At 34.0% G+C, this 144,179-nt stretch overlaps 4 protein-coding genes and 1 long non-coding RNA gene across 5 annotated transcripts in view; 1 reads left to right on the forward strand and 4 right to left on the reverse strand.

The window, feature by feature from the left end:
- Nucleotides 1-21,066: 21,066 nt before the first annotated feature.
- Nucleotides 21,067-99,416, reverse strand: LOC133191144 (general transcription factor 3C polypeptide 2-like). The gene is made up of 19 exons (XM_061326853.1): nucleotides 99,207-99,416; nucleotides 98,442-99,040; nucleotides 97,679-97,786; nucleotides 96,739-96,888; nucleotides 91,656-91,858; nucleotides 88,240-88,463; nucleotides 86,392-86,542; nucleotides 82,981-83,105; nucleotides 71,068-71,266; nucleotides 69,705-69,819; nucleotides 62,293-62,363; nucleotides 58,872-58,978; nucleotides 58,637-58,711; nucleotides 56,602-56,902; nucleotides 52,345-52,444; nucleotides 36,004-36,126; nucleotides 27,220-27,393; nucleotides 21,500-21,574; nucleotides 21,067-21,347 (listed from the first exon to the last, which is right to left on the reverse strand). The coding sequence occupies exons 1-19, from the start codon at nucleotides 99,400-99,402 to the stop codon at nucleotides 21,198-21,200; spliced, it is 3,246 nt and encodes a 1,081-aa protein (XP_061182837.1). The 5' UTR covers nucleotides 99,403-99,416; the 3' UTR covers nucleotides 21,067-21,197.
- A 6,124-nt stretch (nucleotides 99,417-105,540) lies between these two features.
- LOC133191418 (zinc finger protein 728-like) lies at nucleotides 105,541-107,826 on the forward strand. The gene has a single exon (XM_061327173.1). It carries the CDS (start codon nucleotides 105,549-105,551, stop codon nucleotides 107,568-107,570), a length of 2,022 nt encoding a protein of 673 aa, XP_061183157.1. The 5' UTR covers nucleotides 105,541-105,548; the 3' UTR covers nucleotides 107,571-107,826.
- Nucleotides 107,827-119,818: 11,992 nt separating this feature from the next.
- Nucleotides 119,819-122,156, reverse strand: LOC133191146 (uncharacterized). The gene is made up of 3 exons (XR_009721663.1): nucleotides 122,042-122,156; nucleotides 121,239-121,422; nucleotides 119,819-120,199 (listed from the first exon to the last, which is right to left on the reverse strand). It is a non-coding gene; the product is annotated as an uncharacterized LOC133191146 (long non-coding RNA).
- A 5,652-nt stretch (nucleotides 122,157-127,808) lies between these two features.
- On the reverse strand, nucleotides 127,809-133,755 carry LOC133191650 (patched domain-containing protein 3-like). The gene is made up of 3 exons (XM_061327394.1): nucleotides 133,281-133,755; nucleotides 132,152-132,370; nucleotides 127,809-129,394 (listed from the first exon to the last, which is right to left on the reverse strand). Exons 1-3 carry the CDS (start codon nucleotides 133,753-133,755, stop codon nucleotides 127,809-127,811), a joined length of 2,280 nt encoding a protein of 759 aa, XP_061183378.1.
- Nucleotides 133,756-139,920: 6,165 nt separating this feature from the next.
- Nucleotides 139,921-144,179, reverse strand: part of LOC133191652 (multiple epidermal growth factor-like domains protein 6) — a 4,433-nt gene continuing 174 nt past the window's right edge. Inside the window, exons 2-5 of the mRNA XM_061327395.1 lie at nucleotides 141,936-143,576; nucleotides 140,926-141,342; nucleotides 140,462-140,603; nucleotides 139,921-140,104 (exon numbers count right to left, since the gene is read on the reverse strand). Of these exons, the coding sequence (XP_061183379.1) occupies nucleotides 140,077-140,104; nucleotides 140,462-140,603; nucleotides 140,926-141,342; nucleotides 141,936-143,576 (2,228 nt within the window). The 3' untranslated portion in view covers nucleotides 139,921-140,076. The remainder of the gene's footprint in view (nucleotides 140,105-140,461; nucleotides 140,604-140,925; nucleotides 141,343-141,935; nucleotides 143,577-144,179) is intronic.

Below are 144,179 nucleotides of genomic sequence, written 5' to 3' on the forward strand. Positions count from 1 at the left end.
TAATGCATTTTCACTATATAATCAATAGAGCCCAGCCCTAACACAGGAACCACTGACGCTGGGGCCATGAAATTCACAATTTCTGAAAAGGCAGCCATGTTCACCATAACTATGTTCTAACATACTTTATTTAATACCCAGGAGCAGAGAAGATTTTCAATGAATTAATGTATTTTCACTATATTATCAATAGAGCCCCGCCCTAACACAGGATCCCCTGACCCTCGGGCCATGAAATTCACAATTTTGGAAGAAGCACTCTTGCTCATCATAACTATGTACTTAGTTACTTTATTTAATACCCAGGAGCAGAGAAGAAGATTTTCATAGAATTAATGCATTTTCACTATATACTCAATAGAGCCCCGCCTTAACACAGGAACCACTGACCCTGGGGCCATGAAATCCACAATTTTGGAAGAGACACTCCTGCTCATCATAACTATGTACTTGATTAGTTTATTTAATACCCAGGAGCAGAGAAGAAGATTTTCAAAGAAATAATGCACTTTCACTATATGATCTAAATAGCCCCGCCCTAACACCAGAACCCCTGGCCCTGGGGCCATGAATTTCACAATTTTGGAAGAGGGCTCAATGCTTGTTACAATCATACCAACAGTTTGACTGCTTGATGTCCAGGAGTAAAGAAGAAGATTTTTAAAGATTGCATTAATTTTGGTGGTTTTAGCCCCACCCCTTATGCCCCAGGGGGGCAGGGATCATGAAATTCACAATTTTTGTTCCCCTTTACCCATAGATGCTATATGCCAAATTTGGTTGAAATTGGTTGAGCGGTCTTAGAGAAGAAGCTAAAAATGTCCAAATGTTAACGCAAATAGCACGACGCACGCCGACGGACAAAAACGGATAGAGATCAATAACGAATGCTACTGGCATATACTTTTTTTTAAAACTTAAATCTGGTCTGTCAAATGGCATACTTGCCATACTCTATGGAATTCGCACCACAAGCTGAACTGGTGAAAAGTGCTCGCATGGCAAAATGAAAATTGTTGCACGAAAAGATCTCAATTTCAAGCTTCATTTTGAGACTTTTTGAATAAAACAATAAATTTAAGAGTTATCCTTCCTGGCTGAGGATCGGATATCCTTTATACCTATCTTCAATTATACCTATCATCAAATCAATTGTACCTATCTCCAAATGAATTAAAGATAGGTATAATTGATATAAACCTATCTTCAATTCATTTGGTTATAGGTACAATTGATTTGAAGATAGGTACAATAATTTGAATATATGTTAATTTTGCGTTCCATACTTTCTTTGCTAACGGCTGGAATAATGATGCCTCCATTTTATCACTAATTGTACAAGCAATTGCTGGCAATTTCATGGGCTTTCTTTAAAAAAAGACCTGTACACAGTTGCAATGTTTACATTTTAAATTGCTTATTCAAAATTAAAACTGTAATGTTTCTGTTTTTTACACATAAATATTTTATTGTTATAAATAAAAGAGGAATAGATTTTTTGTTTGTATGAAAGGCCCTTACCATGGAACCTGATTAGTGCCCTAATCTTGGAGCATAATTAGTGTCCTAATTACGGCGCCTAACAGATGCCATAAATGTATTAGGTGTCTTACCACCTAACGATGGTGCGGCGGCCGTAATACTTAGAGCCTAATGCCCTAACGGGTGCCCTAACTATGGAACCTAATGCCCTAACTATGGAGCCTAATGCCCTAACAGTTGCCTAACTATATGGAGCTAATGCCCTCACAGGGTGCCCTAATGACGTTAGGTGCCAGACAGGGTATATAAGGAGAGAGAGAGACAGTGAGTAGACACGCATAGCTTGTACTTGATATGTAAACTGCGAATGGACATTATTATACTCGTTGAAGCAAAACTTTGCTGTTGTTGTTTTTTTATTAGATCTATAAAGATCTATAGTTCCTAACTTAAACACAGGATCCACAATATTTTGTGACACAGGGACGTTATGAATAGTAACTTCTTAAGGACTGGTTCCTAGAGTTATCGTCCGGATAAACCCCGAAAAACGTCACAAAACCAGTTAAATGAATTGAATTTACATAAATATTTTTAGAATTCAGTGACAAAGACATTCTTCTTTGCATCACGCCTAACATCTGTTTTTGTAAACAGGGCTGTTATTAGTGTTTACGATTCACTGGGTGTGTTCAATTTGTTGAACTCTGCACATATCACTGAGCAAGGACTCAAATGCTGGTGAGTTGTTTTTGCTGTCTAACATTTCTATTCTGAATTTTCTGGATTATAATTTTCATATTTTTCATTAATACAAAACAAAATTTCAACTTTTCTGAATTATTAAGGATAAAGTTTGAAAGTGCAAGGATGTGTCAATCAAACGCGTCCAAAAAAGTTTTAATAATTTCCAGATAAAAGAAGATTCTGAACATGCTTTTTTATTATATTTCCGTGTGATATGCTAAAGCAACATAAAAGTCATGATATCATACAGAAGTTTGAGAAAATATTAACTTCAAATCTGTGTCCAGACCCCGTTGAAGAATACGATGTTTTGGTTGTAGACAGCGGCCTTTTTTTTCTTTCTTTTTTTTTTTTTTTTTTACAAGAATGTGATTTCCAAATAGAGATGCCATCATTCTTATCCAAAACAAGAAAACAACATTCCACAGCCGAAGTCAATTCGTCCAGATTATTCACTAAAATCCGTTGGATCGTCGAGGCAGCAAACAGGAGGATAAAAAAAATTGGCAACTAATATCTAAATAATGTTGTTTGTAATAGTCAAATTCCATACATAGATTTCATTCGAATTAATATTGTATGCAGCGTTATAAATAACTACAGACCACCAACTAAAACCAATGATAATGATGATCTAAATCTTGGTTTCAAAATTTACTAAAATCCAGAGAAAACGCAAATGCTTTGAAACAATTGTACACTAAAGATCACGGTAACAAGTTTACGGTAAATTCCAAATCTTGGAAAAGCAATGATGCTAATGATGCTGTACTTAATTTTCATGTCCTTAGTGCAGGTGAGGTCATACAATTAATATTTGGCTTCTATCAAACTCGACAGGCAAATTCATATGTTAGGGAACACACAGAAAACATTGATGTACAACATTGATGTATCCGAAATTGAGACCTGATAAATTCACACAAGAATCCAATTTAGACATCGCAACAATACTCTTAACAATCTCTGGATAAAGTACACTACGAACAGTGTTTGTGGGTGGTACTGCGAGTGTTATTCTGGTGCTCGCACTGTCGGGTGCGCCCACGTAGAATGTAGTGTTATTAGGTGTTTTGGATACTCCCGCCGTAAGTGTAACATTTCAAACATTCGTGATTGATGCAGGTGCATGCCAGACTGACTCTGGTCACTCTGCTGTACGGTTTGGTTTAGCTACCAGTCCAAAATTTTTATTGCATAGCCCGATGGAACAATCAGAGTGTATCAGCTGTGTTATGAACGTATTCCAGAAAACTGCTTCCGGGAGGTTAATAGATTTGGTGGTGGTAGTGTAATGATGTGGACGACAGTACTGTATACAAACAAGACTCCGTTCATTCAAAGAACTTTGACCGCACAATGATGTCCTACCTGCACATATCTTTTCAGATGCAGCACCCTGGAGCCATATTTCATTCTGAAAACATTGCCACATACAGCTCATCTGACAACAAATCAGCATATAGTTTTGCCTTGCCCATCTAAATCGCAAGATTTAAACCCATTGAACATGCATTGGACAAAATGGATAGGCATATCCGTCAAAGAAAACCTCATTTACAGAGTCTGCACATCTAACCCAAGCTCTACACCTACAAATTCAAAAGTAGGTCATATTGACCTACTTTTCAGTTGACGTACTCCAAGGAACCAAGATGCAACAACTAACAAATTTTGATGATTCTAAGCCAATTAATACCTAAGTTATTTAATCATAACCAAAAAATTTCAAAAGTAGGTCACAGTGACCTTCTTCTCGGTTGAAATACTTTGAGGACCCAAGATGCATCAACTGACAAAATTTGATTATTATAAGTCAATTAGTACCTGAAAAAATATATAATTAGCGCTTAGTGACCTACTTTTCAGTCGACGTACTCCAAATACCTAAGATGCATCAATCAACAAAGTTTGATGACTCTAAGCAAATAAGTACCTGAAAATATTTAAATATAGCCATTAAATTCCAAAAGTAGGCAAGAGTGCCCTACATTTAAGTCGACATACGCTGAGGACCCAAGATGCATCAACTGAAATATAGCCATAAAATTAAAAAAAATAGGTCACAGTGACCTTTTTTTCAGTCGACTTACTCTGCGGACCCAAGATGTATTAACTGACAAAGTTTGGTGATTCTAAGCCAATTAACACCTAAAAATTTTTAAATTAAGCAATTAAATTTCAAAAAAAGGTCACGGTGACCTACTTTTCAGGCAACTTACTACGAGGACCCAAGACACATCAGCTGACAAATTTTGATGATTCTAAGCCAATTAGTGCCTAAAATATTTAAATAAAGCCATAAAAATTCGTAAGTAGGTCATGGTGACCTACTTTTCAGTCGACTTACTCCGAGGACCCAAGATGCATCAACTGGCAAAGTTTGATGATTCTAAGCCAATTAGTACCAGAAATATTTAATTATAGCCATATAAATTGAAAAGTAGGTCACGGTGACCTACTTTAGTCGACTTACTCCGAGGACCCAAGATGCATCAACTGACAATGTTTTATGATTCTAAGCCAGATAGTACACGAAAATCTTAAAATATAGCCATAAAATTTGAAAAGAAGGTCACGGTGACCTACTTTTCCGTTGTCATACGCTGAGGACCTAAGATGCATCAAATGACAAAGTTTGATGATTCTAAGCCAATTAGTTCCTGAAATATTAAATTAAAGCCATATAAATTGAAAAGTAGGTCAGGCTGACCTACTTTTCAGTCCACTTACTCCGAAGACCCAAGATACATCAACTGACAAATTTTTCTGATTCTAAATCAAATAGTACCCAAAATATTTAAATATAGGCATAAATTTCAAAAGTAGGTCAGGGTGAATTGCAAAATTATTTTGTCAAAAAAACATTCTGATTGTACACACAAGTACTTTGAAGTTGATATTAAAAAGATGCTAGAGTTTCTGATTGACAATATCTATGAGGTTTTTGGAGACCAGATCTTCCAACAATCTGTTGGAATTACCATGGGTACCAATTGCGCCTCGTTGTTAGTAGACCTATTTTTGTATTCATATGAAGCAGAATTTATCAAAAATTTTATACATGAAAAAAAGAAATCTCTTGCTGTGGCCTTCAGGTCGATTGATTGTATTTGTTTTAAGTCCCACTCGAGAATCTTTCACTCATATAGAGACGTCAGCATATACCAGTGAAGGGCTTCAAATTTTGACCTTTACTCGACACTCAGGGCCATTGAGCAGTGAGGGATCTTTATCGGGCCTCGGTTGTTAGAGTCTCATCCGAAGGACCCGCAACTTTCACTTCAAAGTGCCGAGCGCATGGCGAAGGAACAGTTGCTACCCATTTTTTATCGACTTAGCTCGGTCGCGGCCGAGATTCGAACTCACGACCTCCCGATCAAGGAGCGAGCGCTCTACCGACTGAGCTACCGTGAACGGTACCCTTTAGCTCGACATTTAGATATATCGACGACGTATTATCAATTAACAATTGTTATTTCCATTCATATGTCGACACGATTTTTATATACCCCAGTGAGCTTGAAATAAAAGATACCACAGAGTCTGACACATCTGTTTCATATTTGGATATTTTACTAGAAAAAGACGTTAATGGTCATCTTACAACAAAGCTTTATGATAAACGTAATGACTAACTTATCAATATTTAAGTAAGGAGTAGAGAAAAAGGCTTGGTAGAACATTTACTAGAACCCGCTGTGTATCTTTGTAAGGATTTTTTTATGAAATTTCGGAATCCAATATAAATATGGTAATTCAAATTCATTTTGGTTGTTGGGAATATCAAAAATATTTAAAGCTGACATATGATTCTGAAGAATTTCCTCCTTAGAAAGGGGAGCTATGTGTATACGTTGGGGCCAATTGTAGAATTAAATCCCAGTTCTTCTAAAATACAATTAAAATGATGAAATGCGTGGGTGAGAAATTTTTCCCAGGGGGTCCACCGAAGTCAAAAAATTCCAACTCAAAAATTTCTTGACCAAAAAAAAAAAAGAAAAATAAAAAAGAAAAAAAAAATCCATTCCCAAACGTGAAAAAAACTTATTTCATGGTGTTGGATTCCACATTACTGGGGGGGGGGGGGGGTCCAAAGTCATTTTTATTTGCTTCAGTATATACTTTTCATAACTCTGCAATTTTCATGTGGACCCCCTCCCCCCTCTAGATCCGGGCATGGTCTTACAAACAAAGACAATGAGAATGTTGTTACCTGCTTTGTCAGCTTGAACCAGTACATACTGATCGTGTAGTCTATCTAATTCTTTTTTCACTCCTGAATTATTGAACACAGAAGGATAGATGGTTTTCATATTGCCCCTCAATCGCTTAATGCGAGATTTTAACATACATCTGATACATTTAAACCATTCTGACAAAGTGTCAAGATCTTCATTTTCATGTGTAGATCTGGCCCATCGCCGTATATCTTCCACAGAATTAATAATATTTATTTAATATTTACATGTACATGTATGACTTTGACCTTGTACTATGGAGAGGACTTATATCTTTTGAGGATAGCTGTTTCAATAAGGCGGCCAAATTTTTTACCATATATAGAAAATCGCATTGCATTGACGGATATCTTATCCTCCAATTTCAGAGGGTAACACAGGTAATTTTCAAATGCCCCGTGCCTACCTTTAGTGGAAAAGTGCAAGTACCAAAGTACATGCAAATAAAAGTTCAAACATAAAACTATCGATTGTATGTGGCGATTTGAGATTCTATGTCTAGATATTTTGCAATTTATTTTCGAAGTTGGCACTTTTTGCGCTCCATTTGTTCTGAATACTTCTCGTTATTTTGTAATATTTTTTTCGTTTTTTTTTTCCTATTTAGACACATAAAAAGGGACTTTTATATTACTTTCGTATTTTCTTTTAATTCAAACACAGGCAATCAGAGATTACAGAGCTCACTTTAACGAATGTTGTCTTTAAGTAAGGCAAAGTCCAAAACTAATAAGTTAGTAGTGTGCATCCCTAGATGTAACATTCATGCAATTTTTGGTCCGATAGGGCTTGCACTAGTTGCAGTTACTTGGGAATGGACTTACCGAAAAACTTTAATCTAGTCTCTCATCCAGAAAATTTAAGTCATATCCAGCATCTGAAGCAAGTTTGAGTGTTCGTCCCTTGATGCATCATCCATGCAAGTTTGGTTCAGATAGCCCTATAGTTTACTTAAACCTGGTCATTCATCTGTAAAATGTAGGTCAGATATAGCATCCGAAGCAAGCCTGGTAGTGTGCATCTTGAGATGTATCATCCATGCAAGTTTGGTCAACAAATGGGTTAAAATGACTTGGAAATGAGACCTGCTCCAACAGCTTTAACCTGGCCGCTTATCCGGAAAATGTAGATCAGATCCAGCATCCGAAGCAAGTCCAGTAGTGTGCATCCTTAGATGCATCATCCTTGCAAGTTTGGTCAAGAAAGGGCTTATAGTTACATGTACTTTGAAATGAGACCTGCTCCAAAAACTTTAACCTGGTCCCTCATCCGGGAAATGTAGATCAGATCCAGCATCCAAAGCAAGTCCAGTAGTGTGCATCCTCAGATGTATCATCCATGCAAGTTGGGTCAATATACGGCTTAATGTTACTTGGAAATGAGACCTGCTCCAAAAACTTTAACCTGGTCACTCATCCGGAAATTGTAGGTCAGATCCAGCATCTGAAGCAAGTCCAGTAGTGTGCATCCTTAGGTGTATCATCCATGCAAGTTGGGTCAACATAGGACTTACTTTTACTTGGAAATGAGATCTGCTCCAAAAACTTTAACCTGGTAACTCATCCGGAAAATGTAGGTCAGATCCAGCATCCGAGAAGCAAGTCCATAAGTGTGCATCCTTGCATTTATCATCCATGCAAGTTTAGTCAATATAGGGCTTTTAGTTACTTGGAAATGAGACCTGCTCCAAAAACTTTAACCTGCTCCAAAAACATTAACCTGGTCATTCTTCAGCTGACATTGCAGCATCTGAAACCTTCACCGGTACAATGAAACATACTAGAAGCATCCTCCATGCATCTCTGATTAATAAGAAATCTGCTCCAAAAAATTTAGCCTGGGACGCCGACACCGACGTTATTATACAAGCTCCCCCAACTTCGTGGAGGTAAGCTAAAAAAGGAGAACAACAGGAAAACACGGAAGGAAACGTATATAGGTAGTGCCAGCTGGCCAATCATTTTGTGATTATTCGTAATAAAATATTGTCTAAATAAAAGCTGATTTGGATGTAAATATGTCTTTCCAGACTAAGATCGGTGGATTATTGTCTTGAATACTGTTTTTAAAAACACAATGTCGTTACAACCACTGTCCTGTAATTGTTTAACGATATTTAATAAATCACCCTTGAGCACTGTGAATTGATGTGTCTATTTTTATGCAGTTATCTATTAAATTATTTCATTAGACAAACATTGTAAATTACGTGAATGTTCAGACATACTGTAGATTTGAATATGGTGACAATTCAAAACAAACTTGTGTGACATCTGCTCTGAAAATTGTTAATGTCTAATTTTTCAGGCATGTTTCATGGTTTTCTCACAGGCACTTGGGGTATGGACCCCCCCCCCCCCTTTTTCCGTTTTTTTTTCTTTTTAAATCTGAGGTCGAGTCACCTTTTGATAACATACAGTGCATATTAGAATACAAAAATAGGCAAAAGGTGACTCGACCTCGCATTTAATGTTCCGAATGACATTACACGTAATGATGATACCCGAAAATACCGGGCACTTCCGTCCCAGCTGGTGCACATCAACAAAATTTACCCTAGATGCGGGTGATTTAATCGAAATATTTACAAATCGGGGGCACATAAAAATTAAATGGAAATATGAAAAGAAAGAAAAATGAATAACGAATTTATTGATGTATGCATATTCCATGTTTTCTTATTCTTTCGATAAATAATCAGGCGAAGTTTAAGCGAAATGAGGCAGACGATGAGAAAAGAGTTGCAAGCCTTCTCTCTTTTTATGTATCAGTTGAAAACGATATATTTAAAAACAGCTTATAGAGACAAAAGAGTTACATTATTGATAACATACAGTGCATATTAGAATACAAAAATAGGAAAAAGGTGACTCGACCCCAGATTTAAAAAGAAAAAAAAATGGAAAAGGGGGGGGGGGGAGGTCCCTACCCCAAGTGCCTGTGGGTTTTCTTAACATTTTCTTGTCTGTTGAAATGAAATAAAATATTAGTACATGTAGTTTCCTGATCAAGATAAATAATATGTTTCTAACTTTTATTAACTTTTTTTAAGTCTTCTTATTTATATGAATAGAACTTCTTGAAAAAAATTCAAAAATATGTATTTTGATACGAATCGGTCGAAACTTATTGCGGTTAACCGATTAGCAGTTCTGTATTCGATTGTTATCCCTAGTATTAACAAATAGAATTAATCGAGTTTTCTTTGATACTATTTGGTTGATTTTTTAAAATTAACTTCTTAAAGGTGAGTATTCTTCTAAGTACTTTGCTCATTTATCATACTCGTTTCAATTTTATCGAAATGTAGCGCCGAAAAAAGACAAAGCTGGAGGTGACAAACATGCCAAAAGGTAGGATAATGAAGTATTTCTTATCTTTAACTATGGTAAATTGTTACTGTTAAAAGAAAAATTCTTTTATATTTAAGGTTTTAAACTTTGTAAATTTCCAGTAAGACGGATGTTTCTAGAAGATGGATTTCAGATAGATACTCTGAAAAATGTTAGTTTTTTCACATGGAAAGCAGTCGAAAAGATTAGAAATACTGTGGTATCATCTTGCGCTACGCAGTCATGTAAATGTACAGAAAATAAAAGTAAAAAAAAAAAACTGTGTCTAGGCAAGGTACCAGGTAAAAACGGGTCACCCAGAGTCAAGAGAGCATCTTCAGGAAAGAGAATCAGTTCGATAGTTGAAGAAAAGGACTGTAAACTGAAATATGATATCCCTGATTAAGTTAAACAGCAATTCTATATAAAAGTTAAATGAAGGAAATAAATAAAGAGCTACATTCCTGCAAAAAAGCTACTTCTTTCATAAGAACGGATACACAGATGGCTGCAATGGGCAAGAAACCACAAGAACGATTAGGAATTGTTAGATCCAGCCAAGAATATATATCCAAGTCCTGCCAAATAGTTTTAAGAAGAAGATACGGTTTAAGCTTTATTGTGTCCTAAAAAAAAACCAAGAGGCCCATGGGCCACATCGCTCACCTGAGCACATTGACTAGGAAAAAAAAAAAACAAAACTCAGTTCAGTATTGAAAAGTTTACATGGGGGAGGGGCTTGAATTTTAAGCGACCTAATGATGCTTTCATATCAATATAACAAATGGCTTTGCTGTTCCTGAGCAGAAGATTTTTTCCCATATATTCATCTGTAAAAATTTGATCCCCGTTGTGGCCCCACCGTACCCTCATTTGAACAAATTTGATTCTACAGTACCCGAGGATGCCTGATATCAATTTGACTAATCATGGCTTTTCTGTTCTTAAGAAAAAGATTTTTTTCTATAATAATGTGTAACCCGCCGTCTTTCCGTCCTGTATATTCCTATGTAAAACTTTGATCCACCATTGTGGCCCCACCCTATCCCCGGGGGTCATGATTTGAACAAACTTGAATCTACACTACCTGAGGATGCTTCCATATAAATATGTCCAATCATGGCTTTGCTGTTCTTAAGAAGATTTTTATTTTTCCTATATATTTCTATGTAAAACTTTGATCCTCCATTGTGGCTCCATCCTATCCCCGGGGGTCATGACTTGAACAAACTTGAATTACACTACCTGAGGATGCTTCCATATAAATATGACCAATCATGGCTTTGCTGTTCTTGAGAAGATTTTTGGAGATTTTTTTCTTATGCATTCCTATGTAAATCTTTGATCCACCATTGTGGCCCCACCCTACCCCCGCGGGTCATGATTTTTTTTTTCTCTTTTATTAAAACATGGTACATAAATAATTCAATGTACAGAAAATCATAATACATACATTGCATAGAAATTTATAAATCAAAATCACAAATAATTGCCTACTTCCAGATACAGATTATCATTAATTACATGTGCTTTCCTTAGAATCACGTTTTGTAAACAAAGACAATTTTTTATCTTATTTCGAAAAACTTCTATATACAGTGTCTTCATTTAAATTATTGTTCAATATGCAATTCAATAATTTATAATTGAATTCAGCAACATTTTTTTCATACATATACTTAATTTTAGCTAGATATACATTTTTCCAGACATATTTGTAACTAAGATCAAGAGTCTTTTGCCACATATTTTCAAAAACTGATCGTTGAAACTTTATGTTTACCAAAATTGAATAATAAAAATCACATTTTAGGTTTGCTACAGTTCTTACAGTATTATCTCTGAATAAAAGTGACACTTCGTTTTTAATATTAACAATTTTGCATATGTTCAATCAAAATTGTTTTTGTATTCTCTGAGTGTCTTCTTTATCATGATATATTCACAGAGTATATTGTTTTTCTTTTCCAGTATATTATAAAAGTGTTCAATACTAAGGAAGTTTCCATCATTATCAAAAAGATCTTTGATATACAGAATATCATTTTTTATCCAGTTTTCACAACAAAGAGGTTTAGAATCATACTGAAACAGATTATTGTTCCAAATGAATTCCGATAAAAATTGGTCTCTCTTTAAATCACAAATTTGTTTAACTTTTTTTTTTACATTTATTGAAAGCAGAAAGGACTTCACCATAAAAAAGTGGTATTCTTAGCATCTTAAAAAAGCAGTATTTTCAAAGTTACATACACTTGTTTTAACAATATCATTAACTGATAGGTTTTTAAGATTAAGAATATTATTCAACATTTTATATATTATACTTCTTTTATCTAGTATTCGTTTTATCCAAGAAGCCTTCGCTGCAGTGAATTTACTCTCTAGATCAACAATACCTATTCCACCTTGGTTAACTTTACCAATTAGCGTATTTCTCTTTATCTTATCTTTTTTCTTCCATAAGAAATTAAATACAAGTTTTGATACATTTTTAAAGAATTCATTTTTTGGATTTGACAAAATAAAAGCATTATATACCAATTTAGATAATGCTAGTGTATTTATTATGGTGCATTTTCCGAATATCGTTAAGTTTCGCCTTCTCCAAACACTCAGTATTCTTTCAAGTTTCTCTAATTTATTTGTCCAAGTCATATCATAACAGATATCCTTATCATGACCGAGATATACACCTAATGATTTTACATGACTTAGCAATTCTAACACCATAAATATATTTTTCATTTAAATACATTTCAATAAATTTTCCTGTCAATAAACATTCTGTTTTGTCCATATTCAATTTTGGCCTGCGACTTTGCTAAATTCACGTATTGTTTCTAAAGCTTTTTTCAGTGAATAAGTGTCTTTCATTATATTAGTGCAATCATCGGCATGTTGTACGATTTTTAAATTTCCATTATCACCTGGCGATAAACCGATGATTTCTTCAATATTTTTAAGCTGAACTGCTAGTATTTCTAGCACAAAAATAAATAAAAGTGCTGACACAGGACAGCCTTGTCTAATCCCTCTTTGCATTTCACATGATTTTGACATCCAGCCATTATTTTTAACTTTTAAAGTTGGTTTAGAATATAATGTTTTTATCATTTTGATAAAATTTTCACCAAAATTTAATTTTTCTAGAGTTTTGTACATGAAGTTATATTCAACAGAATCGAAAGCTTTTTCAAAATCGAGAAAGAGCAAAATACCATCAATATCATTATTGTTACAATATTCAAATATGTCTAATATTATTCTCGCGTTCTCCCCAATGTATCTACCTTTAATATAAGCACTTTGTTCACTACTAATTATTCTACTAGCAACTTTTTGCAAACGATTGAGCAAAAATTTTGTAATCAACGTTTGTAAGATTAATTGGTCTATAGTTCTTAAGATTTTTTTTCTCTCCTTTTTTATATATCAGGGATATCACAACATTTCTTTGCGAAAAAGGGAAAATACCATCATCAATACTTTTAAGTAAAGAGGAAAAGAATATTTCCTTTATATCATGCCAAAAAACCTTACAGAATTCTGCTGTTAAGCAATCTTGACCAGGGGATTTGTTATTTTTCATTTTAAGAACAGTTTCTTCACATTCTAATTTTGTAGGCAACACGTCACATAACTCTTTCTCGGCCTTTGTAACCTTTTCGCAGATAATATTTTTAAAATAGTTTTCTATTTCATTATCAGAAATCTTCTTACTAGTGTATAATGAACTATAAAAAGTAAACAAACATTTCATAATATTATCATTGTCACTGATAACAGACTCATTATCATCCTTGATTTTAGTTATTGCATTATTTATTTGCTGCTTTTTTTCAAGACCTAAAAAATAAGAGTTACTTTTCTCACCCTTTTCTATCCACAAAGCTCTAGATCGTACATAAGCTCCATTACACTTCTGAGCATAATAATTATCTCTTTCTTCTTCAAGTTGTCGTTTGTACCTCATATTTATTTCAGTATAATGTTTTTAATCTGGTAGTTTTAATTGAGTTTCTATAAATTTGATACGCTTTTTTGATTATTAGCTTTATTTTTTGAAAAAGTCTTTAATGGATATTTTCATTCGTTCCCTTCTTACTTTTGGATCGTTTAACTGTTTTAATTCTTCTTTTTCGTCATTTATATGTTTTCTTAATTTTTCACAAAATTTTTCTTCAGTTAATAATGAGTTATTTAACTTCCAGTAACCACTACCTCGTAAATTTTCATAAGTACTGAGATCAAAACCTATAAGCCCAAATGATCGCTCATACGTATCCCTTCAACACTAGGTGCTCTACGCACAGTAATATTACAAAGCGGGAAAAACATATTATCATTAATAAAAACATAATCTATTCTGCTTTTGGGAATGTCCTCTCCATCACACCACGTTAAACCATTTATACTTGTTTTTCCGCTGGAAATCCAGCAGTCATTAAGATCAAAATATTTCAAAAATTTTCTTAAATTCTTAACACTTTTATCACTTTGATTACAGTCTAGTTGACAATTAAAGTCACCACAAACAACGAGCCCTTCTATATTCATAGTATATTGACTTTCCCAAGATAATAATCTTTTAAAAAATGTAATTCTAGAGTGTTCAGCGTGAGGTGCATAAACATTCACAATTGTAATATTTTTTTCATTATATTTCAAGTTAACCAATAGTGAAACGCCCCTACTATATACGGAGTCAGAAAAGCAATGAAGTTTGTTTCCAAACCATCGGGAATTGTATATAAATTCATGTTCTTTAACAAAATGTGTTTCTTGTAAAAGGACTATATCAAAATTGGAATCTTTCAACCACTCAAAAAGCGTTACTCTCTTTTTATAAGTATTTAGGCCTCTCACATTTAAGGAGAGGAATGATAAAGAGTTTTTATTCATCTGGTCGAGGAGATTGTTAATTCACATCATTTTGTAGCAGATTCTTTTTCATTTTTAGTCCCCTACCGGTGAAACCGGAGGGGACTTTAGGTTTCCTCTGAGTCTGTCCGTCTGTCTGTCTCTCTGTCAGTCTGTCCCACTTGGTTTTCCGCACTTTTTTCCTAAACTCTTGCAGATATTGAGCTGATTTTTGGTATGTGAGTGTATCTTGATGAGTTACAGATGAAGTTTGCATTTCGTTCCGCTTCATTAATTTTTGACGGAATTACGACCTCTTCAATTTTTAAGGGTTTTCCGCAATTTTCTTCTAAACGCTTGCAGATATTGAGCTGATTTTTGGTATGTGACTTAACCTTAATGAGTTATAGATCAAGTTTCGTCCCGCTTCACTGATTTTTGACGAAATTATGGCATTTTCAATTTTAAAGGGGAACCAGATTACACTTGCCGGTAGGGGACTAGTATTGCTAATGCAATACTCTCAGAATGCTTGTTCTTTTTATTTTTTTTTCAAATCTCGGATAAATGTATCAAGTTTCTTTTGACTGTTCTCGCTTTGAGAGCCTTTCCTAGGCACGGAGGCGCTCCTGAGTTTTCTAGTATATTTGGCAGCAATTTTTCGGACGATGACTCCAAGTTTGTTTTCACCTGGCCATTTTGATGGTTCTGTTTGAGTTGTGCCGATGGTATCCAAGCCTGTACCCCAGTACACGTCAACAGTGGACTCGGCAAAAATCGTATTAGCATTAGAGGCTTCAAGTTTTTCTCGCATTAAAGTTACTTGTTCAGCTTTTGCAGATACGATTTCCTCCATTATTTCCAGTTTTTGCTCGCTCCAACCCTCCGGGTCCTTTATGGAATTTCGTATCTTTTTAGCATCGAGTGCTGTGGGAGCGTTTCTTACCTTCTCAGCTGCAACTAAATTACCTGCACGTAGCGCTTTTGTCAACTGATAAGCATGCTCGGCTGGCTGGTGGTGCTCGCCAAAGACTTTAATGTCGCAAGGGAAAAAGTTTGAAATGGGATTTTCTTTTCTTTGGAATGCAACAACATTTTCAGTCTCTTTGTAATGTTGGCAGTCCGGAGATCCTGGTTCATGACCAGGTTCGCGACATACTCTGCAGGCCTTTTCACTGTTGCATTGCTGAGCTCTGTGCCCAAATTCCCAACAATTATAGCACTGAAGCTTTTGGGAGTTGGTAACTTGACCATAATGGAAGAGACGGCATTTTAGACCAGCACATGTAACGTTTCTGGGGAGAGATTTGTTACTCAGTGGTGCGATGTCTAGAAATCTATTGCCGTTGAGTACACTGGTCATTCGATGGGTAACGGGATTTCTGATGTTCTCGTATTTGAGATCGCTTTTGATAGTAACGTCAAAGTTATTCAGCATTTGCTATTTTAAACTGTTGAATAGCTTTAAACTACATCAATACTAACTAGTGCATGCATTTTTGTCGTTGGTTAAATCCCACACAGCAATATATCAACAATTCATTGATCGCAATGCACTTGTCAATGTGACGTCATATCGTAAAATTTGACGCAGTTTGTATGCAGTGAGAGGCGGATCAAGTTATATTTATACAATGAAAAATGTATTTTGTAATGAAATAAAATATAAATTGTAGATATATAAGAGGCCATTAACTTGGATGCGATGTCTATTTTATGATTTTATTCATATATTTCCCGTACATTCCCTAGACAAGCGATACTGTCGTATATTTGTATGCAGATTCATTGAAGGGTATTAGAAGGGTCGTAATAAATCGATATATTGCAAGGGCATGCCCTCAATGAATTATGACAAGCTTTTACACATAAACTCAAGAAGTATGAAGATATTTGAAAAGTGCTGCGAACCTGTTGAAATCTTGCAAATGAATTAATTATATCTATATTTAATGTACTTGACCAGCAAAATATTCAACATACGGTCTAACAAATGTAATTTTAGCAATTAGATAGTGGAATTTATATAGGTTCGCAGCACTTTTCACAAACTACAAAGAGTTTTGAAAATACATTATATGTTAAACTTAGATTTTTAACTTGGTTATGCCCTTGCAATATTAGAATTTATAGATGACCTCAATACTTCAGGTATATTTGCTAAAATCACGTGACTGCCACATCACGTGACAAGTCTAAATAAGAAATCTAATCGTCCTCTACATGTAGTTTTCACACACATTGCATTTGTCCGATAATAGTAAAATCCTAAAAAGAAACGCCCATCCTTGTAAAGAATGTATTTTCTATCTAAAAAATTTCCATTTGGCACCTTAACTGTGCTGCGTATTGCATTAGCAATACTAGTCCCCTACCGGCAAGTGTAATTTGGTTCCCGTTAAGAATTGAAAATGCCATAAGGGTAGACCATTGATAGTGACCTTGAGTACTTGGTCTTTGAGATTTTTTGCGCCTGTTGAATACGGGTTAGAGTCATAAACTTGAACGGAAATATTTCTAACCTCAAACCCCTCAACTAGAAGTTTCGAACGGCTCTCCATACACGTGAGATAAACTCGCCATAGATCTCTTTCCAATTGAATGCAATATATCTTGTCCCCAATTTTTTCACGAATAGCTTCATATAGTTCATAATCTATAATCCTTTCACTCTGTTCTGATTGTAGTTCCTTGTTCTTAATATAAAGAGGTTTAAACATTGGTTTTTCCTGTTCACTCATAGTGTAAATATAGCTACAGAGTACTACTCACCGATAGGCGTAATCCGACGGATATCCAAAAATAAACACAAAGAGTATTTCAACACACATCGCAAGTCTCATATATAGATACGTAAATAAGGTGTGATTAAAAAGGTTCAAAAACACCAAATCCAAATTACAGTAGATAGATATAATCCACTATAATATTGTCAGAAGAACGGAGCAAGTTGTAAACACGTCCATTCACCTTGCCCGTCACGTGACCGTTTTCCGGGGGTCATGATTTGAACAAACTTGAACCTAGACTATCTGAGGATACTTCATAAGTTTCATCTTTCCTGGCCCAGTGGATTTTTAAATGATGCCATTATTTTTTCACTAATTCCTAATTATCCCCCCTTGAAAGAGGGCGTGGCCCTTCATTTGAACAAACTTGAATCCATTCACCAAAGGATACTTTGTGGCAAGTTTGATTGAAATTGGCTCAGTGGTTCTTGAGAAAAAGTTGAAAATGTGAAAAGTTTACAGTCAGATGGACGCCGGACAAAATGTGATCAGAAAAGCTCACTTGAGCCTCGGCTCGGGTGAGCTAATAATGTTTTCAAAAAGTTTTGAAACTGGCTTAAATATTAGTTGAGTATATGACTGTTATAAATCAGGAAAGAATACGGCATGAAGGAGTACCATTCTGGAAATATGACGTGATTAATTTGATGCATTTCTCTATTTCAAACAGAAAAAGCCTTAAAATGACCCATTTCAAGGGTTATTTTCCTTAAGAAAATAGTGTCCACAGCCATCGCTCACTTTTATTTTCGGATATGTTATGTAAAATTCTTTGAAAAATCACATATCTCAAAATCTTTGTGGGCGATGCCTGTGGACAATATTATCTGAAAGAAAATTCCATTGCAAATTGGTGTCCTGCATCTTTTTAAGAAAATACGGGAAAATACACAAGTTTATGACGTCACAATTAGCATTTAGAAGGTCGATCATGTGAGAAAAATAATTTGTATGATCTTTCTGCATGGAATTTCAACGATTCAGAAAGCACGAGTTTTAATGTTTTACATCACTTTCATTTTTAAGAAAACACAGGGCAAAATAAAATGATAAAAAAACACCTTTAAAATATTTTTGTTGTCTTTTTACACAATATCACATTGTGCATTGTTACCTTGAATTTGTGCTGAAAACAATGTGAGCTTAAAAGTACGTGGAGCTGTATAATCAATAGAGCCCTGCCCTAACACCAGAACCTCTATCCAAAGGCCATGAAATTCAAAACTATGGAAGAGGCACCCTTTATAAACAAATTAGTCAGTAAGTTTGATTACTCAGTAATCAGGAACAGTGATTTGTGTTCATCAAATGTCTTGAAAATATTTCCTGGGGGTAAATGGCAGGTTCCTTATGTTGAAAATGAGAAAGACTCTTTTCTAGCCCCCTAGTTCTTGAGAGTTTTAAATGAGGCCATCTGATTTTCACTTTTTCTAAATGATCTCCCCTTGAAAGAGGGTGAAACCTTTCATTTGAACAAATCTTAAACCAAAGATGCTTTGTGGGAAATTTGGTTAAAATTGGTCCAATTGATCTTGAGAAGATATTCAAAATATGAAAAGTTTACCCAAAACAGATGAACACTGGACACTCATTGAGCAGAAAGATTCACTAGAACCTTTGGCTCAGGTACCCTAAAAAGTCTGGAAAATAATGAGATTGAATACTGTATAGGGGGAAAATAACTCGCGGTGTTAATATTCGCTATATTCACGGTGTTGATAAATCTGTGAATTCAAGAAACAGTGAATAAGTTTTCAATAACCTCCATGCTATATTTGGTAATTTGAGAATAGATACGATAGGTACATGTATATATATGTAGATGCAGTATACATGGTCATTCAGTAATTACGAGAAATAATTGTCATTCAATTATTTTAATTATCATGCTTTACGTAAGGGTTAATGTACGAGTAGCGCTCCATTCCTTAAAAGTAATGGAGCCGAGGCCCCGAAGGGGCCGAGGCCCATTGCTTTTAAGGAATGGAGCGCTACGAGTATATTAACCCGCGTAAAATCCACCCTCTTATTGTTCGTTAATATATAATAAAGAATATTTATAAGATACACTGTAAATATACATAACATATTAGTAGTATTTAATTTATATATAGATAGAAAGTAAGGCGAAAAAATGTACTTAAGTTAGTTAAATACACTGACATTGAACAGCTTCGATAGCACAGTGAGATGAGTACCCGACTTCGAAGGTGAAGGTACCGGGTTCGATTCTCAAGATTAGAACTTTTATTTTCTTTATTTGAAAATAAACTTAATAAAACTTTCTAAGTTCTTTCCTCGGTAGAGGCACGGGAAGGAGAATAAGAACATAACAAATTCCGTTTTCAATGTAATTTGCAACTCTCCATTCCTGAAAAATAATGGAGCGCTCAAACAAAGGAGTGACGTCACAGGTGGATTTTACTTTAATTCAAATCAGCAGATAATAACCTGTAATCATTGTAAAAAAAAAAAGCTGTTTTACAAGACAACGCTAAATGTCTCACCAATCAAAACACATGGGTCATGGGTTTTGATTACCCGTGCGTATCTAACGTTACTTTGTGAATTTATTACCTGCATTATAAACTACGCTAGGTATATAAACGTGCAGTACATGGTCATTTCAGTAATTACGAGTCGTACTTGTTATTCAGTTGTTTTAATTATCACGCTTTACTTTAATTTAGATCAGCAGATAAAAAAAACTGTTTTAATAACCAATGTTACATGTTTCTTCTATCAAAAGACGAGGGTCAAGGGTTTTGATTATCCTTGCTTAACTATGTTACCACGTGTATTTGTTACCTGCATTATCATGCGTATTAGTTTGTATCGATATTTTGGTTTTTATAAATCATTCAAATAACTATCGAACTTGCTGAAGATGTGGAATTATATTATTTCGTCGACTTACATTAACACATTTTTTACCGTCCAGTAGTTTTTTCGCCGCGATGTATTATACCTTCGGAAAGATATTAGGGTGTACATGCACTCATGTAATAGCATATAGGAAAGATAGTAGAACTTTTATTAACTGCACTTGTTTTAAATAGTCATCAATTATTAAATCTAACTATTTTATATAAACATACCCTGCGGTTGGTGAAGTGAATACACGACGCTCATGGCCGTAGGAACTGGGGGGGGGGGGCGTGCCCCCTCCCCCAATAATTTTGCCAATATATAGAATACTATAGAAAACTTAGCTACTATATGCTTGTGCCCCCTCAATAAAAACGGCTGATGACCTTTTTTTTTTTTTGCTTGTCAAGGAATTTTGGTAGTTGATAGTGCCCCCCCCCCCCCCAAACTGAAATTGCTTCCTACGGGCCTGACGCTGATTAATGTCATTCTAGCTTGGTATGGATTAAACATATAAAGACAAGGGAGGTAACTTATCATATACCAATTCCGCGAATTCAACAAACCGCGATCGTGTCAGAGGAGAGAAAAACGTGAAAATTACAACCCGTGAAATTAACCCTCTATACAGTAACAGTCAGAAACGAAACATCAGACACCCTAGCCATTTCATGGTAGGGGCATTAAAAAAGTGGAACCTAGAAAATGATTGCTTTATTTGTAATGCCTTAAGAGATCTGTGACTGAAAATTAATGTTTTTCATTTTTTTTTATTTGACACTGTTGAGAATAAAATCACAGCATGCAATATTTCAATAAGGTTATATAGGCCTGATTTATGACACAGCAAAGCTTGAAATAGATCGTATCTATTTTTATGTAATATTCAGGGAACTGCGTACATCCTTTAGATCTTGCACAGCTGTGGGAATTAAGTGCTGAGCAACATTATGGATCCGGACAATTCCAGCTTGTCCTCCAGAAGCCACCCACACACAACTCTGGATGTTTGGATTCATTTCAATCTGAAACAGAAGGAACTGCAAGACTTTGGTTTAAAAAGGATATGTTTCAATATGAACTTTAACAGGGTACTTAAACAATTATCATTCATGTAAACTGTCATGCAGGAAGGCCTTTTTAAACAATTCTTGTTAGTAAAGTTCCATAGGCTTACCCTGTACACGGCACGGAAAGCTAAGCCTCTGACGTCATCTGCAGTTACCGTGATCTTTGGAACTTTCTTTTTGGGCTGCAAGTAACACATACAATTTGTAAATCTAAAAGAAAAGATTCCTATTTATCAAAATCTTTAAAATACCTCGCATACCTGTCACTTATATTAACATTTTATTATCACATACGATAAACCCGTACTAGTCATTTTAAAATTTTCTGTTGATTAAAATTTTCCATACAATAATTATTTTAGGAATGACTCTAATTCTTGGCCAAATTATTCGAGTATAACCTGGTTTGGGTCAGTTTACGCTTTATAATCCGCGAAGCGGATTATAAAACAGAATTAGAGTCATTCCTTATAATTTAATTTTAAAATTATTAAATAACTATGGGTGTAAAATTTCGTTACTTTTTATTAGTTCAAATTTGCCGCTCAATAATACAACCGTAGTAACGGAAGTAACGGAAGTCGAGGGGAGGTAAAAACTGATACATTGGCCTAGCAGCCATGTTGGTTGTTTACATGTGGTAAGATCGAATTATTGTTTGAAATTAAAGGAACATTTATTAAATCTGGAATTTTCCATGAATCCCGAGGACTGGAAATGAGAGGATTGTATGGATACAGATGATTCAGCTGGTTGTCAGGGGGGTGTTTCCCCATACCAAACCAGGTTATACAGAAATAATTTGTGTTCCTTTTTGGATATTAACCAATCAGAGGCTAGAATACAAGCAAAATTAAATTATTATTTTTTAAACTTCAAGTACTTTTGGATAAACCAGAATTCGAACCATTCGGGTGGAATATGTAACATAATAGATGGGTTGAGCAAAAAATGACACAACTTTCCTTTATATTAAGATTTTCTTTCCTTCTTATAACTGTACGACAAGGAAATAGTCCACTGAGGTCAAGATCTAGGAGGAACTATACTCCTGGCAGAACAACAGTAAAGGAAAATATCACATTTATTGTTTTAATGCTATTAAAATTTACTTTAGAATAATGAATTTCGTTCCCATCCTTAAATCAATAAATGTTTTTCAAGGATTTTAGAGTCTTAGGTTTAAGAATATACTTAATTAAAGGTACTGTAAGCGAGCTCAACCCCCCCCCCCCCGTTGTTTCTTTAAATTTTTGAAATGAGACTTTGAATTTGCCAAAATGACAATGGCTTAAAAAATACTCTTGTCTTATATCCTTGCAATGCCAAGGGCCCTGAGTCAACACGTTGCCGTTGGACCCCTGGCAAATTTCATTCAATAGTTCATGGGCTGAATGTAGCGATGCCTTTCGGAAAAGTTACAAATCCTGATTGTTTTTCTTATCTCTCAACCAATCACATTAAGCCATTCTATGATAAACAACTTGTAACACGTGCATTTAAGGTGTCAACTGAATCCTTTCTGTTTACATTACTTAACTATTTATGAAAGCTTTAATCTGAATGGTGCATCTAAATGAAAGAAGCAAGCCCCCCAAAAAACGAATGAAATTTGCCAGGGGTCCAAGGGCAACAAGTTGACTCAGGACCCCTGGTATTGCGAGGATGCTTGTCTTAAAGTAATTTTAGAGAGAAATATTAACAAGTTAATTTAGATAATTTGTGTCCCCCGCTTAAGGAAACAAGATGTGTTTGTGAAACACTGATGCCCTCGTATGACAGCTTATGGCGAAGGTTAAAATAAGTAGGTCTTCTGAACTAAAGATGCTTGATATATATAAAAAAAAGAGAAAATTCTAAGTTCAAAACCAATTTCATTTTTGTGTCAATTTTGAAAGGAAAGGAATGGAATTGTTATGTGTATACCCTGACTTTGGGAATTACCCTACTTTTACTTTCATTTTTCAGGTGTTTTTGTGAACATGTGCATTTTGCCGGAAAACGAATCTGACATGCCACCTCGAGATTTTAACCAGTGAGAGAGAATTTGACCAGCTTCATTTGAGGGGTGTCCGATCATTCAACGAAAATTAGGGGGGAGCTGTGTGAGAAAACGTTAACATTGTCGCCTATGGGAAATGTATCAGTGGGCTGTACCCAGTTTTATAGTTTTTAAGCTGGACAAGAAATGGTATATGGATGTTATGCTGAGTGGATACTAAGGGAAATGTTGAAAAAATGAAAGCCCACATTTTTTTTGGCCTGTGACGTCGATTATACAGCGCCATGACTTCATGATATGTCCTGTTAAATCACCCACAATCGATATCAATTAAATTATTTGTAAATTATTTACAACATTTTGATATGAAATGTTGATGTAAGTGAAGATTCTTTTATATAATGTATGTCTTTTTGCTTGATTATGTCGTCAAATACTTTTTCTGTGCAACAAGTCTGCGTAGTTTTTGAACGGCCCTCATATTTATTTCAATTTGGAAGTATTACCTGAAACACCATATACATATTTTTTTTCTTATGCATAAAGAAAAGCATACAGTTTTTCATAATAGATACATGTAGATATAACATGATTGACAACAACATTTTTCCCCTTGAATATACAGAGAAAGATTGTGACCTTGACCTGACCTTGCTAATAAAACAAGACAATCAAATTTTATCTTAGGAGGAATTAGGGATATGAGTTCTGAATCTGTGAAAATCTCATTAATTCTTTAGTTAATAAATACAATAGATATGAGAAGACTTCTTCCTTAACAAGTTCTCAAACACAAATGTGTTATACTGTAATAAGTGTCACATACAAAAGTAGCATTAAGTACCCTGACAAAACAACATCTACAGCATGGTAACGTGAGAGAGTTTGTTTACAGCATTATAAATCAACATCTACAACGTGGTAACCTAAGGAAGTTTGTTTACAGCATGATAAATCAACATCTACAGCATGGTTACCTGAGGGGAAGTTGTTTAGGGCATGACAAAATAACATCTACAGAGTGGTAACCTGCAGGAGTTTGTTAAGGGCATGAAAAAAAGATAATCTAAAGAGTGGTAACCTGAGGGAGTTTGTTTAGGGCATTATTAAAACATCTACAGAGTTGTAACCGTAGGGCGTTTGTTTACAGCATGAAAAAACAATACCTACAGAATTGTAACCTAAGGGAGTTTGTCTACAGCATGATAAAACAATATCTACAGAGTGGTAACCTGAGGGAGTTTGTTTAGAGCATGATAAAACAACATCTAAAGAGTGGTAACCTGAGAAAGTTTGTATAGGGATGATAAAACATCTAAAGAGTGGTAACCTGAGGGAGTTGGTTTACAGCATGATAAAACATCTACGGCGAGATAACCTGAGGGAGTTTGTTCACAGCATGATAAAACATCTACAGCAAAGTAACCTGATGGAGTTTGTCTACAGCATGATAAAACAACATCTAAAGAGTGGTAACCTGAGAAAGTTTGTATAGGGATGATAAAACATCTAAAGAGTGATAACCTGAGGGAGTTTGTTTACAGCATGATAAAACATCTACGGCGAGATAACCTGAGGGAGTTTGTCTACAGCATGATAAAACAACATCTAAAGAGTGGTAACCTGAGGAAGTTTGTTTAAGGCATGATTAAAACAGCTGAAGAGTGGTTACCTGGGGCCCGTTTCATCATAATTAAGTCGTAAATTTAAGACTTAAGTTAGGTGTACTTCCGAGGCTTACGCCAGAATTTAGTCGGGCGTAATTAGAGTTTCACGAAGTAGCGTAAGACTAGTCGTAAACGATACGCTTAGTCTCAGGACTAAGTCCTTTACAACGCATTGCACATGCACAAAAAACATACATACGTATTGTGTACAATGTCTGTAGAACAACACACATATACATTCACTTAAATGAAAACTTACATGAATTTTTAGGGACCTTCTAGAAAACATGCAACTTAAATCTAATTATTATAAAATATTAACTACCTACAACATACCATCTGATTAAACTCCAAAATTAAAGGGCTGAGAAAAGAAATAAATGTTCTTGCAAATGTATTAATTTTGGAATATATACATATAAATTTTGGAATATATACATTACCCCCCCCCCCCCCCTTGATTTTGATAAAGGAAGAGAGAAAGAGAGAGAGTAGGGGGAGAGATAATCTGTTACAATTTTATGTACTTGTGTACATATGTAACTGGGCATATGATTGACTACTGAATAATTAAGAATCGATTAAATATTACAAAATATGCATTATTATGGAAAAATAAAGATTTTTTCCCCATTTTTTCTATGACAGTACCTTGTACGCCATTCTGTTTGTTCCTTAAAAAGTGTAGTATTTATTTTTTAAAATGCAGATTCTTTTTATTTTTCCCGATGAAGAAAGGTAAGTATCATTGATTTTCATTTTGAATTTTTCAGACATTTATGATACATTGTTTAAACACTAATATATTGTCATACATGGGCGTAATAATTGTAAAATTACAGTCATTTCCGAGTCAAGTTTCTCTTACAGCTGATTCTCAGAATCTTTCTAGTGACTAAATTTGTTGCCCCTAGTCACTAAGGTAAAATCATCTTTAATTAGTATTCAATATCAGGATATATTGACTTTCAAGTATGTATACGAAATCAACCAGAATCTTTCTAGTCTTTTGAACGTTAACAACTTTTTTCTGGACGCAGGCTGGTCCGTGATTTTTTTTCAAGGGAGGGGGGAGGGTAGGTCATCAGTAAACAAAACTTCCATCTGAGAAACTTGTTGACAAGCTAAATATCGTAATTTTCTTTCCCAAAACTGTAAATCTTATTTCGGGGGTGGGGTGGGGTGTTCTCTTCGTCCTTCCCTTCAATTCTTGAACTTGATAAATATGGTTCTTCCTACTAACCTACTAACTTAAATTTTTAACAGGGGTCCAAGGTCATTTTCATTGTTTTACTTTCTTTACTCTAGATTTGTATACCTGAATAACTACACGTAAAATATTGGCCTAACTTTAGTCCAGTGTAAAGATACGCTATTTAATGAAACGCAAATATTTGTGCTAGTCCCGACTTTACGCCGGCGTAGCGCTACGACTTGGCGTACGACCTTTGATGAAACGGGCCCCTGAGGTAGTTTCTAAAGGGCATTATAAAACATTTACAGAGTCGTTTGTTTATGGCATGATAAAAACATTTACAGAGTGGTGACCTAAAGGAGTTTGTGAAGGGCATGATAAAAACATCTACAGAATGGTAACCTGAGGGAGTTTGTTTACAGCATGATAAAACATCTACAGCGAGGTAACCTGAGGGAGTTTGTCTACAGCATGATAAAACAACATCTAAAGAGTGGTAACCTGAGAGAGTTTGTATAGGGATGATAAAACATCTAAAGAGTGATAACCTGAGGGAGTTTGTTTACAGCTTGATAAAACATCTACAGCGAGGTAACCTGAGTGGTAACCAGAGGGAGTTTGTTTAGGGCATGATAAAAACATCTACAGAGTGGTAACCTTAGGGAGTTTGTGAAAGGCATGATGAATCATCATCTACAGAGTGATTACCTGAAGGAGTTTGTTTAGGTCATGACAAAAACATCTACAGAGTAACCTGAGGAGGTTTGTTAAGGGCATGATAAAAACATCTAAGGCTACAATATTACTCAGCTCTTCAGGTAACACAAAATGTTGAACATATTTGAGTTTGCATCTAGATGATTTTTAATTCAGACCAGTTGACCATAGCACAAAATTAATTTTAAAAGTAAATTGTTTAGAGTAAATCAGTGCTTATGCCCTATTAAGAGAGAAGAACTGAACCTGAAATGGATCACATTCTTTGTATTCCAAGTATATCTTATTCTTTCCACTTTCATATGATTTGAAAACTGTTGGATCTGCATTTCTCTTGTTTCCTTTTTTAAGAAGTTCCTTTTGACCTGAGATGTGTTCTTCATCAAAATCCTTTTCCTGAACCTCAGTCTCAAATAAAGTCTGAAAATGCATATAATAGAGGATTAGTGGTCAAATAAAATCTGAATAAAACATATCATAGAGGATAAGTGGTTAATAAGATCTGAATAAAACACAGAGGATCAGTGGTCATACTGTATAGTGGGTTATTTTAGTAGGGTGCTAATTTTGGCTATTTTTAGCACGTGTCCGCTAAAATAAATTACACCAAAATTATTGGTATACCTTAAGCTTTGAGCAACCAAAAAGTCAAATTTTACACTGGCCAAGAAAACTATACGGTATATGATCTGAATAAAACATATTGTAGAGGAGTAGTGGTCAAATAAGATCTGAATAAAACATAGAGTAATTATCAATAAGATCAGAATAAAATATAGAGGATCAGTGGTCAATAAGATCTGAATAAAACATATCATAGAGGATAAGTGGTAAAAAATCTGAACAATGGACAATTAGTGGTTAGTAAGATCTTAATAAATCTATATAATACTTAAACATGTTTCAATATAATTTTTTTAAATTTGTTGTAATTTTTAAGGAGACTATTTATATATAAACAATCTAGATAACAATTGAGAAACATTGTACAACAAAGAAGAAGGATTTTAAATGCAGTTGTTTAATTGAAATTCAACTTTAAACCTTGGACTTCAAATAAATAAATTTCATTTGAATTTTAAAGATCTAGATACTTTAAAACATAGGTAATCAAAGATTATGAAGTTCACCTCGACGAATGTTATTTATAAGTAAGGCAAATTTCACATCATATTTTTTTTCTAGTTAGTGTACATCCCAAGATTGATATCCATGCAAGTTTGGTTTAAGTAGGACTTATAGTTACTTGGAAATAGACCTGCTCAAAAAACTTTAAACCTGTTTACTAATCAAGAAAATTTTGGTCAGTTCCAACATCTAAAGCAAGTCTGGAAGTTTTCATCCTTCGATGCACCATCTATGCAAGTTTAATCATAACAGGCCATAATATTATATAGATACTCCAAAAAAATTACCCTGGTCACTCATCTGGAAAATGTAGGTCAGATTCAGAATCCAAGGTAAGTCTGGAAGTATCCATCCCTAGATACATCATCCATGCTAATTTGGTTAAAATATGGCTAAAATTTACTCATGTGGAAAATCTAGGTCAGATCCAGCATCCGAAGCAAGTGTGGTAGTGTCCAACCCTAGATGCATCATCCATGCAAGTTTGGTCTAGGTAGGGCTTATAGTTACTTGGGAATGGACTTGCTCCAAAAACTTTAACCTGGTCACTCATGTGGAAAATCTAGGTCAGATCCAGCATCCGAAGCAATTGTGGTAGTGTCCATCCCTAGATGCATCATCCATGCAAGTTTGGTCTAGGTAGGGCTTATAGTTACTTGGGAATGGACTTGCTCCTAAAACTTTAACCGGGACGCCAACGCCAGGGGTATAGCATAAACCTCATTTCGACTTCATAAAGGTGAGCTAAAAATAAAGTTTGTTCATGCCATATATTATATTTTTCATTAATATTAAATATCTTTCTTCCTCAAATTTAATTACTCATTTAATGCATTTTTTTAATACATAAAAATGTAGTATTCATTTTTTTTTTAATTTTTCTAATGTATATTAAGAATACAGTAAAACTTGTCTAATCCTAACACCACTTATTCAGAGAAATTGTCTGTATTAAACCATTTTCCGGATTAGGCATTTTAAAACAAGAGGTACTCTGAGCATTTAGCTCACAAAATGATTCGGTAGCTCCCGCTCCCATATGAATATGCTGGCAAACTCCATGTTTTGCAATTGGAAACCCCAATATCTGTCTAATTGGAACATAAAATAGGAGGTGCACAATTGTACTTCGAAAACATAGGTAATAAGAGATTACAAAGCTTACCTCAAGAAATGTTGTCTATCAGTAAGGCAAAGTCCCACATTCAACTACTAATCTAGAACTGTGCATCCCAAGATGCAACATTTATGCAATTTTGATCTGATAGGGCTTGCAGTTACTTGGGAATGGACTTATCTAAAAACAAGTCACGAATCCAGCATCTGAAGTAAATTGAGTGTATTCACAACTTTGTTGAGGTAAGCTAAAAAAGATTCTGTGAAAGTCTGATTACAATATGTTCGAGAAGTGGTGTAAATCAGATGTGGATACTTAAAAATTCCAAGGAACTTTTGGAAAATTTGAAATCACAAGATTTTACCAAAATCAACAGCTTTAAAACTTACGACTTTTCAACTTTATACACAACCATTCCCCACGATAAATTAAAGTCCAGGCTTTTTGATATCATTGACAGCTGCTTTTTCAATAAAAATGGAACTCGTAAATATACTTACCTTGTCATTGGTCATTTGCAAAATTATTTTGTAAAAAAACATTCTGATTGTACACACAAGTACTCTGAAGTTGACATTAAAAAGATGCTTGAGTTTCTGATTGACAATATCTATGTGGTTTTTGGAGACCAGGTCTTCCAACAATCTATTGGAATTCCCATGGGTACCAATTGCGTCCCGTTATTAGCAGACCTTTTTTTGTATTCATATGAAGCAGAATTTGTCCAAAATCTTGTACGTTAATTGAAGAAAACACTTGCTGTGGCCTTCAACTCGACATTTAGATATATCGACGACGTATTGTCAATTAACAATGGCTATTTCCATTCTTATGTCGATACGATATATCCTGGTGAACTTGAGATAAAAGATACCACAGAGTCTGCCACATCTGTTTCATATTTGGATATTTTACTTGAAAAAGACGTTAATGGTAATCTAACAACCAAGCTTTATGATAAACGTGATGACTTTAACTTTTCAATCGTCAACTTCCCTTACTTATGCAGCAATATACCTTCATCACCTGCATACGGGGTATATATCTCTCAGTTGATTCGATACACAAGAGCATGCTCTATGTATGTACAATTTCTAAAACGATGTTTGGAGGTCCGTGTTTGCTCTGCTCTGTTTAATGGACTTTTGAGCTTGAATACTGTTTGTTATCTCCATATATTTCATTCATTGGTATAGAAGAGCTGCAGATAAGAGATGGGTACCCCCGATATTATGGAAAGAATGGCCGTGTCCAGGTTTTGCTATGTGAAACCCTAAGTATTTGTCCAATCAAAATAAAAGAATAAAAGGTGCACAATGGCACTATGTGATAAAGATTCTGTGAAATTTTCATTACATTTTATTCAATGGTATGGAAGGAGATGCAGATAAGAAATCATTACTCCCAAGTTATAAAATGAATGGGAGTGTCCAAAAATATTTATTATACTTCTGTTAAAATGTTTCCTATATAAAGTTAAGAAGGTAAAATAACTATCTTTTATAGTCTGAAAATTTCCACGCATAGCAAAGCTATACCCCGGGGTATAGTTTTTGCTATCCACCCCTCGGAAAATTTTCATGCAATTTTTGCCGCCAATTTTGATTTCCTATAATCAGTCTATAGACTGATGATGTCATCTGATTTCAGTAGCATTGTGACGTCATCAAGATTTCAGCTCATTCCGCAGTGTTATCTTATTCCAAATACTTGCTCAAAACTATTATAATTATTCTTTTCATGTTTTGCCTATGAAACTGTAGTATTAGGTAATACAAACCCTCAGAAATTATGATATACATCAGTATAATAAAACGCTTATCCACTGGTTGTGAGTGGGATAGCTCTTTCATCAAACCCTTGACAGGAACGATTCCCCTCGGGCAAGCCCTCGGGGAATAGTTCCTGTCGCGGGTTTGATAAAAGAGCTATCCCACTCACAACCAGTTGATAAGTGTATAATGTCCTATCTAAACGAAAAAAGAAGGTGCACAATGGCACTATGTAATAAAGATTCTGTAAAATTTTCATACATTTTTTCAGTGGGATAGGAGGAGCTGCAGATAAGAGTTGGGTACCCCCCTCCATTTTATACAAGAAATGACAGTGTCCATATTTTGCTATTGGAAATCCAAAATATCTGTTGCATAGAAAAATAAACAAGAAGTCTGTAAACCAATGCTCATTAGTAATACCCTCACTCTGTTGTGAATATATGCTCTCAAGTTCAGTGAAAGAAATATAGTAATCACTATGATTTTTTTTTCATTTAAGATTCATTTTTTTTAATATCATTAAAGTTTATCCAGAAAGTCAATATTCACAGTAACAAAACATAACTACCAAAGCAACACATGGATAAACAGGAAGTTGACATGGAATTCGTACAAAAATGAATTCCACCAAATTGCATGCCTAATCAAAGAGTGTGCTAAAATTTTAAGCATCTCCCTTGAGTAGTTGCTGAGAGAAAACTGTGATGGAAATTTGGTACGGACGATGCATAGATAAACAGGAGGTTGACATCGGATTCGTACAAAAATGAACCCCACCATACGGCATACCAAACAAAAAGTGTGCTAAAACTTCAAGCATCTGTGATGAGTAGTTGCTGAAAAACTGTGACAATTGAAAAATTTGTTATGAATAGACAAAGACACACAAGGGTAAAACAATATACCCCCTCTCCTTAGGAGTGGAGGTATAGAAAATTGGAAGTGGCCAATGATGCTATGTAACAAAACTTTTGTGAAAGTCCAATAAAATGATATTCAGTGGTATAGGAAGAGTTGCAGATAAGAGAAGGGTACACCAGGTGTTATGAACTTACAGAAATATTTACAGAAGGATGGACACCCCAATTATATTAACTACAGGCACCCCACTTTTCAAGCGTGGGGTATAAAATGAATTTATTGAAAGGGGAATTCAAATTGATATCGTATTAGGCAAGATTTTGGAATACCTAACATCTGGATTAGACAAGTTTCACTGTACCTTGATCATTTTTGTGAAAAACCAAAAACAGGATGCCTCTCACATGTTAACCAGAAAACCCTGATAAAAGCAAAACCAGTAAATGGTATACTGGATAAATGCAATAAATAGAAAATATGATTTGATAAATGTTAAACTGATAGGATATGTGATATGATATTATATGACACGATAGAATTGTCACGAATAACTTCTGAGTAACGCACACTGACAGGCAAAACTGAACCACAAAATGTTAATTATATGAATCATGTGACCTTAAAACTATGTCACATAGTATTACCTTAATGTTACAAAGATTCTTTCCATATCTATTTTCATGTAAGACTTTGATCACATATTGTGTCCCCACTCCACCCCAAGGGGTCATGATTTGAACAAAGATATAAATATAAATATGACTTATTATATGTTTGCTGTTCTTGAGGAGATTTTTAAAAGATTTTCCCTATATATACATGTACCTCTGTAAAAACTTGTTTGCCATTTGTGGTCTTATATCCTATCCCAGGGCTCATAAATTGAACAAACTGGAATCTCTGCTACCTGAATACGCTTCTATATAATTATGACTAATCATGGCTTTGCTGTTCTTGAGATTTTCAAAGATTTTTTCTTATACAATCATATGTAAAACTTTGATCCCCCATTGTGGCCCCATCCTACCCCTTTGGAGTCATGGTTTGAACAAACTTGAATCTACACTACCTGCTTCTATATAAACTTATCATGGCTTTGCTGTTCTTGAGAAGATTTACCCTATGTACTTTAAACCAACTTTTATTCGCGTGCGAGAAATTTCCCCGAGTTTTGCGAATATTAATCGCCATGATCCATTTATTTTGCTTTGTATTTGTAGAGAATGTTTCCTCAGTTGCGAAAATTAATCATCGTGGATTGATTTCAAACTGACAAATCTCAAAAAAAAAAATGATGCGAATAATAGTTGGTTTACAGTATTCCTATGTAAAACACTTTGATCCCCCATTGTGGCCCCATCCTATCCCTGTGGAATATGAATTTAACAAACTTGAAACTACACTACTGAGGATGCTACTATACAAATATGATTAATTATCACTTTGCTGTTCTTGAGAAGATAAAGATTGTTTCTATGTATTCCTACTTAAAACTTTGATTCCCCACCATGGCCCAACCTACTCCCGGGGTAATGATTTGAACACAACGTGAGGATGTTTCCACATCCATATAACTAATCATGGCTTTGCTGTTCTTGGAAGAAGATATTAAATTTTTTTTCTAAAAATTTGATTGCCCATTGTGGCTTCAACTCTACCGCTTGGGGTCACAATTAAAACTAGTTGTTTTTAGAGGAAACAGACTATAGCAATTTCCTGTTTACTACCAATTTTATTCTACCCTATAACCTTTGAATGGGTCAACCTACAACATGTGTCTTGAATTTAAAGTCATACATGGCATATTTTTTATAAGTCCAGACTGACTAAAATTAAAAAGATCTTTGATTTTATTTGTTTCATTACTTTATAAATAAAAAGATAGGACTTTCCTGTAAATTACACAATTTAAATCATTCAAGTTTCAAGATATTAAAAATTTAAAAGAATAACCAATTTATTTACCAACTACGCATTTAATTAACAGCACAGTTTAAATTCAATTTAACTATGGAAACATGGGGTTATTCAAGTTCAAAATTGGTGAAAATTTAAATTTGAACGTAAAAAACATATATCAAGTTTATCTACACTCAATCTCGTAATTTTATTTTTTAGCTCAGATACATCATATATAGCTTTAAATCACAATAACATTAGTAGGGGTGTTCCAATGGAAGAATCCCTTCATTTGAAGAAACTTGAATCCCCTTCACCCAAGAATACTCTGTGCCAAATTTGGTTGAAATACGACCAGTGGTTCTAGATAAGAAGATGAAAATGTGAAAAGCCTATGACAGACACCGACAGACATTGGACAAATTTTGATCAGAAAAGCTCACTTGAGCTTTTTGAGCATAAAACTATTAATATTTAATTTCTGACATCTGTGTTTAATCATAAAGTCTTAATGGCCAAGGAAATGCCTCAAGCACTTTTGTCACAAGAGATAGAATTAAGCAAGGGCAATTAGCTAAGTATGTACTTTTAAGGATGTAAAAAAAAAGCAATTTATCATACTTTTATGACTTATTTGTGTGTAAACCTATAGATCTTCACAGGTGTTTTTATAATTTTATGGTATATGGTGTTTATGTTCGTTCATCTGTACATACATATTAACTCTGTATGTCTGTGCCTTGTTAGTTTTTTCTCGTCTGGCTCAAAACGAGGTTAAAAAGTTTTGAGTTGGGCCATTTTTAGCCAGTCAATCATGAGAGGGCAACCAAACAATTTTTCAAAGATGGACTTATAGTTACAAAATTCATTTAATATTATATAAATACTGCATGTAGTTGAGGGTTACATTTTCACCCCAAGAAAACAATTGAACATTTTTTTCCTTAGAATGCTCCCCCTCTCAAAATCGATGTTACATGCCTGACATTTATTTTTTCTGCATCACACCAGAAGTAGAATGACTAAGAAATTCCAAATTAACACAACTGGTTATGTTTATTTTAACATGTTTACCTCACTGTTTTGCTAAGACTTCAGCAAATTTAAACAAGATAGATGGCAGGGTTTGCTTAATGAGTTTGTGCCATATCATAAAATAAAACAATTATAATTGCTATTTTTTTCAGTCAATATGATGAATTAGCCATGCACCCTTGAAGCACAATTCTCCCTGCCCTTCAGACTCAGTGAATATTACACTCCTCATGTGGCTAATTCATTTTAATATGCCTTTTAAAATTGTTTGCAATATAAATCTGTACTAAAAAAAGTGTAACATTTCCAATGTTTTACTGAGAGGTCCAAATAAAAAATCAAATTTTTACCGCAGAGTGAGATATTAGACCTGTCGATCAGATACTGAACTGCTTACGTCACACTGTGGGTGGGATCAGCTAAATCTAATTTGAATTCATTTGTGTTCAACATTGTCAGTAAGGGAATTTACATCATGGAAGCCCACACAAGATTCGTGTATGTCAAAAAGAAAAAATAAAATAAAAGGTATAACAAAACACTTATTGACTGTGTTCTAGGTCAAATGCATTTTGTTGACTCCTTGAACCAAACTGTTTGGCTTTGGCCTTACACAAAGAGTTTGGTAACTACATGTAGGATCCGACAAAACATGTTGCCTTTGAACAAAGTCAATAAATGTATAGTATTGATCCCCCAAAAAGTATTACCAGTTACTGAAGATTGTTGATAATTGCTATATTTATCACATTGGAGGGCGTGATTTCATCATTCAGAGGGTAATGTTTTTTTTTTTAATCAAATGTTTCTCGACAAATCCTATCAAACTACTGACAGTACTGGTATAATATACATGTAGTACAATATAATATGTTTATTTTTATTTTCAAACAACCAAATTGCAGAGTGTCATGTCTCACCAAGATGAAGTCATGCTTGGTAATTTTTATTGGTAAATTTATTAAATTGTGTGCATAATTTGAATTGAATGAGCAAGATACTACTGTAGACAGTAAATGTATTCAATTTATATATATATATATATATATATATATATATATATATATATATATATATATATATATATATATATATATATATATATATATATATTTTTTTTTTTTTTTTTTAACAGAGAGCTTTGAACTAGTATGTATTAACCATAATGATAAAAGGTGAGAAAACTGCAAGGTCCAAAATTATTTAGAAATTTACCACTGGTCTGCGATGAAAACGCTGGACTTCTTTCCTTCTTAGATGAGGCATAACAGATCCAACTACATTCCCTGAGTTGTTGGTTGCTAGAATAACCATGAGCCAGTTGGAACATGTCAACCCCTGAAATTTAAAATATCTTATAATCATTTATATTTTAACCACCATAAATGTGTCCATTGCTCATATGCATGAGAGACACATTATTTATGCTGCCATATAAATAAACAAGAGGCCCATTGACCACAATGCTCAATTAATGGCCTTTCTGTTCTTCAGCAGCAGCCTCGTTTTCCTATATATCAAAATGTAAAACTTAAATCACATATTGTGGCCCAAACCTACCTAAGGGGTCATAATTTGAAGGAAAAAAAACCCAAAGAAATTAAAAAAAAAAAAAAAAAAAAAAAAAAAAAAAAAAAAAACACTTGAACTTACATTATCTGAAGATGATTCCATATAAATATGACCAATCATGGTTTTGGTGTTTTTCAGAAGATTTTTAAAGATTCTTTCTTTAAATATCTATGTAAAAATTTGACTGCCCATTGTGGCCCAACTCAACCCCCAGGCTATTGATTTGAACAAACTTGAATCTACCGTATATACTCGCCTATAAGTTGGTTTTTTTGGGAGTTAAATTTTGGTCCCCAACTCTATGTCCGACTTATAGGCGAGTCATAAAAAGATTGGTTTTGGACGGCAAAATGTAGCGTTTGATAAACATTTCCGACGATTATCGTTGACTAAAGTATGGATATTTTATATCATTCATGTATTCTAAAACTATGCATAAAGTACAAGTATTAACTTATTTTAATGAGTTTCTTTTTTTTTTTTCAAATGTGCATTACTTATTTTTTCAATGATTTAAAATTGAATATCGGCTTATTTTTGACACATATTAATTAAAAAACCAAGTTAAAACATCAGAGCATTGATTTGAAATTGTCAGCCGATTCTGGCAAAAAGTTATACCAACTTATAAGCAGGGCAATGGCAAATACCTCCAGAATAGCCTCAAAAATTACAACCGACTTATAGGCGGACTGACTTATAGGCGAGTATACACAGTACACTACCTGAGGAGGCTTACATTAACTATGACTAACGATGGCTTTGCTATTCTTGAGAAGATTTTAAAAATTTTTTTCTAAAGATTTGATTGCCTATTGTGGCTCCAACTACCCCTGGGGGTCATGATTTAAACAAATTTGAATCTACACTAATTATAACTAAGGATGCTGCCAAAAAATATATATATAACCAATCATGGCTTTCCTGTTCTTGAGAAGATTTTTAAAGATTTTCCAATGTATTCCTATATGAAACTTTGATCACACATTGTAAAGCCACCCTGTTCCAGAGGGTTATCATTTGAACAAACAAAAATCACTACGATATCTACACTACCTGAGGATGCTTCATATAAATATGAATATGACTAATTATGGCTTTGTTGATCCTCGGAAAAAAAAAACTTTTATATGTTGATTGCTCACTGTGACTGCAACTCTACCCCTGGGGGTCATGATTTACACATATTTGAATCTACACTACGTAAGGATGCTGCCATATAAAAATGATCCATCATGGCTTTGCTGTTCTTTACAAGATTTTTAAAGATTTTTCCTATGTAAGCTTCGATTGCCAATTATGGCACAACCCTACCCCAGAAGGACATTATTTGAACAAACTACAATCTACACTTCTTGAGGATGCTTCCATATAAATATGAATACTAGTATGACTAATCATGGCTTTGCTGATCCTGGGAAAAAGGGTTTAAAGATTTTTCCTGTATATTCCCAATTAAGATTTTGATTGCCAGTTTAATGGCCCCATCCTATCCCAAGGGGTCATGATTTGAATCTACACTATGTCAGGAAGCTTTCACATAAGTTTCATCTTTTCTAACCCAGTGGTTCTTAAAAATAAGATTTTTAAATGGCCCCATAGAATTTTCACTATATCTTTAATGCCTCCACTTGGAAGAGGGTGGGCCCTTCCTTTGAACAAATGTGAATGCTTTTTACCCAAAAATACTTTGTGCCACGTTTGGCTGAAATTGGCCCTGTGGTTTTGGAGAAGATTGATTGATTGCCGTGACACAGGGCCTCCATTTTTAAGGTCTCATCCGAAGGACCTGCAACTTTCACTTCAAAGTGCTGAGCGCTTGGCGAAGGAACAGTTGCTACCTATTTTTTATCGACTTAGGTCAGTCGTGGCCGAGGCTCGAACCCACGACCTCCCGATCATGGAGCGAGCGCTTTTTGGAAAAGAAGATGAAACTGTAAAACATAGGTAATCAGAGATTACAGAGCTCACCTCAACGAATGTTGTCTTTAAGTAAGGCAAAGTCCCACACTTAAGTAATAATCTAGGAGTGTGCATCCCTAGATGCAACATTTATGCAATTTTGGTCTGATAGGGCTTGCAGTTACTTGGGAATAGACTTATCTGAAAACTTAAAACTAGTCACTCATCCAGAAAATGTAAGTCAAATCCAGCATCCGAAGCAAGTTTTGAGATTGTTCATCCCTTGATGCATCATCCATGCAAGTTTGGTTCAGATAGGCCTTATAGTTACTTGGAAATGACATCTGCTCCAAAAACTTTAACCTGGTCACTCATCCGGAAAATGAAGGTCAGATCCATCATCCGAAGCAAGTCCAGTAGTGTACATCCTTAGATGTATCATCCATGCAAGTTTGGTCAATATAGGGTTTATAGATACTTGGAAATGACATCTGCTCCAAAAACTTTAACCTGGTCACTCATCCATAAAATATAGGTCAGATCCAGCATCCGAAGCAAGTCCAGTAGTGTACATCCTTAGATGTATCATCCATGCAAGTTTGGTCAATATAGGGCTTATAGTTACAATGTACTTGGAAATGAGACCTGCTCCAAAAACTTTAACCTGCTCCAAAAACATTAACCTGGTCATTCTTAATAGCTTAAATTGCAGCATCTGAAACCTTGACTGGTACAATAAAACACACTAGAAGCATCCTCCATGCATCTCTGACTAATATAGGCCATAGAAGTACTTGAAAAGAAAACTGCTCCAAAAACCTTAACCTGGGACGCCAACACCGACGCTGAGGGTATTACATAGGCTCCCCCAACTTCGTTGAGGTGAGCTAAAAATATATGACAATGACAGACAATGGACAACTTTTGATCAGAAAAGCTCACTTGAGCCTTCCACACTGATGATTGTAAAACAAAATCAATTAAATTATTATCATGATATTAAATAAGAAAGAGACCAGAATTTTGATTTTAATCTACATCAAATTTACAGTTTAGGTAATGCAGCCTTCTTTAGCATGAAAAAACTAAAAAAAAGATTGATAAAAAAAATATAATCCTAAAGGTATAATTTGAGACCTCTACTATAGCCCCTTACTGGTCCTACTTATCAAAAGTTAAAACAAATTGATCTAATCTAGGGTAGGTTGCCCATCAGTAAAATACAGTAAAATGTGGTGTACCGCAAGGCAGTATTTTAGGCCCTCTACTATTTTTAGACGGTGGCTATTTATAGCCACAGGCTATTGCTGCTGGTCTGGGCGATGAATAAACAACAGTGTAAAATCACGGGGACCCTAGCGGCGATTTTTGCAGTGACAAAATAATGAAAGTGGGGTCGTTTCGATGTTCGAAAATAAAATGTACATGGTTCTCAAGTTATTTCAATGACATTTTGTTGATGGGCGCAAAGTTTAATTCCTGATATTTGCCGTTATAATATTTCTCACCTCATGAATATTCATTAAATTACGCCGACTTAATGTTAATTCGTACAAAAACTGATTCGTATATAAGGAGTCAATTCGTATGCAAACAACAGAAGTCAATTCGTACATAAAGTTTGCTTAACATGAAACAAAAGCAAAAAGTCAGCTCGTACACACGGCCTTTTTTTACGTTGTGTAAATGTAAAATTTCAATAAAATTTATTAAAAGTAAAAAAAATCTGGGGGAAAATATTTATGGATAATGGTTTCACATTACACCTTACCATCTTAGGAAATAAAATAATTATTGTTAAACCAACACACTCTCGGCGGTTTCTTCGCTGTTGGATGTGTGACAAACGCTTATCATGAGATGTTCCTAATTTGGTATTCCCTAATTACGAGATACTCCATGCTTGGAAAGCGTCGATCCCCAAATTTCTCCATTTCCGAAAATTCAGTTAACATGATTCGAGGACTGCGTATCCTTGTTGCAGAACTGCATGAAATTTATTAACGCACAAAATTAAACTAAAATTATCTCCTTTATTCAAACATATTTTAAAAAAGAATTGAACTAAGGAATCAGTCTACATAAAAAATTTGGCATGTTTTATTTCATAAATTTGACGATCAACATTTCGATTGACCAACGCGCGAAGTTAAACTATGTCTTAGGAAAACATTTACAGGTAATATACAGGTAACATCCTGTGTATATAGGTAGGTATACACAAGCCAGCTTGGTTCCCTCGGGGCTTCACAGCCGTTTCAATTAAGCTCCACCCCACACCAAACTTGCCTGAGGAAAACCGACCGGTTGAAAACCTCGGCCTTTAAATGTTTCATTTGAGACGTTTTGTGGAATTTTTATACAATAATACCTATACAGTTTATTGAAATTTTACGTGTCTTTTGATTATTTGAATTTCTAGTATCTGTTGATGATACTATATTAAAAAAAGATGTATTTTCGGAATGGAAATAAAAATCACGTCCTCTTAAAGTTTATGTAAAAGACAGTTGTTGAAGGCAGATGCGATGCCATTTTGCAAAGTTTATTACGGTTCTATCTAAAAACAAAAGTCATTGCCTAATTATCTCGGACACAAAAACTACTGAAAGGATGCTAATTTATCAAAGCTATAATTATAAGACTGTGACGAACAAAAGTTACCCATATATTTCATTTGTATTTGAAAACTCTATCGTGCCTCGAATAAAATTTACCCTTTAAAAAGTGTAAGAAAAAAGCTACACAAATACATGTATACATGAAATATTAGGATTTTCTTGCGAATTCAGTTGACTTAATATAGGGCAGTCTTCTAGATGTGTTTTCAAAACTTCGTATTACGCAATGACAAGCGGGGTCAGTGCATATTAAGATATTAAGAGAAATAGAGGGTGAAAGATATTTTGTTATTCTGTTCTTCTTTTTTTTTTCTTTTCGAACAGTATATATATATATCAAACAAAAAGGTAAAACTACTGTAGAATTCTCGAAGTCTTTCAAACCTTATAGAAATAAGTAAATTACTGGAAATTGGCAAAAATGGGGATCCAAAGATAAAGTCTATTTCATTATCTTTCAGCATATGATTTATGTCGCACAATCTACAGTACAACGCCAAAAGTGATTCATCATTTCCCTTTTTACCTTGATATATTTTAAGAAAAGTTAGTTTTTTTTAAAAAAAAATATTGTGAGTTCAATTTTATTCCAGATTAGCAAAATTTGATAATTAACCACTGAGTATAAGATTTTAAATTATAAAATCACAATTTCTAACTTCAAAACACCACGATTTCATGACACTTTTTGTTGTAAAATTTAACTTTTTCATTTGATACTTGATATCGCTGAAATGCATGCTGATAAGATTATTTTCAAATTATGCGAAGAAAGTACAATGAATTCGGAATTTACTGATACTTGCTCATATTTGCAACTCACAATAGGTTTTTGATTTGAACATATTTTATTGTAATAATACATACAAAAGGATTGGATACAAGTTCTTTCAACTTAATAAATCCTCTCCTTATTATACAAACAATGAATACAATATATGATTGTCATAATAAGTAAATTGAGATAATTTACAAAAATTTATGTTGTACATGTAATATATATGAAAATTATAAAGACACATACTCTGAGTAATCTACCAGAGCTCTAATGTTACATATACACTGATTACAATGTTTATTGAACAAAAAGCTTTCATATTTCATAAAACATTTAAAATTTTCATTCTGCATATACATATTGAAATCAAAGACACTGTTTTGAATTAGAATCTATTTGATTCTCGAATAAATTTCTGTACACTACAGAAAATTTTAATATTTACATCGGTAGACAAAGATTCATTTCCGCACAATAAAAAATGAGTATCTATTATATTTTGCTGGTTAAGTTGAAGAATAGTGTTTATTAAGTCATTTCTTGGACGTTCATATTTCTTGCATACAAAGAAAAAATGATAAATGTCTTCAGTTTGGCCGCAAGTACATTTGGGGGAAGAAATTATATTTCTCCGATACAAGTCGCTATTTAAGATACAGTTGTGTCTTAATTTAGTGTGAATTATATTCCAAAAACGTTTTCCATATGAAAAATAAGAGGGAGGTTTAGAGGATGGTGTACAAATACTTTTCTTAAATTGATTGATAGACTTTAATTCCCTCACTCCCAGATTGAGAGAATTCCAGTTGTTAATTACGTCTGGGACAAAGGATTTTTTTTAAAGATTTCAAGTCTACATTTCGGAATTGTGTAGTTTTCTGTATTACGAGTATTGTATGATGAAATGTTCCCTCGAGTATTTGGAAAAATCTCTTTTAAGTAATCAGGGACAGTGTTATTATGTATTTTAAACATTGTAGTTAATTTAGCTTTCTTCCTTCTCTCTACAAGAGATTCCCATCCCGTTTCTGAATAGAGCGATTCACTAGAAACAAAAATGGGGAGACCTGTAATGATTCGTGCGGCAGTAAGCTGAACTTTTTCTAATTTTTCAATATCATATTGTGTACATCCATCCCAGACAACGGATGCATATTCAAGGTGTGGCCTAACAAAAGCTATGTACATTTTAGAAAGTGTGTTACGTCCAAGAGTGAATTTGAGTTTTTTCAAAAGACCAAGTTTTTTATATGCAGTATTTACTATGCTATTAATATATTCAGACCAACTTAAGTCTTGTGAAAAAAGTAGACCAAGATGTTTATGCATGGATACACACTGTATTTGACATTGTTGAAAATATAGTTTTGGAAGCTCAAATTTTTTTTTAAGTGTAAAGAATATAGCTTTAGTTTTTGAAGGATTAAATTTTAGTAACCATTTTTTAGACCATTCATCTAAAACTTCTAGATCGTGATTAATATTTTATTCTATGTTAGCAACATTTGACGAAGAACTTTGTATAGAATTGTCATCTGCAAATAATCTACAAAGTGATAACGTTTTCTGAAACATCATTTATGTATATTAGAAATAACAAGGGACCAAGGACTGAGCCTTGGGGTACCCCGGCATTAATAGCCTTGCTAGAAGACAAAGTATCTTTGTACATAACTTTTTGTGTACGATTGTTCAGGTAACTTTGAAACCATTCAAAAAGATTGCCCGAAATTCCATACGTTTGTAGTTTAAAAAGAAGACCCTTGTGCCATACTCTATCGAAAGCCTTTGATAAATCACAAAATCTCATACAACATGATTTTCCCTCGTCACAAAAGGTTTATTAATTGTTCCTCAAATATCTCAAACAATTTCTGCTAAAAAAAAAAAATGCACATCTAACTTGGAAGAGCGCCTAAATGGAACCACACATGCATGTATAGAAAGCTATCTTAAAATAAATATGTTCGGTCACCACATGAATATATTAGAACCTTTGAGGGAATGGCATTTCAGCGCATTTTTTTTTTTTCTTCAAACATTATTTTATAACAAAACTAAATAAATGTAGAAAATTTCATGCAATAAATTGTTTAAGGCCAAACAAAAAAATATGTGTGGTTCCGGTTACACTTCCAAAAAAATTAGGGTAGGTAGGTAGGGATTTTTTTTTTTTTTCTTTTTCTTTTTTTTTTTTTAACAAAATGATTTTCTTAATTTTTTATAAATAATACCTATCACTGCTTTGCAAATGGCATTTAGATGTGGTGTGTAATATACTAGTCAATATTGGTTTGCTTTGGATTTAACACTATTAAACACTTGCAATATGTTTTGCAAGGAGGCCATCATTGCTGAAACTAAAACTTAAACTGGAGCCATTGATGGAAATCGGGGGAAATTCCGGAAAAAATATGAAAATTGCCAAAAAAAAGTTTAGGGTCGGGGTATAAAATAGGGAAGGTCGGGTAACCGGAACCACGCATATTTTTTATTTGGCCTAACAACTTCAATTAATACATGTCCTCATCATACTGATGCAAATATAAAATAACTCATCAAATACATGTAATTGTGAAAAATTGCAACAAACTTTCATAATTTCCATATCATTTTACAGATTCTTATATCATCTTATTTAATTTAATTCATTCATGCCAGTGGCCAGTAATTAGAGCGTTTGCTCTAGAGTCAAGGGGTAAGGAGTCGATCCTTAGGTCGCGGGTTCGAATCCCAGCGGGACGCGGAGACCGGTCCTTCGGATGAGACCATTAAACTGAGGTCCAGTGCTTGCCAGAAAAAAAGATCCCTCACTGCAAAATGGCCCTCAGCGCTGAGTATAGATATAAAATTTGCAGCTCACCAATGGCAGTGGTGGCGTCTCATTATGAGTGAAAAATTCCCGAGAGGGACGTTTTAACTAAAACAAACAACAATCAAACAAAATCATTCATGCCACCGTCTATCAGTCCTCACAGTACTTTGATTAATCTATGTCAATGATATGGCTTCCAGTATTGATCCTCACTGCAAACTTATTTTATATGCTGATGATAGTGCAATCTTATTTTCTCATAAAAATGTAGATTTTATTTCAGAAAAACTTAATACTGTTTTAAAACAATGTTCAAATTGGCTAGTAGATAATAAGTTATCTCTACACCTTGGGAAGACTGAATGTATTTTATTTGGATCAAGAAAGAAGCTTTCAAGTGTCCAAGATTTTCACATTGAGTGTAATGGACATACAATACATTCTATGGAAAAAGTTAAATATTTAGGAGTTTTTGTTGATTTTTTTCGAGTGGTGAATTTATTGTTGAGTCCATTGTACAAAAAGTCAACAACAGGTTGCGTTTTTTATACAGACAAGCTCGTTTTTTGGATATAAGAAGTAAAATGTTATTATGTTCTGCTCTTATACAATGTCATTTAGATTATGCTTGCGGTGCATGGTATGCAGGTTTGTCAAAGAGTTTGAAAAAGAAATTACAAGTATGTCAAAACAAAATGGTAAGATTTATTCTGAATTTAACTCCTTTACATTCCATAAACTACAAAGTGCTTAGTACATTAAATTATTTAAATATAGAAGACCGTGTACGACAACTCAGATTAAACCATGTGTATAACATATATCATGGTTGTGCGCCATCCTATCTAAGCGAAAATTTTACTTTAAGGTCAGCCGTGTCTTCACGAAACACTAGAGCATCCACTAATGAAGATTTTTTTATTCCTCATGTGAAAGCATGTCAAGCAGATACTTTTTACTATAATGGCATTAAGGACTGGAATTTTTTATCAGCTTCTATTAAATGTACTAAAGGAAAGAGTACTTTTAAGAAACAAGTTAAGAGTTTTATCTTACAAAACGGCATTTTAGAACATGAAAGTGATATGTTTCAGCATTAACTTATAAAACATATTTTATTATTTTATTGATCCTATATGTTGTCATACTTGAATTAAATTTTACGTGTAAGCAACGCAGTGCTAAAATTATAGTGCCAAAATTGTTATAGTGCTTTAATGATGAAACATTGTATTTTTATCTTATTTAGGGTAGGACCCCATTGGAAATAAGCTCTCCAGCTTTAATGGGTTATCCTGGTATCAACTAGTCACTATCTAAAATATGGTTTCCTGAATATTTATTTATAAATCTATTTAAAATTTATGGATTCTCAAATATTGTCTTTCAAATGATTATGTATATTTATGTGTATTTGTTTTAAGTATGATGACATATGATACCAAATAAATGATGATGATGATCAGTTTGGTCATTGTTTCTTTTTTAAGTGGTTAGCGTATACGCTAATCACTATATGTCATATAACCAAAGGTCTTATGCAATTTTTGTCAACACCAGAAGCTTCATCAAAGCGCTACCTAAGATCAGAGGCCTGTTCAACAGAGCGAAGGTTCGCGAGCGCTCGCCAAAATTCCTTATGCCTCCAACAGAAATGTTCGCGAGCGCTTGCTCTGCTGAACACACCTCTGTGTACCATCACTACCTGTACAGTCGGAGCTCCTCGGGTGGCTCTTACCTCGCACACATGGAGCGTAGCGAAGTCAGCTGAGGATTACAGATTGCTACCTCTATCTGACAGGCTAATACCTGAGATAATCGCTCGGCTTGAATTTTAGGAATTACCTGCAGATTATAAACTTGTCAGTAAATCCTGCAATTGTTATTTATAGTAAATGTTTATTTTTGGGAGTTGGACGATTTTGTATAAATTATATAGCACCCCCTCATGAACAATTTGTAGACCATCATAATTATTTGACCTAATTATGTCATGATGGACACTGGATGGATGGGTTCATTTCTGACTAAAGGGGTTGAAGATTATTACCGACTGTAAAACATCTGCGAGACTCTCGAGTTTGATTTTCTCTTACGAGTTAACCCTAAAGTATTTAAACACAACTTTTAATAAGTGAAGTAATATAAGCTTTTATTGAAAGCATTAAATACATTTTAAGTTTCTGTAAATTGTACAACTGTTTTAAAAGAAACAATGGAACTACTTTCATAATGAAAAGTTAATCCTTAATTCTCTAATTAAAAGATTATATAAGTTTAGCTCGCATGGGTACATTCTGTACTCTTTCTTATTAAAAACAATCACATACTTTTATTTTTGGAAAAAAATATATTTTATGGAAAACTGAAAAAAGTAAAATTAATTTTAAAAAATTAGAAAACACATTAAAAACTTCAATCAGCATCGTGATCCTCTTCTAAAATTCATCAACCTTTATAAAATATGCAAATTAAGATTTAGACAAAAAGTTTTAAAAAGATAATGAAAGAGTTATAAAAAAATCCTAACAATTAACAAAGATTTTAAATAAAAATTATTATTTGAAAACTTGTTAAATGTCTTTTGAAAAATATGTAAGTTGTAAACATATTTTTAAATTTGTTCTAACTGTTAATTATGATTTTTATTCTGAGTCTTTGAGAATAAAAAATGAAAATACAGGTGTAGGTATATTGATAAAAATTCACATACATGTTATTAATAAAAAAAATATTGTAAATTGCTTTGCTGACATATTAATTTGAATATTGAAGTAAGTGACGCAATTCTTGCGAAGGACAAATTTTTTCAATTACTTGTAATTGAATATAATTATTATATAATTACATTGAAAAAAATACCCTGCAATTTCAACTTCTTTTCAATTACATTTCAATTACTTTACATAATACATATTATGTGTATTTAATATTAAAATATTTCCAACACAGTCACATTTTACAGTTATTTTGAATTTATTCAAAGAAGCCCTTCTGTTTTTCAAAATCTCAAACTTCTTTATAGCTCAATAAATGAATTTGATATATTGGCTTGTTTACCAAAATAATAGTTTGTTTTATAATTATAATGCACATAAAGAATTAATATAATACTAGTTTATAATGTTTATCAAAAATTTTATTCTACCCCTCATTGGTATAGACATGAAAACACTTAAATTTTTTGTTGCTTGATTATGAAAAAGAAAAGAAAATGATTTAATGTGTCATTAAGACCTGCCTTGTTACCCCTTCAACTCCCAAATGTAATTGCTATCAAAACAATCCTCCAAAGTTTTATATATTTTATATCATGCTTTTTTTAAATTCAAAGATATGACCATTAGAGGCAATTTATTAAATACTATTAAGAATGCTCTACTATTTATATACTTCAGAAAAGAAATCAATATTGAATCACTATTTTAATATTTAAACAGATCTTAATATGAAATATTTATTACATAAAACAAGTATTATTTGTCAACATTTGCAATTTGTGTTAAGCTTGCCTACCTGTAGCTGAAATAATTTGAGAGTATTTTATGGTTGATTCATAAACTCTTGAAAACTCGCTTTTAATCAAATTTCATAAAGGCAGTCAATTGATAAATGTACATGTACATTGTAGGAGGACTAGGTCTTATGTTTATGAAGCATACAAACATGACAGGCACCTGACATTATTTATTTTAAATATTCCCCGTACCTTAAATTTACATGTATTTGTTCTTCAAGATTTTTTAAAGTGAAACAAAAGTAATTGAAGTGTATTTAATTACATTCTTCAAAGTAATCGAGAGTAATTAATTACATCTGTAAAAATCATTGTAATTGCAAGTAATTGACAAAATTTTCAATGTATTTAAAAGTATTTACTTACATTTCAAAGTAATTGACCCCAACCGATATATATATATATATATATATATATATATATATATATATATATATATATATATATATATATACATATATATATATATATATATATATATATATGTATATATACATGTATGTATATATATATAAGAAATAAATAACAAGTTTAAAAACTTCTCTGGGAAATGAAGTGGGTCGGTCACGTGATCAAATCCTGTGAAGGCCGAAGGCCTTCTCAGAAGATTTGATCACGTACCGACACACTTCATTTCCCAGTGAAGTTTTTAAACTTGTTACTTATTACTTATCTATACATTTGAGACAGACAATCGAATATAAATATTGCACTAACTGTTTGTCGTAGATTTTGACAAATTACGCAAGGTGTAAATTGGCTTGAAAAGCGGTTACACTTCAAATTCATCTGGCAAAGGATTCTGTTTTGAAGGGAATATTCTGTGAAAGGCTACTTGTGATCAATTATAGTGAGCATATTTGTGTCTGGGAATTTTTGTATTCGTGAGAACCCATATTCGATGTTAATAAAAACAAGAAACACGTCCGATGTTTGATAATAAAAAGTTGGAGGAATTTCGGTAGGAAAGAGATGGATGGAGACACTTCTCCGGACCAGTTAACTTGGAATCAAGTTTAAAATTTGATCAGAAACATAAAATCTACGATTTCAATAAGGCATATTTATTATGATGTTGACACGGAGACACAGGCGACAGCTTACATTGTTAAGACAACGATCTTGGTGATGGAGGTGTGCCTACTGAACTTCCGAAGTGCAGTGTTTGTCAGATGTTTGTGGCGTAATTGCATTACATTGATATTTTGAAATATCCAACAGATTTTCAAATTTATTGTGAGTAAAGTTTAATGAAAAAAAAAGAAATATATATAGCATTCAGAGGTCTACAAGAAAAATAAGGGTAAACGTTGAGACTATGCAGCTCAGACATGAAATTTATAACACGTAGTTTTCTATTCTCTATGTAAAATTGATCAAGAACTGTATTAATTACTCGATTACATTATAAATAAAATGATTATTATTTTACTTGGGTATTTTGTACATTTTTATGCATGAAAAGCATGCTATATTGCTCAGTAGAGTCAGTCTTTTTATGAAGATATTAGTGCGCTGTGTGATTAGGTCACAAAATGACCTATGACCTTCGAAAAACTTCATACAGGTATGAAGATATTTGCTCTCTGTATGTTTATATAATAGAGAGATACCACAAATGTATATATATATATATATATATATAGATATACATATATATATATATATATATATTATGCAAGACCCTAGCTTGTTTTATTTTAAATTATTGTCAGATATACCATTTACTCATTTGAACATTTAGATTGTTTGCATGGTCAATTATGTAAATTTCTTAAAACTTGAGTATCTTGTTTACTTGTCCGTCTTCCAGTGAGGGTAGTACCTCAAAAATACAAAATCCCTATAATGAATTTAATCAACATTTAAATGTAAAAGATTAAGATAACGAACAGTGATCGATTTCAAAATATCAACAATATAAACAAACAATATATATATATTAAGATGGCAAAGAACACGGACCCCTGAAAATTCCAGAGGTGGGATCAGGTGCCCAGGAGAAGTAAGAATCTGCAGTTGACCGGTAACACCCGCCGTGAACCCTGTGTAAAGTTTAAATCTATAGTGTAGTTGTTTTGATTCGACTAGTTTACCTTTTCTTCAAATTATAGCTACAGAACTGAAGCTCTCCAAAAAAATACTGACAAAATCTATCTGTCTATCCCAAACCATCTATCCTTCTGTCTTCAACAATGCAGAAGTGAAACAAGAATTACTAGTAGATAGATTACACAATCAGTATGTACTGGTCCCCACTGACAAAGCAGGTTACAACATTGTCTTTGATCATTCTTTGAATTGTATTTTAGAAGAACCAGGATTTAATTCTGCAAGTGGTAATCCAACTTATACCCATAGCTCCCTTTCTAAGGAGGAAATTCTTCAAAACCATATGTCAGTTTGAAATATTTTTAATATTCCCAACAATCATTGACAAATGAATTTGAATTATCGTACCTATACTGGATTCCAATTAAAACTTCATAAGAATCCTTGCAAAGATAAATAGCGGATTCCAGTAAATGTTCTACCAAGCCTCTTTCTTTACTCCTAACTAAAATATTTACAGCAGTCAAGGAGAAACTTCAGGAGTACTGTACAACAGTATATTCAAGAAGTGGTGTAAATCAGATGTGGATACTTTAAAAAATCCAAGGAACTTTAAAATTTTTTTTAAAATAACAAAATTTTAACAAAATCAATAACATCAAAATGTACAACTTTTCTACACTTTATACAACCATTCCCCATGATAAATTAAAGTCCAGGGGCCTGTTTTACAAAAGAACTTACGACTAAGACCAAAAACTTCAGTTGATTGTAAAATTTTGCAGAATTAATGATTCTGTTTAAAATTTCTAGCGCAAAAATATCTTTCTACATTCCTTTTAAAAAGAATAAAACCATTTTCAATTTACAGTAAATTAGAAAGTTATAAGCAGAATAAAATTTTGGTCTTAGTCGTAAGTTCTTTTGTAAAACAGGCCCCAGGCTTTTTGACATCATAGCTGCTTTTTCAATAAAAATGGAACTCGTAACTATACTTATCTTGTCACTGGTCATTTGCAAAATTATTTTGTTAAAAAACATTCTGACTGTACACTCAAGTACTCTGAAGTTGATATTAAAAAAGATGCTTGAGTTCCTGATTGATAATATCTATGTAGTTTTTGGAGACCAGGTCTTCCAACAATCTGTTGGAATTCCCTTGGATACCTATTGCGCCCCCTTATTAGCAGACCTGTTTTGTATTCATATGAAGCAGAATTTATTCAAAAACTTCTAAATGAGAAGAACATACCTGCTGTGGCCTTCAACTCGACATTTAGATATATCGACAAAGTATTCTCAATTAACAAAAATTACTTCCTTCATTTGTCGACTCAGCTTGAAATAAAAGATATCACAGAGTCTGACACATCTGTTTCATATCTGGATATTTTACTAGAAAAACAATTTAATGGTAACCTAACAACAAAGCTTTATGATAAATGTGATGACTTCAATTTTGCAATCGTCAACTCCCATTACTTATGTAGCAATATACCTTTTCACCTGAGTTTTTGTCTCCCAGTTGATTCAACATGCAAGAGCATGCTCGTATGAACAATTTCTAAAACGAGGCAAGCAACAAGTAGATAAAATAAGGATATCAACAGTCTCATTTGAAGTCATCATTTTGCAAGTTTAATGCTTCATACAACAACCTTGTCAGCAAATACAAGTTATCATTAAGTCATATGCTGACTGACGTTTTTCATACTAATTGCTTTACCATTATTTACACACTGAATTGTCTATGGATTTTTCCCAATCATAACAAGGAGCATGCGATGGGTGTGACAGATCAGCAGAGGATGCTCACTCCTCCATGGCACCTAATCCCACTTCTGATCTTTTTGGAGATCCATGTTTGCTCTGCTCTCGATTTGTATTGCTTAAATAGACTTTGAGCTTAAATACTGTTCGTTATCTCCATATTTCTGTATGATTTCACAGATTCTTACAGGTGAAAGTCCTGCCAGGGGCAAAAGAATCTGAGTTGGTGTCTTCTGGGCCTAGGGTGGAGATAAATTACATCTTTGAAAATCACCTTTTCTACTCAAGCAGATTTAGCAGACATTAAACTGATAATAGCACACAGCTTCCACCAAAATTGCAAAATTCATGGGCCCTCAGTCCACCCAAAAATAAATTTACCAAAGAAAAATCTTACTAAGTTTCAATCATTTCCTTATGGGGTATAAATAAAGTAGAAATGAATTAATACTTCAATTATCAATAACACAATGTTACTACTCTTGATATGAAACTAAATTAATGTACATGCATGTGTTGCAATACTAACCCAAATACAGTCTGATAGAACGACAACAGGATCCGATTGTGTACCGTTATCCTTTACAATGTGGTCATAGGACTCTGATCTTACGTATGTCTCTAGATTTCTAGAAAAAAACAAAAACAAAAGATTATGGGTCAAAATGCTCATTTCAGTAACCTTTCTCTTCCTGGCAAACTTTATAGTTTTTACCCGGTAATACCAGTGTACAGATAAATTAATTAAACCCCTTTTTGTTGTCATTAAGTTAAAGTCTATGATTCCAACAGTTTTAAATTAAGAATATAGGGGTGAAGTCAAGTTTAAAAATCTAATCATACACTTGTTGAAAGAGTTTATGTACAGTTGAACTTCGGTATCTCGAACACTGATATCTCAAAGTGATTTGGAAGTCCCACCCCTTATTAGTCCTGTACCGGCGAAACCGGAGGGGACTATTATAGGTTTCCTCTGAGTCTGTCCGTCCATCTGTCTAATTGTCTGTCTGTCTGTCCCTCTGTCTGTCTGTCCCACTTGGTTTTCTGCACTTTTTTTCTAAACACTTGCAGATATTGAGCTGATTTTTGGTATGTGAGTGTATCTTGATGAGTTGCAGATCAAGTTTGCATTTCATTCCACTTCAATGACTTTTGATGGAATTACAACCTTTTCAATTTTTCAGGGTTTTCCGCATTTTTTTTTCTAAACACTTGCAGAAATTGAGCTGATTTTTGGTATGTGACTTTACCTTGATGAGTTATAGATCAAGTTTGCATTTCGTTCAGCTTCACTGATTTTTTGATGGAATTATTGCATTTTCAATTTTTAACAGGAGCCAGATTACACTTGCCGGTAGGGGACTAGTATTGCTAATGCAATACTCTCAAAATGCTTGTTCTTTCAGTATGTCACCCTGGATATCTCTAATCCTCGGATACTGAAGTTTTCCTCGGTCCCATTGAGTTTGAGATAACGAGGTCTGACTGTATTTTGTGTAAAATGTTGACCCCCTGTTGTTTAAAAGTACATAACTGTGCAGAATACTGAACTCTATAGCAGAAGTGTACATCACCCATTCTCAGCAATAAGGTGGAAAATTAATGTCTTACCCTTGTTACTCGATATCTAGTAAGAATGATTTTCAGTATGAGCAACGCATGTGAGTTAAGGCTAGGTATAGGCGTTTCTATGCAAATTAGCTAATAAAAATGCACAAGAGGTATATTTGTTATTCAGAGAAAGTGTAGTTTTATTTTTTCATGTATACTTAGTACCCACGATATGTTATAGCCAGTACACATTATGACGTCATATTATGACGTCACTGATCTTACCTCCTGGAGGTAATAAAACACATCAACAAAACAGCTTCGGTGCAAGGGATTACCCTATTTATTTTTACATAAAAATTATATAATGCTAAGAAGAATATTCTATAGATTAATAAAACTGCTGCACAAATCCTAGGCATTTTCTCATTTGATCGGAAAATGAGGAATTTATACCGGACTGTAAATTTTTACACTTATTCAACTTAAAGCTTAAAGCTTTACAAATAGAAATTATACAACTGAGCTGTTGATATTTGTGCAGCAATACCAGCAAACTTTGGAATATTTTGCTTCTAAATATACCTTGTTTCAGTTAAATAAAATAGAGCATGCCCTTGCGCCGAAGCATTTTTGTTGATATCCATTATAATCTTGTGTAGTAAAGAGCAATGACGTCATTATATGACGTCATAATGTGTACTGGCTATCTCATGTCGTTGGTACCAAGTATGTATTAGACAATAAGTTTAAACTTTTTCTGTATAATAGATATAGTCCTAATGCATTTTAATTAGATTACTTGCATATAAAAGCCTATACCTAGCCTTAACTCACCTGCGAAGTAAATATATATTAGCAAACTTGGAAAATTCTACTTGCCAATGGGTACTTCTCTGGGTATCATGAAAACAATACATGGGTGAATTAAAAAAAAATGACCAGACACATATTTATCAACCTGCACTAAACATACAGGCAATGGGAAAATTTTCTACGTCTCAGCATATGTCTTTAGATAGCATCTAAATACCTGCCAAATATCTCATTGATATCTCAATTCACAAAAAAGTTATGCCCAAAAATGATGCTAAAAATGTCAGGAGTGCAATACCTTTGTGTGACATTTTCAAAATTCAATATTTTTTGAAGATCTGTGATATAAATAATAATGGGTTATGCTGGAAATAAAGACTTTCCTGATAATATTGAAAGTATTGAGCTTTAAATGTAGACTGTAGCAACTTTTATTTCACTAAGTTATGGTCATGGCTGATGCTGGAAAAAATGTTATACCATATCAGGAGTCCAACACAAAAAATGTAGTGTTGCCAAAAAACATTGATTTAAAATTTTTTTACGACAACCGGGTCAAGAAAGAATTTCAAAGTGTAAAACAATAACTGATATACAATTTAAAACTAAAAAATGTTATATTAATCACAAGCACCATTAATGAGAGTCAAGTATCTGTGCATGCCAAATTATGTCAGGAGTGAAACATTTGATGTTTTGCTCCCCAGCATGGAAAAACTTTTATCAGTATATGATTCTCTGATTTCTATTTTTGAAAATAAAGACACAAATAACAATTTTAACAAATAGATCTATCAATTACAGGGACTGTCCATGTTTCAGACCTATATTTCTATGGTCAGGAGTGCAACACATTTTTTTAAAGATCCAAGTTAAATGATGAAAAGACCTATGTAATGCCATCATATATATAACTGAGCTGGAATATTATATTATTGCAAATATATTTTCATTTTCAAACAAATCGAACTGGAGACAACTTGTACACACTTGTGAAAAAGATCAGAAATCTCTGATATCATTTACAGTAAAACTCGGTCATAGCCAAGTCCAGGGGACCTGTGAATTTACTTGGCTCTATCCATAATTCGTTATATCCATATAACGAATTTGTACAAGTATATATAGCGAATTCGCAATATACACGTTTTCCTTCAATTATTACTACTGAATATGTTAGGGAAATAATTATTACAAAACATACCTTGGATAACTGGGGTTTTATTATGAATTGAATTTTATATACAAATACTTAACGAAAATAAAATCAGTTCAATATATATCAAATTTTGAGATCTTTGAAAATTCGCTATAAAAGACGTAAATTTCATTATTTTTAATCTCTACGGGACTCAAAATCAGTTCACTATATCCGTAAATTTGTTATATCTGAGTTCATTATTTCCATAAATTTTTACAAACTTAAGAATTGCTAAGAATTTTGTCGGGGACCCCCAAAAACTTCGTTCTATCTGATAATTTGCTATATCTGTAAACAAGTTTTACTGTAGATATTTTCGAACAAAGCATAAGCATTATAAAACATCATTGATTGTATTTTCATCAATACATATGTAACACATCTTTCTAAAAGTATATAAATGTATAGGCCCTGTATTTTTTTTTGACTACATGTGCAGATATGCTGCAGCACTTAGTTGGCATAAGAGAATCAACTAATTACAATGATCTGCATTCAGTAAGAAATATGGATGGTCATTTAGTACGGGTGTAGCGATACAGTTTAAAGCATATCATGGTATAGCACGATACAATGGGACTGTATCACAATACATATATATTTCGCCTTTCATAACTTTCTATAATTCATGTGTCTTTGGTCCGAGAAATTCTCCATTACATGTGAAAGGATAAATTTTTTTAAAGAGGATTATTTCTACAGTTCACAAATAACATTTTGTAACATTTAATAAGCTCTGAACACAATCAAATCAGCATAAAGAAATAGAGAAAATCGCTTTTATTCAGTTAAATTAAACAGAAAAAGCATAAATTGTTTAAAAGTTATATATAGTGATAAACAGGTAGATAGTTTTTGCACCATGATAAAGTACAATTTTATTTGTGTATTGCACAGTATATCCTTGTATACACTCCTATCAATTAGCAAATGTATTGCATCAGAACTATAAAGAGCACGATTGTGTCCAATGAAATTCAAATACAGATTTTAAAATTAATCAGGATGTACTGAAGGGGGTTGAAATATCCGGAGATATTTCCTCCCGCTGGAAGAATACAGTCAGACACATACATTGTATGCATTTAATCAACTAATATGTAGTCAAGTTATTCATGAAATCTGATTTTTTCCCCTGTAAGTTGCCACTGAAACTTTGGTATACTCTTTAAAATTCATAATTTCATATCTCCCAATAAATAATAGATTTTCACTTACGAGTAACAATCATCCATTCCTTGAAGAACACAGAAATTAAATGGCAGCCAATAAACAGATAATGCCATCTGAGCCAGAGTCTTGTATATTGGGAAATGCCTGTTGTTGAGGTCCCAAATAACAAAAGTCCTATCCCGACTGGCTGTAGCAAATTTATCTGTCACATGGGGTGACCATTTAAGGGACATGACACAATCATTGTGGGCGACTGTACTGTAGAAAGGTAAAAGTTTAATGGTCGGAGTCGTCACCACCCTCAGAAGACTAGACTGTGACTTGAGATCCCATACTCTGATTGAGCCTGCAAAGAATCACAAACTTTTCTTCTTAGATACAATTTATTTTTTTACTTACATTTTCCATTGTATATATACATATACAAAGTTGGCTACAAACTGTATACAATGGTTTTTTTTAATGCACACATACTCATCGAGTCAATCAGTAAACAACAGTGAAATAATCACACAATGGTGAAATAATCACACAATAAAATAATCATACAAAAATAAAACAAGAGGCCATGGGCCACAATCCTCACCTGAGTAACTTTGGCCCTGCTGTTCATCACCAGATTTTTCCCCTTGTAATACCTATTGTGGTCCTACCCTACCCTCAGGGGTCATGATTTGAACAATTTAGAATCTACATTACCCCAGGATGTGTCCATATAAATTTCAGCTTTTCTGGCCCTGTGGTTCTTGAGGAGAAGATTTTTAAAGATTTTTTTCCTCTATTTTCAATGTAAAACTTAGGATTCCCAATTGTGGCTCCAGCAGGGGTCATGATTTGACCAATTCAGAATCTACACTACCCCAGAATGCTTCCACATAGGTTTCAGCTTTTCTGGCCCAGTGGTTCTTGAGGAGAGAACTTTTAAAGATTTTTTCCTACATATTTCAAAGTAAAACTTAGATTTCCTATTGTGGCCCCATCCTACCCCTGAGGTTCATGATTTGAACAATTTAGAATCTACACTACCCAAGGATGCTTCCACATAAGTTTCAGCTTTTCTGGCCCTGTGGTTCTTGAGGAGAAGATTTTTAAAGATTTTTATCCTCTATTTTCAATGTAAAACTTGGATTCCCAATTGTGGCTCCAGCAGGGGTCATGATTTGAACAATTTAGAATTTACACTACCCCAGAATGCTTCCACATAAGTTTCAGCTTTTCTGGCTCAGTGGTTCTTCAGGAGAAGATTTTTAAAGATTTTTCCTACATATTTCAATGTAAAACTTTGATCCCCTATTGTTGCCCCGCCCTACCCCCGGGGGTTATGATTTGAACAATTTAGAGTCTACACTACCCCTGGATACTTCCACATAAGTTTCAGCTTTTCTGGCTCAGTGGTTCTTGAGAGGATTTTTTAATGACCCCACCCTATTTTCGTCTTTTCTTGATTATCTCCCTTTGTAAGGGGGCTTGGCCCTTCAATTTAACAATTAAAACTCTGGGGCAGTGGTCGTGGTCCAAGGATGCATGGTACCAACTTCGGTTAAAATTGGCCCAGTGGTTCTTGAGAAGAAGTTGAAAATATGAAAAGTTTACAGACGGACGAACGGATGGACGGATGACGAACAATGGGTGATCAGAAAAGCTTGCTTGAGCTTTCAGCTCAGGTGAGCTTAAAATCATACAACAATGAAATAATCATACAATGAAATAATCATACAACAGTGAAATAATCATGTAATAGTGAATAAATCATACAATAGTGAATAAATCATACAATAAAATAATCAAATAACAGTAAAAAATCATACAACAGTGAAATAATCATACAACAGTGAAATAATCATACAATAAAATAATCATACAACAGTGAAATAATCATACAATAAAATAATAATACAACAGTGAAATCAATGAAATAATCATACAACAGTGAAATAATCATACAAAAGAAAATTGACTTCAGTTACTCTTTGATCAGAAAAGGTCATGCAATTGAGCCTTTGAGCCTAGAAAGAAGTTTATCACTTCAAAGACAAATAAGACAAAATCTATCATATTTTGAAGTAAATCAAATGCTTACCGTCTCCATAGCCTGCTGCCAGAAACTGACAAAACTTTTGCTGCCAGTCAATACACAAGCACGGAGCTGCCTTTTCTGTGACAAAAAGAGAGATCTGAACATAGACTGATTGTCAATTTGATCATGATGTGCTGATTAAAATAATGTTTTAAATTAAAATTTTATATAATATTGTTAAAATGATATTAACAATGACAATTTTTTTGCACATACAAACCTAGTATAAAAGATTTACCTTGTTTAAATAGAGGATAAGGAATAAGAGTGAATACTGGTTCTGGTTTAAAGACAGCCAGTTCATTGCCTAGGTTTTCTAAATTTAAACTTGCTGGTTGTGGTAAACTGTAGAGAAAACAGAAAAATTATGGTATTGTACAAATGAACAAGAGGCCCATGGGCCACATCGCTCACCTGAGTAACTTTGGCCATGTTGTTCTTTACCAGATTTCCCCCCTTTTAATATACCTATTGTGGCCCCGCCCTACCCCCGGGGGTCAAAATATGAACAATTTAGAATCTACACTACCTCAGGATGCTTCCAAATATGTCTCAGCTTTATTGTTCCAGTGGTTCTTGAAAAGAAGATTTTTAAAGATTTTTCTTTAAGTTATATATTTCAATGTAAAACTTGGATTCCCTATTGTGTCCCTCCCTACCCCCGGGGGTCAAGATTTGAACAATTTATAATCTACACTACCCCAGGATGCTTCCATATCAGTTTCAGCTTTTCTGGCCCAGTGGTTCTTGAGAAGAAGATTTTTAAAGATTTTTCTTATATATTTCAATGTAAAACTTGGACTCCCTATTATGGCCCCGCCCTACCCCCAGGGGTCATGATTTAAACAACTTAGAATCTACACTACCCCAGGATGCTTCCATATCAGTTTCAGCTTTTCTGGCCCTGTGGTTCTTGAGAAGAAGATTTGTAAAGATTTTTCTTATATATTTCAATGTAAAACTTGGATTCCCTATTGTGGCCCCGCCCTACCCCCGGGGGTCATGATTTGAACAATTTAAAATCTACATTACCCCAGGATGCTTCCATATAAGTTTCAGCTTTTCTGGCCCAGTGGTTCTTGAGAAGAAGATTATTTAAGATTTTTCTTATATATTTCAATGTAAAACTTGGATTCCCTATTGTGGCCCTGCCCTACCCCCAGGGGTCATGATTTGAAAAATTTTGAATCTACACTTCCCCAGGATGCTTCCATATCATTTTCAGCTTTTCTGGCTCTGTGGTTCTTGAGAAGAAGATTTTTAAAGATTTTTCTTATGTATTTCAATGTAAAACTTGGATTCCCTATTGTGGCCACGCCCTACCCCCGGGGGTCATGATTTTAACAATTTAAAATCTACACTATCCCAGGATGCTTCCACATAAGTTTCAGCTTTTCTGGCCCAGTGGTTCTTGAGAAGAAGATTTTTTAATGACCCCACCCTATTTTTGTCTTTTCTTGATTATCTCCCCTTGTAAGGGGACTTGGCCCTTTATTTTAACAACTTACACTCCCCTTCACCCAAGGATACTTTGTACCAAGTTTGGTTAAAATTGGCCCAGTGGTTCTTGAGAAGAAGTTGAAAATGTGAAAAGTTTACAGATGGACGGACAGACGGACGGACGACGGACAACGGGTGATCAGAAAAGCTCACTTGAGCTTTCAGCTCAGGTGAGCTAAAAAATGAATCAAAAAGATATACTTTTGTATAGTTTTCTTTCTAATTCTGGCATTGTGGTGTCCAGAGATTTTAGAGGCGGTCTCTAAATCTGTTCTGTTGATAGATTAAACTGTTCTCTCTGACTGGAAGTCCTGTTGCCCCTTGATAATGTCTGTTTACTTAAACACTTTAACGCTTCCTGTTAACATACGTCTTCCTTCTAGTATACATACATGATACAGTGGATTGAGACACATTAAATTGCTCAGCAATTTTATTTTCATGGTGCATTTGCATTAGCAAGGCAATAACCAGACCTCATAAAATTTCAGTAAGATGTGGCATCTTTTAGGGTCAAAATCTGGTAAAATTCTCACTGGATATTTTCAAAACAATCATTGGAGATTGCAAAATGGTTCAACTTATCCAAAATTCTAGCTATATGACTTTCAACCTGAAGTGCTATGGCAAACTGCTAGTGTTAACGTCAAACATGCCAGAGTCATGGTTGAGTGAATTTTTTTTACAGCATATCCATTTCTGGACATTATTTAAAGCCCAAATAAATTCAAAACTATATTAACCATTATTGTTGTAGTAGATCAATTAAAAATATATGTTTCTTTTTTCCTTTCAGTGTATTATGCATAAAAATGTATCATTGTCCTTTTCTGGATAAGAAAATACAGAAGCTCTTTGGAAAAGCAACAAATATAAAACTTTAAGGGAGAAAGCAAGAATGTTACTAAATGATTTTTAGAACTCTGACGTGTCTAGGAAGTTCAAGTGCTTAAGATATTTCACAGGCACCAAAAACATTAACAAATTGCTAATAAAAATGCTGACATTTCCTGTAAAGTGTTAATCAAATTTTCTGTGAAAAAAAAAATCTTGCTTTAATTATTGCTAATGTACAGTACATGAACAGTGCATCTTCAGTTTTTTCATGTAGCCTCATTGTGATGTCGCAACAGTGTGAGTTTGTGTATATCAATACACAATACTGTTCAAAAAATGGCACTCAAATAAATTTTATTGTTACTTTAGAACAAAAAAATATAGGTAATCAAAGATTACAGAGCTCACCTTAACAAATGTTATCTTTAAGTAAGGCAAAGTCTCACACTAAACTAATAAGCTAACTGCAATATTTATGCAATTTTGGTCTGATAGGGCTTGCAGTTATTATGGAGTTATCTAAGAACTTCATACTAGAACTCATACAGAAAAGTAAGTCAAATCCAACATCTGAAGCAAGTTTGAGAGTATTCATCCCTTGATAATTCATCCATGCAAGTTTGTAAGTGTGCATCCCTTGATGCATCATTCATGGGAGTTTGGTTCAGGTAAGCCTTTTAGTTCTTGTTAAAGGACCTGCTCCAAAAACTTTAACCTGGTCACTAATTCGCAATATGTAGGTCAAATCCCCCATCCAAAGCAATTCTGGTTGTGCATCAATAAATGTATCTTCAGTGCAAAGTTGGTTTACATAGAGCTTATAGTCTCTTTAGAATGAATCTGCTCCAAAAACTTAAGCTGGTCACTCATACAGAAAATGTTGGTCAAATTCAGCATCCAAAGCAAGTCCAGTAGTATGCATCCTTAGATATATCATCCATGCAAGTTTGGTCAACTTAGAGTAATAGCTACTTTACAATGAATTGGCTTCAAAAACTTTACCTGGTCATTCATCCACTTAAATTGTTCACATTTTTGCTACACAGTAGAGCCTAGTTTATCTGGATGCTTGTGTTCCAAAGCAAATCTTCTGGATTAATGAAGCATCCAAATTAATGAAGCAAACCTTTTATAACTGGTAGATATAAATTCAACTTTTGTTCATCTGGAAGTTGAAGCATCCAGACTATTGGTATCAAGTTAGATTATTTGTAAGAATGAATGCAAGAATGATTTCAAAAGAAATATGACCTCAAATGATATATTTGGTATACCCAATTCATCATGTTATTTTGAGAGAGAGAGAAAGAGAGAAATGCTACCTATATATGTGGACATTTCCATCTGAGAAGGCTCCCGCTAACAGCCCAAGTCTTGGTAACTGCACTGATGCCTACAAACAAATAATTTTTCTTCACTCATTTATTCATTTTTTTTTTTTTAAATTTCTGTCATGTTACTTATTGTTGAATGTCATGAAATTGTCATTCAGCTCCCAAGATAAAGTACAGTTAGGGCTGAGTCTGACCCCTTACCAGACTCGAGAACCAGAACTCTGTTAAAATGTGATAGTTTGTGATCAAGAACATTAAGTGTGATGTGACATTTTAGAAGTACATGGGAAATTCAAGAGAAAAATTAATTAATCAAAGCTTTGAAACATTTAATATGATAGAAAAAATTGCACAATTTATTTCCTTAATCAGAAATTAATACCAATCAAATCTAAAACTGTTTTGAAATACAGTCAAACCTTGTTATCTTGAACTCGATGGGACCAACAAACAAGAGGCCCAGGGGCCACATCGCTCACCTGAGCACTCTGGCTAGGAAAAAGCAGAAATCAGTTCAGTCTTGAAAAGTTTAATTAAAGTGGTTCCTGGGGGGGGGGGGGGGGGGATGGATTGATTTGAACTAACTTGAATCCTAACTAGGGATGCTTTTAAATTAATATAACAAATAATGATTGCTTATTACCTCTAAGTGTGTATGATCTTACCCAAGGTCATTTTGGCACGTTCAAGAAAAAAGTGTTAAATTTGAGTCTGGTTTGTAACATCCTTCTGTTATTTTTGGGAAAATCTCTAAATTTCAAAATTCATATTCTTTTTCCTAAATTTTATTCAATTTTTTTTAATTGATTTTTTTTTCTTTATCAAGTTCACATTCTCATCCCTTTCAATATCCCCACCCATGGATTCATATCCCACTGTGTGGTCATTGTTGTATGGTTAGTAATCTGGCTCTAACATTGCAAGTAGGTAAATCAGCGGGACCTTCAGCGACAACTCTAATAAAAATACTAAAAGGTTTAAAATTAAAAGCTTATCATACAGGTCTTTGGAAGAGGTCATCAAAACAGAGACAACATGATTTATTATTGAGGAAGTAAAATTTCAAGACTTAATTAGGTTACCTCAAATAGCAATACATAATTTATATTTTTGTCCCCCTGATTTACCTATTCGCAATGTTAGAGCTAGATTACTGACCATACAACAATGACCACACAGTGGGATATGAATCCATGGGTGGGGACATTAAAAGGGGTGAGAATGTGAACTTGATAAAGAAAAAACATAGGTAATCAAAGATTACAGAGCTCACCTCAACGAATGTTGTCTTTAAGTAAGGTAAAGTCCCACATTAAACCATATAATGTAGTAGTGTGCATCCCTAGATGCAACATTAATGCAATTGTGGTCTGATAGGGCTTGCAGTTACTTGGGAATGGACTTATCTAAAAACTTTAAACTAGTCACTCATCCAGAAAATGTAGATCAAATCCAGCATCCAAAGCAAGTTTGAAAGTGTTAATCCCTTGATGCATCATCCATGCAAGGTTGGTTCGTATAGGCCTTATAGTTTCTTGGCAATAGACCTACTCCAAAAACTTTAACCTGATCACTCATCCGGAAAATGTAGGTCAGATCCAGCATCTGAAGCAAGTCCAGTAGTGTGCATCCTTAGATGTATCATCCTTGCAGGTTTGGTCAAAATAGGACTTACATTTACTTAGAAATGAAATGGGCACCAAAAACTTTGACCTGGTCACTCATCCAGCATCCGAAGCAAGTACAATAGTGTGCATCCTTAGATGTATCATCCTTACAAAATTGGTCAACATAGGACTTATAGTTACTTGGAAATGACATCTTCTCCAAAAACTTTAAACTGGTCACTTATCTGGAAAATGTAGGCCATATCCAGCATCCGAAGCAAGTTCAGTAGTGTGCATCATTAGATGCATCATCCTTGCAAGTTTGGTCGATATAGGACTTACAGTTACTCAGAAATGAGATCTGTTCCAAAAACTTCAACCTGGTCACTCATCTGGAAAATGTAGGTCAGATCCAGCATCCAAAGCAAGCCTGGTAGTGTGCATCCTTAGATGTATCATCCATACAAGTTTGGTCAATATAGATCGTACAGTTACTTGGGAACAAGATCTGCTCCAAAAACTTTAACCTGCTCCAAAGACATTAACCTGGTCATTCTTTAGCTGAAATTGCAGCATCTGAAACCTTGACTGGTACAATGAAACACACTAAAGGCATCCTCCATACACCTCTGATTGATATAGGGCATAGAAGTACTTGAAAAGAAATCTGCTCCAAAAACTTTAACCTGGTGCGCCGACATTGACGTCAAAGGGTATTACATAAGCTCCCCCAACTTCGTTGAGGTGAGCTAAAAATCAATAAAAAGAAATTAAATAAAATTTTAGGAAAAAGTATATGAATTTTGAAATTTAGAGATTTTCCCAAAAATAACAGAAGGATGTTACAAACCAGACTCAAATTTAACACTTTTTCCTTGAACATGCCAAGATCATACACACTTACAGGTCATAAGCATTCTTTGTGTAAAGTATCAACTTCCTATGAGTCTTCATTTGAGAGTAGTACAGAGAACAAAAATATAACATTTCTTTTACCAGCAACGTTTTATTGCATTAATTTATATAGTAAGCATGTATTATATGAAATATCAGTCTGAGCTTCAATCTATTAAGGCTATGCAAAAACTGAAATTAAAATTGTCGGGCCTTCTTGAAAACAGAAGAGGGTGGAAGGCTTTTTTTTAAAAATCGACAATTAATTTCAGAATTCTCTATAAAATAAACAATGAAAATTCTTCCTTCATAATTATACTGGAATCTTTAACATCTCACAAAATTATTAAAAATATGCATATTTTTCACTTTTCAAGCTTATACGAAATGGCTACTGGAAACAAAAATCAAGAGTAAAACTATGAAAAAATGAGGGGGAAATTTTTTTTCCCTGGATTGGTCTCTAAATTAACATCTTTTAAATTTAACAAGGCCAAGTCTAATTCAAGTGTACATGTCTTTGTGCAGCTTTTTAGTTTCATGCAGTCGTAGGTGCAACATAACACATACCGTATTCTACGTATTGTAATTTAAATATAAAAATAACATTATATTACATGATCTGTAACATTTATGGGTCTTAAATGTGTTTTAAAGACAATAATTATGAATAAACATTGAAATTTCACAATTTGGTGACTTTTTACAATAACTTTCCTGTATTTGACTAAAAAGTAAATTCCTTGGGCAGAAATGCAAAAAAAAAAAAAATAAGGGAAAATATGATAATTTGGTGCTTTTCCAAAAATTTCCCACAGGGTCCAATAGTAAAATGACAACTTTTGAGATGGCCCCCTAGGAAATTGGGATGGTAAACATTTGATTTTTTCAATCTTAAAATAATTAGAACAAGCATTCTGAGAGTATTGCATTAGCAATACTAGTCCCCTACCGGCAAGTGTAATCTGGTTCCTGTTAAGAATTGAAAATGCCATAATTCCGTCAAAAATCAATGAAGCGGGACGAAATGCAAACTTGATCTATAACTAATCAAGGTTAAGTCACATACGAAAAATCAGCTCAATATCTGCAAGCGTTTAGAAGAAAATTGCGGAAAACCCCTAAAAATTGAAAAGGCCGTAATTCCGTCAAAAATCAATGAAGCGGAACGAAATGCAAACTTGATCTGTAACTCATCAATATACACTCACATACCAAAAATCAGCTCAATATCTGCAAGCGTTCAGGAAAAAAGTGCGGAAAATCAAGTGGGACAGACTGACAGACAGACAGAGGGACAGACAGACAGACAGACGGACAGACAGACAGACAGACGGACGGACAGACAGACTCAGAGGAAACCTATACAGTGCAGGAAACTAATTTTGTTACAGCATCAATGCTGATTTGAATGCTTCCTTTGCTTGCTGATTTGAATGCTTCCTTTGCTTGCTGATTTAATGCTAGTAATCCTTATCCTGATGCTGTTTTAAATTAGGTCAATGCTACCGGAAGTAGCATCATGCTACCGGAAGTAGATAATGAATTTCAGCATTGCCGTTTAAAGCAATAAAAGTGCCTTTTACAATTATTTGATCATAATATCTCACTATGTATCAATAATGTGAATACTTTAACCAATATTCTTTCTTTCTTTTTTAATTTTTTACTGAATTAAAACTCATTGATTTTCTGATGCTAGTAGGATAATGCTGATTTTATGAAGGTCAATGCTTGTTTAATCCTTTGCTTGCTGATGCTGATCCTGGTAATGCTGTTTTTTAAATGCTGATGCTGATGCTAGCTCGATCCTGATGCTACTAATGCTTATGCTGATGCTGGTTTATGTAACAAAATTAGTTCCCTGCACTGTAGTCCCCTTCCGGTTTCACCGGTAGGGGACTAATGATAGTAAAAAATCATTCAAAAATTTTTTATCAAAATATCTAGGGTAAAAACAATTAGACTTGGCCTCGTTAATTAAAAATGTGAAAAAAAATTGCAAAACGACTTTCTCAAAACAGATGGGTGCTGGCCTGAGAAAGTAATTTTCCTATTTTATCTTAAGTACTCAGATATGTTTCACCTTACTGGTGATTTGCTAGGTATCAAAGATATCAAATTTGCTGGGATTATCAAGTTTAGAAATAGAAACACATTAAATTAAACCATTTCATGTTTTTTTCCCTATATTTAGTGTCCATGGATGAATTAGATTTGATGTAAGGGAACTTAAAAAAAAATCACAATGAAAAATCTACATGACTCTACAATAATTTGCAACACATTTTGCTCTATTGGGCCAACATTTTTTTATTAAATGATTTACGGGAATTTTTTTGAAAAATTGGGTCGGCGCGGGGGAGGGGGGGGGATTAAAAAAAAAAAATCCATATTTTACGCAGTATGTCGACTAAATAAATAAAAATGAAATTGGAAAAAGCGTCTGATTTTTTTATTTTCAATTATTTGATAAAAACTGCTAAATATATGGTGTGGAGCTTAAAATATGATAACTGCAACACAAAAATTAAAGTAGACTATTAAACCCTCATGAGAAATGGGGGTAATCTAAGGAATTTCTTATCAAAATATTCATCATGACTATTATAACAAGATGACCAAAGAAAAAAAGTTTATAATGAGAACCTCACTACGCTTAAAGTACTGAAAAAACCATGAACCAACAAGTCAAAAATGGAAAAAATTGTTATAAAGAGAATCTCAATATAATATAAACCCAGAATCATGTTGAAAACATGCATTTACAATACAGCATATGTTTATGCATATTATCTAATCTAACAACCAAGCTTTATGATAAACGTGATGACTTTAACTTTTCAATCATCAACTTCCCTTACTTATGCAGCAATATACCTTCATCACCTGCATACGGGGTATATATGATATCTCTCAGTTGATTCGATACCCAAGAGCATGCTCCACATATGTACAATTTCTAAAACGAGGTAAATTATTGACAAACAAGTTGATGAAACAAGAATATCAGCTGTCTCGTTTAAAGTTATCATTTCGTAAGTTCTATGGTCGATACAATGACCTTGTCAGCAAATACAATTTATCATCGAGTCAAATGTTGACTGACGTTTTTCATACTAATTGTTAGGCCATTATTTACACACTGAATTGTCGACGGATTTTTCCGTTATTTCCCGATCATGACAAAGAGCACACGGCCGGTGTGATCAGTCGGCAGGGGATGCTCACTCCTCCATGGCACCTGATCCCACCTCTAATGTTTGGAGGTCTGTGTTTGCTCTGTTCCTATTTTGTATTGTTTGATGGACTTTTGAGCTTGAATACTGTTCGTTATCTCCATATATTTCATTCTGAAAGCTTGAAAGTATTCACACATTAAATAGCATTTCATTTGTAGTGTCTGTTTATATCTATTCTAAAACTACTGTATTTAACACACAACAAAATACTTCTGAATTTACAGTCTGTTCAGTGCTACATTTGATCTTTTTAAAATGTTACAAGTTTGAAAACGTTTCTTGGATATACATGCATGTTAGATACGTCACATTTTATTTTTCACAAAATTCAAACATCTATTTTCGATTTCCAATCTTTTATCACATTCATCACAGGTATCAAAATTGTAAAGGAGAACTACTGTATACGGTACCCACAGTGAAAGTGACGGTCATGTCAACATATTCTCTAGTAAAATTATGCTGATCATTTCTTTTTTAACTCCAACTTAACTTCGTCATTGGACATACTCTAATTGATTTTTCCTATTAACTATGGTTGACTTGGAAAAACTACCGTGTATAAGGACAAAGTATTCTCAACTTTTGTAAAATTTGACATTTCTGCATCCATATTGCCACAGTTTATACACTTCCGAAACGGTTGATAACAAACGTAAATTGATTGGATGATAATAATGGCTTTCAATAAAGCAGCCAATCAGAACTGCCGACTTATTTGCACATTATTATTTTATTTTCTTAGTGCACTTGCATTGACGATCCGCGGGAAATTTAAAAATAAAATCAACAACAGGGACTTTTATTTTTATTTGGCTTTAGCTGATATTGCAGTAGGCGCTCCCGTAAATCATTTTATTAAAAAATGTTGGCCTTGGGATCTCATTTTTTACTTTCTTTTTGAAGTTTTATACCAAAGATTTTGACTTTCATATGCATGTAGTACTTTTTTGTGTCACCTGCGGAGAAGATGGGGGGGGGGCTTTCTCTAACATTTTGGTCCATTTTTTAATGCTGGCCTTACTCCAATTTTTTGTCCATTTTTATGCTGGAATTTGCCAGTGTTTGACAACAAAAAGTGGGGGAAGGGATTGGGGGGGGGGGGGGCAAGGAGTGTTCAAATAAAAATTTACCTAGTAGAACTACATCAAAACTATTCTCAGAAAATGTGAAGAAATTTTATATTCTCATAATGTTGTGTTTTTGTTCCTGTTGGTTTGTGCTTTTTCCAGATAGAAAGATAGGTTTTTCATTTTAGGATGGATTCTAAACATTAAAAAAAAACAATGGATATTTGGATACAGCATATTTTTTTTATGGTCAAAAAAGAAAATTCTGACTATTAAAATTCTTTGTGGTGTTTGCATCTTACCAAGATGTATCTTTTCAGGAAAGTTTCAAAATAATGTGATTTGAAATGAGTGTTTTGTTTTGGTTTTTTTGGTTATTCTTCACAGAATGATGGATGATTGATAAAGAGATTCCTATTTGTCTGCCATGCTAAGCAGACAAAAATAAAACTGTGATAGCTAACTGTGGCTACTAATAGGTACTACTTCCTTCATAGCTACATGCTCATATACCTGAATTTAAACATAAACAATATACAAATTCTAAATTGTAAATATAGATTTCTGGTAGTATTCATTAATTTCACCTCATTATCACTGCTTTCCCAGGCATTGCTTGGACACCAACATAACTGGTAAATAACACCAAAGCTATGGGATATACAGAACTCCAGATAAGGAACACTACTGCTCATTGATTTCCTAAGAAAAAATCATAAAAATAATATTAGTTTTACTAAATCTACATTTTGTTTCTGATGTCATCACCTGACTTTTTTTTTTTCAATTTTAAACCCATCCAACGTCTTCCATGGGAAATTGGTGGCATCCCAACATAAGTGTTAAACTGTAAATCACTTTTTATTCATGAAAACTTTATTTCCGCATATTACGTGAAATTGCCAGCTCTTTTTTAATTTCTCAGGTATATTTGTATTACTAAAGATTATATAGAACAATAATGAAAATTTCTGAAAATTATGTCTCGTTTATAAATATCAAATAAAGTATTGCTATAATTTGCTGATCTACAGTATTCTCAAAAGGAAGCAGGGCAAACAGACAAACATTCTTGTCAGAAAAGTTATGTACAACGTAATCCTTTATAAAACTACAACTTTTTAAAAATCTAAATACACCAATTGCACATGTTTATTTCTACAAAGTTCTGGACAAAATATCTACAAACAGACAGATGGACATGGTGATTCTTGTATACCATTCCCTCTCTGAACCTTGTTTGCAGGGAGTATAATGATTATACTGGTGATTATTAAGGTTGATTAACCTTCTGATAAGAGAAATAACTCTCATTCGAATAATGACAATTATTCCTTTAAATTAAATACTGTAAACCAACTTTTATTCGCGACGACTTTATTTCGCGATTTACTGGGAGTAAAATAGTTCGCGACGATTAATTTTCACGATCAAACCTTTTTTGGATCTGTTGTTAATAGAAAGAGAGACTTTAAGGACCGGTTCGCGGCGAGAAATATTCGCGATGACGAGGCTCTCGCGAACCTCGCGAAAATTTCTCGCACACGAATAAAAGTTGGCTTACAGTATAAAATTGTCGAGTTTAAATTTTAAAGCTATTTCTGTCAAATTCAGCTTAGACATATTATACCGTATAAGCAGAATTTTTAGTGAGAATTCAATTTTGGCATTATTAGCGAGTGTGTAGAGTCGGTAAAATTGAATATTGCTAATAATTTATTCTGAATTGGAGGTAAGACTTATCTTTTATGGTAGTATAAAATCACTAAATTACCTCTCGCTAAAAATATATATAATTTTTTTAAAGAACAAATCGCTAAATTTGCCTCTCGCTAAAAATTCCACTTATACGGTATTGGAATTCCTTTGAAAAAGCATTAATTTTGTTTTACATAAAAGAACAGAGGGATGAAGTCTGATTCATGATGGAATAATTAAACTTGCATTTACTTTGGATGTAGAGAATTCAGTTCTCCAATATTCCACAGTTGTATTGCACCTTTTCCAAAGTACAGTGACTTTGTTTCATGGCATTCAACCATTTCTCTGTGACAGCTTACAGCCAGATACTGGTCACATTTGACATTGTGTGGCACTGGACACCAGGCAAGGCCCCAAACTGGACCACCAGCAAAGAGGTTGTAGGTCCCTAGAAAAATTAAAAAAAAAAAAGGTCAAATAAAATATAACCAGTTTATGAAAAACACTGACATATGTCATTTCAGGAGTCATATACATTACATATCATAGGAGTCACATACATATATCATTGTTATCCATTATTGAGGCAAGTTTTTCCCTTGTTAGTGTGCATCCCAAAATCAGTATTATTGCAAGTTTGATTCAGTAGGGCTTAGTTGCTTGGAAATGGATCTGCTCCAAAAACTTTCACTTGTTTACTCATCTGGAAACTGTACATTAGATCCAGCATCCGAAGTCTGGTAGTGTCCATCCCTAGATGCATCCTCCACGCAAGTTTGGTCTAGGTGGGGTTTTGGTTTCAAATCTATTTGGGAATGGACTAGTTCCTAAAAGTCAGCATTGACATAAATGCTTTGGGTATAGCATGAGCTAATTCTAGACTTCATAGGGGTAAGCCAAAAAAGTAAAGTACACCCAAGTACATGTTTATGAGCTTTTTCTGACCTAATCATTAATTACAAAAAAAATGTCTGAAAAAAAAACAACATAGGTAATCAGAGATTAAAGAGCACACCTCAACGAATGTTAATTGTCTTTAAGTTAGGCAAAGTTCCAAACTAATAATCTATCAGTGTGTACATGTATCCCTAGATGTAACATTTATGCAATTTTGGTCCAATAGGGATTGAACTGTTACTTGAAAATGGACTTACGTAAAAACTTTAAACTAGTCACTCATCCAGAAAATGTAAGTCATATCCAGCATCTGAAGCAAGTTTGAGAGTGTTCATCCTGTGATGTATCACCCATGCAAGTTTGGTTCAGATAGCCCTTATAGTTTACTTTAACCTGCTCACTCATATGGAAAATGTCGGTCAGATACAGCATCTGAAGCAAGCTAGGTAGTGTGTACCTTTAGATGTATCATCCATGCAAGTTGGTCACCATAGGGCTGAAAGTTACTTGGAAATGAGACCTGCTCTAAAAACTTTAACCTGGTCACTCATCCGGAAAATGTAGGTCAGATCCAGCATCCAAAGCAAGTCAAGTATTGTGCATCCTTACATGTATCATCCATGCAAGTTTTATAGTTACTTGGAAATGAGATCTGCAAAGGAAGTCCAGTAGTGTGTATCCTTAGATGTTTCAACCATGCAAGTTTGGTCAATTTAGGGCTTATAGTAATTGAAAATGAGACCTGCTCCAAAAACTTTAACCTGGTCACTCATCCAGAAATGTAGGAGAGATCCAGCATTGAAGCAATTGTAGTAGTGTGCATCTTTAGATTGTATCATCCATGCAAATTTGGTCAATATAGGGCTTTTAGTTACTTGGAAATGAGACCTGCTCCAAAAACTTTAACCTGGTCACTCATCCGGAAAATGTAGGAGATCCAGCATCCGAAGCAAGCATGGTAGCGTGCATCCTTAGATGTATCATCCATGCAAGTTTGGTCAATATAGGGCTTATAGTTACTTGGAAATGAGACCTGCTCCAAAAACTTTAACCTGTTCTAAGAACTTTAACCTGCTCCAAAAACATTAACCTGGTCATTCTTCAGCTGAAATTGCAGCATCTGAAACATTGACTGGTACAATGAACATACTAGAAGCATCCTCCATGCATCTCTGATTAATATAGGGCACAAAAGTACTTGAAAAGAAAACTGCACCAAAAACTTTAACCTGGGATGCTGATGCTGAGGGTATTACGTTAGCTCCCCCAACTTCGTTAAGGTGAGCCAAAAAATCAAAAGGCAAGGTCTTGATAGGGTCATTTTTGCCGATGTTTTTCACAAACAATGATATTGCAAGATTTTGATAATAAATACTTTGAAGTGTCAAATAACTGAAGCACTGTTTTCCATATTTTTTTCAACTTCAAGTCAGTTTTAGTGATTGCTTGAAGTATGGCTGCCACCTTGAAGTAGAATTATTTGGGGGGAAAAAAGTTGTGTTGTTTAACCTTCTTTGAATTTTATGGAATTTGATAACAAAAATCATTTGTTGATTACATACAATGAAAGAAACTTCACTTCCTTGTGGTTTGTTTTTCTGTCTCATAACGATTAGCACTTAATTACCAAAGAGTCTAACAAGTACGTAATATTTTGGATTAATTGTCAAGTTTATTATCACCTTTTTGTGTCACCTGCAGTGCAAAACAGCACTTAGGGATTACTTTACCTGATGTCTATCTGTCCATCTGTCACACTCTATATCTTGAGAACTGTAAGAGGTATGGATTTGATATTTTTCACATATATTGCTTGGAACTATGGTTTTCGTAAATTACCATGGATACTGACCTCGTCACCTTTGATCTTTGACCTACTTTTCAAAATACTTCATAGTGTCAATATGCAGGCATATTTTTGACATTTAAGAATTAAGTTTACGCTATTTAGCATATGCACTGTTTGTCATAAGGCCAACATTTTTTTATATCCTCTTTTACGGGAGCGCCGACCCTAATTTGGGCTAAAATGAAATAAAAATAAAAGTCCCTAATTCAAGTTTTATTTTTATTTCTCCCGCCAATAGTTTATTTATAGTCACTGAAAAAATAAAAGAAATATAAATAAACTTTTCACAAGCCTTTCAAAATGCGATTTGTCATTGGCAGATGTAAATATATTTATCCAATCACAGTATTCAAAGTGTGAATAGTCACTGCACAGCATAGTGCCAAAATATCAGAATCGGAAAGTTTCATATATTTTTAAATAGTCATTTTAAAAAGTGACATGTCAAAGTCATATATTTAATAGAAAAAGTATAAATTTCAGATTAACTTTTAATGAAAGATTGAATGAAATAGACGAAACAGTAATCTTGATCAAATGTCATGCAGATGGCCACGTGGAAACTAAGGTTCTGTCAACCACTTGTTTTGAAAGGTTTTGAGTACGTATTATCTTTGACAGTTGCTTCAATACATTGAAATACGTCTTGGAGATTTTTTTAAACTTAATTTTAAGACAGTAATGTTTTCTCTTAAAATTAATGACAGAACAGAACACTGTAGAACTGGTAGAAAGTGGCGTGACTGAGGAAATTCGAGTCACAACTTTCACTCGTTTTAATGACAAATATTGGAATTCAAAATTACCTACGAAAATATATGCTTGATTGATACAAGACATTATTTCCTTTTTTATCATTTTATGGAATTCTGCATGCTATATAACAAATTAATGTACATCAAGCTATTAATAACAGCTGATATAGTGTATAATTATGTCTCTTGTTTAGTAAAACAATTTTTACCACTAGGGAAAAGTATTGTTGTAAATGATATGCCCTTAAAAATATTATTTAAATTCAAGACCTGATTCCTTTTTTTCATTCAAAAGTTGTGGATTAGAACCAGTTTCAACAACTAAATTTTTGAATTCTGCAGTAAACAGAATATTGTCATGTGTATTTTACATGTGTATACTATGGGAAAGATGTACATATTTCCTACAATTATGTTGAAAGTTAGCATGCTCAGAAAGAAAAATATAAGGATAAAAAGAGATCAAATATACTACATTTTGAGGAAGTTTGAATGTGTTTTCAATAGAGAGATTGGGGTACTTTTTTCCACCTACATATATATTAATTTGAATTGCATTGAAAAAAATATTATACAACTTTTCTTTTTATCATGTCTCACATGCAATTCTGTGAATTAATTTATTTTAGCTAATCCATTGAATGTCTCGCTGTATTTTTGCCATAACTTTGCCAGAGCTAGTCCAAAATCCTCAGGTCTTGCAACTTGCTGAAAACCGAAAAATAAGAGATTCTAAAAAGTTTATGAGGGGTGTGAGTGTGACATTAGTCCTATAAGTTTTACTGTGGTGACACTATATATGATATATGTATTTGATGACTGAGAGAAGACTATAGATTTGTATGTTTGATTTTCATTAATGTTAGAAACTGCAAGCTGTTCATACTAGAAATGCACCTCCTGCCCCAAATATCTAAGAGAAAGTTAAATTTAAAGTAGTTCATTGATACATTAACGTTCCAATTTTGTGTTTTGTACACATAAGTTTTTCATATAACCCTTTTTTCCTGAATTAAGGTCATAGAAAAAAAATTCCATCCTTAATTAAAAATAAAAATTTTTATTGCATTTTTTCATTTTATTTTCATTTTTCTGACCGACTGCTTAAATTTCAAGCTTTTATTTTTATTTTTATTTCGACCCCCCGACTCAAATTTTTGAAAAAAATTCCCGTAAAACAGAAAATAAAATAATGTTGGCCTAAGAAAATATGAAAAACTCCAGCATTACAATCCACTTGACCTTGACCTTTGACCTACTTTGCAAAAAATACCCCAAACAGTTTAATTTACCTTATGAATTTTGAGAGACACAGTTTTGCTAGGTAGCATTTATACATGTTTATGAGCTCATAATACTGTACTTTGAAAACTGTATAATATTCAGCTAGGCAAAAAAAAACAAAACAAACCTTTATTTCCCCTAATTCGACCAACCCACTTAAATTGCTTAGACTAAAGAGTTTTTTAATAAGATTATTCAAATATTTTTTTTTATTGATTATCAACTTCATAAATGTCAACGTGTGTAGCAAGGAACCAGCATTTCTTAAGGTAAATAGGTTGGGCTTAACGAGGCCCAATCTACTTGGTTTGCGCATACCTTTTCACGCAATGTTGTTTCAGACACATTACAGTTCCCTTGATTGCCATCACAATTGAACACAATGACGTTACATTTAAAATGATGTTGAATTGCGCTAAAATATTTCACTATTCTTGCATTCCTGGTAGGTCTTGACTGTGCACGTTGAAAGCTCACTCATTCTGGCATTTCTATAAATTCTTGTGTTTTAATAAATAAATGTTTTCAATTGATTAAAAAACAACTTTGTAATATAATTTATTTGGATATATTGTGAATTTCTAAGTAGATATTTATAAGTTTTATCTTATTTTATTTTAATTTTCGAGTTAAAAAAAAATGCAACCTAAAGAAAACACATGTAAGTCTTTCTCCTTGAAAATGTTTACTTACCAATTTTGTTGATAACTTAACTATGCATGAAGTAGATTGACTTAAAAAAAAAAATCTACGAGTCATTTTAATGCAAGCAAGAAGAAATACTTTTTTTCCCTACATATTAACAAACTTTTAAATTTTATTGCCTTTTTAACACCTCCCCCCCCCCCCCCCCCTTCCTCTTCATTTTTAAAACGTTTTGTGTTAGACAAATTAATGATTGGAGATAAAATTCTTTCATATTGTAAAGAACATTTAATTTTGAGAAACATATACAACACAACAATCATTTCTTGATATTATGTAAACCTACTGCGACTTATAAAGGACATGTATCTTAGATATATTTTAAAGTCCTATTTTGGGGTTTTGATACGCCCCTTTTCACTACAATAAAGGCAACCCCCACTTTTCTTTTCATATTTAGCTCACCTCGACGAAGTTGAGATGAGCTTATGCTATACCCCCGGCGTCGGTGTCGGCGTTAGCGTCGGCGTCCAGGTTAAAGTTTTAGGAGCAAGTCCATTCCCAAGTAACTACAAGCCCTACCTGGACCAAACTTGCAGGGATGATGCATCTAGGGATGGACACTACCACACTTGCCTCTGATGCTGGATCTGACCTAGATTTTCCACATGAGTGACCAAGTTAAAGTTTTGGGAGCAGGTCCATTCCCAAGTAACTATAAGCCCTAACCTGGACCAGACTTGCATGGATGATGCATCCAGGGATGGACACTACCACACTTGATTGGGATGCTGGATCTGTCTAGATTTTCCACATGAGTGACCAGGTTAAAGATTTTGGAGCAGGTCCATTCCAAAGTAACTGTAAGCCCTACCTGGACCAGACTTGCATGGATGATGCATCTTGAGATGTACAGTAACTCACCTGCTTCGGATGCTGGATCCAACCTAGATTTGCCACATGAGTGAATTTTAGCCATATTTTAACCAAATTAGCATGGATGATGTATCTATGGATGGATACTTCCAGACTAGCTTTGGATTCTGAATCTGACCTACATTTTCCAAATGAGTGACCAAGTTTTTGGAGTAGCTATATAATATTATGGCCTGTTATGATAAACTTTTATAGATGGTGCATCTAAGGATGAAAACTTCCAGACTTGCTTTGGATTTTGGAACTGACCAAAATTTTCTTGATTAGTAAACAGGTTAGAAGTTTTTGAGCAGGTCTATTTCCAAGTAACTATAAAACCTACTTAAATCAAACTTCCATGGATACTGATCTTTGGATGTACACTAACTGGAAAAAAAATATGATGTGAAATTTGCCTTACTTATAAATAACATACGTCGAGGTGAGCTTCGTAATCTTTGATTACCTATGTTTTAAACGAGGAATGGATATTGCATAATATATGTAAAAAGCAAAAACATTTCACCATTTAGTTCTTCTTTTAATTTATCAATTCCATTGTTTTTTGGTACTTTTTGCATATAATTGTGCGTAAAACCACAAAAAATGTTCATATTTTGAAATGCCCACACACAGCATTCTTCTGATTGGAAGGATCAGAAGAAACTTTGATGACAAACACAGTATGGTATGACATCCAGAGCTCCAGATAAGGTGCGTATTTGCAGAAATATGCATTGAATTTTTCAAAATACACTTTAGAAATTAAATCAGGGCACACAATTACGCATTAGCAATCATTAATAAGCATTACACTGTGTACTGTGTACGACGAATTGAATGATACAAGTACGATTTAACTAATTATGTGAATTGAGGTCAGCTCAGTGTTTGAATTTTTATCAAAAGGAAATATTGAGTTATAAGTGTATTCGTAATAACATAGATTGATTTCCGATTCGGGAGAAGGATTAAATATTAAATATTCGTACTTTGTCTGAAATTTCACAAAGGATAACTGCACTTAACACTGGGTTTTGGGTCTTTTTCCGTCGCTCCTGCTGCTTTTATATCTTAACCCTATTTCACTTTTGTATATTTACTATGGAATTCTATCAACTTGGCACCAAATTTAAATGTTAAAATGATTTTAGACTGTCATACAATCTGAATAATTCTATGTTTTTTTATCCCTACTCCTTTCCAAATATAGAGATTTTACACTTACCTGCCCTTGATTAAACATTTGGCATGCATGAGAGGTGGAGCTAACATTGTAAGAATGTCTCTAAAATTAGACTAGATAAATAACAATGACGTGTTAAAATATGTGATCACTCTTTCCCATCTCTCTCTTTATCCTTTATGGCACAAGTACACAGCTATAGTATTTACAAAGGTTTCAAAATGAAATTAACAATATGAGCACGTACACGTAAGTAAAGAATATTTTGAATCGATGCCTGACAATTCAACGTGTTCGAGAAGAGTGTCCTAGTTAGCACAAAACATGCTATCTTACAAGTCACGTGACAGAATTTAGTATTCACAGAGTTACCTAAGGTAGGACATCATGTGGTGAATTATAATATTCAACATGCCATAGCCTTTGGTTACAACAGTGAGAGCAAATGTAAGAAGAAGCAGTTTTTTCTCTTTTAAACCATGAGCGCATGTTTGTCTATTAATCTCCTTTTGACACAATATAATTAATGCAAATATACAACTACAGTTAAACGGAGAACAATAGACAAACAGCGCTGACTATGTATAAAGTCAGTGAAAAAGTGGGCGTCCTCATTATCGTACGGTGATTCAAGGAATTGTGATGACCCCCGCCTTAGAAAACAGCTTCGTACTTCGTAAATACATACTTTTATTTAATGTAATTATGTAAAGTTGTAGATTACATGTTGACCATTCCTGCAATTAAAAGAAAAATACTTGTTTTGAAAGTTTATTTTGTCGCAATTTTCGCATGTCCTTAAGTGCAGTCATCCTTTCCACTGTTCATATAATATCCAATTTTTTCCTTCTTGACATGTACATGTCGATATTGTCAAGATTGCGCAAAACACACATGGTGTCTAATTTATCCTTTATCACTGTTTATCAAACAGTTCTTATATATTTACAATTTTCTGTAGCAATAATGTCATCTAAAGTCCGCCGACAACCTATTGTATGAAAATCTTTCCACATGCTCCTGTGCTATAAATAGTGCCACGCGACTTTTAATGCAAACGGGATGTCTCTAAAACTATTACCTCGATAGATGCCAACTGAATATAGCAAAACCTAATATATATTTTTGATAACAAAAAACAAACAAACAAAACAAAACAATGTGGCAGGACATTTTGAGAGAGGCAGGTGGGGATGAGAATCTAAAGATTAATTCTATCTGGCCAATGGAAGGATATTTTTCTTGGTAAACTCTTGCTACGATTGATATAGGCCTAATCTTAAATGGACTTCTGTGTTCCTGTGGTAACTTTGCCTACCGTATGGTCTTTCTGGTGAAAGAAATGAAACGTTTCTCAGTTATAGCTAAAAGCTGACAAAATTTTTAAAATTTCATTAACCTAACTGATTAATGCAGAAACTGTTCGTTTTTTACATTCCTCTTTCAAAAACACTTATTTCGATAACAAGCTAAAAATCACATTAGATGTCAAAAGAGCAATAGATTAACAAAATACTCTTTGATTATTTTGCTGAAAAGCAAAATCTGCATTGATTTGAAAATCAGGGAGTAAATACACTTTGAGGTAAAAAATTATCTTGAGTTCTGGACATCTAATAATAACCCTGATCATAAGTAATTCTAGTACTGTCTGATGGTACGACATCTGATAATAACTCTGATCTAGACTTTATCTAGTACTGCCTGATGGTATACATCTGATAATAACTCTGATCTAGACTTTATCTAGTACTGCCTGATGGTATACTAGGAGTGAAACGGTTCACCGCGGTATCGATGCACCGCGGTATTTTTTCTCGGTTTGATACACGGTGCAAAATCTCTAATTTTCGGTTCGGTTCATTTTTCGGTCGGGATCGTTATTCAGTCGGGTTTGGCATAAGGTATAACACGTTACTCAGAATAAATAAGTATAGAAAACGTAAATTTTTGATGACTGATAGGTTGTAAAATAATTTTTGACAGTCAAATAATTTCAATCAATATCTTCTAGTCAATTTGCAAATAAAATTCGTAAAATATGTGACTAGATTTAGAAAAAGAAAGCATAAAACAACGTAGAATTTGTTTCCTTTTATCAAAATGTATCGTATCGAAAATAACCGAACCGAGACAAAATTATACAATACGTATCGAACCGTGAAGGAGGTGTATCGTTTCACCCCTATGGTATACATCTGATAATAACCCTGATCATAAGTAATTCTAGTACTGTCTGATGGTACGACATCTGATAATAACTCTGATCTAGACTTTATCTGGTACTGCCTGATGGTATACATCTGATAATAACTCTGATCATAAGTAATTCTAGTACTGTCTGATGGTAAGACATCTGATAATAACTCTGATCTAGACTTTATCTGGTACTGTCTGATGGTACGACATCTGATAATAACTCTGATCTAGACTTTATCTAGTACTGCCTGATGGTATACATCTGATAATAACCCTGACCGTAAGTAATTCTAGTACTGCCGGATGGTACGACATCTGATAAAAACTCTCACTGTTAGTAGTTCTAGCACTGCCTGATGAAATGACATCTTATAATAACCCTAAACCATAGGTAAATCTAGTACGTGGTGTATTGCCTGATGGTACGACATCTGATAATAACTCTGACGTAAGCTAAATTTAGTACCCCTTTCACATCAGACAAACAAGCATTCTGAGAGTATTGCATAAGCAATACTAGTCCCCTACCGGCAAGTGTAATCTGGTCCCCGTTAAAAATTGAAAATGCCATAATTCCGTCAAAAATCAATGAAGTGGAACGAAATGTGAACTTGATCTATAACTCATCAAGGTTAAGTCACATACCAAAAATCAGCTCAATATCTGCAAGCGTTTAGAAAAAAGGTGCGGAAAACCATGAAAAATTGAAAAGGCAGTAATTCCGTCAAATATCATTGAAGCGGAACGAAATGCAAACTTGATCTGTAACTCATCAAGATACACTCACATACCATAAATCAGCTCAATATCTGCAAGCGTTTAGAAAAAAAGTGCGGAAAAACAAGTGGGACAGACTGACAGACAGACAGAGGGAAAGACAGATGGACAGACAGACAGAGGGAAAGACAGATGGATAGACAGACAGACAGACGGACGGACAGACTCAGAAGAAACCTTAAGTCTCCTCTGGTTTCACCGGTAGGGGACTAATAAATTCTGACCAAGACATAATTTAGTACTAGGTAAGACATTCAGTATGATCAATCTCCATTGCATGTCTTCATGACATCAGACAATTACCCTGATTTAGACTATACAGTACTAACTGCTCCCGATATTAACACCAAAACAAACCCTGACCCGGATTTTAAAATAATCTCCCACTTATTTACTAGGATTGTCTTCTCTGTTGACATGAATATTAGATTTTGTGATAATTGTCTTAAACTTTTTACTTTTCAAATGACCTTTAAACAAAGGAAGAGTTGAGCATGCTGAGAAAAGACAAATTTAACAAGCATTCTGAGAGTATTGCATTAGCAATACTAGTCCCCTACCGGCAAGTGTAATCTGGTTCCCGTTAAGAATTGAAAATGCCATAATTCCGTCAAAAATTAATGAAGCGGGACGAAATGCAAACTTGTTCTATAAGTAATCAAGGTAAAGCCACATACCAAAAATCAGCTCAATATCTACAAGCGTTTAGAAGAAAATTGCGGAAAACCCTTAAAAATTGAAAAGGCCGTAATTCCGTCAAAAATCAATGAAGCGGAACGAAATGCAAACTTGATCTGTAACTCATCAAGATACACTCACATACCAAAAATCAGCTCAATATCTGCAAGCGTTTAGGAAAAAAGTGCGGAAAACCAAGTGGGACAGACTGACAGACAGACAGAGGGACAGACAGACAGACAGACGGACAGACAGAGAGACAGACGGACGGACAGACGGACGGACAGACTCAGAGGAAACCTTTAGTCCCCTCCGGTTTCACCGGTAGGGGACTAACAAGCATTCTGAGAGTATTGCATTAGCAATACTAGTCCCCTACCGGCAAGTGTAATCTGGTTCCCGTTAAGAATTGAAAATGTCATATCTCCGTCAAAAATCAATGATGCGGAACGAAATGCAAACTTGATCTATAACTAATCAAGGTAAAGTCACATACCAAAAATCAGCTCAATATCTGAAAGCGTTCAGAAGAAAATTGCGGAAAACCCTTAAAAATTGAAAAGGCCGTAATTCCGTCAAAAATCAATGAAGCGGAACGAAATGCAAACTTGATCTGTAACTCATCAAGATACACTCACATGCCAAAAATCAGCTCAATATCTGCAAGCGTTTAGGAAAAAAGTGCGGAAAACCAAGTGGGACAGACTGACAGACAGACAGAGGGACAGACAGACAGGCGGACAGACAGACAGACAGACGGATGGACAGACGGACGGACAGACTCAGAGGAAACCTATAGTCCCCTCCGGTTTCACCGGTAGGGGACTAATTAAATGATGTATTGGCAAATATCAAATACCATAACTTTTAATAGAGCCAATTTGTAAGCTAAAAGGTGTCTGTGAAACAAATTTTTAAAATTTGAACCAAAAAATTCATTCTTGAATATAATGACAAGCTTTAGTCTCTTTACTCACCAGTCCTGAACTCAGCCTCAAATCTGTTAAGTTTTGTTAAGGGAGGTGTTTCCCCTTTTTTTTCTGGTGAAATGACACGAAACCTAACACTCTCCCTTGTGACTGGCAAGAACTCCTCTGCCTCCCTGTAAAGAGAATTTCACTTTCAACAATTTGATACATCAAAGACACAGCATACATTAGCTATTTAAGCATTTATTTACATTTCATGGTATTAATATTGATTTATGCTGTTTAAAGTCCATTCCAGAATGTTTCTCTCATATAGAGATGTCACCTTATGCCAGTGAAGTGTTTCAAGTTTAGACTTATACTCAGCACTCAGGGCCATTGAGGAGTGCTAATCTACCATGACACAGGGCCTCATTTTTTAAGGTTTTATCTGAAAGACCCTTCATAGTGCAGGAACGGTCACTGCCTTTGTTTATGTCTTTGGTTTAATGTGGCGCGGCAAACAAGAATTGAACCCGGGCCTTCCGATCGCGAAGCAAAAGTCCAACCACTAAGCTAGCTACTGTGACTGGTCAGTGGACCTTTTCACAAAATATCTTACAACTAAAACAAAAAATTTCCAATTCTCCAAAAAGTACCTAAGCTATAGAAAGTCACCATAACTCTTACATTCATACTACATAGCAAAATATTGTGAAAGTATTTAATCAATAGAAAGTCACCATAACTCTTTTATTTATACTACATAGCAATATATTGTAATATTTTTGAAAAAATTAATATTATATAACAAACAAAAAAATTACAGAGTTGTTAAATTTTTATCTTATTCATAAGATTTTCTGTTAAAAGGGCAACATGGTATTAAGACATAATAATCTTTAAGAAAGGTATTAAATGAGTTAACTCCTGAAGCATCTTTTAGTACTGCCTACACAATTATTTTTGCCCCATGACATTTTTGACTACTGTAGAAGTACTTTTTTTGCACGTAGTAATAATAATTATACTGAAACCTGAAAGATAAAGTGAAACATACTAGATGCAACATCCATACATCTCTGATCAATACATTGTATAGGGATGAAAAGTATGTGGAGAGAAATCTTGGATGCTGGATGCCTACATCAATGCTGATGGTATTACATAAGCCCCCCCCCCCCCCCCCTTCTAACTTCAATGAGGTGAGTTAATAAAAGTTATTTATAAGTGATACATGTGTACTTTATAATATATGAATGTTACAGAAAATGTGTATCTTATGCCCTGTTCACACGGAGAATTTAATTCGAATTAAACGTAAGTTACTGCGAATTAAATTTGATCCGCGTTCACACGGAGAATTTAATGCAAATTAGTTTAACTCGAATTAGTTTACTGCGCATTAAATTACTTCGCATCAGCTCCATGTGAACGCTAAGCGAAGCTAATTCGAATTAAATTTTCACGCATGCGTAAGGGCAGAATTAAGTCACAGGTCACATGCCGATGGTCAAATATAGGTACTTGAGCTATTTTTGAGTGGAAAACAAAGAAAAATTATGTTAATCAAGTGCTAAAATGTGTACAGACACTATGACATTATGTCAAATGTATCTGCTCTGCACAATATGACGTGATTTGTAAATGACGTCATAATAGCCTTACTGAATAGCCTTGTTGTAGAAATAAAATTATAATTCGCATTAGTTTACTTCGCATTGGCTGTCGTGTGAACGCAATTTAATTCGCATTAGTTTAATTCGAATCATTTTACTTCGCATTAATTTACTGCGAATTAAACTCTCCGTGTGAACAGGGCATTAATTTCATTATAACAATGATCTAATTAAACACCTGGAAAATACAGAATCTGGAGCAAGACAGCAGTTGTATGCCTCCCTGGTATCATCATCCTGGCAAAACTTGATCTATAAGACTTAAGATTTACTTGGGAATGGACATTAGTACATGAAAACTTTAATCTGGTCACTCATTTGAATAGTTTGTCAGATGCAGCATCTGAAGCATAAAGGTAGTAAGAAGTCAGGCCAAGTGAGCAGAGAGGGGAATGATGCAAAAATCCATAGGGACATGAATTTCAGAATTCTAGAAGAGGCACCCTTGTTTATCGTAACAGTTCACTTAGTTTATCTGTTAATACTTAGGATCAGAAAAGATTCTCATGGAATTAATGCAACCTCACTTTTATAATCAATAGAGCCTCACCTTAACACCAAAACCCATGACTCAGGGGCCATAAATTTCAAAAATTTTGGAAGAAATACCCTTGCTCATCACAACTATGCACTAAGTTTATATGCTAGAGAAGATATGCACAGAATTGATGCATTTTCACTATACAATCAATATAGGCTTGCCCTAACACCACAACCACTGACCCTGTGGAAATGAATTTCAGTTCTGGAAGAGGAACCCTTGCTCATTATAATAATGCACTTAATCTCCTACATACCAAGGAAAACAGAAAATTTTCACATTTTCACTATATAATCAATAGAGCCTCAAATTGTCCTAACACTACAACCCCTGGTCCAGGGGCCATGAATTTCAAAATATGGAAGAACCCTTACTCATCATGATAATGCATTTGGATTATTTGCTAAAAAACTAAGAGCAAAGAAGAAGATTTTCAAAAAATTAATGAAGTTTCAATATATGATCAATAGTAGGAATCCTTGTTTATCATGATATTGAACTTAAATTACCTGCTAAATACGAAGATTTTGAAACAATTAATGAATTTTTACTAAATAATCAACAGAACCCCACCCAAACACTAGAACTCCTGACCCCAAGGGCCATGAATTTCACAATTTTAAAAAGAAGCACTCTTACTCATCATATCTAGGGAGTTAGTTTGCAAAATATACAAGGGGAGAGAAAAAGCTTTTTAAAAGAATTGATGCATTTCAGTATACAATCAATAGAACCCCTCCCTTACTCCAAAACCCCTGATCCTGGGGCCAAGAATTTCAAAATTTTGGTAGAACGCTTAATGCTTATTACAATCATGCCAACAGTTTGACTACTTGACATCTAGGAGTAAAGAGAAGAATTTTAAGGATTGCATTGATTTGATGATTTAGTCCCAACTGGCCCCAGGGAGGTAGGGGCCACAAAATTCACAATTTCAGTTCCCCTTTACTCATGGATGTTCTGTGACAAAATTGGTTGAAATTGGTTGAGCAGTTCCATAGAAGAAGCTTAAAATGTTCAAATGTTAACAAACAACTGAATATGCACGACACAATGCAACGGATGAAAACATAGCCATAAGTCACCTGAGTAACTCAGGTAACCCAATAACTGGAGAACCTTTAAATAAAAGAAGTTAATTGTGATCCAAATAAAACTGTTCTTGGCCAAATCATTTGGATTTTACTGTGTGAATCTGAATGAATGAATTCACAATTTAACAATTCAGATTATCCCAATCTGAAAATGAGTATAACTTACTTGGGATTTTGGAGTATCCACTGAGATTTTTTAGGCCTCAGCTCGGGAAAGACATCACACATTTTGTCTATAACCTGGCATCTCTTTAGGTAATTTTTGCAGCAGTGTACGTACACCTCTCGAAACATATCTGAACTCTGGGGTCGTTTACCTGTTAAAATAAAATTGACATTTGCCAACTGAATGTTTTTTTAAAATACAAATATGAAATAATTTTTCTTAGTGGGGGCCAAGTTTTGTACATTATGAAACATTTACAGTTTCATGGGAATTAACAGTCCTGTTCATATTGATATTCACATTCATTCAGGTTGTCAATTTGTAGGCAAGGAATTCCCATGAAATCCATGAAAATTAAGTCTTCATGAAATTTAATCATTCTGTATAGGCATAGCAGTAAACTTTGGGAACATTCCTTTATAAATAGATAATATCCCATGTTCTTACTCCATTTGAGGCTTATCTTTAATTTAAAGATTTATAAATTGATAAGAAAAGAAAGGGGGGTATTAAAAGATAATGTCAAATTGTTGATACTTTGAAATACATGTACACAGATCTATCCTTTATTACCTAAGGTAAACCTTACAATAACTGTGAAGCACAAGTGTAATAATTACCGAGAAATTAAAAATGTCAAACTTTCAATGTAAAACTTAGATTCTCTATTGTGGCCCCACCCTACCCTGGGGGCAATGATTTGAACAATTAGAATTTACACTACCTCAGGAAGCTTCCACGTAAGTTTCAGCTTTTCTGGAACAGTGGTTATTGGGAAGAAGATTTTTAAAGATTTTTCCTATATATTTCAATGTAAAACTTCGATTCCCTATTGTGGCCTCCTTTTTGGGGGGAGGGGTGGCATGATTTGAATAATTTAGAATCTACACTACCTCAGGAAGCTTCCACATAAGTTTCAGCTTTTCTGGCCCAGTGGTTCTTGAGAAGAAGATTTTTTAATGATCCCACTCTATTTTTGTCTTTTCTTGATTATCTCCTCTTGTAAGGGGGGTTGGTCCTTCATTTTAATAATTTAAACTCCCCTTCATCCAAAAATTTTTTCTTATAGTTCCATGCAAAAATTTGATCCTCTGTTGTAACCCTACCCTACCTCCAGTGGAATGAGTTGAAAAGTTTAGGATCTACTTTACCTCTGGAAGCTTTCATATTGTCTGGGCCAGTGGTTCTTGAGAAGAAGATTTGAAAAGATTTTTTTAAAATATATATTTCAATGTAAATCTTTGAACCCCTATTGTGGCCCCATCCTGTAGCCAGGCAACATGAGTTGGACAGTTTAGAATCTACACTACCTCAAGAAGCTTTCAAATAAATTTATCTTTTCTGGTCAAGTGGTTCTTGAGAAGATTTTTGAAGATTTTTCTAATTCATATCAGAAGATTTTTAAAGATTTTTCTTAAATATTTCAATAAAAAATTTCCATGAATACTCGACTATCATTTGACTAAAGCATCTGACTATTGACTAAGCTGTCTGAATAAAATTGGCTTTCCTAACGTATATATAAAAACGGCATTGAATCAGTAATTTTTTAACAGTACAAAACAAAAAGTTAAAATTTTGCACTCTTGTCCCTGAAATAGTATCACTGCCATCATGCTATGAAGATCCCCCCCCACAACTTACTTTAGCTTGAGTTTTGTTTTAGTACTGAAAAACCTCCTGAAATTCAGCAATACATAAGTATATAGTCTAAAACATGTAACAATGGGAAAGAATGAAGAAATGTGGAACAGCACAAATATTTCTGCACTCATCCATGCCTTGTGAACATTTTCCCAGTTTTCCTCAATCATGTTAATTGCCACAAGTCTCCGAGATCTAGGATACCTTTTCTTCCTCTGGCAGACTGGCAGTCTTCATCTACCCCGTCTAGTTCTGAATGGCTGTTAATAGATTCATCACTGACATCTTCATCTAGATCTTCATCATCATCTTCCTCTTGATCCTCTTCGTCTTCATCGACATCCAGTCTGACTTCCGGGTCCTCATCACTGTTTCCTTCCGTACACACATCGCCACTGGCCGAAATATCCTTCAGAACCCTCACTGCCCTGGAAATCAACCATTTAACTTTAAATCTAATCACCACATTATTCTTTTTTTTTCTCTCTCTGACAGGTAATAAGTTAGAACTTTGCTTATTTTTCACTTCAGATACTGTAAACTTAACTTTTTTTTGCTTGGGATGAAGTTTATACACAGTCAAAAACTTTCCACAGAAAATTGTCACAGCATACGTAAAGCATGTTTAAGACATTAAGGAGCAATCCAAGAATCAAAGTAATTTTTAACAGGTAGATTAAACGTAATTGTGATTCCATGAAATTATGACCCTATGGAAAACAGTATACAGTTGAACTTCAGTATCTCGAACATGAATATCTCAAATACAAATAGATATGTCGAAGTGAAAGTGAAGTCCTTACTATGTATTTCTTAAGTATTTTAATCTCGATTTTCTCTGTCCCATCAAGTTTGAGATAATGAGGTTTGACTGTAATTACAGTATATGGTTAATAATGTGAAAACAGTTTTTCCTGTTTTTTGTGTAAAAATAAAAGTGAACCTTATTAAACACCAACACTGAGCATGAACAGGAAGGAGAAAGAACATTGAGTGAACCAAGTAAGCAAAAAGTAAACACTATAGATCAGAGTGGAGAGAGAATGCCGAGTGAACCTAAACAAGTGGATAGTTAACACTGAGCATGAGCAGAGTGGAAAATGAATGCCAAGTTTAACTTAGTGGAGAGTAAACACTGAGCATGAGCAGAGTGGAGAATGAATGCTGATTTTACCTTAGTGGAGAGTAAACACTGAGCAAAAGCAAAGTGGAGAATGAATGCTGAGTTTACCTTAGTGGAGAGTAAACACTGAGCATAAGCAGAGTGGAGAATGAATGCTGATTTTACCTTAGTGGAGAGGAAACACTGACCATAAGCAGAGTGGAAAATGAATGCTGAGTTTTTCTTAGTGGAGAGTAAACACTGAGCATGAACAGAGTGGAGGATGAATGCTGAGTTTACCTTAGTGGAGAGTAAACACTGAGCATAAGCAGAGTGGAGAATAAATGCTGAGTTTACCTTAGTGGAGAGTAAATACTGAGCATAAGCAGAGTGGAGAATGAATGCTGAGTTTACCTTAGTGGAGAGTAACACTGAGCAAAAGCAGAGTGGAGAATGAATGCTAAGTTTACCTTAGTGGAAAGTAAACACTGAGCATAAGCAGAGTGGAGAATGAATGCTGAGTTTACCTTAGTGGAGAGTAAACACTGAGCAAAAGCAGAGTGGAGAATGAATGCTGAGTTTACCTTAGTGGAGAGTAAACACTGAGCATGAACAGAGTGGAGGATGAATGCTGAGTTTACCTTAGTGGAGCATGAGCAGAGTGAAAATGAATGCTGAGTTTACCTTAGTTCATAGTGAACTTAGTGAGCTAGTGAAGTAACCAAAAAGTGTAAAGTGAGCAAATGAAGTAGGTATTGTAAGCGAACAGAGTGAATCGGGAGTGCATAAAGAGTATGCAGTGAATGAAAAGTTGGTAGTGAACAACAAAGTGAATGGAGAGTGTATAGTGAAAAACAGAGTGAATGGAGAGTGTATAGTCAACAACAGAGTGAATGGAGAGTGCACAGTCAACAACAAAGTGAATGGAGAGTGTATAGGGAACAACAGAGTGAATGGAGAGTGTATAGTCAACAACAGAGTGAATGGAGAGTGTATAGTCGACAACAGAGTGGATGGAGAGTGTATAGTGAAAAACAGAGTGAATGGAGAGTGCATAGTCAACAACAAAGTGAATGGAGAGTGTAGAGGGAACAACAGAGTGAATGGAATGTGTCTAGTCAACAACAGAGTGAAAGCAGAATGTGTAGTCAACAACAGAGTGAATGGAGAGTGTATAGTGAACAAAAGAGTGGAGGAAGAATGTATAGGGAACAACAGAGTGAATGGAGAGTGTATAGTGAACAACAGAGTGAATGGAGAGTGCATATTCAACAACAGAGTGAATGGAGAGTGTGTAGTTAACAACAGAGAAAATTTAAAGTGCATAGTCAACAACAGAGTGAATGGAGAGTGTAGAGGGAACAACAGAGTGAATGGAATGTGTCTAGTCAACAACAGAGTGAAAGCAGAGTGTATAGTCAACAACAGAGTGAATGGAGAGTGTATAGTGAACAAAAGAGTGGAGGAAGAATGTATAGAGAACAACAGAGTGAATGGAGAGTGTATAGTGAACAATAGAGTGAATGGAGAGTGCATATTCAACAACAGAGTGAATGGAGAGTGTGTAGTTAACAACAGAGAAAATTTAAAGTGCATAGTCAACAACAGAGTGAATGGAGAGTGTAGAGGGAACAACAGAGTGAATGGAATGTGTCTAGTCAACAACAAAGTGAAAGCAGAGTGTATAGTCAACAACAGAGTGAATGGAGAGTGTATAGTGAACAAAAGAGTGGAGGAAGAATGTATAGGGAACAACAGAGTGAATGGAGAGTGTATAGTGAACAACAGAGTGAATGGAGAGTGCATAGTCAACAACAGAGTGAATGGAGAGTGCATAGTCAACAACAGAGTGAATGGAGAGTGTAGAGGGAACAACAGAGTGAATGGAGAGTGTAGAGTCAACAACAGAGTGAATGGAGAGTGTAGAGTCAACAACAGAGTGAATGGAGAGTGTGCAGTGAACAACAGAGTGAATGGAGAGTGTATAATGGAGAGTGTATAGTCAACAACAGAGTGAATGGTGAGTGTGCAGTGAACAACAGAGTGAATGGAGAGTGTATAGTCAACAACAGAGTGAATGGAGAGTGTATAGTCAACAACAGAGTGAATGGAGAGTGTATAGTCAACAACAGAGTGAATGGCGAGTGTATAGTCAACAACATAGTGAATGGCGAGTGTATAGTCAACAACATAGTGAATGGCGAGTGTATAGGGAACAACAGAGTGAATGGCAAGTGTATAGTCAACAACAGAGTGAATGGAGAGTGTATACTCAACAACAGAGTGAATGGAGAGTGTATAGTCAACAACAAAAAGGACAGTGAATGCAAAAAATGGTAACTAAATTGAGAAATTCAGAGATTGTATTTAACTCTCCAAAATTGTTTTAGTTTTGTAAGCACACCAAATATATCAAAGGAAAATTGTCTGTTCTATGCATGCATTTTTCCTCTAAATTTTCTTGAATTTGAGAAGAATCAAGAATTTATATGTGTGTGAATTTCTCTGTATGTCTTACTTTTTGGCTGCTTTACGTATCCTTCGGCCTTGTTTATCAGTACCAGATTCTTTCTCTTCCTCCCTCTTCTTTTTCTGTAGCTGAAGAAGCTGTTCCTGCCGTTCTTTCTCTTTCCTCTCTAGCAGTTTGTGGTTTCTGTAATGCTCCAGTTCATACATCTTCATGCAACTCCTGTTACAAACAGTGCAGGTAAATGTCTCAGCCTAAAAATAGGAATACATGCCAAAATCTTAAAATTACTTTCATTTTTTTTTTTGGGGGGGGGGGGGTGGATAACATTTTTCTAATCATAATCTAGAACTGCGACAGTCCTTAAAGGATTACTGTACGTGTACATAAATTGGCGTATTCAAAATTAAGCATTGTTTGCATAATCATGAATTAGCCCTTTACATGTTCATGCCGTGTATTGTAGTTATAGATGATTTCTTAGCGGTATTCATAAATAAGCGCATCGTTGTTTGCGCCAAAGCCACTAAAATATGAAGCCCGCTTTTTTAAGTACACATACAGTAATTCCTCAAAAAGGGAACATATAAAATACATATAAGAACATATATAAGCTGTTTTCTTAAGTTTAAAAAAATGAAGGGAATAAAATCACTTTTTAAATAATCTAAAAATAAAATGTAGAAGAATATGCAAACTAGAAATATGTCAGTAGGACATGAATGTTCTGCCTAGGGTTCATTAGTGATACAACATGAAAAGAAATGTACCTTGCTTCTTTTGTTTGTTTAGAGTACATGAGGAATAGTGAGGTCAAGGTTACAGGGAAGGTTAAGGTCAGAAAATTATGACACAATTTAATACCTTTCACTAATTTGTTTTAGTGTATGAATTTGATGAAAATATCTTGTCAAAGAATAGTTTCTTTGAAATTAAGCTTAAAACACAACAAAAAGAAAAGACAAAGGTCATAGGGAAGGTCAAGGTAAAACAATTTAGACACAGTTTATAAGTTCGCACCAATTTGTATCAGTGCATGTTTAGATAAAAATGTCTTTTAAAATAGTTTCTTCAAAACTGAGCTAAATGGAAAATAAAGAAAAGTAAGGTCAAGGTCATACAATTTGGACAAAGTTAAATAGATAGTTCTACCAATATTTATCAGTATGTGTTTATATATATAATATCTTAAAAAGTTTCTTGGAAATTGTGCTAACACAAATTTAAGAACAGTAAGGTCAAGGTCAAAGGGAAGGTCAAGATCAATGAGAAGGTCAAATTTTTTTATGCAGTTACACCACTTACAGAATGTATCATCATATAAAGATTGATAAAAATACCTTGATCTGTTTCTTTGAAACAGAGCTAAATGCAAATTTAGGAAAAGTGAAGTCAAGGTCAAGTTCAAAAATATATGACGCAGTTGAATATCTCTCACTAATATGTATATGAAGTTTGAAAAAAATATCTTGAATGTTTCTTTGAAACTGGGCTAAACACTAAGTGTGACAGAATCTGAAGGACAGAAGACAGACATGACAAACACTACATGCCCCAGCCATATTCATGGCAGGGGACAAAAAAATCAAAGTTCCTCTATAAAACTGGTCATCAGCTGATACTAATTTAAGATGATACCATGATAGAAATCATTTTAATAAGTCAAAAAATATGAATCCAAATTTCTCTTTACATTTCATTTTAAAAGTCATCCTGAGTAAGTTTTAAGTTATAAATACTCAAGAATGAAAAAAAAAATCATTTTGAATGTTTTGCTGTACATGTTTTAAATCAAATATAATTTTCGTTGCCAAGGATTTTAAGATAAATGTCAGTCACATACACATACATGTGACAAAGGCATACAAGGTATGAAACATTTAGATATTACATCAAAACAAGCCTGGTAAAAAATCAGTGACAATACATTGATTACCAAGCAAAGCCAAATACTTTAACAACAGACCAACTAGTCAAGTGATGTTAATATGACAATTACCCTGGAATGTCAAAAACTTAAAAATTTTAGATTACATGATTTAAACTTTAGATTCTCATCCTGATCTGCCTAAAAATTGGGGTGGTTGGTAGGATTTTTTTTTATTTTTCGTTATTGAAAATATCCACATAATTCTTCTTACATAAAATTTTCACATGATGAATGCTAATATGGATAGATTTTATTGTAAACAGTTTACTCTTTTAAATGTCTATAGAAGAGTCTTCTGCTATAAAATATTCACAGTATTAATGAATTTACAAGTACACACATACAGCATACCCCACACACAACTGCTGCTATGAAATGGGATGCGGATCCCAATAAATTGTACATGCTGTTGCTGTATAGGTAGTCACCACTTCTTAAAGGGCTTTCTCCAAATAACTTTTAGTTTGACCAACAACTTCTTTTGTGTGAAAATATCACAGTTCAACTATCCTTGTACATGTGCATCCAAATTTTTGTTCTTGTCACATTTGATATTGTCATTTTGCAAAAATGGTATCTTTAAATCCTACTTATTTAGGCAAAACAGCTTATCCCATACCACCTTAAACAAGTATGGAAAATTTTCATTACTTTGAAAAGATGGAAATATAAAGCAATTTTGGGCAAGTCTCTGACAAGACTGCAGCTCTACGGTTTGGTCTTGAAAAGCAGCATCTGTGCTTAAACTTAGAAACAATGGTACAAGCAATAAATAAGAATTATGACCCTTGAATAAATTAATTTGTTACCAAGTTTTATTAAATTTAGTCCAAAATTATAGGAGAGGTAAGATTTTAAACAAATTCCAATATCATCCTATTTAGAGTGAACATTTCAACAGAGTTCATCAAATTCAAACTCAATAGAGTAGAATTTATTTAGCATTAATTTTGATTAGCTAAATGTCATTCTTTAATACCATGGTGGCACACTGTACTGCCTCGCTGCTCCCAAAACTGAATAGGCCTATTTGTCATTTCGTATTAAGAAGTAGTTATTTTGTATTAAGAAGTAGGGATAGAAAGGGCAGTTGTTGAATATGGCCTGTACTTGGATTACTTCTTTATATTAAGATAACAAATGCGAGCCTTCAAATTATGTCATTATTTTCTCTTTCAGATTTTGACAAATTCTTGGTTTAATGTAAAAGAAAAATTGTTTGCATTAAACTCAAAATAAAATTGTCTTGGTCTTTTTTCTCTTTTTTGTGTAAGTTTCATAATGAAACATGACATGTTGTCAAATTATGTGTTGCAAGCTTTTACTGGTAATATGCTGATACATACTTATGTAATCTTTTCAACTACATCAACATTTTTTTACCTTGAGGTTTTTCTTTTTTACTTTGACCTCACCTTTCTTAAATTAGTGTGTAGCTCAGTTTTAAATAAACCATTCAAGACATTTATATCAAATGTAATATGCTGATACATATTAGTGAGAGCTATTCAACTACATCAAAAACTGTTGACCTTGACCTTTCCTGTGACCTTGACCTCACTTTTCTTAAATTTGCATTTTGCTTTTTTTTTTTTTTTTTTTTAAACCTTTAAGATATTTTTATGTAAGTTTATGCACTTATACATAATTTGGTAAGAATTTATCATCTATATCCAATTTTTTAGATTTCAATTTTAAAGAAACTATACAAGATATATTCTCATCAAACTTTATACATTAATAAAAAATTTCATGTTGCATTACTAATATACCCTCAGCTGGGCATTTATGTCCAATGGACATATTTCTAGTTAAGGTCTTCCATCTTCACGGAAGACCTTATAGTGATTCTACTGTTTCTTATTATTCTTTTTTTGACCAAAATTTTGTGCACGCGATTTCTCAAAAACTATTCAGTAGTTTTCAATGAAACTTTCACAAAAAAATGAGTCATCATATGAACTTTGTTCATCACAAGTAAAATTTGGAAAATTCGCTTCCGGTTCCAAATTATGGGCAAATTCCTGATTTTTAAATGGAATGTTGTCCATGGCAAACCTAAAGAACAACTAAAGGTATGAACTGGAGACTTATTAGAGATTATAGAACATGTCTTCTAGATTACCAGAATCTCCTTTTCGTGCATCGTCACTACTACTGGTCGCTATCAGAAGCGAATTTAAAAAGTTGAATTTTTCAACTTTTTTGTTTTTCAATATAGTTTGATGATATTAGTACGGTTAATAGAGACTCTTTTCAGAATGCATAATATATAATTTGTTTGAAAATTGATAATAAATATTATAATTATTATTAATATTTTTAGACAAATATTATGCACGCCATATCTAGAGAACTATTCAGTGGTTTTTCGTCAAACTTGCAGGCATAATGCGTTTTCAAAAGCCATTGTTACATTTGAAAAAATTTTGGAAAATTCACTTCCAGTTCCATGTTATGGGCAATTTCCTGATTTTTAAATGAAATTTTTTTTCCAAGGTACATCTAAAGAATGGCTAAAGATATGAACTGGAGACTTATTAGAGATGAGAGAACATGACTTCTAGATTTGCGGAATTGTCTTTTTGTGTGTCGTTAATACTTCCGGTCGCTACCAGAAGCGAATTAAAAAAGTTGAATTCCACAACTTTTTTGTCTCTCAATATTTTTTAATGATTTTACTAGGGATAATACAGACTCTTATAAGAAATGGTTCCACTAGTGTAATGTTAGCGTGCTTAATTTTCATGCCTGGACTTAATCCCCAGAATGTCTGGATTTTTTTGTACCTTTTTTCAGCTGAAATATAATACTGTATCTTTGAACTGATATCTGGTATAATTTTCCGTTCAATTTATGCGATATATTTTACAATTTACTTTTTATAGTATTTCATGTATGAAGGAGTTAAAAGGATTGCACAACGTAATACAGTGAGGAATCAACTTCTCTCATGACAGAGAAGGGACGGAAGACCTTCTTGTTGCCATGGCAACAAGTTTCTAGTTGTAATTATAGTTTAACACACTTACAGGTCAAAGGTCATAGAAATTAACAATCATCATTTAATACTATAATTATGGATATTTTCCCTCCTAAAGCTATTTTTGTTGGTGATTACATATATGCACTTAAAACTGTCAGGTGTCCTTAAACCGAAGCCTGCTAAATATAATATATAACAAATACTGCCAAAAAAATTACCTCTCTTCCACACCACTCTGTGTGCTTGAAGTAATACTGGGCATTCCTAAGTTCTTTGTCACATTTAGGACAGTATAAGATTTTCCTGATTTTTAGGATCTGTCTTACGGATGCTCTGTCTTCCTTCCCCTCCGGACAGTCTGGACTATACTGAAAAACATTTAACAGTATTCTATATGCTTTACTCTAAAGTACTAAATTCATGATTGTATTCTCTTGTAGTCTTATTCCGAGACCAAAAGGCATTGACACTCTGAGTCTCAAAACCATTTAAATATACACTCTTTGATTTCAGCTACCTGTGTGTCATGTGCAGTTCTTCATATGTTGCTTTGCCAAAATTTATGGCCAAAATATAATTTTCAAAATATTCTTCTTGTAAACAAAGGCATACTCATCTTTTTTGCTGATTCAGTAATCATCCAAGAAGAATTTCAAACTTACTCCTTACAGTGACCTTCATGTGACAGACTCTTGGATCAAAGCAAGTTTGTGTCAAGTGTCAGCATCTTTTTTTCTACATTCTTTAATTATCACAATTAAAAAATAATTGATGCACATGGTGATCTATACATAAATTTGTTCCAGAGGATAATTATAGAAGGGTTGAACCTTGCATCAGAAAGTCAGGAATTCACAAATTTTGAAAGATATGGTTTATCTCTCATTATAATCCAAGATCTTTAAGGTTGTTTGCTGATAATTAATATATAAGATGAACAATTTAACCCAATCCTTAGGTTTGAACATTCAATCAAGGTCTGAATTTCAATATTTTAGGAAAGGTCTATTTACATCAAATAATGTACCATATCATTCTACTATAACTATTTCTACTCCATCCTGGGGCCCAAAGTCAGAACACTGCACCAAGGGTCAGGAATTTCACATTGGCTCCCATACACAAGTGACCTATAAAGTTGTGGCCATTAACACTTACAAGAGCAGTGTGTCTCCTCATTAAATGATTTTTCAGGGCGGACAAATTTGGGAATTTCTGTTGACAGCGAAGGCAGGTCATTTCTGATTCATTATCTTCCTTTGTTATCTAAAATAAAGATTCACTGAATGAAAAAATATTTTACACTGTAAATTTCTTTCAATATTTACTGAAGACAAAGAAAACTAACTCTGTTTAATTTTTCTGATCTAAATAGTTTGGGAGATCAACAACTTGAGAAAAAGGAAGTTGGCATGTTAATGGTTTGGTCATGTAATATTCACAACATTTGAAGGATTTTATTTAGAAATTTTTACTGCCTCATTTTTTATGGTGTATTTTGTTTCTAAGAATTATTCAGATTATTTTATTGTATTGTAAGTATTTATATTTCAAGTTCAATTCATTCAAAAACTTTAGTACTCCAAGGCAAGTTTTGAATATAATAGTTACTTTCCAGACTATATTAGTCATACTTGAAGGTAAGCATAATTCTACATTTCAGATTAGCTAAATACTCTAACAACTTTGCTATACTGAATTGCAGATAAGTTTTCTACAATACGGTACAATTATTTTGATTATTGTGGTATAGCAGCTAGTATACCAAAAAATCTTTACACCCCTAATCTGTAATTTGTTCAGTATTTACATTTTATGCTATCAGTGAATGTAATGAATTTTCCTCAATCAGTTGTAAGATAAAAATGCTTAAGTTCACAATGAAAAGTTACAAACAAGCCATAAAATATTCAGACATTACCTTTGACTTTTCCCCCCTTCCTTTTGATTTTTCCATAGGAGTTACCTCCCTTTCTTCCCCAGTTTCCTCCCCTGAGCTGATAGTAGGTGATTTCTCTGCCTTTTTTTGATTGGCTTTTCTCCCCCTTCTCCCTGTGGAACGTGGGGTATCTGGATCAGAAACAATTTGCTGTTCTCCTCTTCCAGATTTATTTACACCACTTTTGTCCTTCTCCTCTTCAGAATCATCACTGATATCATCATCCTCCTTAAGTTTTCTTCTTCCTCGTCTAGTACCTGTTTTCACAGAAAGAGAATTATCCTTGTCATCATTTTTATCCTCTCTATCTTCCCCAGTTTTTAGTGATGCTCGTTTTCTCTTTGGTGTTGGAGTCTCCTCGACGGATTCTTGTAACGTTTTACGGGGCCTCCCCCTTTTACGTCCTGTTCCCTGTTTTGGTTTACCCACTAGCTCTGTATCATTATTGGAGTCCTTTGTACTGTCCTGTGAAATATCATCCTTTGATGACAATGGAGAAGATAATGTTGATGTGTTTTCTTCATCACCTTTGTCATAATGTTCAAGTCTTGCAGGAGTTTTTCTATTTCTTTTTGGATAGCCTAGTTTGGAAAAACAAATTCATTCAAAATATTATATAATAAACTTGATACTGTAAGACTTTCTAAGAAAATGCAAGTTCAATCTAAAGTAGTGTCACCCATTAAAAATTCTTTTGTCATGATTCAAGTTTAATAGAGAAATATGTTTTAAAGTGTCTGATCATACTCTTGGGTTCTGGAGTCTGTCCACTTTTTGAGATCTTCTCCGTTTTATTGGCACTTTTTGGTGGTCGTCCACGGCGTTTTGTGGTGATTGGGGTGGAAGATGCCAGTGGTAAGCTGGCTTCTCCATCATCCACCGGAGGATATTCATTAGGAATTTCTTCAGGTTCTTCCTTTTTATTTCCTTCTTGTCTTTCCATGTTTTAGGAAATTAGGTTTGCTGCAATAATGAAGAAGCCTTGTTTTAATTCAGCTTGTATTATACTAGCAAGTAAATAAGACAAGTCATTAAATTTGACACAAATTTAAATAGAAGATTATAACTTGAATGTTCCATGTTGTAATGTATATGGGCTTCTCAAAGCTGATTTGGGCTATTAATTATTCTCCTCCACTAGCCCGATTGGTACCAAACCGATTAAGATATCCTGATAACATGATAATTGTTATTTAATATTTATCAGGTTCGGCACAATCTCTTCACTTAGCTATATAGTTTGAATTAGCTATATAGCTTTGTTAAGCTATTCAGAATAGCTTGATTTAGCTATTTTATCAAACCTTTATCTTAAGGTCAAGATCTAGTAAATGACTTTAGACTGTCTTTTTGGTGCTAGATCCATTATGACGTCATAATCAGTTTAAACTTTCTTTTTCCCATACTTTAGGGCTCTAATAGAATTATGTAGAAAATAAAGTTTTTTATGGAATTCAATTTGAAATCATGTGAAAATTAATCCCGAAACCTATATTCAATTTGATCTTAATTTAAAGAAGAGGATATGAACAAACAAATTACCATTTTCTGAGAGACTGTAGGCAATCTGGATACATTTCCTTTGTCCGATAAAGAAAAAACTCCCATATTCATGACTGATTTTATTAATTTTTCATCAAAAAAAAAGACAGTTTAAAATATGATTTTTCGTCTTGTTTACCTACAAAATATGCCCCGATTCACCTTATCTGACCAAGCTATACTTAAAAAGCATCTTTAAAGGAATTTATTTCTCACATTTGAGAAATCTGTAGGCTCCTTTCATTTACTAGATCTTGACCTTAAATGTCTTATTTATTCAGCATGTTCCCCAAATCGCTCCTTGGTGCAGTGATAGTATTCAATCTTGAACTCTTCTGAAAACAATGCATGTAAAAAACACTCATCAAATTGTCTCCTCGAGAGACTTTGGACTCAAAGTTTTTACAGTTTGGGGGATATATATAAAGCAATTGATTTGTGAGCTCTCAGTTACTTGTTGAATGAAATTATAATGAAATTATAAAGGAGGTCAAATCTGGTCACAAGATAATTAATTGGTAATAGTTCAGCACAATGTGAAGCAATCATACTTATTCATGCCTATGCACACAAAGTGGTGTAAAGTTATCCAAACAATGGAAATACATCTTTAACTTAAAAGTATTCAATGATGCAATGTTAGAACTATTTTTGATTTGGGTTGCTTTTTTGATAGTTCATAGTACATAGTGAATAGTTTAATATGTGCAACTTTTTACCTACTTCTTAAAAAATAAAGTTGTGAAAAAACTGCATATAAATAGCTTAATCAAGCTTTTCTGTTTATCCAACTCCAAATTACATGGAGTGCCCCCCCCCCCTCCCCCAGAATCGCACTCCTTTACACTTTCAGAGGAAATGCACTGGAAAACTGTTTATCCAACTCCAAATTACATGGAGTACCCCCTCCCCCAGAATCGCACTCCTTTACACTTTCAGAGGAAATGCACTGGAAAACTGTTTATCCAACTCCAAATTACATGGAGTACCCCCTCCCCCAGAATCGCACTCCTTTACACTTTCAGAGGAAATGCACTGGAAAACTATTTATGACCATTACCCCCTAAGATAATTTTTCTTCACAACCATATATGACATGTTTGTCTTTATTCTCCTTAAACTGTACAGCGTCAAAACTCTGCTCACTGACTTGAACATTCGCCTCACACCAAAGAATCGTTGTGCTTATTATCTCTGACAGAGAGCAAATTTAAAACTGAGAGGGTTTAAAAATTCCATTCCAGTATTTAATATTGTAGTTAATAAATAGCATTTGTTTAATACTTTTCATTTTCCATAAAAACATTATGATATTTTTCCCATGTAATTTTAGAAACAAATTTTTAACCAATCAATACCTAGGAACATATTCTGCCAGAGGTTAGCACATGCCATTCTGTAGTGTGCGATTAATTTTCCAGTCCATGAGCAGAGTATTGACACTGTTTACAGAGATAAAGAAAATAAAGACAAACATGCCATATATGGAGCCAAAATAAAATTATTGTTTGTTTGGAATTGCCTCCCACCTCATTGAAATGGCCCCTCCTGGAAAAAAATTATTGACCAAAAATAAGAAGATTTTTCTTTTTATTTAATCAATTCTTAGTGTGTTACCACATGTGCCACTCAATCACTTAATAAGTGTAGGATCTAAGCAAGACTGGGTTCCTGGTTGATGTGAGATACCCTTTGCAAATAGGCAGAAAATAATGTGTTCATTCCTTATTGAGATTTTTATCATCAATATTTAATTTAATTTAAAAAAAAAATAATTTCCCTCCCTCCCTCCCGGGTCTGAAACCTCCCAGGCGGCAATTCCAAACAAACAATTTTTAAGGATGGCCTGGTTGTGTAGATAAATTATCATAGAATACAATGGTAATCAACAGTTTGCCAGTGCATTTCCTCTGAAAGTGTAAATGAGTGCAATACGTTCTATTACCATTTGTGAACTCTTCAAAATGAGAGGCGCATTTGGTCGTCTGTCTGGGACAGCATGGCATGGCGGATAATACAAAACATGCCAATCTCAATCCAATTTTAAATGTTAAATGTATTTGTCATTCCATTTAAAGAATAGAAGAACTAAAAGACATATGTAAGAACCCTAAATTTATCATCCATTAATAAAAAATACGACATTTCTGAGGCATGTGTATTGTATTTAGATGTACCATACTATAAATAGATATATACGATCAACAGTAGATATAAATTGATATTGTTGTCATTCCTACTCTTGAACTATATAAAGTCCACAATAGTATTTCATTTGCATTTTCTAAGGAACTGTTCATCGATATTCAACATATTGTTAACATTTATGTTACATTTGTCCCAGAAATCCCGCGAGATTTGTCCATTTTCCGACTTTTTCACAAAAGAGCGCACTAAGAAGTATAACTCTTCCATAGTGGAAATAGAATGTATTCTGGGGAGGGGGGTACTATTTGTTATCCAGGTCCAGTCAAGGGTGTACGGGGATTTACCCCGGGTTTTATTAAATCCCTGTACACCTTGATTGGACCTGGATAACCAATTTATTTCCTATGTATCCAAATAAATTTTTTGAACACAAGTCCAATCAACTGTGTTTCAAGCTATCGATAAGATTTACTACGTCCTACAATGCATCGTGACATCATGTTATTTGCTTTTTATCATAGACACTATGCATTGTGACGTCACATTTTTTTTTACCCCCGGCTCAAGTCAGGTGTCCGGAAATTTACATCCAACTTTGTAACCAATCAAAGCTCGTGTTACAAGCTACATAGGCAATAATCCATGTAATTCGGAGTTGGATACCTGGTTAAATAATTTACTACCGAAACAAGTGCCTGTGCTATGTAGCTAAATCAACAGATTGTGCTGGACCTGTTTATATCTCAAAATACACTTCCTTTCTATTAAGAAGGGATGGGATTTCTCATCTAAGGTTTTATTTGCAAGTCACTGATAACAATATATCAGATGTCTGTGTGTCATTGTGTATTGCACTATTGGAAACTTTGTCAAGGAATCTTTGGATACAGGGGGATTTTCTCTACAAATCAAAATCTCATCATACATACCAAAATTTGGAGAGAAATTATCTTGGTTAGACTTTAAACACCGCATAGTATGGGGCAACAAAGAAAACATAATTAACATCTAATTACATACCATGCATACAGACAGACTTCATTTTAATTTTTTCAAACATTGCCCAATTATAACAAGTTTCTTAGTGATAAAAATAAAAATGACAGCTGTACTTTATATAAGTTGTTACTTGAGAATTAATCTTTCACCCAGATTTCACAGATGTTAGTTGTTACTTTACTCGCTCATCATGCTCATCAACAACAGCAAATTCGCGCCGAGAAAATTCGAACAAAGTGAGTAAAAGTGAAAATGATGTCAAACAGAAAAATCCGAATTTTTCAACATAAGTACTAAAATTGTTTTCTCATAAAAATGTAATATATCCAGTATAATTATGATAAAATACAACATTTATAAATATTACCAAATAATAATAATAATTTGTAAATGAATAAATTCGGAACTATGGGGTTTTTTCCTTACTGTTGACTAATTAGTGATCGATTACTATTTCCTGTTTGATCTACACTAAAGAAAGGATAAAAGCCAAAAAAGGTGAGTTATATATGATGTATAAATAATTGCATTTTGATCTTTGCAGAAATGTTGTTGTGAACAAGTGTTTTTGTATTTTATCACTACAAAGCCAAAGGTATCACAATCACACGACTCTCAGATCACAGTTATCTTGCTTTGTCGGTGTAACTATATCCTACATTTTATCACTATATCCTAATTCCTTTGTAATTAACCTGTAAATATTTTACAACTTCAAGCGCTATTGGACAATTTTTAAATGCATTTCTTTACTCGCATAGTATTGGGGAACAAAAACCCCCCATAATTTTTTTAAACATACATGGAGAAATCAAGATACAACGGATTTCAATGGGTGGCACTGTAGCTCTCTGGTTGTCCATCCCAATTTTTTGAGACCAGCATAAGTCAGCTTTTGTAGGAAAATTAAGATTCCCATGGGATAACTGAACATCCTGAAGAATACTATAACAGCTCATTCTAATCAGACTGCATAGCTTATGTATATATCAGGTTGGGCACACACCACCAAATGGTCATTTATCCCCCGTTTGGTGGACAATCTCCCATATCGGAGACAAATTTTACTGACCATTTGGGAGAGAAAAATGGTTGTGTTCAATTCCATAGAATGGCGTGGAATGGCGCTTAATTTTAAACCATGTGGAATAAAATATATAGATATTTATCGGAAACTCAACGTGTAATTTTTTTTGTGCAGAGTCCTTCAAAAATTTGACCAAAAAACATCATGTATGTAAAAAAGTGCAACGTTTCTCCATTTTTACTTAAAAAGAAAATTCCCTCCTTCTCCAACGATGCTGCACCTGTCAATCATGTTCTTTACTTTCTATTTCGATTATCCGGGCAACCAATAAAATAATGCAAACCCATAAAAACGATGATCTTTTTTTAACTTGGTCAAAAGTTGGATTTTACTAGGGAGGCACATTTGTGTCAATTTTCAATTAGATAATCAAAAGAAAAATAAGTTTTCGCTTTTATTTCATTTTATTTTGTACGCAATAGCTTTGTTCTCTACAAAAATAGTAAATGAAGTTAGATTATGATATAATTATTGTTTTAAAACGATGTACTTCGAACAAATACAAGAATAATTGCAAAAGTCACTTTGTAAATCTTTTATTGAAAATTATTTATCAGATATATTAAATTCATCAGTAATATACATATTAAACCACAGAAGGTCGCATGGAATATGCAACTTCATCCTAAAAGAAAAATAACAACAGATATTACGTTCAAGTATAGAAAAATTTAACTTTATAGCATTAAGTGCCCACCATACCAGTGGAGTAACGAGGAGCTCGTGTTTAACGGGATTTTATGGAAATAAATATTGACGAAGATCCAAAAAGCGATTGAAACTTAACTTATTAAGGGTTAAACCACTAGATAAAATAGAATTTTTATCCTACTAGACACAATCTAAATTTTTTTGATTGATTCATCAAGAAGTTCGGCTGTTACGGACAACTAAGGGTATCGTTTTTAGGAAGTTATGGAGAAATTGCACATGGAAAATCAACCGAACTATGTTAATTGTGCGAGGAATATGTTCACTAAAATTCCCCAATGCCTAAGTAAATGCGCTTTTGCTTTATTTTAATAAAATTTGGAATAGACTAAAAAAGTCCACCATTTGGTCAGTAAAATTCATCTCTGATATGGGAGAATGTCCACCTAACGGGGGATAAATGACCATTTTGTGGGGTGTGCCCAACCTGTATTATGCACCTGTATATGATTTATTTGAATACTTAATATTAATTGTGATAGGAATTTTGCAGGGTTTTTTTTCTGTTTAACATGACATATAGTGGAACTTTTCTCTTCAGATTTCTATAGATCTATATGAAAATTGATCATTAATGTTTATTTACAGAACAATCTGTAGAAATGGTAAGAAGAACAAAGGCTAGGAGGAAAAAATCCCAAAAGTCAAAGAAAGGTGATGATACTTTGGCACAAGCTAAGCACACAGACGAGGATTTAACAGCCTCCATTAGTACTGCAGATAGAAAGCCAGAACAAGAAGAGAGCGAAGTAAAACCTACTGGCAAAAACAAAGTAAAACCTACTGGCAAAAACAAAGTACAACCTACTGGTAAAAAGAAGAAAAACAGTAGTCCTGAATCAAATACATGTATTACTAAAAAGGAAAATACAGATCCTACAAAACCGTTTGTTTGTGAGCAGTGCCCGTCTATTTTAAAGAATGCAAAATCCTATAGGGAGCACATGAGAAGGGTCCACAAAGAGAAGACCCACAAATGCAAGGAGTGTGGAAAGCTCTTCAGGTATGAATGTATTCTAAGAGAGCATTCTCTGATGCATACAGGGGAGACACCTCACCAGTGTCCTCAATGCCCAAAGAAGTTCCGCACGAAGAGCAATCTGACTAGACATTTAATTGTACATGGTATAAGTAACGATACACGAGCACTATACAAATGTCAGTGTGACGTCTGTGGCAAAATGGTTCGTTTTGCATCCAATTTACTGGCTCATAAAAAGTCTCATGGGGAGGACAGGCCATTTATGTGTGTGGAATGTGGAAAACAGTTCAAGACAAAAGCACATTTAGAACTTCATATGGCTTACCACCTTGATTATAAACCACATGAATGTGAAACATGTGGAAAGAGCTTCCATGACAAGTCGAATTACAGAAAACATCTACTAATTCACAAGGCAGACAAGCGTTTTAAATGTGACATCTGTGATTGGGCTTTTGTAAGAAAAGATCAGTTGAAAATGCATCAGCGCACCCACACTAAACTTTCCTTCCAGTGTGCAGTATGTGACAAAAAATTTAAAACAGAGGCTTATTTCAAGACCCATTTATCACAACATGCATTGGGAAACAACTTTCTGTGTTTTGTCTGTGACAAGGTTTACAGCAGCAATTCTAATCTAAAAATGCATATGAAAAAATGCCATGGATCTTCCATGTTATTAAAAACCACAGATGAAAGGAAAAGGAAGTTATCCTGTGAGGAGAATGAGGTCAGAGGTCAAAATGAAGGAAATCAAGGGATAACAGTTATAGTTGTGAATGGAATAAAGAATGAACTGTCTGTTTCAACAGATGGCGATAAAAGCTCTTTTGAATGTAAAATAGAAAATGCAGTGGAGGATAGCTCTAAATCACTTGACTCTCTTCAACAAGAGAATAGTATAAAAAATGAGAATATCCCAAGAAAAGATGAAGTAATCCCTGAATCATCAACAACTCCTGAACTGAAGTTTGAATATTATGCAGAAGTGAATGAATTGTCCAATAAATCTGAGATTGTTACGGAAAACTATACCATTCTTGAAGATAACATTACAAAATTACAGGACATGACAGGAAAACAGGATATCACCGCATTAACGCCCAGCCTAGTAATGGAGCCAGGAAAACAGAATATCACCACATTAACACCCAGCCTAGTAACGGAGCCAGGAAAACAGGATATCACCGCATTAACGCCCAGCCTAGTAACTGAGCCAGGAAAACAAGATATCACCATATTAACATCCAGCATTGTAACGGAGCCAGGAAAACAGGATATCACCACATTAACACCCAGCATTGTAATGGAGCCAGGAAAGCAGGATATCACTATATTAACGTCCAGCCTAGTAATGGAACAGAACAACATGGAACCTGTAGGGGAAACTGATGATGCTAAGACTACCTTTGAAACAACACTAGAAACAAATGAGATGGAAACAGATACAAAAGAAATCATGGAGAATGATGGAATGGAGACTTCCTCACAAGATAACAGTGAAGTGGAGCAAGCTGGGAACAGTGAAGTGGAGCATGCTGGGAACAGTATCAAGACTGGTGTCAAGTGTATCCAGATCTATATTGATGGTCAGTTATGCACCTATACAGGATTACAGTCTGACAGAGGACAGAGTTCCTAGACTTGAGAGATCTGAAACACAAACTGCACCCTCAAAGTGTCCCATTTCTAGAATGTTCTGTTACTCAATGAAGTTTTATGGGATATGTTTTTTTGAGGGAAAAAGATATTGAATTAAAATTATCTTATTCTTAGTTGAAGAGTTTATGTATTTACATGACTGTATAATACAAGTCAAACACACAAAGGAAATCTTTTATACCTACCACATTGAATATACATGTATATGAACAATCCATCTGTATATATTTTCAAAGTATGTGTATTAATTCATTTCAAAAATTTTCTTATTGATGATTTTTTGTGAAAGTTTGTAAAGTTTTTGCATGGTAAATACTTATAAGATATAATTTTGAGTAAAGTACATGTAATTTGAACTGAAAATCTTTTTTCATTTATAAAAACTTACTCAAGACAATGGTCAAATATTTTATAAGATTTATAATGTCATTACAGTACTCTGTGGATTTTTTTCAGTTATAAAGATTAACATATGTATCATATGTATATGCTTTATCATTTATTTTAAAATCTTTTGATTAGAAATTGTTGAATTTCAATTTTAACGAGGCAAGCAAAAAGTACTTCTTAATACTGTAAATAGGCTTATCTGGGATGCCAGTATTTTTAGTATGTCAAGTTCACAAGAAGTCAGTTTATATTTTGCTTTAGTATTTAGAAGTAATGAATATGTGAATATCTTTTTTTGTCCTTGTAGTAGGAGATTTAGGAACATTTAGTTTTTGGCCTGTCCATCTGTCTGTCTGTTAATCTGATTGTCTGCAAAAACTTTAATCTTTGCCAATAACTATTGAATGGTTGATGCAAGGGCTTTCATATTTCACACAGGTGTATTCCTTGTGACAAGAACTTTCTTCAGATACCATCATATTTGATGTCTTGACCTTGGACTTTGACCTACTTTTGGTAAATTTTACCAAACTTTAATCTCAGCCATAACTTTTGAATGGTTAGTGCTAGGGCTTTCATATTTCACATGTGTATTTCATGTGACCAGACCCCTTTTTGGGTACCAACATTTTTTACCTTGATCTTGGAGTTTGACCTACTTTGGAAAAAATTAACCTTGACCATAACTTTTGAAAAACTGGTGCTAGGGCTTTCATATATCAATTGTATTTCTTGTGACAAGGCCTACCTTTGAGTACCAACATTTTTTACTTCCTGATCTTGACCTTTAGGCTTTGACCAACATTATTAAAACTTTAACCTTTGCCATCTTTTCTGAATGGTTGATGATAGGGCTTTCATATTTCTTATGAGCATTCTTTGTAGCAAGAACTTTCTCTGGGTACCAATATTTCTGACCTCCTTACCTTGACCTTGGAGTATGAACTACTTTTGGAAAAAATAAACCTTTGCCATATTTACTGAATAGTTGATGCTAGGGTTTTCATATTTCTCATCTGTATTCTTTGACATGACCTTTATTTGGATACCAACTTTTTAACCCCTAACCGTTATTTAGGTACCACCATTTTCACTCTTGCCTTGGAGATTGACCTACATTAAAAAAACTTTTAACTTTGGCCTTGAGCTGCCACATGGGCATCAGTGTTTCACAAATACATCTTGTTTTCTAAATCTTGATACCAAGTGTTATGCAAAATAACTACATGTACTTGTATTATACAAAGATTTATTCGAAGGAATTAGAAGGCAAAGTTCTTGATTATGGAGCTGTAGCTAAATATACAATGTATTTCAATATTAATAAAAATCAAAACAAACTAGTCTCATATAGTTTTATTTAGGAACCAACATCTTGGTGCAGGTGCCCAAAAGTAATCACCTGGTCAGTCTTTCAGTTTGCCTACCTGACTGTCCATCCACATTTTAAGATCACCTCTACGAAGTCAAGATGCTTATTCTATATCCCAGGCATTGGCATCAGTATCCCTGTTAGAGTTTTAGGAGCAAGTCCATTCTTAAGCTATGGTTCGGAGCCGCTCATAGCTCTCTCATACCCGTGGCTGCTTGATCACATTAAGTCTCGAAATCTTGTATGATCAAACCCAATGAGTGTCATGTTATAAAGCAATGAAAATAATTGTTATATTGTAATTGAATTTAAAGATAAACAACAACAAATTTCATTTAAAGGATTGGATAATAAAAGGTCACATTAAAGGATATTTTCTGACTATGCTTTATTCGCATTGGTCAATATTTTAATGGACTATGAAATATTCTCGTTCAACCACATCCAGAATAGGAGAGGAGGATCGTACATTTTGGTTTGTGATGATGTTATAATCCCTACCAGGACCAAACTTGCATGGATGAAGTGTAAACGGATGGACACTTCCAGACTTGCTTGACAGATGCTTGATCTGACCTACATTTTCCAGATAATTGACCACTTGCATGAATAATGCATGTAGGGATGGGCACTACCAGACTGGTTTTGGATGCAGTATCTGACCTACATTTTCCAGATGAGTGAACAGGTTAAAGTTTTTGGAGAGGTCCACTCCCAAGTAACTATAAGTCTTATACCTGGACCAAACTTTCATGGATGATGCAACTAGTGCATGAATGCTATCAGACTTTCTCAGATGCAGGATCTTACCTATATTTACCAGGAGAGTGACCAGGTTAATTTTTTAGCTCACCTGAGCCGAAGGCTCAAGTGAGCTCTTCTGATCAAAATTTGTCCATTGTCTGTCATTGTTGTTGTCGTCATCATTGTAAACTTTTCACAATTTCATCTTCTTCTCCAGAACCACTGGGCCAATTTCAGCCAAACTTGGCACAAAAATCCTAGGGTGAAGGGGATTCAAGTCTGTTCAAATGAAGGGACATGCCCTCTTTCAAGGGGAGATAATTACAAATTAGTGAAAAATTAATGGCATCTTTTAAAAATCTTTTTCTCATGAATCACTAGGCCAGGAAAGATGAAACTTAAGTGGAATCATCCTCATGTAGTGTAGATTCAAGTTTGTTCAAATCATGACCCCTGGGGGTAGGGTGGGGCCACAATGGACAAGCAAATTTTTACATAGGAATACATGTGTATATAGGGAAAATCTTTGAAAGTCTTCTTCTCAAGAACAGCAAAGCAATGATTGATCATATTTGTACGGAAGCATCCTCAGGTAGTATAGATTCAGATTTGTTCAAATCATGACCCCAGGGGGTAGGGTGGGGACACAATGGACGAGCACAGCTATACATAGGAATTTTTTTAAAAAAAGCTTCTTCTCAAGAACATCAAAGACATGATTGGTCATATTTATATGGAAGCATCCTCAGGTAGTGTAGATTCCAGTTTGTTCAAACCATGACCCCCCCCCCCCCCCCCCCGGCATAGGGTGGGGCCACAATGGTCAAGCAGAGTTATACATAGGAATACATGAGATTTTTAAAAAAAAATCTTCTTCTCAAGAACAGCAAAGCCATGATTAGTTATATGTAAGCATTCTCATGCAGGTATTGTAAATTCAGATTTGTTCAAATCATGACCCTCGGGAATAGGGTGGGACCATAATGAAAGTTCAAACTTATAGGAAAAAAGCTACAGTTCGGCAAAGAAATGTGTAAGCATGCTTAGTGTAGATTCAAGTTTGTTCAAATCATACCCCCCTTTTTTTAGGGGTAGGTTGGGGCCACTTAATATGCATTTATACTTTTTAATACTGAACAAATTTCTGCTTTTTTCCAAGCCATAGTGCTAAGGTGAGTGATTTGGCCCATGGGCCTCTTGTTTGGATTTTCTGCCTGGACCAAACTTGCATGGATGATGCATTGAGTGATGGACACTAATAAGACTTGCTTTGTTTGCTGGTACTTTTATTTTCCAGGTTAGTGATTAGGTTTAAGTTTTTGGAGCAAGTCCATTCCTAAGTACATGTAACTAAAAAAAAAACTATAATTCCCACCTGGACCAGTCTTGGATGGATGATGCATATAGGGATGTACACTTCCCGACCTCCTTTGGATGCTTGATCTGACCTATATTTTCCAGTGGAGTAAATCCATTAGAATCAAACTGGCATTGATGATATATCTATCATGGATGGACACTATCAGACCAGCTTCAAATACTGTATCTGATCTGCACTTTCCAGTTGAGTGACCAGTGTAATTTTTATGCTTCCGTAATTGAAGATTTGGGAGCATATAGTTTTTGCCCTCTCCGTCTGTTTGTCTGCAAAAACTGTAACCTTGCCCACAACTTTTGATTGGTTGGAACTATGGCTTTCATATTTCACATACGTTTTTCTTGTAATAAGGCCTTTCTTTGGGTATGTAACGGTGTCTTATTATAAATCTGGAGCATGGAAATATAAATAAGTCCGTTTCAGGGTTCTACTGACATCTCCATTTATTACATATACACAGATGAACACATAGTATAGTTGGAATAATGGAACAATGAAGGAATATTTGGAATAATGCCCTGAAAAATCATAATAACAAATAATAAATACAGAGCATAAAATATTCTGTTATATCCGTATCAATATAATAATTACAATCCGCGGTTAACAGATACGCTGCATAAAGGAAGGTAACTCTGTACATGATTTACATACAATCAATGCCCCTTTCAATATTACGCTTTGAAAAACATAAAAACATTTATATGACAAAAACTGATTTATATGCTGCAATAATGTCTATACACAGACTTTACTATTTCAGGATTGTCATAAAATATATAAAAACATTAATATCATAAATATCATACCAATCTATGGGACTGAGCCTCTCCCATTCATCGTAGTCAATATGGCTCACAGTACATGTATGTCATAAAACTACAAATTATCATAGTTTACATAAGTAAACCTATCATCATAAAAATATCTAGTAGACATATATAAAATAAAAAATATACTTTCAATAAAACAGTTACTCCTTAAATACTGACTCTCAAATCAGATTCTGACTGTGCTAGTGCTATGGAATTAACTTTGGCAAAATTACAGATTTTACAGTTAAATCAAATATTAGAAATCATATTAGAATTAGTATATAAATGTTATCTTACCTTAATAGAGAAAAGTATTGTCTCTGACAATGTCAAAAAGTCGTAAATACAAAACTTAGTAAATACAACCCTCTCTGGACAAATACTGGACAAAGAATGACTATAACAAACAACTTTTTGGAGGGAAAAATACTGAACCAATAAAACACAACCTTATAAAGTCCAAACCAATGAAAACAGTGAATACTTCAAACCAAAGAGCAAAGACCAGAACCTTAATAACCCAAGGCAATAACAATTAATAATGCATTTATATTTACAATTTAAAAACATATGAAATACATTATAGATTTATTAAATAAATTAATAAATCTAATACTGTAACAGGTACCAACATATTTGACCTTCTGACCTTGACCTTGGAGTTAAACCTACTTTTAGACAACTTTAACATTGGCCATAACTTTTGAAAAGTTGGTGCTAGAGCTTTCATATTTTACATGTGTATTCCATGTGACAAGATTTTCCCTTTGGTACCAGCAATTTTTTCCTTTGACCTTGGAGTTTGACCTACTTTTGAAAAACTTTAATCTTGGCCAAAATTTTTGAATGGTTGGTGCTAGGGTTTTCATATTTCACATATATATAATTCCTCCTTGTGACAAGAACTTACTGTGTGCACCATTAATTTTGACCTTGACCTTGGGGTTTGACCTATTTAGAATAAAATTTAACCTTGGCCAAAACTTTTGAATGGTTGGTGCTAGGGTTTTCATCTTTCATAGGTGTATTTCTTGTGACAAGGCCTTTCTTATGATACCAACAATTTTGATCTCTTGACTTTGGAGTTTGATTTGCATTTGAGAAACTTTAACCCTTGCCAAAGGATGCCATACTGGGGCATCAGTGTTTCACAAACATATATCTTGTTTTTTTTTTAAGTAGCTCTAGAACTCTTATGGCCTGTTATGTTTAAACATGCGTGGATGATACAACTACAGTGTAAGGATGGGCACTAGGTACCATACTTGCTTCGGATGTTGGAACTGACTTACATTTTCCGGATGAGTGAACAGGTCTCGTTTTTGGAGCAGATCCATTTCTAAGTAACTATAAGTCTTAACACATACTTGCATTGCTATTCATTTTGGATGCACACTAACTATATTAACTAATCACACTTATCAACCGTAAAAAAAAATGAAATCACGTTCCCACTATCTAGTAATTACGAGAAAAGATCCCATAACATGATAGTCACTTGATAGTTCTCTATATAAATTAAAGTTTTTTCCCATTTCTCGTTCTTTGTTTTCAATAATTCGGGGGGGGGGGGGTGAGGAATTCAACATATATTGATTTAAACTTTTCTGATATGACTTACACTGGGAGCGAGAACGAATGATCTAGCTCCTAAAAATGATTTTATGTACTGAGGAACACAGGCACGTGTAGTGTGGATAATTAACCTCCTCCCTAAAAAAATACCAAATAAAAAAATAATAATACATGCATATTTCAGTTATTCCAAAGACTGCTAATATTACTGTCTGTTTTCCTATATTCATAAAACATCTGTCTAACCACCCCACCCCCGCTAACATCTAAAGGAAACATGTACTATTTGTATAAATAAACCAAATGTACATTTATCGACTGTATGTACATGTAAATAATTAAAGAAAACATTTTTAAAACGTTTATAAAACATAATTTAAACACTTAGTTTACACTAGTGTGTATGTACCAAAACTACATAAACTATGGCAAATTTTGCAATTAAAATATTTTTTAAGAACGAAGGGTTTTACGGGGTACCGAGTCTAAAGGCCATCCAATATAACTTTGAAGATTTTATCCCCCCCACCCCCCGCCAAATTGACAAAATCTTTCATCTGCTCCTCATCTTTTTTACAATGCATATATTACATGAAAACATAACATTGGCTACATCATTTAAATGTTATTCTTTATATTCATTTATATGCTCTGAATACTGTGAAATCAATCATTTCAGTGGGGGCTAATTTTCGTTGTTTACTTGGTATAACAGGACCCACGAAATCATGCCCCCCCCCCCCCCGATTAAATGCATAAATTTATATAACCTTATCATATTTCTTCTTCAACCAATACACTCGAACCATGCAATATTTTCTCAATCCACAAAAAAAATAACCTCTCGAAAATAACTGATTTAATTTTGAGAATTTCTTTTGATTTAAAATCATAAGCGATAATTGATAAAAATATTCAATTCGTACATTTTCCCGTTTACCAATGAAACCAATGACAATGACAATGAATTTATTCTCATAAACTGACATTAAGTACAGTGTAGAGACAGATTACAAATATAGTTAAACATATGTGCATGCGTGAAACAGAAAAAGTACAAAGTCAAAAAACTAACAATGACCTAACCAGGAGAGCCAACTCTCTCACAGATAATTTTTATAAATTTACACAGTTTTATCAATTTAACTGTATTTTTTGTATTAAAAAGTTGATCAAACTTATACACATTTGGATATAAATAGTAATACTTTGATATTAATGATAATCTTGATTTCAGAATAAATGGATCATTACAATTGAATAAGTAATGATATTCATCACCAATTTCATTTTTTGAACATACCTTACAAATTCTATTCTCTCTTGGTACATTTTGCCATCTCCCAACTTCAATCGGCAATTTATTATTACAAGTTCTAAACCTACATAATAATTTCCAGTACTTACAAGGCAAAGATACTAAATACTTTTCTAAACAAAATGAAGTTTTATATATTCTGTAATTAAGACCTTTAGGTGAATTAAACATTTCACTGTACCATGACTGTTTAAACTGATCATACAGAGTGTTAAAAACTACTTTCTTCAGCCAAGATACATGCACTGGTTGGCAAGTTTGCCAGATATAAGAAAGCCCACATTCATTCAGTATAGATTTGATAAAGTTACACCATGGGTTATTGTAGTTCTTCAAAACAATTAACAGATTTGATGATAATTTATCACCTTGTAAAAGAGATAATTTACACCAAAAACTTATCATTCTTACCTTAATATTAATTGAAATAGGGTATCTACCTAATTCACCGTATACATGTACCATAAAATTTGGTGTAGATGATTTTACATGTAAAATATGTTTACAAAATTTTAAATGCAACTTTTCAACTAATGGTGACTGATTATAACCCCATACTTCACATCCATATAAAAATACAGGCTTTACAATTTTGTCAAACATATCTAATGTACATTCTACAGTAAGGTTGTGTTTTCTACATTTTCCTATAACACCATACATAGCTTTTGTTGCTTTTTGAAATAATTCCTTAATATTTGTATTAAATGAACCATTTTTACAAAAATTTACACCTAAATATTTAAAATTATCAATAATTTCTAATATATTACCATTTAATGTAAATGGTTTTTCAATTCTTGGATTGCCTTTTCCAAAGATAACAACCTTAGTTTTATTAGTGTTAACTTTCAGATGCCATTGTTTACAATAATTGTTAAAAATATTCAGTTGGTGTTGAAGATCTTCTGGTGTTTCTGAGAGAAGAATTGTGTCATCAGCATATAACAAAACAAACAATCTAAGATACAAATCAAACTCTTTTTCTAATTTGGCAGATATAAATGATAAACCTTTTACGTTATTTGAGTACATGAAGTCTTCAAGATCATTTAGATATATTGCAAACAGAAATGGGGATAGATTTTCCCCTTGTCTGACACCTACAGTGCAAGGAAAAGGTTCAGAATATACATGTAGACCGTTTGAGACAACTCTAGATTTAATGCTTTTATACATCTGTGTAATAACATTGAAGCATTTACCATCTATATTATTTAATAGTATTTTGTTCCAAAGTCCTACACGCCTAACAGAATCAAAAGCTTTCTCAAAATCAATAAAAGCACAATACAACCCTTTCCTATGATATTTTGATATTTCAATCAATGCATACAAAGTAAAGATGTGGTCCAGAGTAGAATAGTTTTTTCTAAAACCAGCTTGATTTTTTTAAAATAAGGTGGACAGTATTTGCATAATGATTGAGTCTCTCATTCAGAATGGATGTAAACAATTTACCCAAGCAGCTTATCAAAGTAATGGGTCTATAATTTTTAGGATCTGTAGAGTCACCTTTGTTTTTATATAAAGGGATAATATTACCAAATGTCCAGTGAGAAGGTATGATTCCTGAGTCAAATATTTTGTTAAATAATATTACAAAAAGTTTGACAGAGTATCTACAGTGGATTTAATATATTCGTTAACAATGTTGTCATGGCCACTTGACTTATTATTTTTCAGAGCACATATGCATTTTGTAATTTCTTCATGTGTGATTGGTTGATTTATACTGTTATTAAGTTCTAAATTTGATAACAATTTTAATTCTTCTTCAGGCAAAACATGTTCACTTTCTCCCTCTATTCCCATGTTACAACAATCTTTATAAAAATTATATAGTTCAGACAATTCTACATTACAACATTTATTAGTTCCATCAGAATTTAATATTTTCCAATATTCTTTTGGATTGTATGATCTTAGATATTGTAATCTCCTTTTCATATCTTTCCTATGAAAATTTCGAGCAGATTTTAATTTTTGTTTGTACAACTTTTCCTTTTCATACAAATCTTCCTTGAGAATGTTACCACCAAATCGTTTAAACAATTGTCTTGCTTTTTTAAAATTCTGTCTAGCAAATTTGCAGTCTTTTGTGAACCATGGTTTTTTAAAGATAAACTTTTTCTTCACCTGAGGAAAAATATTTTGTTTATAGACACCAAAAACTTCCTTAGCACTTCCAACTAAAACTTCACCAGCTTTTTCAACAATATTATCAATAAAATCTAAAGAAATTTCATTACAGTTTAAAAGTTCATCTTCTAAACTTTCAATTTTACTAGCTTTATTTTCAACACAGTTTTGGTAAATTGCTTTCTCATCACTATTCCACCTCTTAGCTTTTTCTGATTGATTATTACAATCATATGGGATATTTTCTATAGTTGGATTCATTGGTTCAGGATACATTCTCATTTTTACCATTATTGGATTATGCACATCTGAGTACAATGTAGAAAATGGTAAAACACAAATTTCTGAAACATGTTTGATAAAGTTAATATTTGCAATGCAGTAGTCTACTATACTGCAGTTTTTGCAAGTGAATTCACCATTTACATCTGTGTTACATCTTCCATTTAGTATGAAAATATTACAATTTTTGCACAAAGTTAACAATTTTTTACCAAATTGGTTTAATGTTTTCTCTTTTGACTTTCTATTAACAGATAATCCGTATTTTTCAAGGTTTGAAACATCACATGAATCACTAAGAAAAATATTTTCATCAATTATGTCATTTGAAAATGAATGATCATTATTATGAGAATTGATATTTTCAAAAAAATCTTTCTCCATAGCAACCCTACTATTAAAATCGCCGATTAGACAAATGCTACCAGAACTTTCAATAAAATAACATGTTTCTCTTTCTATTTCATCAAAAATATCTATTGTAGAAAACCGAGAATTTATGGGTGGGATGTAAACAGTACCAATAATTACATTATTTTGGAAATTAAAAGCTTTCCCTAATAATCTTATCCACAATACATGTTCACATTCATTTTCTATTATAGTAACATATTTAGAATAAATATCTCTAACATATACAACAATCCCACCTGATTTTCTAGAGGACAATGATAATCTGTGTTTACAAAAGGCATTAAAATTTCTAATTTCTATATTATCAGCTTATAAACCAAATTCATAGTTTGTGCAACTCGCGGTTCTATATGCACAATTTATCTCTAGTCGTATTCACAAAAAACTTGGACTTCTAAAGAAACTTAAATTTTCAGTGTCTAGAGATACTCTATCCAAAATTTACGTTTCCTTTATTCGACCACAACTTGAGTATGCATCTGAAGTTTGGTCAGGCTGTTCGTTTGCAGATATTGAAAAACTTGAAAAGGTTCAGTTGAGCGCTGCAAGAATTGTGACAGGTCTGTCAGTATTAGCGTCAAGAAACTCGTTGTATGTTGAAACAGGATGGGAACCTCTTATAATAAGAAGGGATAAAGCTAAACTTTTAACAATGTTTAAAATCCACAATAACCTAGTTCCTGGTTATTTAAAAAATATAGTACCAGTAGTTAGAAAAAGTGTTTCAAATTATAATACTCGTAATTCAAGTAATTATTTTTTACCGAAGTGCAGGCTTGAATTACTAAATAAGTCATTTGTCCCTGATACTATTCGCAAATGGAATTCATTGAGTAACGAAACAAGGGAAATAACTTCAATAGAAATTTTTAAAAGAAAATTGAATAATAATAATGACAAGCCTCCCAAGTATCTATCATACGGCAAAAGGTATTTGAACATTTTACATACAAGATTAAGGCACAATTGTATTTTAAATCATGACTTGTATAGATGTAACATTATAACGAATCCAAATTGTTCTTGTGGATATAAGGAGGATAGTCATCATTATTTCTTTGTGTGTAGAAAATATCTTGAAGCTAGACGTTTAATGTTGAATGCATTACTTGTAATTAATAATGTAAAAATGTTAAATGTGCATAAACTGCTATGGGGAGATGAATCATTATCTTTGCAGGAAAATGAAAAAAATATTTGTTATTGTTCAAAAATTTATTCAGGATACTGGTCGTTTCAATTAACACTTACATGTACTTGTATTTACTACTTTTTGAAACTATTTTAATATGGTTATTGACGTCATTATAATCATCATTATATCAACTGATATTCCTAAGCAATAATAATTATTGTCTTTGTTCTTCTACATTCATGTATAATATTGTAAAATTGTAAATCTTTGTAAATGTTGTATGGCTATTAAGATTTTATGTATGGGAGAGGACTATCTAAGTTTTTAGAACTTGTGTCCAATCCCTTTGACACATTGTCAATAAAATATGTTCAAAACAGTCGTATTCACAAGATCACTCCTCGTAACGACGAAAAAGAATTATCTCGCAATTACGAGATAATTTTCTCGCAATCTCAAGGTAATTTTCTCGTAATTTCGGAGAGGAGGGTAGGGAGACCGAGACGAACCTGGAAAAGATCTATAGAAGTAGAGACAAATGAGGCAGGATTTACCTGGCTCCACTTGGAGAATGCAGCCCAAAAGAGAGTCCAATGGTGAGGTGTGGTTGAGGTTCTGTGCTTCCGATTGAGTAAACAGGAATGAGTCAAAGAAAGTCAAGTATCTCGTAATTACGAAATTTATTCTCGAAATCACGAGATAATTTTCTCGTATTTATAAGTTCTCCAATAAAATAAAGATGATTATAATTATTTGCAATTCATGTAAAGAGCTCTCAGCCATCACCATTCACACGTATTTATTGAAATAGGAAAATTTAAAAAAAAATCTAATAATACAGTAAGAGATAAATTTGCAGGTTATAGTTATTAATTACAGCAATAAATGTATTTTATATTTACATGATATTGCGTAACTTTTCAAATGACACCAACAGGAATAATGCAGATCATGGATACATGTATATAGTCCAATTCAGTCTTACAAAACAGAATATGAAACATTTCTGCCAGGGTACTTTGTAATATTCTATTATACAACGTCCTGAAAAAAGAAAATAATCAAAATATCAAAATTTATATTCATGAATTAAGAGGATGAAAATTTTACTTTTGTTTTCACTTAAGGACAAGATTTGAATTTAATTTTTTTTTGCAAGTCTATTTCAAATGGACATCATCTAATGTTTAACGGAAATGTTTGCCCTCTATCGGCTGTTTGAGTTTGAAAACACATCATTTTATCGCATATTAAGATCTATTCGTTTTTCTGAATAATCAGGGAGTGGTCGGGTCTTTTACACGATTGTTCAATATAAGGAACGATACAAAATATAAACAAGTGGCCCTTAGGCCACAACGCTCACCTGAGCCAATATATGGCCCTGTTGCTCTTCATAAGCATTTTTTTTTTCGATTATAACTTCCAATGTAAAAATTTGACCCTACCCTATCCCGAGGTGTCATGATTTGAACAAACTTGGATCTACACTAACTGAGGATCCTTCCATATCAATATGATTAATCAAGGCTTTCCTGTTCTTAAGGAAAAGATTTTTAACGATTTTTTTCCAATTAATTCCCATGTATAACTTTGATCCCCCAGTGTGGCCCCATTCTATCCCTGGGAGTCATATTTGAACAAAATTGAATGTACACTACCTGAGGATGCTTCCATATCAATATTACTAATCATGCCTTTGCTGTTCTTGAAAGATTTTAATTTTCGTATATATTGCTATGTAAAAGTTTGATCCCCCATTGTGGTTCTTGAGAACATTTTTATAAGATGTCACAAAATTTTCACTAATTCTTAATTACTAGTATTTCCTCTTGAAATAGGACGTCGCCTTTCATTTGAACAAACTTGAATCCCCTTTACTCACGGATGCTTTGTGGAAAGTTTTGTTGAAACTGGCCCAGTGGTTCTGGAGAAGTATTCAAAAATCTGAAAAGTTTACAGACGGACGGACGACAGACAAAATGTGATCAGAAAAGCTCATTTGAGCCTTCGGCTCAGGTGAGCTAAAAAAGAAATGCACATACATTATATATATTTAACAAAGCAATTTAAAAGTTTATACCCCTGATATAAAATCCTATGCTACTTTAGCCCCCTTTCCAGTTCCATTTTCATCTCCAAGCAGGAGAGACAACAATGGCGACCCCAGTGCGAACAGAAGAGCTCAGCCTCAGTGACGTCATACAGTCTTCTGTAGAACGAACAATTCTCGTCACCGATCTGTTTATCTAAACAGGCATAGTTACCTGGGGAGACAGTTAAAAAATAAGGTAATTCGTGAATGTTTCAAACGTTTTCTTAATTCCATATACACGAGCTCAAATAAATAAGTATGTGCAAGAAATAAAGATTCTTCCAGAACTCTCGAAACTGAAGTAAGACAACCAAAATTAAGAATAAACTTACTTTTGATATTTTGAAGGGAAAAAAAAAATATAATTATACACTTCTCATGGAAAGCATTCTGTCTAAGAGGGGCGAAACTTTCTTTTCAAAGATATGTGATGACTTTATACAAGAATTTTGAAAAAAAGACACTCTCAAAAGGTACCCCAAAAATAATGCTTTCAATACAGAAGTTTGAAGAAAGCGTGAACAATTTGATTGAGACATTCTTGATTAATGACAAAAGGAAAATGAAACGAACAAACAGTATAGACAATCTTGTAAAATATTTGTGATGAACAAATTTCTTGAATGATTCTCACACAGCTTGCAGATGCATTCTTCTAGAGCATATTTTAAATGTACATGAAATGAATTCAAACTCTTAATAAAAATACTTTTTAATGCAACGAATTTTGCCTTACAAAACACATATAAACAGACACTTTTAAACTGTCAATTATACATTCTGTACATTACCTATTTGAGGAGCTGACACTACTACCTCCAAACAGACTAGACACGCCCACACACCAATGTATAACTTCATTGCTAGAAAGCTACAAACTTCTCTCTCAGTTCCTGTGAAGGTGGGGTTAATTGGTCCTCATTCTTTATGCAGATAACACAGTCGCTGATTGTCAATGACCCACATTCCTTGAATTTCATTTCACGTGTTACTTTTGAATTTTTATGCAAATCTTGTAACATAATTAATCAGTTTGTCTGTTTGAGTTTCCTTAGAGAACAGTTTTTTTTGTTTGTGTGCGTAAATCTTGCTGTGGGATTCTCCTCTTTACGTGCTCTCTGTCGTCATTTCAGATCTAACACATTTGTGGTATTTCTTAACCGTGGTTTTATAGCAAAAAGAAAGGTATGATGTTCCGATTGGACCAGTCACCTTGAGGGTGAAAGCGAAAGTGCGAAGCAGCAAAAATTGAGTACAAGGATGCGAAAGAATTACTTCTCCTTAGTATTCGCAAAAATCGCTTTGTGTCTACCTACACTTACACTAATTTGAGTTCGAAACTTGCATCTTCACCCTATTAGACAAAATATTAGGTGCATCCTGTATTTTAAAAAATGTTGCAAATATTTTCATAAAGCTTTTTAGTACAACTTTTAATAGTACTTGATTTTTGTTAATTTTTCAGGACTGTAGCGCGGGGTAGGGTTAGATTGGGGCCATGTTTTCGATTGATTCTATTTAAACTCATTTTTCTCTAAAATTATGGGGCATCTTGAGAAAGCCCCTACCCCCTCCTCTTACATTTTGAGTGACCCTTTTGCAAATGCCTTCTCCTTTCATTATCCCTGCTACGAGCCTGTAATTTCCACTTCTAGAGTTTGAACAATGAAATGCAATTAAATTATGACCATCTTTATACATACATACATACATACATACATACATACATACATATATATATATATATATATATATATATATATATATATATATATATATATATATATATATATATATATATATATATATATGTGTGTGTGTGTGTGTGTGTGTGTGTGTGTGTGTGTGATTGAGTCACACACAAGTGCTCTGCAAAACACATTGAGAGATGAAAACTTTAAATTCAATGTTTAATTAATAAAACGTCATTCGGAAATTTATCCATTTTAGCGCCGCAAGACTCCCTCTTCAACAAGCACATACGTGCAACAAAACTTCTGAGGGTGAAGATTGGGATGGCCTTAGCCTTCGCAAATTCGACTTTAAAAAAAGTGCATATACGAAGATGCAATTGGATCCATCGGAACACCATACATCATAAGTATAATGAATAAATCTGTCAATGGATTGTTTATAGATTGTGGTCTAATATTTGAAAATTATGAACAAAAACTATGACAAATAATGCTATTCTCTTGAGATACCGGTATGATGATGGAATTATCTTAATGTTAAAATCAAACAGTAAAGATAAACGTTAATCATATTGCGAGTATATACATATACCACGCTTGGTTGATTCGAAATATGGTGAAGAAACTATTTTTTTTAACCATTATCCCCCGATCAATTTATTAACCCATCGGAGCTGAGAACTTAAGTGAGCTTTTCTAATCACCTGATGTCGGCGTTCGTCCGTCTCTAAACTTTTAACATTTTTGACTTCTTTTCAAGAACCACTGGACCAGTTTTAATCAAAGTTGGCCTATAGCATCCTTGGTTAAAGGGGATTCTAAAATGTTCAAATGAAGGACCAAACCTCTTCCATGGAATATTGATGAGAAAAGGCAAAATTAGGGTAGAGTCATTAAAAAATCTTCTTCTCAAGAACTATTGGACCAGAAAAGATGAAAATTATATGAAAGTTTTTTTTGTTTTAGTGTAGAATGTAAATTGTGGAAATCATGGCCCCGGGGGTAAGGTAGAATCCGTAGCAGTGATAATGAAAGGAGTTTTACATTGAAATATATAGGAAAAGATAAAACTTATGTGAAAGCATCTAGAGTAGTGTAGATTGTAACGGCCTCCGGGGATATGGTGAGGTCACGATATAGGAGATCAAAGATTTACTCAGTAATATATAGGAAAAAATCTTTAAAACTCCTCTCCCCAGAAAACAGCAAAGCCATGATATTAATGTGGTGTAGATTCAAGTTTGTTGAAATCTTGAACACCTGGGGTAGGGTGAGGCCACAATAGATTTACAAAAGAATTTATAGGAATAAAAGCATTTAAATTAGTCTGATTAGTCATATTTATTAAAAGCATCCTCTGGTTGTGAAGAATAATTTTTTTTTCAAATCATGGTTCCTGGGTGAAAGGTGGAGCCACAAAATGCGATCAAAATTGTACAAAGGAATACATATAGGAAATAAAATCTCCTAATGGAGAACAGCTGGGCCAAGTGATTCAGATGAGCGTTGTGGACCATAGGCTTCTTGTAATTTATTTATATTTTCAAATTGGACTTTCATATGGCACGAAACCAGGGTTTTAAACATGATAAACAACTGCTTCTTCAATGAAACTAGAACACGCTAATTTGAATACCTTGTCAATGGCCATCTGCAAACTTATTTTGTTAAAAACAGTCAGATTCTAGACACAAATACTCGGAAATTATTAAATAATCCTCGAGTTTTATTGATAATATCTATGTAATTTTTTTGATCAGGTCTTCAAACAATCTGTTGGAATTCCCATGGGTACTACTTGTGCCCATTTATTAGCAGATCTGTTAAGCAGAATTTATTTGAAAATTTCTACATGAAAATGAGACTCTTGCTGTGGCCTTTAATTCTATTTTTACATATATCGTTTCATCAATTAAAAATATTAATTTCATTCCTACTTTTAATTGATTCAACATATCACATTGAATTCAAAATAAAAGACATGGAATCTGACACATATGTTTCATTTTTTAATAATTTGCTAGAATAATACATTGATGGCAAACAAACAACTAAACTTAATAATAAACTTTTCTAACGTCAACGTCCCTTATTTATGTAGCAATATACATTATGACCTGCATACTGGATGTGACTTCGAGTTGATTCGATTTGCAAGAGTATACTAAGTATTCTACGTACGAACATTTTCTAAAACAAGACAGGCTACAATTTCCTATGTTAAAAATTTCAAGAGCATCTATTCTATATTTTTTATATCATGACATAATTAATGACCCCGCTTTAAGAACCTCGGTTATTCATAACGTCAAAAACACACTATTACGACGTCTATCTACCCATCATTTGAAAAATCTTTTTAAAAATCAGTTATTTAAAAACGTAATTAAATTTTTTAAACCTGGGATTTCCTTAATTTGTTAATTTTTGGAAATTATGTATAAATAGTTGCTTTAAAAGAGTAAATACGCTTTATTTTACTATGCTGCACGAAGTATTGCGCAATGAAAACTCCAGTCGGCCCCCTTAAGTCAATATTTCACAAATTCTATTGTCGATACAATGTCCTTGCCTGTCGTTAGGTCGAATGTTGACTGAATATGCTGATTGACGTCTTTTAAACAAATTGTTAGGCTATCATTTTCACACTGAAATTTCCGTCCCCGACCATGACAAGGGGCACACAGCAGGTGTGATCGGTCGAAAAGGGATGCTCACTTCCCCATGGAACCTGATCCCAGCTCCATTTTCACAGGTCCATATTCGCTCTGCTCACAATTTGAATTGTTTAATTAAACTTTTGAGTATGATTACTGTTTATCTTCACGTTAATGTTTTGGGCCACGATGAGATTTTTAATCAAAATTTCTAAAATGAAAATTACACTGCACTTTAAGAAACTCTACAATACTTGTAATTTCAAGTAATGTGTAGTTCGATTTTGAAAATAAGATAATGAAAAAAGGAACAATAAAATCGAATTGAATAGTATTGTATTTATTTACCAAGGTCAAAATGATTATAGGTTACATACTAAGTATACCTAATTTGCCACTAGCTATTCTAACATATGGATTAGTACCAAAAGATAGTATCCATATATTTCCTAAATACTCTCACTATCAAAGATTACTAATAATTAATAGCATAAATACTCTCATTACAAGAGGCCCATGGGCCACAACGCTCACCTGAGCACACTGGCTGAGCAAAAGCACCTATGTAAAACTTCTAACCCCCCATTGGGCCCCACCCAACCCCCGGGGGTCATCTTTTGAACAAAATTGAATTTACACTACCTGAGGATGCTTTCTTATCAAAATGACTAAACGTGATTTTCAGTTCTTGAGAAGAAGATATTTTCCTATATGTTCCTATGTAAAATTTTCGACCCCCCATTGTGGCCCGACCCTATCCCCGGGGGTCATCATTTTAACAAACTTGAATCTACACTACCTGAGGATGCTTCCATATCAAAATGACAAATCATGGCTTTGCAGTTCTTCAGAAGTAGATATTTTTCTATATATTTCTATTTAAGACTTTGATCCTCCATAGTGGCCTCGCCCTACCCCCGGGGGTCATGATTTGAATAAATTTGACTCTACACTACCTGAGGATGCTTCCATATAAAAATGTCCAATCAGGGCTTTGCTGTTCCTGAGAAGAAGATTTTTAAAGAATTTTCCTATATATTTCTATGTAAAACTTTGATCCTCAATTGTGGCCCCGCCCTACCCCCAGGGGTCATGATTTGAACAAACTTGAATCTACACTACCTGAGGATGCTTCCATATAAAAATGACTCATCATGGCTTTGCTTTTCTTGAAAAGAATATTTTTAAAAAATTTTCCTACATATTTCTATGTAAAACTTTGATCCTCCATTGTGGCCCCGCCCTACCCCTGGGAGTCATGATTTGAACAAACTTGAATCTACACTACCTGAGGATGCTTCCATATAAATATGACTCATCATGGCTTTGCTGTTCTTGAGAAGAAGATTTTTAAAGATTTTTCCTATATATTTCTATGTAAAACTTTGCTCCTCCATTGTGGCCCCGCCCTAGCCCCGGGGATCATGATTTGAACAAACTTGAATCTACACTACCTGAGGATGCTTCCATATAAATATGACTCATCATGGCTTTGCAGTTCTTGGGAAGAAAATTTTTAAAGATTTTTCCTATATATTTCTATGTAAAACTTTGATCCTCCATTGTGGCTCCGCCCTACCCCAGGGGGTCATGATTTGAACAAACTTGAATTTACACTACCTGAGAATGCTTCCACATGAGTTTCATCTTTCCTGACCCTCTGGTTCTTGAGAAGATTTTTAAAAGATGCTATTAATTTTTCACTAATTCTTTATTATCTCCCCTTGAAAGAGGGCGTGGCCCTTCATTTGAACAAAATTGAATCCCCTTTACCCAAGGATACTTTGTGGCAAGTTTGGTTGAAATTGGCCCAGTGGTTCTTGAGAAGAAGTCGAAAATGTTAAAAGTTTACAGACAGACGGACAGACAGACGGACGCCGGACAAAAGGTGATCAGAAAAGCTCACTTGAGCCTTCGGCTCAGGTGAGCTAAAACTACATCTACAGACACTGAACTACAGATGCACGTGAAACAAATACGTATAAAACATTACATCACTTTAGGCACTATATCCAGTTATAAACCATTTAGGTAAGTGTAGGTACAATATATGGGAAAATACTATTGTAATGAATAAAATCGTTCCTATAAAATTGAGGAGGCCATTATGTCTTCGACTTTTGATTGGCGAACTGCGAGCGAGAGAGAGAGATCAAATCGTTCAGTTTGGTCATTTCTGTTTAAGTTTGATAAGGCACAGGGGAGAATCACAGCTTTATGCTGATTGACATCACGTTGTCTCCAGAATATTCTGGGTCCTCTGTTGTGTCGTTTACTTTGGCCTTGTTGTTGTGACTCTTTTCTGAAGACACCATCTCTGATTCCTTCGTCTGCTTGTCGGAAGCAGACATTCCTTTGTTTTCATCTTCCTTAGTACCTTCCTCCACCTTTTTAAGCGGAAGATTGTTCTTTTCGTCCAGTTTGAGATCTGCTTTATCATCTTTTGTTTTTTCTTCATCATTTTCAGATGTGCCATGCACCATGGGACCAATGATTGATAAGAAAAGAGGTAAAACCCAAAGGGCATGGAACAGACCGAAAATCATCACAATCAACATAAGCTTAAAGAATGACAAGAAAATATAACTTTTGGAAAATATCAACATGAGAATTCCCAGGATGGACGACAAAGCAGAGTTAAATATTGGACCTCCAGACCGAGACAGTGCTTGATGAACCTTTTCCTTCCTTGTTTTGCCCGAAACAGACATGTAAGCATGGCAGATGTGAGCACTGAAGTCGACCGAAAATCCTACAGTCATGATGAGGTCAATCATTGTTATGGAACTCAAGGTCAGGTCTAAAAAGGGCATAAAACCAACGATACCCAGCAAAATGATCACCAATGTTACGGTTACCATGACAACAAGGAATAAGTTTGGCATAAAAATGGTTGTTACCACCATCATGACCCCAACAGCGATCCCAAGAGTCTGCATGGTCGCTGGAAAAATCTCTACATACTGTTCATAAAAAATAAACGCCGGGGTGTACGCAAAGACTGAGAATTTAGACTCAGATGCTAGTTTTCTCACATTTTGCATCAAGTTCCCGCTGTCTGTGGTACTCAACATAGGGTTCGACATTACGTAAAATCTTGACGCAATAATAGAAGTTTCCGAGCTATCAAATGCTACATCGTTAGCGAGGTCTGGGCGATACTGCATAAACTGTTTAAGACCATCAATGAAGTTTGTTTTCGAGGAATTATTAAACAAAGGAGACTTAGAGTAGGCACTTAACCAGAATCTCTCAAAATGCGGAGAGATGTATTCATCGCCTTTTATCTTTTGAATAAAAGAGGCTATTTCGTTTTGGTTTTCCTGTGTATGATAATTCAGTGGTTTGTCAAAATTGAATGAAACTGGTGTTGTATCGTCAAAATACTGTTTGTTCCAAACATTGAACTTGTACAGGTACGAATCTTCTGAAACAAGATTTTGTAACTCAAGACCTTGTTTAAGATTTAAACATCCATAAATGGAGAATCCTAAATATGTAAAAAACACTAACAAAATGAATATTTTCCCCACAGTATGACCCACTAGAAATTGACAAAACTTGGTTGGGTATTTCTGAATGAAATTACTGTAATCTTCGGGACTGTTAGCAGGTCCCCCAGCACAACAGAACTGATACAGGGTGGACCGTCCTTCATTTTTCAGCTCTTCTTTGGATTTCGTTTTCATACAAGTGAAGGCGTGTCGTGACTTCTCGGCTCGTCGTTCGTTGATAACCATACAAGGCACAAACAAAGTCAGTTGATTTATATAACAGAAGCACACGGCGACTCCTAAAATAAAGGAAAGTGAAAAAATGAAATAGAATTGATGAATTCCTCATTAAATAGAAAAGCATCGAATGATCACCCTCACTGTGCATCTTTTGGTGCTGTAAATTCATGAAACATGAGGCGTACATATACAAAAGCATAAAACACGAGGTGTACACAAAACGAATTACAATTCAACACAAGTCGTGCATAAAGCGAGGTGTGCATACACACATACATGAAACATGAGTTGTGCATAAACGACATGAAACACGGGGTGTACATAACAAAAACAAGGGGGGATCTACACATATGAAGCACGGGGTGTGCATGAAAAATACATGTAACACGAGGCTGTGCATGTATTTATACACAGTACATGACAGCGGTGTACAAACACAAATACATGTAACGAAACATGCATGCATACACATTGAATAACAAGATTAATGAACTGAAAAATGCAAAATTCATTATGCAGAATCTTTTCCTGCACAAGCTATATCTTAGTCCGAAATATCTGACGTTTTTCTGGCTTTTTTCACGATTTTGATATTTTATACATGCCAGGAAAACGTCAGAACCGGCGCCATTACGAAAACTGGAAATTTCGCCGCCTCCAACCGGAGTTGATTTTCGATACTTGCAAACCGAATTGAATGCCGAACTCACAATTTATCAATAACACAATGCGTCTAGTACTCACCAATATCGATAAAAAGAAAACATCACTCCACATTTCGATACAGGACTTGCAAGATTTTAAAATGCACTAAATGAAAACAAATCTCGACACTCAGAAAAAAATGTTTTCATCGGACTGTATATTTTATAAACGAACCATAAAAAAAACTATGTTAATGAGATTTAAAAGTATTGTACTTTTGATAAGTTGTGAGATTGAAATTTAATTCAGTTCGCAAGTATCGAATATCAGCCCGAGAATGCCGCCTCTGGTTGGAGGAGGCGAATTACCAGTTTTCGTTATGGCGCCGGTTCTGACGTTTTCCTGGCACGTAAAATATCAAAATCGTAAAAAAGCCAGGAAAACGTCAGATATTTCGGACTAGCTATATCTGTGATGAGAGAAAGATGGAAACAAGTATTCCGTTTAAAGGAAATGATCGTCAAGTGCAAATCAATCATCTCGACTTCGCACTGAAAATTTGAAATACTCTTCTGCAACATCATGACCAAATTAATATGTAATGTAACCAGAGACTTGTATTGAATAACAATGCTATCTGTCTGCCGTAACATTTTTGTATGAATTGATCTGTTTTACAAGTGCCCTAACACTAGTTTACTGCCCTTCATTCCATTCACTGTCGCTGGAAAATTCAAGTTGGTTTTCCAGGGCCCTCGTTGACCATGACACGGAACAAGTCAATAAACAGTAGGGCTGGGATGATATATCGAGATATCGATTCAATGTGAGGATGATACGCATATCGATACGTATGAAGAAATATCGACATATTTCCCAAAAAATTCTGACTAATGTTTTTCTTTGTTAACTTAAAATTTTGGGTTTAATATGTAAAATAAATATGCTTAATATAAATATGAATATGAAATACATAATAATTAAGACCAAAATAATTAAGTTTTACAACAGATATACAACTTTTTTGAATGAATTATTCTTATTTGTGAAGAAATGTCTTGTTCATTTCAATATAAAAAAAAAGAATTTATAACCAATTAAACATATCTTGATACATATCGTATCGTGGCTCAAATATCGGGATACGTATCGATATAGAAAAAGTTGTATCGTCCCAGCCCTAATAAACAGCCCGAAATATCTTACGTTTTCCAGGCGTTTTTCATGATTTGGATATTTGACGTGCCAGGAAAACGTCAGAACCGGCGCCATTATGAAAAGTGGGAATCCGTCGCCTCCAAATGGAGGCGGCATTCTCGAGTCGATTTTCGATACCTGCGAACCGAATTAAATGTCTACCTCACATCTTATCAACAGTACGTTGCTTCTATAGTACTTCCAATATCCCTTTTATTGTTCCTTTGTAATATACACGTAAAGTGTCTGGTGAAAACATTTTATCAAACTGTCGCGGTTTGTTTTGATTTCGTTCATTTTGAAATCTCATGAGACCTGAATTGAAATGCGGATTGATATTTTCTTTTAAGCGATATTGGTGAAAACTAGAAACATTGTGTTATTGATAAGTTATGAGTTTGACACTTTTAAACTCGATTTGCAATTATCGAAAATCGAGTTCAGTTGGGGGCGGTGAAATTTCCAATTTTCATAATGGCGCCGGTTCTGAGGTTTTCCTGGCACGTCAAATATCAAAATCACGAAAAACGCCTGCAAAACGTCAGATATTTCGGACTAGTCAATAAATAAATAAATTCTTGCGCATAATTGGATAAATTTGTTTAGTACAGCATGAAACATATATATGTTCAAATAATATTGACGCCATTTGACCACACTATGGAAATTACTTTACTTGTGTTTTCCCCTTTGAGATTAATTATTTATAGGTAATAGTCACCATTTAGAATGTAGTCCAGCTTTACTTACACGTGCATTATTAGATATTTAATTAAAAATAGCTCCATATTTTTATTCGATATATTTCATACATTTTGACGGTGTTATTTAAAACACCCGGCTGTACAAAACATATATCAATTGTCATATATCTTACCGAAATAAATGGTTTTCATGATATCGGAATTTGAAACTTGTGTTGGATGTATGTTAAGATATATACCAATTATAATGATATTACTGCTGAGTATTACCTGTATATATTGAAAAATTCCTTATGCTAACAAAGCTTGAACTTGATCCTATGCCAAAAGCTAGGAAATCTGTCAATGACGTAATAGAAATGGAAACACCGCTGGTTGCCATAGCAAAGGAAATCCGTTCCTTGATGTCAGTGGGTGTTCCGTCACTTCCGGTAAGGGGTGCATCCGCCAGGCCAGAGAGTAATATAAATACATCGTCTAAACCAATACCTAAAAAGGCAATAAATATTATATATGGCAATGAGAATAATTACCAAAGTGAGAATATAACACATGTATAGTGGTGTTCCTAGTAAAAGTACCATTTCAGTGTAGTAGTTTATGAATGTGTCATGTCATATTACATGATCGTATTTTTGTGTATTTTCTGCATGTTCTGGATAGATGTAAGACATTAAGACAATAGCATTACAGGTCACGGATGAAAAAAAGATTTCAACATCTTTTGACGATAGACACGTTTTATACTCATAGTTGACTTTCAAAGGAAGATATTTTTCAATATAATCACACTTCAGTCTTTAATACTTTTAGCAGTCAACTAAATTGAATTCGATCTACCCTACCTATATTGGATTCTTAAACTTCATAAAAATGATACATTTCCGGGTCCAGCAAATGCCAATTAACAATAGTTACATGTAATTCCGTTCATATGTCGACTCGATATATCGCAGTAGACTTAAAAGATAACACAGAGTCTGCCACATCTGTTACATATTTGAATATTTAAACGACTATAGACGATAAGGGCCAACTAACTTGTATGACAAACGAGAAGACTTCACCTTTTCCATTGTCACCTTTCCTTATTTATGTAGTAATATTCCGCTATCACTTGAATATGGTGTTTACGTCTTCAAACTTATTCGATAATCAAGAGCATGCTCCGAGTTCGAACAATTTTTAAACCGAGGCAGGCTACTGAAAGATACGTTGATGTTACTGGGAATTCAATAACCTCGTTTGAAGTCAGCATTTCGTACATTATATGGTTGTTATAATGACCTTGCTAGCAAATATAACACTAACTTGCTAAAAAAATCAATTTCCGAAAATATCCTCCATGCTTTAGAATATTAAAGACTAGTATGTTTTGCTACCTATGGTAGATACGTACCTACTATAAGGAAAGGCATGACACCCACAAGAGACACATACTCCACCCCAGCTGCTGATGTCAGTCCAAAAGAACCCAGGATTGCCAGGATTGTGGCCAAAACGCCTGCTCGACCCAAATTTTGACGGTCTGCTATACAGTTGATTCGCGTGCCAGTTGTTGCAAGTGATGCATACGTTAGCATTATTGTAAAGGTGAGTGATATCCAAAGGATATCCCCAGAGACATTACTGTCGAGTTCTATATCTAGGGACTGGGACATTGATATCGCGATATCAAGCAATGAAGATTCATAGGTTTTCATTTTTGCAATAAATTCTTTCTCCCATATTTTAGCTGTTTCGTTGTTAAAGAGAAGCGAGTACTGCAAACGGATCACATCGGCAGATACCAAAGTTCTATTCACCTGAAGTGCATTACCCAGGTTTCTAGAAATGTCGCTTCTCTCATACACAGGGAAAGAAACCTGTCCCATGTTGAATGCAGCCAAAAAGGTATCAGAAATAATTTTTTCACCCGATACTGAACAAGTTCCTCTACTTTTGGCACACACATCAATTAAAGTTACATTGGACTTGACAGAAATAGAATTTCGTATAAAGCTATCAATAACTTTTATTTCGTCAATGTACTTTTTTTGAAGAATATTTTCCCCTAATTTGGTTCGAAAAATAATGTCTGTTGGAGAATTTACTTCAATTTGTGCCAGAATGTTAAAATTTTCTCTATAATTCATCTCAAATAGACTTCTAGCCCTATCCCGGTCAATGCTGGCTTGACTGTTTAAGGGTGTATACAACACCTCTGTGCTGCCTTCACTCTTTAAACGCAACAAGCCTATCCCGAGGAGAAGATTCGCTGATATGCAACAAATAAGAACTGGCCAGGGATATTTTGAAACGAAGACCCCATATTTGGCAAAGAGTTTGCTCACGGCCTCTTCATATCTCACGTAACATCCCATATTATGTTTTCTGAAAAGAAGTCCATAAAATAAATAATAACTAATAAGTATAAGCAAAAAAGAAAGGATACAAAACATTGATTTGAAAATCATCAAAACGTACCTGTTTTAAACAACGTAGCCTTGTGATATTAATAAAACTCAGATAGGTAATCATGGTTCAATGTTGTCATAAATCAGGAAAAAAGACAAAGATCTCGGATTTCACGCCACTGTTTAAGCATCACCACCCCTTATGCTATTCATAACAAGGTTTTCTTGAATACTTAGTGATTTAAGCTGTGTAGATAGCATATAGATCGAATGACAACAGGCGTCCGAGGTGAAGGGTTTTGTTGAGAACAGCTAATTGGCGAATTCACCCCGAGTTACTGTGGTCTTTTATTGTTCAGTGTCTGTAGGAAATGTTTAGTACGATCTGTCACAATTCAGTTGTTTTCTGTCCGGTCAGTAACTTTTTTTCTTCAAGGTGAATACAAATTTTGAAAAATCATTTGCTAATTATTAACAAATAATTAGTGAATTTAATAGATAGCAATGTTGATTCAAAAGAAAAAAAGAAAAACAAATTAAATGTACTCAGGAAATTACAAAGCTGCTAAATATTTTCCCCCAAAAGTAAAAGAAAACCTATAATGAACAAATCATGACATTGGAAAGAGGACATGTCTGTTTCTAATAGACCGTTAACTTCATATTACCCTTCCGTAATGGTTAAAGTTTTGTATACAAGAAATGATGACAATACCATAGATAAATGTACAAATTTCAATCATAAAAAGGTTGTTGGTCAGACAAAAGCTGAGGGTATTCTTAACACACATAACATCATTATCATCATCATAAATAGATGAATAAACTGTGGAGGTTGATATGCACCCTTATTAAACAGGTATCCAATACCTTCGTCATCATCTTATGATTTGGAATATTGAAATAAAATTAACTGCTGCAAATACAATACATATAACGTATCCAAACGTGTTCGATTAAGGCACTGCTAGCAAAATAGACTTACCTTAACAAGGAAGAATTCTGCAAATCAATAAACCAGAGCTTTGTTGGCTTTATAAGATACGATCTTACAAATACCGATGACAAGCAGATTTTGATAAAAACTCGTCAAAACTAATCCGTGTAATTAGTGGTAACTGAAACCAAGGTAGAATCAGCTGAACCTGGCGGAGTTCGGGTAAATGGCCTCAGTCTAGGGACACACAGAGGCTAATTTCCTTCATACACCTATGATATACGTCATCATATATCAGCGAAAAAACAATTTAATAACAACATATCCTAAAATATGTTTGTCTGTTTCTAGAAATCGATGAATACCCGGCCATAATTATGCAGAGAATTTCGATATGTTGTCAGATTACAGTAAATGAACAGGTATGAACTTAAACAAAACAAAAAAAAAAAAAAAAAAAAAAACAAAAAAAAAAAAAAAAAAAAAAAAACAAAACAATATACTGGTGTATTATTAGAATTGTTATAAAAGTTCTTTTGGATAGTAAATCATTTCTGCTTGTTTTCATCGTCGAAAACACACGGCCAGTCTTTACCGTACGGTCATGCAAGTCCACTGTAACTAGAACGGTCATAATGGCACTAAATATCCCACTGAGGAATCAGTTGGAAAATTGCTAACACGAACACAGTGGTATTTATGAAATATTCCTTGTCACATCACGGGGCTTAATGCTCACCTGGTCATAAAACAATACTGTTGTTAACATTCTCATTTCACACTTATGACCTGGGCAAGACCCTTTCCACTTTTGGAATTTTATCTTGTATACATGCAGTGGCCCTGGGTCCTGAGTTCGTAACAAACTATGTGGTCTAGTATGAGCTTTTGCAATTTCTGCAGCACACAGTATGATGTGGTCAAGGATTTTTATCCTTTTATCCCCGTGACCTTGAGATTGTCCTTATGACCTTGTCCCAGTCAGATTGCACTCTCGACATTGTCCCAGAGTGAGTCAGATTGCACTCGGGTCATAAGTATTCTTTGTGCAATGTAAGAACTTCTAAACCTTTGAATTACAAAACTGTAGCACACACAAAAACATTGCATTTTTAATCCATTTCACCTTGATCTTTTATGCCCTGTTCAATTATTGTATTGTTTGTAGTTGTTTTATTTATTTATTTATTTATTTTGTTTTAGATCTGGCACTACTATTCATTATCTTCACGTACTTTATAAATGCCTGGCTCAGACCAGTTCGTCTTCAGAACAAATGGCAATTTTCTGATGAGTACGAGCATCCAGTGTTTCCCCACACTGACAGGACATCTCTGTCACAAAGAGTGGTACGTGTATAGAAGCGCGAACATGATGAGCTCTATGTACCCTAAACTTTGTGTTATTTTTCTTGAACAAAAATGAAAAAGAAACCAAACATGTAGAAGTTTTTTTTATCATAAAGATAATCATATTCTGTAGTAAGACTCGTGTGAAAATTTAGTATTGCAAGACCAAAACCTTATCAGAAAGGAGGAATAATATTAGAAACCTAAGAGGCCCATGGGTGTTGACAGTCACCTGAGTACCATGAGTTTCTTAGGCTATTGTCACTTTGGCCACACCCGACACTGTGACTCTGGACTGATGTAACAAAAAGTTTAGTTTGGTGAGGAATCCATAATAATTATCATATCATACACTCGTCTCTAAGAAGTTCAGTAGCAAGGAAGATACCCAGAGGTACAGTGTACAGTGAGGTACAGTGAATGATAAAGTTTATGTTACATGTGCTATCTTGGGGAACTTTGTTTATCCTGAATGAAATATTTATCAAAAGCAATGCTAGTTTACAAATGACCCTGCATATAACATATATACACAGAGAAATCAGTAAATCACAATTTAAAAGGAGTAAAGTACATTGACGTAATAAATTATTGTCATTATAAAAAAAATATAAGGTACACAGTGGAGTTATAAAATATGCAGGTGATAATCTATAGGATAATTTCCCTTGAAACACACTACACTTGTTGAATTTCTGATACAAACATTTCTTATACATGTATTTTCACTCAAAGCATTCCACAAATTGCTACTTAAAATGCTGAAAGCACTTTTATAATACCCTATATACATTTCATTTACGATTTCTTGTTTGCCCCTGACTAAGGACAGATGATACCAAAAAAAAAAATGGATGCTTGAATCGATACGTGTATATGTTTTTGGACATATTTTGATTGTAAATTATGCAAATATTAAATGTCTAAAATATAGAGAAATTGAAAACTTTCCGTGATGTTCAAAATTCTACCTTTCTGCCATCATCCTTATAAGCTATACAACATTTTATCACTTTGTAGGACCTTATTGTGAAACCTTGAGTGATAAATTAAAATTTACGCGGATAGAATTATTCATTTTCATCCGGTTGTGTAAACATGACATTAGATGGTGTTTGAAAAAATCCGATGTTAAGAATGACCCTTGCAGCACAGTTTTGTAATATTAAACGCATTTGCAACATTTCTTGGATTCTTCCATATAAAATGCAACAATTAAAATGTGGAAAATGAAAGTTGTAAACATCTTCAGTGATGGGTGGTTTAACATGAAATCCTTATTCTTCTCAGAATGCCAATTTTCCGGAAATCTTGTTCGTAAGTCTTAGACTAGTGTTTCTATAAGAAATTTTCAGGACAAAGTTTCATCAAGAATGAATCAAGTAATTAGGCCTCTGAACACATTCTGTTGCATGTTGTGTTTTTTTTTTTGCACTAAACTTAATTTTCAATTCTTGATAATCTTTGTATAGATCCAACAATCATATATCGAGTTTAAGACAGACTTATGCTGAATTTATTTTGCTCAGTCCATGCAACATATACTAAGCTGTAGAACTTCAAAATTAAGAAGGGAAAAAGATTTAATTACAGGTGTATACGATTTATTTTCAATATATAAGCAACTAAGCCACACTCTCGATTCTGAACCATGAACGCAAGGGTCCTAAATTTTACAATCGTGGCAAAATTTTAACATCTTAGAGGCAGAAACTGTCCTGGAGGTCTAAAAACTATTTTTGAAGAAGGTTTCTTATTCAAACAGTTTTCCTTCAAGATGTGCAGAAGAGAGTATATTTCTTAGATTATAATTATACATTTGCACTATATGACTATTTAGTGCCCATGAGGTAGAAACCCTAACTGAGGAGTAATAAAAAAAGACTATTTTGGTAGAGTACTTATTGCCCTTTCTTACGATGCATTCATTTTTTCTTCAAAATGTGATAGGGTGAGAGAAAAAGATTTTTTTTAACATTTGGCTACTTTGGTCGTTTTTGCCACAGGGGCCTGAAGTGTAGATTCATAGTCCCCCCCCCCCCCCCTTAATTAAAAAAAAATGTAAGAGCTTATAATTTCTCAGAAAATATATAAATTTCCTCGTCAATCACATCCATAAGTCGTTCTATGCAAGCAGATTGTACTTTTTCTTACGTTTAGAGAATGGCCTTGTACGGTATAATAAAAATACACAAGTTAAAAACAAAATTTGTAAACACTGTACATTGTACCATCTAGCGTTAACCGTTTAACAAAAGGGGGGTTTCCTGCTTCGAGACATATTTCCAAGGTTATAACAGTGTTACCTATCATAGCTTTGCAAGCAATCTGTCAAGGAGATGTTCTTTTACTAGTCTTTTTAAACTAAACCTCATCATTAGTGTTTTATATGCCGTAATCGGACGGTTTATGAATCGGATACATAAAAATTTTCATCATTGACTGCTTTATATCCCAGTGAGCTTGAAATAAAAGATACCACAGAGTCTAGCACAGCTGTTTCATATTTAGATATTTTACTAGAAAAAAGACATTAAATAATGGTAACCTAACTACAAATGTTTACGATAAACGTGATGACTTCAACTTCTCAATCGTCAACTTCCCTTACTTATGTAGCAATATGTACCTTTATCACCTGCATATGAGGTTGATTCGATACGCAAGAGCATGCTCTACGTATTAACAATTTTTAAAACGAGGCAAGCTATTGACAAAAAAGTTGATGAAACAAGGATATCAACAGTCGCGTTTGAAGTCATCATTTCGCAAGTTTTACAGTCGACACAATGACTTTGTCGGCACATACAACCTATCACTGAGTCAAATGCTGACTGACGTTTTTCATACTAATTGTTAGATCATTATTTATACACTGAACTGTCTACAGATTTTTCTGGGTTTTTTTTCGATATTGACAAGGAGCACACGGTGGGTGTGACCGGTCGGCAGGGGATGCTCACTCCTCCATGGTACCTGATCCCACCTCTAAATTTTGAGGTTCGTGTTTGCTCTGCTCCAAATTTGTATCGTTTCATTGACTTTCGAGATTGAAAACTGTTCGTTATCTTCATATTTCATTAAAGGAGGTTTTCGAATTCGCCGTCTGTTTCGCTTTATCTGATTGGATAATAGTGATACAGTTTAAATCTTTGATCAGAATTTATTTATTAATCAAATCATAAATTGGTTGTGGTCATGAAATATAACACACGCTTTTTATAATAAGGACTATATGTCAAATGCGCCAAAATACAAAACACATACCGTATAGAAAAGATAGGTTATGACTTTAGAGTTGTTTACTGTTTTAAAAAATACAACAAAAGTGTTTCATGCAAAAATTAATTTAAAACTTCCAGTGAAACTGAAACTTGAGACTTTTCAAAACAATCCTTTATTGAAACAGAAATAACCACCTGGCGTTGAGAATGAACCCTGCACGCTGAGGTTGATGGCCTCTGCTAGTGTCATACTATAGTTGGCTTACACAGACTCGGTCTAGCACTACAATTACGTCACAAGATTCTCTGCTCTGCGACTGAAAAAGAAATCAAACAACAAAATTAAAAAATAAAATATTCTAATTTTCAACGGAATAAAGGAGAAACACACAGCAGTTTACAATATAACAAGTAATTATTTTAAAATGAATACACCCGGTCCCTTTAATAAAAAAAATCTACATGGAGTAAACATATTTCAAAAGTACACACTTATAATGATTCTGTTTATAGTCTCCAGGTTCCTTTAAAATCCACGAAGACTGTTAAATCAAAATTAAGAATGGTGATAGTAATTAATGGTTATTTTATAAGATGAGCTAGATTTGGCTGAATTCAATATAAGTATTATACTGACTGTGACAGAGCCAACTTAATTCTTTGTTTTAACTAACCTTCTGTTGCAGTGCAGTAAACAGCTCACTACAACAATAACGATAACTCCAGCTATGGACCCCAGCACAATTAGAATTATTTCCCCGGTAGAGTATTTGGACTTCTTGGATTCACCAGACCTTGTCTTCGCTGCCAGATTAACTTAAAGAAAAAGCAGGAAACCGTTAATACAATACGCTGTCCAGTCGTTTGATTTAATGTGTCAATGGATATAGATGTCAATTTACTATAATACATAGTTTTGACTCACGGTAGAACAAATACTTCAAATTATCACTGAAGTAAATATTAATTAATTTCAATTCATTAATAAATAAATAAGAAAGGATTGAAAACCAGCCAAAAAACTACATCACTATAATCTTAAAGATCTATCTTTTTAATTGCTTTATGACTCAATGGCAATCAGTGCGTGCCGTTTTTTGCATAATGATTCTAATCTGGTAAGATATTAATTTCTAACCTTCACAAAATGCTCCATCCCACCCATCAATACATCCTTTTGTGCAAATCCCCGACTTAAAATCACAAATATCAGACTTGCATGTAGAGTTACAAGCATCAGAACACAATTTGCCAAAGTATCCATTCATGCATCCATCTGCGCATGCGCCATCAACGCAATTACCATGAAGACAACGTTCCCCACACGTTTTCTCGCATTTACTTCCGGTTCGGTTCGTTACACATTGGCTGCAATGTCCAGACTTTTCATCACAAATCAAACAAGATTCTACACAGGTGGTATTACAGTATGGACCGTACAATTTCGGGTGGCACTTGTGTTGTCTGCATTCTCCGGTAGTCCTGTCACAGTCTCCCAGTAAACATCCGGAACACTCCTTCTCACACTTTTCTCCATATCTACCAGGTTTGCATTCTTACAAAAAGAGGAAGAGGTTAATTTCTCAACTCACAAAAGTTATATTGTTACAGTACGTGTATGAATAAAAAGTATTGAATTGCATAAACAGTAACTATTGTATATTTTATATAAATATTGCATGTACATGTAGTTGAGGGTAACATTTAAAATTATAACAGTAAACAGTGCACTCATAAATTTTGCGCAAAGTCAACAATATTTGGAATATCACCTGTCCTCAAGCACCCTGGAGGGCGTGGTGTCATTATTTAGAGGGTAAAAATCAATGAATAAGATTCAACTAATCAACATGAAACTATAATATATAGTTTTTACAACTTTTCGCAAAATATTTGAAATTAGTTAGACTGTCAAGCTTTTTTTCGCATGAAGCCTGTTGCTTTTTCTATTATTACTACCCATATCTTTTTATGTAAATTGTATTTATAACTCATGTTCACATATTGTTTCGTATAGTCACGCAAAATTCTGGACCATTTGACTTCTGTTTGTGCACATACATTTATCTGGATTGAAAATATTCCTGGAAAGGAGAATTATGAATACAAAAGTTACTTTATTTTCCCATTACAAATACGTATACTTACCAAGGCATCTTCCTGTCTCTTTATCACATCCCAGTACGCTGCAATGTGACTGACAGACACTATAACAATGATAGCCGTACGCTCCCGGAGAACAGCCGAGTGTGCAGTTCCCAGTCTCCTTGTCACACGTGTTATTCTTACAGTTACTCGAACAAGATATCTGACAATATGAACTGTAATACCCATAGTTACAGCCATTCAAACACTGACCACCCGAGCTGTTACACGTCCGCTCTAGACAGTTTTCTCCACAGCGAAACTGACACTGGTAATGGACACCGGACAGAGAGTACCAGCCATCCTGACAACCGTCGGTACAAAGTCCGGTAACTCCATCACAAGAATCATTTAAACAGTTATAACAGGATTTACAGAAACCGGTTTGAAAATCGCGATAAAACCCAGGTCCACATCTGTAACACTGGACAAAGTGGTCTGCTGGTGAATAGTTATACTCTTTGCACTCCAGACAATGTGGGAAATTATACGAACAATTAAAATCGCATTTAGGCATGAACCATCCTGGAAGACAGCCATTTTGACAGACTCCAGTTGTATAATTACAGGTGCTTTGGTTTCCCTTGAGGCAGTTTTCACTACAAGTGTCGAAGCATTGATCCCCTATATATTCTTCTTGGCAACCAGTGATACAATTTCCATTTTCAGGGTGACAAATTTCCTGACCAGAAGTATGGTTGCAGTGTTCACTACAAGGACAACAGGCATCCTCAAAAAGAAACCACGATGTTTCGTTTTTACATTGACTACATCTGTTATTTGTTACATTCGAACACTCCGAAACTTCACACTTACAGTCTCTTCCTTTAAAACCCTCTAAACAAGTTTTACATTTACCATCCCTTTCACAATCTTTACATTCTATAGGACAGGAAAGCTGACAAAAGTACCCGTAAAACCCCGATTTACAAACATCACATGTTGTTATGTCGGAACAACGATCGCAGTTCTTAATACACTTGTTTTCACAGTACTCTCCAAACCAACCACTCTCGCATGAACCGCATTTCCCAGAATTTTTGTCACAAGATAATGTTCGGCAGTGTGATGTGGGGCAATTCTTCTCGCAACGAGTACCATACCAGCCATCCAGACACTTGCTACAGGAAGTGACGTCATACGTACAAAGCGAGCAGTGTTCATCTGTACATTTTGTGGAGCATTGATTCCCGCCAAATCCTGATTTGCAGGTCCAGCAAGAGCCACTTCTTTGGTGACATGATGAGGAGTCGCAGTTAACAGGACAACTGTTGTTACAGAAATCACCCCACAAACCATTGACACATCCGTAGGCACATGAACCCGTATCACGGTGACAACCAAGAGAGCAGTTTGTGGAACATTCGTATTGGCACTGAGGACCAAAATATTCACTCAGACATCCAAAACACACTCCATCCTGATCACAGTCGTACATACATGTAGAAGAACAGTTTGACTGACACTTTTCCCCATAAAACCCATCTTTACAATGTTCACATGCTCCTGATGTTCTGTTACATCGGAAACAGTTGGGAACACACGTTTCGTTGCAAGAGTCGCCAAAGAAACCATAAGTACAGGATCCTTCACAATAACCCGTTAGTGTGTTACAGCCCGTCAAACAGTTTGAACAATTCTGCACTACAATAATGTAAGACAAATATGTAAAGTGAATTCAATTGAATTGTATTTCTTTACTCTATGTATGTACATGTATAAACTTTAGCGTCAAACCCTGTTAAATTCCGTGGTTTAGATATCAATTGATGATGTGAGATGAAAAATTATGCATAAGGTGGCATGAGATACCAGACAAAATATAATTATAAACCAAAATCAGTTGGATTTCAAATACCCCCACCTTTCAGTATACCAAATTGTAATTTTTTATTTTCAATTTAAATTGTAAACTTTATTTTCTCACACTTTACCGGAGCCCGTAAGTGCATTTGTTCTTCAAATCTGTAGCAGTATTAGTTTTAAATTTTTACAGAAACATCGAAATTTGTTTCATGACGTCAAATGACACCATAAGTTAAAAAATCTTATTTTTTTAAATATAAAATTATTTCTTATCTTCTTCAGAATAAAGTTTTATCTTTTAAAATACGATTAAAATTAAAGATTTTACAGGCAGTTGTAATGGGGACAGAATTATGAAACACCTTGTACAAAATCATGATGAAAATTTTGTTTAATTGTCAGATTTATTTCAGAAGTTAAACTGATTTGAAAATTTGACTC

The sequence above is a fragment of the Saccostrea echinata genome, unplaced genomic scaffold (assembly GCF_033153115.1).
Source record: "Saccostrea echinata isolate AGI-Se365-2 ecotype Australia unplaced genomic scaffold, CSIRO_AGI_Sech_v1 ptg000023l, whole genome shotgun sequence".
In the NCBI taxonomy this organism is placed as follows: domain Eukaryota; kingdom Metazoa; phylum Mollusca; class Bivalvia; order Ostreida; family Ostreidae; genus Saccostrea; species Saccostrea echinata.

Excerpts from the sequence above, each read along its gene's own strand:
- LOC133191650 (XM_061327394.1), bottom strand. The coding sequence starts at position 133,755 with ATGGGACAGGTTTCTTTCCCTGTGTATGAGAGAAGCGACATTTCTAGA. Across the intron at positions 132,371-133,280 it reads CATGCCTTTCCTTATAGTAG|GTATTGGTTTAGACGATGTA; the intron begins GTACGTATCTAC and ends TTGCCTTTTTAG. Across the intron at positions 129,395-132,151 it reads GAATTTTTCAATATATACAG|GAGTCGCCGTGTGCTTCTGT; the intron begins GTAATACTCAGC and ends CCTTTATTTTAG.
- LOC133191144 (XM_061326853.1), bottom strand. The coding sequence starts at position 99,402 with ATGGAAAGACAAGAAGGAAATAAAAAGGAAGAACCTGAAGAAATTCCT. Across the intron at positions 99,041-99,206 it reads ACAGACTCCAGAACCCAAGA|GCTATCCAAAAAGAAATAGA; the intron begins GTATGATCAGAC and ends TTTCCAAACTAG. Across the intron at positions 88,464-91,655 it reads ATACGTAAAGCAGCCAAAAA|GGCAGTGAGGGTTCTGAAGG; the intron begins GTAAGACATACA and ends GTTGATTTCCAG.
- LOC133191418 (XM_061327173.1), top strand. The coding sequence starts at position 105,549 with ATGGTAAGAAGAACAAAGGCTAGGAGGAAAAAATCCCAAAAGTCAAAG.